General features: G+C 43.4%; 8 protein-coding genes, 1 long non-coding RNA gene and 1 pseudogene across 17 annotated transcripts; 5 read left to right on the top strand and 5 right to left on the bottom strand.

The window, feature by feature from the left end:
• Nucleotides 1-1,479: 1,479 nt before the first annotated feature.
• Nucleotides 1,480-3,160, bottom strand: LOC120643825 (myb-related protein 308-like). Its single transcript, XM_039920300.1, has 3 exons — nt 2,788-3,160; nt 2,530-2,659; nt 1,480-2,436 (listed from the first exon to the last, which is right to left on the bottom strand). The coding sequence occupies exons 1-3, from the start codon at nt 2,918-2,920 to the stop codon at nt 1,806-1,808; spliced, it is 894 nt and encodes a 297-aa protein (XP_039776234.1). The 5' UTR covers nt 2,921-3,160; the 3' UTR covers nt 1,480-1,805.
• A 15,070-nt stretch (nt 3,161-18,230) lies between these two features.
• LOC120643824 (DEAD-box ATP-dependent RNA helicase FANCM-like) lies at nt 18,231-29,800 on the bottom strand. Of its 2 annotated transcripts, XM_039920299.1 has the most exons (22): nt 29,518-29,773; nt 28,875-29,448; nt 27,183-27,326; nt 26,989-27,071; nt 26,764-26,878; nt 26,132-26,223; nt 25,907-25,961; nt 25,703-25,824; nt 25,514-25,627; nt 25,204-25,397; nt 24,420-24,544; nt 23,556-23,616; nt 23,107-23,183; nt 22,456-22,505; nt 22,217-22,382; nt 22,000-22,121; nt 21,612-21,929; nt 21,448-21,508; nt 20,014-21,084; nt 19,794-19,848; nt 19,473-19,631; nt 18,231-19,170 (listed from the first exon to the last, which is right to left on the bottom strand). In XM_039920299.1, the coding sequence occupies exons 1-22, from the start codon at nt 29,578-29,580 to the stop codon at nt 18,615-18,617; spliced, it is 4,377 nt and encodes a 1,458-aa protein (XP_039776233.1). In that variant the 5' UTR covers nt 29,581-29,773; the 3' UTR covers nt 18,231-18,614. The 2 variants fall into 2 exon arrangements, 1 of the variants encoding a protein (XP_039776233.1); XR_005663192.1 differs by lacking the exon at nt 18,231-19,170 and having other exon boundaries at nt 19,588-19,631; nt 19,794-19,871; nt 29,518-29,800.
• A 1,357-nt stretch (nt 29,801-31,157) lies between these two features.
• LOC120643823 lies at nt 31,158-44,868 on the top strand. Its single transcript, XM_039920298.1, has 3 exons — nt 31,158-32,431; nt 44,109-44,517; nt 44,627-44,868. The coding sequence occupies exons 1-2, from the start codon at nt 31,366-31,368 to the stop codon at nt 44,111-44,113; spliced, it is 1,071 nt and encodes a 356-aa protein (XP_039776232.1). The 5' UTR covers nt 31,158-31,365; the 3' UTR covers nt 44,114-44,517; nt 44,627-44,868.
• A 21,145-nt stretch (nt 44,869-66,013) lies between these two features.
• Nucleotides 66,014-68,055, top strand: LOC120645389 (protein FAR1-RELATED SEQUENCE 5-like). Its single transcript, XM_039922177.1, has 3 exons — nt 66,014-66,359; nt 66,454-66,911; nt 67,366-68,055. The coding sequence occupies exons 1-3, from the start codon at nt 66,014-66,016 to the stop codon at nt 68,053-68,055; spliced, it is 1,494 nt and encodes a 497-aa protein (XP_039778111.1).
• A 2,868-nt stretch (nt 68,056-70,923) lies between these two features.
• On the bottom strand, nt 70,924-74,250 carry LOC120643821. Its single transcript, XM_039920296.1, has 6 exons — nt 74,172-74,250; nt 73,854-74,049; nt 73,666-73,758; nt 73,250-73,503; nt 73,096-73,177; nt 70,924-71,243 (listed from the first exon to the last, which is right to left on the bottom strand). The coding sequence occupies exons 1-6, from the start codon at nt 74,195-74,197 to the stop codon at nt 71,142-71,144; spliced, it is 753 nt and encodes a 250-aa protein (XP_039776230.1). The 5' UTR covers nt 74,198-74,250; the 3' UTR covers nt 70,924-71,141.
• Nucleotides 74,251-74,368: 118 nt separating this feature from the next.
• On the bottom strand, nt 74,369-75,070 carry LOC120643822. Its single transcript, XM_039920297.1, has 3 exons — nt 74,970-75,070; nt 74,791-74,871; nt 74,369-74,697 (listed from the first exon to the last, which is right to left on the bottom strand). Exons 1-3 carry the CDS (start codon nt 75,015-75,017, stop codon nt 74,395-74,397), a joined length of 432 nt encoding a protein of 143 aa, XP_039776231.1. The 5' UTR covers nt 75,018-75,070; the 3' UTR covers nt 74,369-74,394.
• A 6,703-nt stretch (nt 75,071-81,773) lies between these two features.
• LOC120645388 lies at nt 81,774-95,989 on the top strand (annotated as a pseudogene).
• A 925-nt stretch (nt 95,990-96,914) lies between these two features.
• On the bottom strand, nt 96,915-99,085 carry LOC120643820 (dirigent protein 22-like). The gene has a single exon (XM_039920295.1). It carries the CDS (start codon nt 97,799-97,801, stop codon nt 97,229-97,231), a length of 573 nt encoding a protein of 190 aa, XP_039776229.1. The 5' UTR covers nt 97,802-99,085; the 3' UTR covers nt 96,915-97,228.
• Nucleotides 99,086-100,832: 1,747 nt separating this feature from the next.
• On the top strand, nt 100,833-103,368 carry LOC120643819. Of its 4 annotated transcripts, XR_005663189.1 has the most exons (8): nt 100,835-101,301; nt 101,418-101,545; nt 101,658-101,934; nt 102,207-102,439; nt 102,505-102,598; nt 102,738-102,795; nt 102,881-102,940; nt 103,065-103,368. It is a non-coding gene; the product is annotated as an uncharacterized LOC120643819 (long non-coding RNA). The 4 variants fall into 4 exon arrangements; XR_005663191.1 differs by having other exon boundaries at nt 100,833-101,301; nt 101,418-101,934; nt 102,283-102,439; XR_005663188.1 differs by having other exon boundaries at nt 100,833-101,301; nt 101,418-101,934.
• Nucleotides 103,369-108,190: 4,822 nt separating this feature from the next.
• On the top strand, nt 108,191-117,264 carry LOC120643818 (alpha-dioxygenase 1-like). 5 transcript variants are annotated; one of them, XM_039920289.1, is made up of 11 exons: nt 108,191-108,404; nt 111,385-111,476; nt 112,227-112,487; nt 113,375-113,524; nt 113,990-114,123; nt 114,285-114,498; nt 114,661-114,806; nt 114,978-115,205; nt 115,567-115,769; nt 116,210-116,453; nt 116,755-117,264. In XM_039920289.1, exons 2-11 carry the CDS (start codon nt 111,387-111,389, stop codon nt 116,936-116,938), a joined length of 1,854 nt encoding a protein of 617 aa, XP_039776223.1. In that variant the 5' UTR covers nt 108,191-108,404; nt 111,385-111,386; the 3' UTR covers nt 116,939-117,264. The 5 variants fall into 5 exon arrangements, with proteins under 5 accessions (XP_039776223.1, XP_039776224.1, XP_039776227.1 ...); XM_039920290.1 differs by having other exon boundaries at nt 108,214-108,388; XM_039920293.1 differs by having other exon boundaries at nt 108,217-108,388; nt 112,247-112,487.
• The last annotated feature ends 25,896 nt before the right edge of the window (nt 117,265-143,160 follow it).

Here is a 143,160-nt window from a genome sequence, read left to right as displayed (position 1 = left end):
GTTCCGGTATACCGGTCCGGTTTGGCCGGTTACCGGTCGGAACCGGTGGAATTCAAATTTGAATTCAAACTTCCCCGTTCAACCGGTTCCGATCGGTATGCCGGTCGGTTAGACCGGTATACCGGCCGGTTTGGCCGGTATACCGGCCGGTTTGGATGGTAACCGGCCGGTTTGACTGGTACAGGTCAAATTCAAATTTTTTTCTTTTTTTTTTTAAATTCAAATGCCCACAAAGTATACTAAATAAATGTTTGTACAACATATTTTAGTCTAAATGAACCCTCCAACTCTTTTTTATACTACTTTTACATTGTATTTGTATACTTTCGTATGCACGTTTTTTTTATTTAACTTATAAATTCCGCAAACCATACTAAATGAACGAATTTTTGAGAAAATTTGACACCATTAGATTCATCACACCTTGAAATATTTTTAGGAATTTTTTGAGAATTTTTCATTTTTTTGAATTCAAATTCAAAATTTGAATTTGGACCGGTTGGGAACCGGTCGGAACCGGAACCGGTCCGGACCGGTTTGACCGGTTACCGGTCAAACCGGACCGGTTCCCACCGGTAAGGTTAACCATGGTCCTCACACCCCTTCCGCCCCTCCCACCTACCTACCCAACCAACCAGACGAAGGGCATCTTGCTCACATGCTCCCAACTTCCCCTCCCTCTACAAGACAAGCTCTTTTGGAGCCAGAAATCCGGCGCCATCCTTTCCCTGCCGCTCAGTCCTCACCTCACCAAGTGCTCATGTGGTTGCCGCAGACATTCAGATTTCAGGGGCCTGACTGAGACTTCCCCGTAACCAACCACCAGCACACAGCCCCCGTTCACACAAGCACATCTAGGGTTTTGTTTAGATGCCTAAATTTTTAGGCGTAAAATACTATAACACTTTTGTTTGTATTTAGTAATTATTATCCCATTATGAATTAATTAAGCTCAAAAAATTTGTATCGCAAATTATAGACAAACTGTGTAATTAATTGTTTTATTTAGCTACATTTAATATTTCATATATGTATTGAAATATTCGATATATTGAAATATTCGATGTGATGAGAAATTTTGAAATTTTGAAGGCAACTGTTTAAACAGGGCTTTGAAGATTTCTTTCAAAAAAAAATCTAAGTGAAGATGATTGAACCACGCCTAGGCCTTATTTAGATGAGTAAATTTTTAGATGGCCTTATTTAGATGAGTAAATTTTTAGATGTAAAATATTGTAACACTTTCGTTTATATTTGATAATTATTATTCTATCATGAGTTAATTAAATTCAAAAAATTCGTCTCACAAATTATACAAATTATAGATAAATTGTGTAATTAGTTATTTTATTTAACTACATTTAATACTTCATGCATGTGTTGAAAGGCACAATGTGATGGAGAATCTTGTAAAATTTTGAAATTTTAAAGACAACTAAACAAGACCCTAGTATGGTTTAGTGCTAAAAGGACAAGCACTGAGGAGGTAGGTAGAGTTTGGAGTTAGAGCAGATCATCATGAACTGCTGGTACCAGCACTACACGCATGTCGCCAAGATGATTTGTTGGGAGGGACCGAGGGAGGGGATGATGGCAAGGCATGATCGATCACGGTGCCGAGACCGGAAGCGACAAAACGAGAGCACAGTTCCTCATTAGCCATGAACCCAATCCATGATGCATGTTACAGCAGGGAGCTGCAGCTGCTAAGCATGCATGTGTGGCTTCAAGTCCTGCTGGAAGTAGTTAATTAACTATAATCTGCCGCCATCCGATCCCTCACGCCGTCACCGATCACTCTTACACTATTGGCCTCTGTAGCAGTGTGCTGCTGCTGCCTGTAAAAAATTCCGAGCCCATTGCTCCTGGTGCCTGGCGGCGGCGCCGCCGCCGCAGGCGCACTCGACGCCCGGCCGGTAGCCCAGGCTGTTGAGGCACAGGCACACCGCCGCCGTCGCGCTGCTGCTGTGGCCTGCTGCCGTGGGCGTCGTCGCCGCCGCCGAGGCTTCCTGCTTCGGTGGGTTGCCGGTGGTGGACTCCTCCGGCGGCTGGTAGGGCGCCAGGCTGATGGAGAGGTTGAGGTCGATGTCGAGGCGCCGCCGCTGCGCCGGCGCCGGAGGAGGCGGCGGCGGCGTGGCGGACCGCGGCTCGTCGTCGCTGCTGCGGCTGCAGGCCTCGGGCGAGTCCGAGACGACCTCGAAACGGTCCTGCGGCTGCTGCTGCTGGTGACCCGGAGCGGCGTGCCGCTTCTGCGCTGCCTCCAGCTGGTAATGCTGCTGCTGCTGGTGGTGGCCCGGCGAGGCGGCGGCGGCGAGCGGGCGGTGCGTCTGCGGGTCGATGCCGCGGGCGAGGAGCTTGCGCTTGATGTGCGTGTTCCAGTAGTTCTTGATCTCGTTGTCCGTCCGGCCCGGCAGCCTCCCGGCGATGAGCGACCACCTGCCGGCAAGACAAGAAGGCGCGTGCGATCACAACTCCGGCGATCGCTCCGATCACGCGGCGATCCCTGATTAGTAGGCGGCGGCGGCTTACTTGTTGCCGAAGAGCTCGTGGAACTTGATGATGAGCTCGTCCTCCTCCTCCGTGAAGTTGCCGCGCTTGAGGTCCGGCCGCAGGTAGTTGATCCACCGCAGCCGGCAGCTCTTCCCGCACCGCAGCAGCCCTGCACCGCGCCACCGCCGCCATGAGCATCGCGATACAACATCCACATCCACACACATCGCATCTACCGGGGATATTGACTATGATCTGGCCGGCCGGCCGGTCGGATTCTCGGCGCACTCAACTCACCTGCGGCCTTGGGGAGCGACCTCCAGCAGCCCTCGCCGTGGGCCTTGATGTAGGCGACGAGGCGCTGGTCCTCCTCCTTGGTCCACGCGCCCTTGTTCGTGTGCGCCTGCTCGCAGCACGGGGACCTCCCCATGCCGGCCGGCCGTCACAAGACAAGGCTCCCCTCCCCTCCTCTCCCGTCGCCCGCCCTTGCTTGCTCCGGCGGCGCGGAATGAAGACGAGGACGACGGGCCGGGCGCGGCGCCTCTGTTGCAAGCTCGGTGGCGACGCGGTGGTGTGTGTTCCTCTGCGGCGCGAGCTTTTCGTGAACAAGGGGGAGGGAGGGGGGAGGAGGTTGGTTTTATACGGGACGCCGAGGGGTGGTGGTGGTGGCGGCTGGGGCGGAGGGAGGAGCTAGCGCGCGGGCCCCATTGACCCGGATCCCTGCGAGCCATGCTGCCATGGCGTTTGACCGAGTTGGTGTGATGGGAGGCGGAGGCCGGGAGGGGGAGGAGGGGAGGTGTGGGCCCGGGCGAGTGGTTGGTTGCGAAGCCGGAGGGAGGGGAGGGAGGGGCGCTGGATTTGGTAGGTAGGTGCGCTTCACTCGAGTGCCGCTTGTCCTATTCCCTTTCCAAGCTTTTTCTATTGCTTGGTGTGTGTTTTTTTTGGTTTTGCTTTTGAGTTTGTTTTTTGGTATGGGAAGAGGGTGGCGTGTTAGGTGCACATTGCGAACGTACCCTGCAGCTGCGGTGTGCCTTGGGTTGGTTGGGTTGAGTTTCGTGGTTTTCACTGAGCGAGGAAAAAGATATTCGTAATGCATTAAACAGTCGAGTGTAAACGCCCGATGAAGATGTGAAAATGATGTATTCTAATGTTAGGCCAAATACAATCTCATTCGCTTGCAACGCCAGCTCGTACGAGCCACTGCCGGCAGGCTTGTACCGAACCCGAATGAACTCCCAAGTAATCTTTGCGTGTGGCATCGGCTATTTTCAAATTGGATTCTCGTTGAGCATGCCCAATTATGTAGTTCATTGGAACTTAGAAACGAGAGAGAGGGTAAGTTCACACCCTCCCATGATGCATGTCTATGTGTAGTGTCTAAACTGTTGGTGACCGTGGAATCGCAATTGTTGAGTCCACAAAATAAGTCATCATCTTTCTTTCTCCATCTTGTGTCCTTTTGTCCATATATATATGTCAAATTACCAACCACCACGCGCTTTTTATTTTCTTTCTTTCCTTGTTTTGCGTTATCATACATGTAATGGCCATGACCCAAGCTTTGATGCAAGAGAGCCGTTGCTTCACGACAGGAGGAAAAAGGCTGAGCTGGGAAAAACAATCTCCCAGTCCAATGGCTTCCCCCACCCACTTCATCAAAGCCATCTGAAATTCTTTTGGAGTACACATCAGCGGCACATGGCGATGATGCTTAACGGGTGTGGAAAGTGCTCATTCCCTCCCTACTCTGAGTCAAGGCTGCGTCGTCGCTTGTTTCCATTTTTTACTATATTTATTTTTATTATATATATTATATCCACGAATATAATACTATTATTATTACTATTGCTTTATCTATTTTCCTCTGACTCACTCACCAACATTTTTTTTTGGCACCCCACTTTATTTCCGAGATTCTAGAACGCCCAGCATGTCTTTGTGTGTGGGAGTGTGCACGAAAGAGAGCAAGAAAGGAGTGGGGAGAATCCGGAGCAGTTTGTTGAGCTACCCTTTCTGCTTCACTTCTTGATGTGCAGCAAGATTGCCCTAGCCTCTTGTTTAATCCGCTGACAATGCTGCTGCTGCTGCTTTGCTCCGGGTTGGTGTTGTGTTCGCGAAAATGTTTGGATGTTGATTCTGTAGTATTTTTGTTGTTATTTGACAAATAATATTCAATCATAAATTAATTAGACTTAAAAGATTCATCTCATACTAATTAGTTAGACTGTATAATTAGTTATTTTTTTAACTATATTTAATACTCAATGCATATGTCCGAACAAATTGCTGTAGGTAGGGTATAGTACGGGGTTTAAGCTTGCATTGGAAGTCGTTCTCTTAATAGGCGTCTCATAAAAATTGAACTCTTAACTATACAGAGAGATACTTAAAAGTCTAAAACATTAAGCATCCTATATGGTTTAATTAAGAGAAGGGAGTTAACCAGACCTCAATGCAAAGACATAGAACTCACAACATGACCTACAACTGAGCTATTCGTTGGGGTTCTATTGCACTTGCCAGATTAATGGTACCGTACCTATACCCATGTTCAGGACCAGGAACTAATGTTAATGAACATGTTCAGCTTTTTCTTGAGAGGTTAGGCAAAAAGAGGCAAGCAACCACAGTACTACTACAGGCTACTACAGCAACACGCAATTGCACATGGTTTTATCACTAGTGGAGGTGGTTGGACTAGCTAGCTCTCTAGTCTTCTGGGTTGCTGGCCTCGGAGTCCGTGCCGCACGTAGCAACCTGGCAGCACAAAAGTTGATCCCCAGCCGAGATGTTGGTCCGACAGAAGCAGCTAGATAATTAGATTCGTTTTGCAGTTTAATCTCAGAGTTTTGCGGTTAGTTTTATAATTAATATTTATTTAATATTTCTAAATACTAAAAAGTCTCTGGATTTTTTTTAACTCTATTCCAAAACAGCCCCTGAATCGTAGTAGATCCAGTTGCTCCGGCTACCCCGTCCATGCAGGCGTTCCCTAAATTCCTGCTGTTTTGGAAATTAAGCCTCTTAATGATGCAGCTTTTAGGCTGCGTGACAACTGACAAGTTAAACACCCTGGACAGTCGTCAGTCAACCAAAAAAAAGTGCCCCGAATTAAGGGTCGATTGGGTGCCATCAATTTTTGTAAGGATCACCGGGGTGTCCGACTCTACAAGGGTAGGAGGTGAATAGAGTCGCTAATCACTTTCTAACCTAGGGCTCAAACTATTTACATAAGATAAACCTAACACGTCCTATACATGCTAGTTATGACTAAGGTTTATCTATGCTACTCTCTACTTACCCCTAAAAGACTTGCAACGTACAGCCAATCTAATCAAAGTAACTAGGAAAGTAAAGGCACAGAAGATAGAGTAAAAGCGGAAACGTAATACGGTAAGTAAAGAGGTGAGGGAGAGAATATGCAAACTCCCGTGAAGACACCAAGACACACGATTTAACGTGAAGTCCCTCCCTACGTCTACGTCCACTTGTCCAACAAGAACAAGTGTGATGTCAAATCTCTTCGCTTGATCACCGTCTTGCGTTCGCCACCAAGATTTCCGGCAAGCAAAGGCTAAGTGGCACCAAGTCACCAAGACAAGGTCATCGCCACCGTCTCTCTCAAAGCATCACCAACGGCACCGTCTTCACCATATGAGCTTCTCACCAAGAAGGGTCTCCTTCCCCGCACAAAGTGTCGTTGCCTCTCCACATCAAGTCGGAGGGGTCACACGACAAGTACACGATTGCTTGCCGCAGCAAGACTTTGCTCAAGGGAGCTCTCACAAGAACTAATCTCTATACAAGCGCACAAAGCACTCTCTCAAAGCTTCTCATAAGTTAGATATGACACTAAGCTTTGTTATGATGGTTGGAGATGTTAGTTTGCTTGGGCAACACTTCCTTCAACTTTTCTAGCATCCAACCATATACAGCAACCGGCCTTGGGGGGTATATATAGCCCACAAACCCCAAAAGAGCCATTAGAAAAGTGGCTGACAAAAAGCGCTATTACCGGTTAAACCGATGATCCACTTTGTGTCATCTCACCGGTTTAACCGGTGAGCACCTTTTTCCAACTAGCTGTTATACTTCAACGGCTACCTTAATCAACCGACGTAATCAACCGGTGAATGTATATTCATCGCCGGTTTTACCGGTGCATGTAACTGTCCCAGAGTTCTCGAAAACCAACTCTCTGGACAACTACATCGACGTTCACTTTGCCTTGATCGCCGGTTTAACGGGTGCTTGTAAAACTCCTGCTGCTTCTTCGGTCTCTTCAACTCTTGTCCTTTGGACCGAAGAGGTTTCAGGGCGCTACCCTGAGACCCCCTCGACCCCCGTCCTCTAACCGGTGATAGCGGAACCACCGTAGGGGCGGCACTTCGGGCCTAGCTACGTCTGTCTTCTCTTTGTCATCACTTGAACCTAAAAGACTGAGAATGATCATCTTAACAATTATATTAGTCCAAGTTTTGTGTGTCATTAATCACCAAAATATTATATGTCGCTACACCTTTTTATTTGTTTAGTCATGTACTTTTTTTTATAATGATAGCATTGGTTCTTTGATAGTGAACTGGTAACTACAACTGTTGCGTGGGTATAGTATCTGTTTTTTTCCTGGTCATTCATTGCCTTCAACAATTTGAATCAGATTGTTCAAAAAAACAATTTTTGAAGCTGAAATTTTCCCCCCTCCTAGAATACGTCAGATTGCTCTAGGAAATCGGTGTTCCTTGCAACTCCGTTGAGGACCGAGCCGTAGGCCCGTAGCTTGGTAGTGCCCGTGAAACATGGGCACCTGGCGTTCAATTTGTTTCATTTTCATCGAGTTTGTTTTGTGCCTAGTTTGTGGTTGGTGGCTCTCGACCTCTCATTGGTCGGGCTCTTGTCATGTTTCCAGGAAGAAGATCTCCGTGATAGCCACAGGCAGCGCGAGGCCGGGAGAGGCAGACAAGAAAGGCGACGCCGACCTGGCCTTGGCCTCTTCCTCCTCTCCGGCTGGCGGAGCAGCAACCGAACAAGCAGTCGCAGTGGGGAACGGGGGAGAAGGAGGTAGCTCGGAATTGATTGGCTCGGAGTAACTCCTGGCTGGTGCCTGGTGCTTAGGTTCGGTTCTTTTTTGAAAAGTTAGGTTCGGTTCTTCCCCTCCCCTAAGCTCAGACGAGTGGCCGGCCGGCCGGCAGGCCGCCGGCGAGATCCGCTGGTATCTTTGTCCACGCCACGCCAGGCCTGGAATGAATGCGCGCCGAGCGCCGTGCCATCCGCCCGCCCACCCATCACCTACCTACCAACCACCTCTCGGTCTCGGCTCGCACGCATGCACGGCGGCATGGGCACGGCCACGGTGGCCGCCGCCGCCGCCGCCGCGGCCGGCCGGCCGGGGCCGGATCGGCGACGCACATTGATGAGGGTGGGGTGGCCAGGCCAGCCCCCTACAAAGACCAGACCGCACAGTGGAGGAGTTGGAGAACTGGAGAGTGGCAGGGGGCTCCGGACGGAGTAATGGCGCGCATCCGGCCCGGATGCGTGGACCTGGTCCCCCGTGGACCATGAGTCAAGCCAAAATGGGAGTGCCAGCAGTGAGGCAGTGACGGTTGGGGCACGCAGTGGTGGCGACTGGCAGGAGGGCTGGGGACCCGGTCCAGGCAGGGGCATTGTTGGTTTCCCTTCCCAGGAGGAAGTGGGGAAGGGATGAGAAGGAGCAGGGCGAGGACAGTGAGCAGCTGCAGCAGCTGGAGGTGGTGTGGGCGTTAATGGAGGCTTGGCCGCACCCACCAACAAGAGGTAGGTATAGCCTACGCTACGCTTCAATGAATACGAACCGGCTGGTCAGTGACTCGATCCACCTGCATCTGCAATTCTGCACCCTCCTCCACTCCACTGCTCCTGCAACATGCCTGTCCTGACTGCTTTGTAGGTGAGTGTTTACACTTGCACCCCAAAATCCTCCCGTTCGAATCCGGTCAATGAGGGACATGATCTGCTTTTATTATACTCTCGAAAAAACTAGGAAACCAATCTCTGTGTGCTCTGCTCCTTCTGTTCTGAAAACAAGTGCACTTCTAGACGAATTTGGATAAAGAGATCAATTAGTGAGAAATTATAATGCTCATGTTCTGCTGGCTGCGGCTGGGGTTAGTGTTGGTTTGTTATGAGAGAAAATTACTGCTGGCTGGTGTTAGTTTAGTGTGAAAAAAATATTGGCTGATTGGAGAAACAGCCAGCAGAACAGGAATTATAACAATGGTTCCGCTACAACACGACAAGCAAGCAAGCAGGGAGGAGCTGCAGGATGGGGGATCGATCGGGGGCACGCAGCTCCTGCATGCTCTGCTCACCTTGAATGCTGAAAGGCCATGGCCGTTGGCTGAACAAAGAGGACCGATCGACCGGCCGGCCAGGGCCGCCGTCAATGCGGACTTATACTTACGCCGGGCTCTGGCGGACCGGACTACAGTTTGTTTCTCGAGGGCAGTTGGTACGCTAGCTCTAGCTCCATCTACCATGCTTCTGTCATGTGCCTACTAGCTACCACGTCCTACTGGAAAGTTGCCCTAGGCTGTGTTTAGCTCCGCAAAAAACTGGTAAAAAGGGTCAGATCGGATACTGTAGTATACTGTAACATTTTTCGTTTGTTTGTGGTAATATTGTCCTATTATAGGCTAACTAGGCTCAAAAGATTCATCTCGCAACGTACATCAAAACTATGAAATTAGTTTTTTATTTATCTACATTTAATTCTCTATACATGAGATAAAAATTTTGATGTGATAGATAAATAATAAAGTTTGATTGAGATTTTACAAATAAACACAGCCCTAGCAGTTAGCGCTACCCACCACCACGACTACTGCTACCTGCTGCTGCTCCAGACAGTAACTTCATGCCGGCTGGCCGGCAGCTGACGTGGACCAAAGCCGTGTTAAGATTAAAAAAGAATTTAGCAAAAAATATCACATCAAATATTTAACACATGCATGAAGTACTAAATGAAGTCTATTTATAAAATTTTGTGCATGGATGTGTTGTAAATCGCGAGACGAATCTAATGAGTCTACCTAATTCATGATTTTGCAACAGTGATGCTACAGTAATCATCCACAAATTATGAATTAATCATGAATTAATTAGTCTCGTTAGATTCGTCTCGCGATTTACAACCCATCTGTGTAATTTTTTTATAAATAGATTTCATTTAGTACTTTAAAATAGTAAGATTTCCTTTCAAAAAATTTACATGTAAAGATCTAAACACACCCTAAAAAAACTTAATTTACAGAGGAAACAACGCCGCATTGTATTAGGAAACAACGCCGCATTGTATTAGTAGTGCCTAAAAATTTTGAGCTTCAGAAACAAATCCGTGATGAGGCTCATCTTTCCCGATATTCTATTCACCCGGGCAGCAACAAAATGTATCAAGATCTGAAACAGCGATTTTGGTGGACGAGGATGAAGCGGAAATTGCCAGATATGTACCTGAGTGTGATATTTGCAGAAGGGTGAAGGCGAGTCATTTGAGACCAGCTGGTCCCTTGCAGCCCCTGAGTATACCATCGTGGAAGTGGGAAGATATTAGTATGGATTTCATTGTTGGGCTTCCCAAGACCTCAAAGGGGTATGACTCTATTTGGGTGATTGTGGACCGTCTCATGAAGTCAGCCCATTTTCTACCTGTGAAGACCATTTATAGGGCACAGCACTATGCGGAGTTGTATATCAGTCGGATTCTTAGCTTGCACGGGGCACCCCGGACTATTTATTTTTGACCGTGGTGCCCAGTTTGTTGCACGCTTCTGGGAGCAGTTACGCTCAGCCCTCGGTACTCAGCTCATTCGTAGTTCAGCTTATCATCCTCAGACGGACGGCCAGACAGAGAGGATCAATCAAATTCTGGAGGATATGCTGCGAGCCTGTGTACTCTATTACAGTAAAAAATGGGATGAATGTCTGCCACTTGCAGAATTTTCTTACAACAACAGCTACCAGGAGGGTATCAAAATGGCTCCCTTTGAGGCATTATATGGACGGAGGTGTAGGACACCATTAAATTGGTCGGAAGCTGGGAGAGAAATTTCTTTGGGCCTGATATAGTTCAGGAAGCTGAGGAGCAAGTTCAGCTCATACAGAAAAATTTGAAAGCAGCCCAAACCCACCAAAAGAGTTATGCGGACAAAAAGCGGCAAGCTATCTCCTTCCAAGTGGGGGATCAGGTTTACTTGCAGGTATCTCCAATGAAGGGGGTCCAGCGATTCGGAGTAAAAGGAAAGCTTGCACCTCGTTATGTTGGGTCTTTCCTTATTGTTGAGCAATGTGGGCCGGTGGCCTACCGTCTGGAACTCCCTGCTCACTTATCCGCGGTCCATAATATATTCCATGTCTCTCAGCTCAGAAAATGCCTCCGTGTTCCCACCAAGATTGTGGATTTAGAGGAGCTACAGTTGGAGCCCGATCTTGTGTATCCCGAGCAACCGGTGAAAATCGTTGATTTCAAAACCCGAGTTACTCGAAATCAAACCAGCAAATTCTATAAGGTGCAGTGGAGTAATCACTCCGAGCGGGAAGCTACTTGGGAGACGGAGGAATTTGTTCGGACTAAATGTCCGGAATTGCTACAGGTTTATCAAGGTACACATCAATTCCTAAATTTCCGTTTAGCACCTTTATTAAATCTCGGGACGAGATTTCTTTTAGGGGGAAGGATTGTAACACCCGGATACTCCGGCCATTGGCCCGGATACTCCGGCCATTGGCCCGGATACTCCAGGCGTGGAGTTTCTATTTCTCTAATTTAGTCATCTGGGTCCCACAAATATAATAAATACTCTATTTTTTTCTCTCACCCTCACCAGCACTCTCTCCCTCTCTCACGCCACTCCCTCTCCCTCTCACTCCCTCACGAGCTCTCCCTCTCCCCTAAGCCCTAGATTCCGAAATCTTTCATTTCAACTTGATTCCAAGGCCAAGGGAGCTTCACTCGGCGTGGGGGATCATCTTCTACAAGTATTCCACCTTGGGGCGACATCGTTTTCGAGTTTTCTTGCAAGAGGAACTAGCTCAAGGTACTAGAAGCTAGGGCTCGCCGATTTGGTTGTTTTAGGATGTTCTAGGTGATTTCCTTTGGTCAATCATCTCTATGTGCATCCTTCAACTAGGATTCAAGAGGGTTTCAAATTTGGTGGGGTGGTTTTGCCAAGAATCAAGATTTCAGTTTTTGGGGCGAAAATGCTGTCAATCCCGGAGACTCCGGGTATAAGCCCGGATACTCCGGGTTTTGAACACTCCGGGCGAAACTCCGGGTATAAGCCCGGATACTCCGGGTTTGGGATACTCCGGGGGAAACTCCGGGTATAGGCTCGGAAACTCCGGACGTCGGAGTCCGGATACTCCGGATATGAATCCGGATATTCCGGGTTTTATTAGAACTGTTGGATGTAGAATTGGGTAAATTTGGGGTAAATTTGTAGTGTTTCTACTTGGGCATTTCAAAGATTGTTGTTGCAAATCGTATTTGCAGACATTCTCATGTCATATGCATATGCATACGTATAGCAGCCGCGGCAGAGGAGATCGTATACGAGGTGGTTGCGGAGCCACAGGAGCCCCAGGGGCAAGCCCCGCAGCAGGAGGATCGTGGGGAGTCGGCCCAAGGCCCCACTCACCCCAGTGTTGAGCAGCAGGCGCAAGGCAAGCCCCAGTGCACATCCTTTTATTTCAAACTATGACACCTATATTTATGTTGCTATTACTTGTGCATTAGGTTTAGGAATTTGTTGGAACCCTAGTTGCATGATCCCTAGGTTTCCCAAGTCATACTAGTATGTAGAGGACGATAGAAATGCTATGCTTAATAGAACTCGGTAGAAGACGAGTGATTTCGGGTCGCTCGCGAGATATAGGGTATTTAGTTACTTTGAAAATATGGAATATTGAATTAGGTAAGAAAGGAAAAGAATTTGGAGACCGGGCGGGGAAAAGATAGCCCCGTCTGTGTCGGTTAAGGACCGTTCGTTGTCTGGCCCTGTGATTGAGTTTGAACAGTACTAACCGCATACCGGGAGTAGGAGGTAGTCGAAACCGGTAAGCCGAGTACTGCTTTGCTTCGAAAGTACAGGAACCCGCACCCAACTCCTGGGGCGAGTCGAGTAGTCGCGGAGAATTGGGATGCATATGTTTACTTTTGGTGGTCTCACGTTGAGCTCGGCTGACCATATGTCGTTTGGCTGGTTCCTGTAGTTCGAGATGGGGAGGGAAAAGGTTGGTGTGTGGGGTCCGACGGGGCTTTTGCGTGCCGTGTTGGTTAGGTCCACCTTGCAAGGTTAAATCGGATCGATTCGCCGTCAGTCGCTCTCGGATATGAGCACCTTGATCGCAGCACCGCATCGTAGTAATGCTATATGGAATTTTAAGTGATGTTTAGAAATGACTATCATAAATTATTATCCCATGTTTGTCATGATTTGCTTAGCAGGTGCAAATACTAGTTAATGATTGATGTATATTAAATTTGGAGCTAAAAGTGGAAAAATAAGGACGTATTTTAGAAGCTTTTTCTACAAAATAACCACTAGCCAAAAGCATTGCATGTCTAGTTAGGTGGGCTAAGTTATACCCACTGGTCGGGTAAGTCTTGCTGAGTATTAGAATACTCAGGGTTTGTTGCCACATCTATTATTACAGGACACCCGGACGTCGACTTCTGCCCCTGTTGTGTCAAGTTCATCCGCCGGGATGCAGAGGGGTGGCAGGTCGAGGAGCGGGACCCTTAGGTTAGGGCGCTGTCGAGTTGTACACTTGTGGGCTGAGTGTGCAACCTTTCTGTTTTGCGTAGACCGGTCTGACCGATCCGTGGGACCGGTCAGACCGATGGAGTTGGTAGCGGGGTGCCGACCGGTTCAACCGGTTGGGTGAACCGGTCCGACCGGTCGGGGTGGATCAGAACTCTTGTATTTTCAAGTAATGAGTGGTGATTGTACCATCTGCGCCCACCTTTGCGTGGGACTACCGGTGTTGTTTCGATCGGGCCGTGGGTTGAGAAAGGATCGCCAAATTAAGCCGTTAAGCTAATGGGCCCGATGTGTTCAAATGACGGCCATTATATTTAATTAGAGTTTTAATTTGGCGGTTCCGTCAAAGGAGAGCTATTTTTTTCAAGGAGAAAAGGAAGAAAAGAAAGTGTGGGGGTGAGCGAGGTGTGCGTCGAGGTGCAGCGGACTTGCTGTGGAAAACGGCAGCGAAAGGGGGATAGCAGGATAGGATGTGGAGATAGAGACTAGGGGTGATGCATGCAAGTGCTGACTGGCTGACTGACTGCAACCTCCCGGTGCTTCAGCTCTTTCCAATTCGCGCTAGGGCACGTGCATTCAGATTTGTGAGCATTGGATGCAGACTTAGTCATAGTAAGTATTTCACATATCGAGATTTTTGCACAACATGATTATTATAGTTTAAACCGACAGCTAACGTGACAGGTGGAGCTAGTGATGCTCCAACAAGTGGTAGAAGTCCATCCAGGCTACATGCTTTATTTCTTCCAAGTTCTACACCATGTCTAGCTCTCCGGAGGAAAACCCACGGCGTTGAGCCCGGTTGATACTGAGAGAGACGCTTCGGGGAGACCACGCTGCGTCGTCGTCTCCATCTCTCTCCTCTCTTTCCATGGCCATTCTCCTCGTCAAGCGGAAGCTCTGGAAAATCGGAGCAGAAGAACAAGCCGTACGACCCCGGCCCGTGCCGTACAGTCACCGTTTCAATTCAAGTCGAACCGGTCGCGGTGGAGCACCATTTTCTGCGCGTATGTTTGGTGCAGGTCTTGTTAGGAGCTTCAATTATATTTGGTGGTCTACTCATGCATGCTGTAATCAGCTGTTAGGGATACTGTCATTGTCTTAATTCTTTTTTCTAGATAATAATCACTGTCATCGTCATTGTGTTTATTTTTGCTTGTCTTTTGGGTTGTTGGGTCGCATTTATTTCTACGGGCTAGTCAAATATATGGCGAGGTCTTAGTGTTTAATTAATTTACTAGGGATGTTAATGGTGAAAGATTTCGAATTTCAACCCGTCATTGTTAGTGGTACAAAGTACTAATATAGTATTATTTTTTTCTAGACCACAATTGAGTACCCATTGGCCTTTGGGTCCTCAATAAGATCCTTTTCCAATCCACCAGAGACTCTTACTTGTTCAAAATTTACTTGGTCTACCGCACACACAAGAAAAAATCAGTTTCCAGTAGTAAGCTTCATGTAAAAAGCTCACTGCTCCACTTGGTTGACTAATCTGTGTGTAATAATGTGCTTCCATTAGCACAACTAATTCCATAAACTCTCATATTGATGATTTGGGTTCAAACCTTTTAGGTGAATTTCACCGTATTGAAATGCATATTAAAAAGTTTGAGGGCCCGCAACTTTGCTTTGAGATTTGTGGATCTAGTTGATAGTCTGCGAAAAGTTTAAAGACCATACAATGCACTTTACTCTTAATATTAAAAAAAGTATTTTCATGATTGTGAAGTGTATTTTTGTGAATGAATGGAACGGTTATTGTTCTACTTTGTAATTTTCTTAAATAGCCAAGGTTTTTAGCCTAGTTAAGGTAATTAACTTGGTTAGGGAGTCTTGTTGCTAATTTGTTTTCCCTAACGAGAAATGCCCAAATTAGACTAGAAACCCACCATTTGAAAGGATCACTTGAGAAATCTTTAAAATCATGTAGCATATGCACTTCCTTCATGGGTTATATACGTTATCACGCCGTGCATATATCCTATATCTACTCATATTTCAACAAGAAAACTGGCCATAATCACACTTAGCTTTAATAAAATTAGCATGATTAATTTAGAAAGTGAAACTCGTTTCAAACCTTCCACCGTACTGATTTGAAATTTATGGTTTGGTGGAGAGGGACTATCTTTATTAAGGTTTTGCACATCATTTGCACTGTTGGTGTTGAAAAGAGTGATCATTTGACACGAGTGTTAGGTTTTTGCCCCAAAAAGAAACGACCAAACTCTGCAGCAAACACGGACCAACCTCATAGTCATAGTAGGACGTGACGGACTGTCCTTGTGAATGAAATGTGAACGACACTAGATATGCCTGATTACCTCATTGAATACACTACATCGTTATATATTGAAAAAAAAACAATACGCTACTTTTTTTTTTGCGAAAGCACGGTCATGTACTTACACTACTTCATGTACTTACCAAATACTATTACTACACTACTCTCGAAAGCGAAGTGTCTTATTGCAAAAAAAGAAGAAGAAGAAGAAGAAAGCGAAGTGTCAGAAAAAATAATTAATTTTCTTGTAGTCAATGACCGTATCTTTCCAACACTAAACAAATACTTGGAGTCAATGACCATATCTATACAGGACATCAGTGTAGGCAACAAAGTGAGATACGTGTACCTGACAGCCATCCCTGCAGAAATGGACTTACAAATCATGAGCAGCTTTAATGTGACTCGAGGACAAATGGCCCGGATTCCAGGCTGAAACTGATGGGCCACCTAACAGTGCACACCACAAACCCACCAAATTGAACTTGAGATGCCTTTTGGTGCTTCTGTTTTTGTTCTGTCCATTTGGGAGCACTCCTCCAGGGGCCAGGGTGTGGTCCTATTTGTTTGTTGGGTTCTAGAAGGCTTGCGGCTGGCCTACCCACCTATCAAACCAACCTCACCTTACTTGGCACATAGAGCAACTAACTTGCTAATGTTAGATAGTATAGCCCTATTAGTATACTGACCGCCACTGTTAAGGTTGTTGGATAGATTCACTCTGTTCGGCAGCTCCAGCAGCCTCTAGCCCAACAATATTTTCCTCTCATACCGCTCCAGCACCAGCTTCCAGCCACCAGCCAGCCAACCGTATTTTTTTCTCACACCGCTCCAGCCACCAGTACCAGCTCTAGCCCAGCGAACAGAGTGATTAGGGCAAAGCTTGTGGCCCTCATACATTTGGCAACCTATAGACCTAGGCTATTATTAGCTATTGAAAGTCATGCATGCTCTAGATTATACCAGTGATGTCGTCATCTAAGTTGGATTTGCCATGACTATTTTTGCGTCAACACATAAGAGGCCTTAATTATTTTTTTTGCGAGAAAGAGGCCTTAATATATGAGGATGCAAATGAAATTAGAAAAGGGCGGGCTTGGTGCAGCGGTAGAGCGTACCGTCTGTAACCGGAAGGTCCCGGGTTCGAGCCACAGTCTCTGTACATTTGTGTGGGTAAGGCTTGAGGCTTAAAGACAACCATTCCCCAGACCCCGCACAGTGCGGAAAGGCTACGGCACTGGATACGCCCTTTTCTATCAAAAGATGACACAAGGATGAACACCGTATTCACACACACCATCAATTTTGCCGCCGGCATGTTATTTCCATCAGTTCTCATCACCATGAAAATAATTTCATTGTACTTACCCACAACTAGCATTTTGAGCTTTGATTGTGTCTTTGTACTAATAATAATATTATCCTCTCAAAAAAGGTGTCTTTTTTATTAAGATGTAGCAAAGAAAAAATTCATCGAAGTTTATGTTGAAGAGACACTAGCTTAAGGCTTAAGGGAAATCCAAACCAGTTGGGTACGAGCACGAAAAAGCTGGTACAACTTTTTTTTTATCGCTGACACTGAAACACATCAATCAGGTAGATCACACACATGCGCATTGATCTGTTCAAAGAGGAATTAAAAACAACGCCGGCGATGTCTGTTCCTTTGCAGCCATTGCAATGCTTTAAGCACTGTGGGAGGAACGTTCTTCGTGGCACGCTATGTAAAATTTAATGTCTTTTTCCTAGTATGTGTGTTCTTATCATTTTGCATTCAGAATCTCTCTGTTCACATTCCATCGCAGAAATGCAGCTCCGGCCAAAATACACCAGCTCTGCTGCTTGCTTGTCATGTCACGTCATGCCTCGGCATCGGCACGTGAATGTGACCAATCCATTTGTATTCTTGATAACTCTGGTTTTGTTTAGTTCGCGAAAATTTTTGAGTTTTTGTTACTGTAGTATTTTTGTTATTATTTAGCAATTAATGTTTAATTATAAACTAATTAGATTTAAAAGATTCGACTCGGCATTTACAGTTAAACTATATAATGAGTTATTTTTTAAACTGTGTTTAATGCTCTATGTATATGTTCAAATATTCGATATGATGGGTACGGTACTATAGAAATTTTTTTGAGAACTAAACATGTCCTCTTTTTCTAAAAAGAAGAAAGTGTATTGGTGACATCATACACCTTCACAAAACTTGTACTAGAACGAACTGTGCTTGTATGAAAGTGATAAGCACTGGAACCGCGTGAGCAGATAAAGAGCAGCTAGCAACCTCTAAACAGACATAAAGACCACGGAGAAATTTACCCTGCTGTATCTATCTGCTGAGAGCACAGACAGTGAGTTTTTTCTCTCTCGACGATACTACGCCATTAGAACGCGCTTAGAGTTAATGCAGTGTCGTCAGAATCTCCGTGTTTTCACATTATCGCGCAAGAGTACGACAGCACGGACGTTAATTGAGGCCGACAGAAACCGACAGGACCTGCACAGATATTGCCTGTTTTCAGACAGCAACCAGGTACCATGTAGCAACCACTCGTCCTATCAACAAACCGCACGTTGCCATCGTGCTGCAGCAGTGACCCGTCCATGCAATGCAAAATCAGTCTCGGTTAAGCACGGAAAGCGTGGCAGTGCCGTCAATCGTCGACACATTGTTTGCATACATGTAAACCCTTGTATATCGAACAATATTTACAGGAGAGACTATACATGGTGTATATATAATTCTGTACTGGGATAATGCACTTCTAGCACCAGTGTATATATATATATATATATATATATATATATATATATATATATATACACCCACTGATCTTCCAGCGCGCCCATAAATAACACAGCCAGATCTTAACAGCAGCATGCCAGATCCTGTGATGTTATCATGTAATGCAGCTTCAAACCGTTGCGGAAATGCTCCCGAGTCATAAGCTCATCGCTTCAAGCAGTTCTTGACATGCTCCCGGCTGATCAGGTAGGCAGATTGGTATCCTAAAAGGATGTTCACTTTACACAAGGTATCAGAAACCGAGGTCGAATGATGGAGGTGCAAAGCTAAGCTCTGACGCTTTCTTAGTTTCCACCGGTTTCTGTGTCGACTGTGTAGTCTTTTGCCTCCACAGTGCGGTTGCTTCTGCTTCAATTGCGTCAAGATCAAGGTTCTCAAAGAAAGCATCATCGTAATAATTGTCATCAGTGACTCCGGTGGCAATGTGGGTGGATGCTTCGGTTGCTGGTTCCGGTTCTGGTTCCGGTTCGAGGTTTATTACAGGGATCGCGGCAGGTTGCTGGAAGCTTAGCTTTCTTTTTCTGCAATCCAATTTAGTTGATGATTCACAATTGGTGATAGTTGTCTCACATTGATCCTGTACAAAACTGGCTCTTCCCAGTAAACTTTGTTGGTACGATGGACTTGGGGTCATAGTATGATGTGTTTGAAGCTCTTTTGGAGTCTCAGTAGAATTATGCCCAACCTCTGAAGAACAGCTTGCATTTCCAGTCCTAGAAGCAGACTTGTCAGAAACATCGAGGTATCTTAAAGGTAGAACTACAGGGGACTGAGTAAGCAGTGATTGCCTGCACAAACATCAAATGGAAATTGAGTTTAGTAAAAGCTAATGTATCAACCAGACTCACCATTTCAGAACTATATAACGCCAGAATGTATATGTTACAATCTGATTAGCTTAAGACCATTTGTGTTCAGTTGCAACAAGTAAACAATGCCGTAGTTTTCAACTGCACACTGATTCGAAACTTCTGCGCTTGTTGATGCAAGATTGAATGGCATGAACAGAACAGCAATGAACATACAATTTAAATAGGATATGTCATTTCAAACACTAGCAAAAAGGACTTGTCTTATGATCTCATATTACCTGTAGAAACCCATCATGTCACCACCATTTCGTCTGCCTTGTTCAGTTTGTGTAAATTCGCCGGTTGGAGTTGCCTGATCATCAATGAAGCTATCTTCATATTTATCTTGACTCTGATTATCATCCTCATCCTCCGAAACATCAGCATCTTCAGACACTCTAATGCAATAATGCAAGAGTAAAGCTGATAAGATAGCAGTTTATTCTAAGCGTGAACATGTTACACTGGTAAGTTATGACAATAGCAAAAGGAATCAGTAAAAATTTGCTTGCTGTTATGTAATGAAGAAGTTTTCAATCTGAAGGAGCTAGTAATCTTACTCGACTTCCTCATCAATATAGGTATCCAGATGCCTCTTGGCCTTCCCTTTTTTCCCTAGTCAGGAGGTTCAGAAAAGTCTATCAAGATAACAAAACATGTAAATATTTAATGGGTTCAAATGTCTGGAAGAAATCTAACAAGCAATATAATAAAGACGTCAATTTTTGCCTATGTTAACAAGTGAGCTAAAGGTTTGTGAAGAAACAAACTTCAGCTCACCTGCTGCGTGCTCTATTTTGTTTGACATAGCTCTAGCAGGAATATTGCATTTTTCAAATCCATCATGACAGGCATCAAAAGAGATGGAGGAGACTCTTTTGATCTTGTCACCGTATTTGCATAGTCTTCTGTACTTAGGAGCTTGCTGAACTGACCCTGATGCATCCCCTCCAGACCTAAGGAGACAATCACCTGAGAAACTATCATGCAGCAGATTCACAGTAGGAGTATGTTTGGTAGGAGTACATATTTTCACATTTGAAGGTCGCATTGGCTCTTCTGTTTTTGCTCGACTACAATCTAGCACATTCTGAGTTGTTGAGACACAAGGAACAGTCACAACAGAAAGCCATTCACCAATTTTCTCAAAATCCAGTGGTCCTTTTTTACATCCAGCTAAATTGGTGTGACCTCCCACACTGAATGACTCTCGAGAAGCATGCTTTGGCACTAATCCAACGTTCGCAGATCCTTCTATCTCGAGATGCAAGTGGCTATCTTCAACAACTGGAGACTCAGGAACAATTCCTTCTTCCATATATAGTGTTAACCTGGGACTAAGCTCCATATCTTCCTGATATGAACTGGTGGACTGTGGCAGTTCAGTATTGCGGGTAGTGTCCAAATTTTCCCTCAGGTTTGTCAATGTTTTAGGGGGACGAGGTGTAGGCACATGATTGTCATCAACATTGTCGCAGGACCCAGTATACTCAGGGGAACACATGGCGGAACTTGATAAATTATTCACAAACATATGTTTGCCTGAGTTAGCAACAGGGCGAACAAACTCAACCGTTGTCCAACTGATGTGTGCTGCCGATCTGCGAGGTGTGGCCTTGTTCTGGTCCTTGTGCAATGCAGATGCCCGAGGCAGGACAGGTACAAAGGTAATTGAAACATTGCCTCCACTATCCATAGTTACATAATCACCACTGAAGAAAGAGTGAATAGGGTACTTCTGAACTGGAGAACCTGGCACAGAAACACCTTGATTCCACACTACTCTGGATGAGGTTTCGAAGCCGTCACATTCCTGAGACATTGCCTCATTTCCATTAACAGTATGGAAGCCTAAACATGGTTAAGAATGCCATTCATCAGTTAAACAGAAGTAAATTTCAAACTCCAGGCTTGTAGTGTAGTAATGAAATTGCTGAACAGAATTGTATCCACCAAACAAATGAACAGCCATAAGCCCAGGTAGGGGTGCAAATTGGTGACCCTTAGGTGGACCTCCAACCCTCTTTAGTTCAAATATTTGTGCTAAAGAGGGTTGGAGGTCCACCTAAGGGTCACCAATTTGCACCCCTAAGCCCAGGAATGATTCTATATAAAAGTCAGGGGACAAAAACAATTGGACGCTTAGAGCACCCAGATATCAGCATCATGAACTGAACAACTATACAAGGGAAGAGTATCGACTGGTATTTGTACCTTCATGTTCCTGACCCTTCACAGCTCCAACATCAGCCGGTTCTTGCAAAGGGCTTTCACACTGAATAAATATGTAGGAACAAATAATAAGTATGACCTTTTTTCATTTCTAAATTATATAAAAACAACTGAAAAAAATTCACAAGGACAGTCAATGAATCTACCTTTGGCCTAAAAAAGGATGGATCTTGAAGTTGTTGCATAGCATCAGTAAACATATCTGTTGTCCGGAAAGAATGTGGAACTTTGTGAACAACACTTGAATAAAGCTGGAATTTAGGAAATGCAATAAGGGACGGCCTCCAAACATCTTCTGTGCAACCACCAAAATACCGAGCAATCAATTGACTATCTTCTTGTGACATCTTCCACGGAGTTGGTGATGCTTCTTTTACAGCAATCCTCGTTTTATTTGAGCAACGAATATACTTTTCTATTGTCAATTTAACATACTTAGCTTCTGGTTTATAGACATGTGGAACCTAAATTTGTATAGTGAAATTAGCATCTCAGAAGAAACAATTTATGAACAAGTAGATCATATGATATTACCATCCTAGGACTAGCATGGTATTCAAATCTCTCACTGTTACGCAATAACTTCCTCATGGTTTGACTATCTTTTTGTTTCTTTGAGTACCCAGTCAATTCCTGTCCTTCACAAGCCAAAACCAGTACGAGCAGTTAAGGTAGCAAATGCCTAAAGAAAAACATGGTTAGAACTTTTGGACTTAGAACTTTCTATATCTCATCATCAAAAAAAGGATATCAACTTGTCCATCATGCTTTCTCCCAGTTCTTCCCATCCGTTGAATCATCCTTAGTGGTGAGACATTGGCATCAAAGCAGATAACGAGATCAACCTCAATAATATCTAGCCCTTCCTCACCAATGGATGTTGCCACCAAAACATTATATACCCCGGATCGAAATTTCTGTAAAAAAACAATATAGAAGATGAGATGGCAAAAGTAATGCAAATAAAGAACAGGGGTTTCTATTCGATACCTGCAGAATTGCATGTTGAGTTTTTTGGGTTTGCCCCTTCGATTGTTTACCTGTCAAAGAAAAAGGCTCTGAATTAAGTAATTGTCATGTAGGACACAACAGTAATGTAAAACAACTATATGGATTCATGATTCATCTATTACATTTTTAAATATCCCACATTTTGTAGAAATTTCTGCTGTAGAAGTAACTAGACAAAGGAAGGGGACAAGGGGTATAACTAGATTATACTGCATGCAGTTCCTCCTACCACTTGTTGCAACGAAAATACATACATAGCAGAAATAATCTTTGTAATATAGTACTACCTTCAATCTATATAAAATCGTTTTGGACATACATGCAATTGAGATCTTGAAATTTTGACTATTAATAGCTTTTAAATATTTTTATTGGAAACATGAGTCATATATGTAATTGTGTCCTGAACTTATTTCGTAATAGAAAATACTATAACTATATTGTGTTTTACACATGGTACAATAGAAAATACTGGTCGGAGTTACATTTTGGAGATCTCGTCAACATCTAGAATGGTTTTATGACCAGGAGTGAAACAACAGCTAATCAGAACCAACAAAAATATATTTGCAAGTCCTACTTCTGCAAGATCATAATGATTTTATTATGAAACGAGTAAATATCCCATACCTGCTGAGCTTTGACCAATGAATTCAACAGGTCTGATACGTCTATCATCAATATTTTGTAGTGAGCAATATATTTCTCTGCAAAGCAATCACCAAGACATTCAATCTTTTATGATAAACTGAGGAACAGACAACAAAAGCACTACATTGTTTTCCAGCCATAATACAATGAATATTTTCTGTGCTATGTAAGGATTGCAAAAGAAATTCAACGAAACTTTGTATACTTATTGAATATTACAGGACATTGCCAAAGACAAAAGAGTGAGATTCATGTGCAGTTATGACCCAACTTGTAAATGAACGAAAACGAAATTATATAGATCCAAATCATTGCTTAAATCATCTAATAGTTCAGAGTTCACCAGTAAATGTCAGAACAAGAAAAAAAAAAGTTTGAAGAAACTACTTAGTAGGAACCAAGACTACAATGCAAGGTTTGATTCTTACTTGACACTTCCCCGGAAATGGGAAAATATAATAATCCTTGAGTCCTTCGAGTCAGTCTTATCTGTATCAAGACTATCAGTACCTACCCAATCACTGTAACATGAAAACTTAATAAACTATGTATCAGTTCAGTTGAGGTTATGCAGCAGTTGGATTTCTTGGTGACATGAACTGGAACAGAAATCCTTCATAGGAGACATACATAAATCAACAGCGGTATAGTGCAGTGGTGTGTCCATTCAAAACAGATGACATAATTCCCCATTTGCCAGAATACTACCATCAAGTGTTTTGATAAATTGCAAACTGAACAGTCAAATCTAATAAACTTAACACTACTTTGCTACAGAACAGTATACAATCCTTACAACATCTATTTCAAAAGGCGGTCCTAGGCACTGCTTTGTCTAGGCACTTTCCTACCTAGAGTGATTTAGGCCATGATATATGCAGGAAAGTTGGGACAATTTGGAGATGAAGGAAGATGAATTATGGCCATGGAACTCATGGATACATGATAATGTCAAATTCATGGTTTTATTATGTCAATTTTTCTCTATTCAACATGGCATTATTCTAGCTGACTGGAAAAGTTACAAACATCTAGGAACGCCTAGGTGCAGCCTGATAGCCTACCTAAGCATCTTTGAAACATTGCCTACAATCAACAAATGAACAGAGCAACTGTTGCCACACGCATAATATTCAATAGAAAGCCAGCACCAATCATTAGGTTACACATTTTGCAATGTCAGACAGCTATTAGTAGTGGCTCACAAATGTTTCTATTCATTGTACATCTACTGGCACATCATTGAATTCAGAGGATACACCATCAGGAACTTAGGTCAGTAGGTCACTTACCGAAGTAATCAACCGTCTGCTTTATCAACTCCTGTATTTTTGGAGTCGAACCTTGAGACGAGACAAGCTTTATCTTTTCTTTTACTTGCCAGAAGAGTTCATTCTTGCGCATCAAATTTAATGACCTTCAATAAATAAGAACATTGCTAAGCTTGCTTGTAAAACTAAATGCAGAAACAAAAACAAGTATCAATTCCCTAAGCATGACAATCATAATTTTGTTGATTTGAGGAAACATGTTTATATTACACAAAGCTCCAATAATCTTGGGGTATTAAATTCTGGAATAATCAGGTTTCCTGAATGGTCATTACAACTGCACAATATCGCGCAAACATTCAGAAATTCAACTGAACTATCGGTCTAGTTATTTCAGAAGGAACGCTGTGCAATTGAACATGATAGGAAGAGTTTATTTCACTACTAAGATGCTTATTATAAATTTATACCAATAATTATGCATACAGTTTTAGAAGTGCATGGAACAAGCGAGGAAAAGTACAACTCTCTATTTTTCTTCACAGATTCCCAGTGTTAATTGTGTAATTTTCTTTAAAACTGATCTATTTTCTTAAATTTTATTTCAATGTCCGGCAACTACAACTTCCAACACTATAGGCTTTCAAAAATATTCCATACATCAAGAAAAGAGATCTGTCAAGAATTTCCATAGTCTTACTCTTACCACTGAGAATATTCCTCACATGCTACATATTTATGAGCCTACTTATGCATCATTTCATATAAAAGTAAAGTACGTAGCAAAAATGTGCGCAGCCAATACCCATTCTTCAACTTCTTTTCAAGAAATTGATGCACTTGTTGGATTCCATGGCTCGAAAGCAACTTCCTGATGTGTAGAAGTGAGCCAAGAGCTACGAAAGACCTCGAGATTTCCCCTCTCTCCACTTCACGTATATTTGGTGGGGGTGCTTCCATGAATTTTTCCTTATATTTCAGAAGTTCAAACGGGCCCCACTGGCGAAATCATGTGAACAATAAATAATCATCAGCTAGAAGTGGGTGAATTAATGATCTATAATGAAAATCCATGTAACATAATGACTGACATTTTAAAGCAATGAGAAGCATACTTTTGCATAATCACGATGATCAATCACGCCAGAATCACGCAACCGATTAAAATGTGGGCGCATAATATCCAAAAGCATATCATTGACTTGAGTTGCATCGCTTCCCAAAGGGACCTATACAGGAACAAGTGACTTTTACACGCAGAAGAACAGTGCATTACCTATTTCCTGACCAAAGCTCATGCATACCTTGACAACTTTAACTTTGCGTGTGTTAACGTATTGCTTCACTAAAGAATCCTCTTCATCGCAATAAATCAACTCCGAAATGCATAAATTGTCTATAACACTTTGAATATCTGCATGCTTGGCTGAACCACAGGCAGGATAAGATCGCAAATTTAGATGATGGCGTCATGTTTGGGCAAGTAAGTCTAATTTACAGAGACTTACATCCTGGTGTCGCAGTTAGAGCTAAAATCCTTAAAGGGACATGAGCTGCCAGCAACTGTGGACGTGAAAATAAAGATTGATCAAGCCAAGTTGCACAGCATTCAAACAACTATTTTACTGATATTATCATGAATCAACTGAGCTCACAATGGAAGAAAATGCTGATAAAAATAGGATTCCAAAATACAGATAAACAAAGAAATGAGTGCAGTAGTTAAAACATGCCTCTCGGATAGCAGTGCAGTAAGCAAAATTTCCTGAGGCACGATGGGCTTCATCGATCACCAAGCAAACTATTTGCTTTGCCATGCATATACCTGTTAACACAGTATTCAATGTTAGGTTTCATGCACCAACCAGATGAACCCAAAAGCTTAAGCTTTATGGGAAGAGGTGGGCAATCCACTAATACTTCACAACACTCCCACTCACATGCAGCCGGAACAAGGCGCAAATGTGGAAATAAAGAAGGGAGCGGAGAACTTAAAAGATGCCAATACCAAAACTCGAACTCGAGACCTCTGGCCAGATGAACCCAAAAGCTTAAGCTTATGGGAAGAGGTGGGCAATCCACTAATACTTCACAAAATTCAAAATGCCAAATTTGAGAAGAATTTATAACAATAGTGTTAATTGCATGATAAAAGTTTGAATCACGAATATAAAACAAAAAAAATCAACTCCAGGTATAGTAGTTCTTAAGTGGCCAGTCCAAATATAATTGATGTTGATTTCAAAAGTAAGTTCATGCTAAGTTACAAAACAGCAAATGGATCTTCAATTGATGGCAACATCTATTAGTAAGAACAATCAAAAGAGATTAATAAAGATTGTCATGAATAATCAGAGATAATCACCAGATTTCATATCATTCTGAAGAATTTGTGGAGTGAGAAAGAACACTCTCTTTGACTTCCACAAAATTGATCGACTGGAAGGGCTTTTCTTCCCTATCAAATCTATTGTACACTCCTGAATATAAGTAACAATATCAATTACCAGCATGGGGTACAGAAAAATTGAAGAAGAACAAGAATATTTATAGCTAAAGAAAATCACCAACTGCAAAATTATTAAAGTACCTGTGGTATTCCCACTGTATTGTGGCATGCCTCAATTTGCTGAGCAACAAGAGGACGCGAAGGGGCAGCAAATATTATTTTCCCTAAATTCCCATTTAGGAGATAAAAACAACTTCTCAGCGTGTACTTTCTGAGAGAGTTCATAAAATACACCATCAGGGAGGTAACGATTACAATTGCAAACAAAACATTACCTTCAGGGAACCATCGAAAGTAGTTATACATCACTACCGCAGCAATAAAAGTTTTGCCAAGTCCAGTTGGCAAAGCTATTAACGAATTAGTAAAAAGAGCCTTTTCAACCATATATTTCTGGTAGTCTCGGACTTGTACATTAGCTGCAAGACATAAAAGAATTAGCAAAAGAGTTTACAATTTCTTTTATTTGCAACTTGGGATACATAACAACATAATTATCTGGTTAGGTGTAAACCCTTGGATTTACAGTGCAAACATGGTTCTTGAAGAATTGAAATATAAACACAACAAAATGGAACCTTTGACGGGAATTTTTCAGAGGCTACTTTCCAAGTTGACTGATGTATTCATTTAGTTATTTGAATCTAAAGGATGAAAATAGAGAAAATTCCCTATCTAGCATAAAAAAAAGTTACTCTAGCTTATTTAGCATCCAAACATTAAAACTTCCGTAGCTAGCACCAACTGAAAATTCCCTATCTAGCACCAACTGAAAATTTTGTTCCCTAGCTAGCACGTCCGTTAGTTTGAGGACTTAACGTTATGTGCATCCATGATGAAATTTGGGGTTCCCATGGGGTTTAGGCAGCCAACTGCTACAAAATCAAAGATTTCCCCATATAGATAAGCATCCTGAAAAAAATTAAGATTGTTGAGCACAAAAACATCACAATCCAGGCATAATTTAGCAGAATCCATATATCCATTATAGGCTATACAAAAATAGTACTATTATCAAAGAGCAAATTAACTGTTTCTAGGAAGCAAAATTAGCTGTTCTAACTGCATTGTGTAAAGCAATAGAATCAACAACATAAGCAACAGACAAATTTGAAATTTACTAATACTTGTGAGTGTTTTCAGTGCATATGTAAGGAATGCTAGGTTGATCATACCTAGCAAGCATATAAGCCACCACAGTCAAGTACAATCCTTTCTATTTATGTAACCAAACAAGTAATCCAATTACACAAATAAAATAATTACGCTCACTTGAATAGTTGAACTAGTCCACATGTTGCCTGCCTCAGTATAGGACACTAAAAAATGCAACAATCATAATGCACTCAATGCTTAAGCTACACTAAAAGCTGAAATCATGGCATTCCTACAGTTTGGGAAACTATTTGTGATTGCCCAGACCCAGTAAAACCTGTTCATTCTGAATATATGGATAAGTAACAGAAGAAACTCCAAACAGGCAAACACCCAACCTAAGCCACCAATTACAGTCCCAAAATTTATGCTTGCTTGGTGCAACAAAAAAGACACTGCCAAGGGTGGATAAACTCCTTGCCCATCTGCTCCAGCTGAAAGAGGTGGATGCTACTGTGAATGCAGTGGTGCTCCAGGAAACTAAATTATTTATGCTAGATGTTTTAGTGTTGGTTTGATTTCATATTGTAACTGTCTTTCTGATATGACTGTTCAAGAGCTCAGCAAATTCTGAGTCCAGTTTAGAGTCAGGTTCACCAATCATTTGGTGTTCATTTCCAACAAGCACTGCTGGGATTGTAATAATATGCCTGCTATTGTCGAGTAATAAAGCCTTAGTATCTTCACCAAATGAACGTGTTTTTTTTCAATATATGGCTGCACCCTTAAGCCAAATCCCAGCATCAGCATGCAACCACAAAAAAAAAAAAACAAGCTATTGGCCAAATGCAGCAGAAGCCCAGAGCTCTCACTTGGATAGATCCACGTCTGCACCGCCTCGTGGTCCAGGGCCACGGCGCAGGGGTCGAGCTCGACCTCCACATTGCTCCGCCGCGAGCACCCCTTCTTAGTGCGGGCCGCAGGGCGCTTCTGGCCACCAGCCGGCGCAGCCCTCTCCTTCTCCCGCTGCCTCCTGGTGAAGGCCTCCACGAAGCGGTCCTCCACGGCCTTCTCGGCCGCCTGCCGCGAGCACCCCTCGCCAGCAAGGACACCTGGCCGCCCCACGTCGTCGCCACCAGGCTCCACGCCCGACGGCGGAGGCGCGGGAGCTGAAGTGGGCGCGGGCGCGGGCCTCTCTTTTTCCTGCCGCCTCTTGGTGAAGGAGTCGACGAAGCGGTCGAGGGTCAACTGCCGCGCGGCGCCGCCGCCCGCCGCCGCCGATGGTGGCTGGTGAAGTGGCGCTGTCGCCGAGGGCTCCGGGGGCCGCGGCGGCAGTGGATGATGCACCGGCGCGGGGGCGGGGGCTGAGAAGGAGGCGGAGGCGGAGGCCGACGCCCGGGCGCAGGCCTCGTCGATCTCCCGCACGGCGGCCTCCCAGTCGAAGCCCTGCGGTTAGGGTTGCGTGAGCGGGGACGCGCGAAGGAGGGGAGGTGTGAGAGGCGGCGGGGAGCTTACGTCGTCATCGTAGAAATCGTCGACGGCGAGCGGGGGAGGCTGGGGCGGCGGCGGCGCCGCCATCGGAAGCCTTCGGGAAGCTTCGCGGAGAAGGATTGGGGAATGGAGATTGGCCGATTGGGGAGCGGCGCGCGGGGGATTTGGGCGGGGAGATGGCGAGGTTTTGGAATTCGCGAGAGGGAGGAGAGGGGAAGCGGAGAAGGCGATGGGCCCATATAGGCCGGGCGTTGGGCCAGCCGGGTACGGTGACTAGCCCAGCCCAGCCCGAGCCAACAACTTCCTAGCGGGCCAAGCTTCATGTCTCCAACCTTAACAAAAAATGGGCACGCCGGCGGCATGTCAAATGTAGCCCAGCCCACTATTCTTCCGCCACCGCCATGCGCCATCTCCCTCCCATTCGAGGGGATCGCCGGATCAGGGCCGGTGATCCCGGCGACGCACGCAACCACCACGCCCGCCGGTCCCCCCCTCCGCTCCAACCGAAGCCGCCCACCGACGCCGCGACCGCGGCGCCGTCCTCCCGCCGCCGTCGGCGTGGAGGGTCCCGCACTACTACAGAAGAGGCCTTTTTTCCAGGTCATTTGTCCCAGTTACCTTTGGGTCCGAGACAAAAGTTGGCTTTTATCCCGGGTCCAACGGCTAGCCGGGCCAACGTGGGGGACAGTGCCTTTTTGTCCCGGGTGGAGCCACCAACCCGGACAAAAGGCCCCCCTTTTGTCCCGGTTGGTGGCTCCACCTGGGATAAAAGGCCCAACCCTTTTATCCCGGGTGGTAACACCAATCGGGACAAAAAGGTGACCCATTTGTCCCGATTGGTGTTACCAACCGGACAAAAGACCCCTTTTATCCCGGTTGGTGTTACCAACCCGGACAAAAGGCCCCTCCACGTGATAATTCAAAAGGAAGTTATTCTATACTGAGTCACGTGTACTACTTAGGTGAGTTGGTAAGGAAACCATGCGCTAGACAAGAAGTCTTAGGATCGAATCCCGTGGTGTGCAAAATTTTCTTTAACATCAGGCACCTTTTGTCCCGGTTCTGCCACCCGGGACAAAAGCCCCCGGAAGCCTTGTCCCGGTCCAAAACCGCGGGACAAAAAGCAGTTTGGAACCGGAACAAAAGGCCGAATCTATAGCAGTGCTGGCGCCCGGCGCATGTCCTCCTTAGGGTTAACCGAACCGACCGGTCCGGTCAAACCGCCGCCCTCCGGTAGCGATTTACCGGACCGGTTTGACCGGTAACCGGTGGAAACCGGTTGAATTCAAATCCAAATTCAAATAAATTCAAAAAATCCCATGCAACCGGTTCCGACCGGTTTACCGGCCGGTTTTACCGGTTTACCGGTCGGTTTGACCGGTTTGAATTCAAATTCAAATTCAAAAGCTCCCGTGCAACCGGTTTACCGGCCGGTTTTACCGGTTTACCGACCGGTGTGACCGGTTTACCGGCCGGTTTGACCGGTGGGCTTTAATGGGCCGGCCCATTTTTTCTTTTTTCTTTTTTGATTTAACTTTAAATTCCCGCAAACTATACTAAATGAACGAATTTTTGAGAAAATTTGACACTATTAGATTCATTACACCTTGAAGTATTTTTAGGAATTTTTTGAAAATTTTTCATTTTTGGTGAACCTTCGTCCTCCTCGACACCCATGCCGTCGCCGGCATCCCCAGCAGCAGTACCACCGCCGAAGGCCGCACCCGGAACGGGAAGCCCATCCAGGTCTCGTTCTGCCTCAGGCGCCCGCCGCAGCCTTCCAGATTCTTCGTCCACAGCTCCGATCTGAACCTCTCCGTGCCCACGGACATCATCTGCTCGGCGGACGACCTCCTCCTCCTCCGCGTCAACATGGGGTCCGGCCCCTCGGCCCTGTACGACAAGGACTACGACTACTACGTCTACCGCGCCGACCCCGCCCGCCCGTCGCTCGAGCTGCTGCGCCGCCCGCACCCCTACTTCTACCGCACCGACGTGGGGCTCCTTCCTCGTCCGGGCGGCCACTACACCCTCGCCGCGCTGAATTTCACCGGCACCGTCCACCGGTTCGAGCTCCACGTGTTCCACTCCGACGCCTCGACCTGGACCAGCAGGGTGCTGTCGGCGGCGGCGGCGCCGCAGGAGGACTTCCCGGTGAGAATTCCCCCGAGGTGCGGCCGGCTTCTTCTTCACCACACGACCGCCGTGATCACCATCGGAGGCGAAGGCGGGACCATGGGGTGGGTCGACCTCTGGCGCGGCATCCTGCTCTGCGACGTGCTCGACGCCGAGCCCTCCCTCCGCGGCGTGCCGCTCCCCTTGCCGTTGGTGGAGATGGGCTACAACAACGGGTTGGGAATCGACTTGGGCAACCCGGCGCAACGCCGCGGCATCGCCTTCGTCAGGGGCAAGGGCTGCCTCAACTTCGTCCACTTGGAAATCACGGAGGAATGCTTCCCGGAAGTGGATGAGGAAACGGAATCGATTACCGTCCGAGTGGATGATTGGGCGCTCACCACATGGAGCAACAAGAGGATGAGCAGCTCCCTGGAGGACTGGCACAAGGAATCCGTGGTGCAAGCTTCCAGCATCGCAATCGACCCGGCGATTTCACGGGTGCTGATGAAGGACACTGGATTGCTGCGTGGACCATCGGATAATGACGCTGCAGCGGAGCGGCGAGACCTGCAGAACCTCTCCATCTATCAGCCCACTCCCAGCATCACTGGTGAAAATGTTGTTTACTTGGTAGCCAGGGAAAAGTTTAGTCACCCAAAGGCATGGATTCTTGCTGTTGACATGAAGAATGAAGGCAGAGTGCAATCTGCAGCTTACTTTGGTATTCGACAATACTTTGGTCTTGATGTCATCTATTGCCCTAGCAGAATCTCCAAGTATATGAATCCAGTGAAGTATGAAAAACCAGCCACTGCCCCAGGTAATTAGCATGTAATATAATATTCGCATCACCTCCCCACGGTCATCCATTCTCTATCATATCAGTATGTAATATAATATAAAAATTATTTGCATCTAAACAACGTCTATACTTTATAATAGGTCAAGATAGGTTCTAATCTCACCTGATGATACGTAGCTGGAGTAAGTTTACATGTTCTACTCCGATCCGGGACAAAATTTCAACAGCATCTCCCCGCTGTTCTCCAAACACACGTCCCGCCAGGGAGGTTGTGCATCCGGAGAACAACGGGGAGATGATGCCGATACTCTGTCTCGGATCGGCGTAGACTATGAAAACTAACCCCATCTACGCATCCTCGGGCTGTCCAAATTAACGTGGACAATTCGAATGAGATACAGTTTTTCCATTATAACTAAAGGACTTTATTTGTCTTTGAAAAATATTGTCGAAACATATACAAGCGGAGTCTTGTTTTGAATATCTCTTCGAAAGAGATGTAATTGTCAATAGAACTTTGAATTTGATGGATAGTTTAAGAAATACAATATTTTTAAGTTTTAAAATTAGTTGCATGTGCCACTGCACAGGAGGGGGTTAAATTTAGGCTGCCGTGCAATAGCGCACACGACCGGTCATAATAAAGTCATTATCTTATAGTCTACTGGAGGTGAAGTATAAGCAAAGGTACAATTTGGACAAAAATATCACGCGACCCGTCACGATTACGAGGGATCGCGCGACCCTTCTCTTTTTAGATGATATTAAGCCATCTAGCTATGTTATTGCTTGTTCACCCACTTTCTATTTCTCCTTAATCACAAGAGGACAAAAGATGTCGCTTTCAATGTCAAACAGTCGGGAGAAAATGACACCCATCCTGATTCTTTTTTTACATGCAATTTGTTCCAAAAAAATGCTTTGTCTCCTTTATACGATCTCCATTTTGAATACCAATTGCACCGTTGTATTCTACGCGATGAGACGAACAAAACTAGATCTCACTTGCATATATTTTAAAGACGTTTTGGAGTAGTATCAATTTATGTGTAAATATAAGTTTCATATTATTTGAGGAGTTGCTACAGTATGCATATATAAATTGCTAATATGTATACAATATCAACTTACATGCATAGTTATATCAATTGTTATAATACTTTATAAAAATTATTAATAGATAAAAGTCGTACAATGTAAGATGCCACATAGTTCGTATATAAGTTGACATATTATATGTTTACAAGTTATTATTTATTATATACATAAGTTGTCACAAAAACAGAAGGAATCATTCACATAAGTTGCTGCATATATAAGATATAAATTGCCACAAAAAATAACACCTATTGTCGTGTTTGGGGGGGGTGGCGGCGCTAGCCCGTGGCCATATATATAAGTTGATACTATACACATAATAGCAACTTATATGTGAATATCATAATAACTGATACATGTATATCATAGCAACTTCTTCGATAAACGGGAAGCTCAATTTACACATAATTTTCTACTATTGTAAAATATCTTCAAAATATATGTAATTGAGATCTAGTTTAATTTGTCTCATCAGGTAGAATACAACAGTGCAATCGGTACTCAAAACGGAGATCACACGAGAAAGATAAAGTATTATTAATAGGCAAACTATATCTAAAAAAATGGGAACAATGACACGGTCGGGAGAAAATGACACCCATCCTGATTCTTTTTTTACATGCAATTTGTTCCAAAAAAAATGCTTTGTCTCCTTTATACGATCTCCATTTTGAATACCAATTGCACCGTTGTATTCTACGCGATGAGACGAACAAAACTAGATCTCACTTGCATATATTTTAAAGACGTTTTGGAGTAGTATCAATTTATGTGTAAATATAAGTTTCATATTATTGGAGGAGTTGCTACAGTATGCATATATAAATTGCTAATATGTATACAATATCAACTTACATGCATAGTTATATCAATTGTTATAATACTTTATAAAAATTATTAATAGATAAAAGTCGTACAATGTAAGATGCCACATAGTTCGTATATAAGTTGACATATTATCTGTTTACAAGTTATTATTTATTATATACATAAGTTGTCACAAAAACAGAAGGAATCATTCACATAAGTTGCTGCATATATAAGATATAAATTGCCACAAAAAATAACACCTATTGTCGTGTTTGGGGGGTGGAGGCGCTAGCCCGTGGCCATATATATAAGTTGATACTATACACATAATAGCAACTTATATGTGAATATCATAATAACTGATACATGTATATCATAGCAACTTCTTCGATAAACGGGAAGCTCAATTTACACATAATTTTCTACTATTGTAAAATATCTTCAAAATATATGTAATTGAGATCTAGTTTAATTTGTCTCATCAGGTAGAATACAACAGTGCAATCGGTACTCAAAACGGAGATCACACGAGAAAGATAAAGTATTATTAATAGGCAAACTATATCTAAAAAAGTGGGAACAATGACACGGTCGGGAGAAAATGACACCCATCCTGATTCTTTTTTTACATGCAATTTGTTCCAAAAAAATGCTTTGTCTCCTTTATACGATCTCCATTTTGAATACCAATTGCACCGTTGTATTCTACGCGATGAGACGAACAAAACTAGATCTCACTTGCATATATTTTAAAGACGTTTTGGAGTAGTATCAATTTATGTGTAAATATAAGTTTCATATTATTGGAGGAGTTGCTACAGTATGCATATATAAATTGCTAATATGTATACAATATCAACTTACATGCATAGTTATATCAATTGTTATAATACTTTATAAAAATTATTAATAGATAAAAGTCGTACAATGTAAGATGCCACATAGTTCGTATATAAGTTGACATATTATCTGTTTACAAGTTATTATTTATTATATACATAAGTTGTCACAAAAACAGAAGGAATCATTCACATAAGTTGCTGCATATATAAGATATAAATTGCCACAAAAAATAACACCTATTGTCGTGTTTGGGGGGGGGGGGGGGGTGGAGGCGCTAGCCCGTGGCCATATATATAAGTTGATACTATACACATAATAGCAACTTATATGTGAATATCATAATAACTGATACATGTATATCATAGCAACTTCTTCGATAAACGGGAAGCTCAATTTACACATAATTTTCTACTATTATAAAATATCTTCAAAATATATGTAATTGAGATCTAGTTTAATTTGTCTCATCAGGTAGAATACAACAGTGCAATCGGTACTCAAAACGGAGCTCACACGAGAAAGATAAAATATTATTAATAGGCAAACTATATCTAAAAAAGTGGGAACAATGACACGGTCGGGAGAAAATGACACCCATCATTCTTTTTTTACATGCAATTTGTTCCAAAAAAATGCTTTGTCTCCTTTATACGATCTCCATTTTGAATACCAATTGCACCGTTGTATTCTACGCGATGAGACGAACAAAACTAGATCTCACTTGCATATATTTTAAAGACGTTTTGGAGTAGTATCAATTTATGTGTAAATATAAGTTTCATATTATTGGAGGAGTTGCTACAGTATGCATATATAAATTGCTAATATATATACAATATCAACTTACATGCATAGTTATATCAATTGTTATAATACTTTATAAAAATTATTAATAGATAAAAGTCGTACAATGTAAGATGCCACATAGTTCGTATATAAGTTGACATATTATCTGTTTACAAGTTATTATTTATTATATACATAAGTTGTCACAAAAACAGAAGGAATCATTCACATAAGTTGCTGCATATATAAGATATAAATTGCCACAAAAAATAACACCTATTGTCGTGTTTGGGGGGTGGAGGCGCTAGCCCGTGGCCATATATATAAGTTGATACTATACACATAATAGCAACTTATATGTGAATATCATAATAACTGATACATGTATATCATAGCAACTTCTTCGATAAACGGGAAGCTCAATTTACACATAATTTTCTACTATTGTAAAATATCTTCAAAATATATGTAATTGAGATCTAGTTTAATTTGTCTCATCAGGTAGAATACAACAGTGCAATCGGTACTCAAAACGGAGATCACACGAGAAAGATAAAGTATTATTAATAGGCAAACTATATCTAAAAAAGTGGGAACAATGACACGGTCGGGAGAAAATGACACCCATCCTGATTCTTTTTTTACATGCAATTTGTTCCAAAAAAATGCTTTGTCTCCTTTATACGATCTCCATTTTGAATACCAATTGCACCGTTGTATTCTACGCGATGAGACGAACAAAACTAGATCTCACTTGCATATATTTTAAAGACGTTTTGGAGTAGTATCAATTTATGTGTAAATATAAGTTTCATATTATTGGAGGAGTTGCTACAGTATGAATATATAAATTGCTAATATGTATACAATATCAACTTACATGCATAGTTATATCAATTGTTATAATACTTTATAAAAATTATTAATAGATAAAAGTCGTACAATGTAAGATGCCACATAGTTCGTATATAAGTTGACATATTATCTGTTTACAAGTTATTATTTATTATATACATAAGTTGTCACAAAAACAGAAGGAATCATTCCCATAAGTTGCTGCATATATAAGATATAAATTGCCACAAAAAATAACACCTATTGTCGTGTTTGGGGGGTGGAGGCGCTAGCCCGCGGCCATATATATATAAGTTGATACTATACACATAATAGCAACTTATATGTGAATATCATAATAACTGATACATGTATATCATAGCAACTTCTTCGATAAACGGGAAGCTCAATTTACACATAATTTTCTACTATTGTAAAATATCTTCAAAATATATGTAATTGAGATCTAGTTTAATTTGTCTCATCAGGTAGAATACAACAGTGCAATCGGTACTCAAAACGGAGATCACACGAGAAAGATAAAGTATTATTAATAGGCAAACTATATCTAAAAAAGTGGGAACAATGACACGGTCGGGAGAAAATGACACCCATCCTGATTCTTTTTTTACATGCAATTTGTTCCAAAAAAATGCTTTGTCTCCTTTATACGATCTCCATTTTGAATACCAATTGCACCGTTGTATTCTACGCGATGAGACGAACAAAACTAGATCTCACTTGCATATATTTTAAAGACGTTTTGGAGTAGTATCAATTTATGTGTAAATATAAGTTTCATATTATTGGAGGAGTTGCTACAGTATGCATATATAAATTGCTAATATGTATACAATATCAACTTACATGCATAGTTATATCAATTGTTATAATACTTTATAAAAATTATTAATAGATAAAAGTCGTACAATGTAAGATGCCACATAGTTCGTATATAAGTTGACATATTATCTGTTTACAAGTTATTATTTATTATATACATAAGTTGTCACAAAAACAGAAGGAATCATTCACATAAGTTGCTGCATATATAAGATATAAATTGCCACAAAAAATAACACCTATTGTCGTGTTTGGGGGGGGGCGCTAGCCCGTGGCCATATATATAAGTTGATACTATACACATAATAGCAACTTATATGTGAATATCATAATAACTGATACATGTATATCATAGCAACTTCTTCGATAAACGGGAAGCTCAATTTACACATAATTTTCTACTATTGTAAAATATCTTCAAAATATATGTAATTGAGATCTAGTTTAATTTGTCTCATCAGGTAGAATACAACAGTGCAATCGGTACTCAAAACGGAGCTCACACGAGAAAGATAAAATATTATTAATAGGCAAACTATATCTAAAAAAGTGGGAACAATGACACGGTCGGGAGAAAATGACACCCATCATTCTTTTTTTACATGCAATTTGTTCCAAAAAAATGCTTTGTCTCCTTTATACGATCTCCATTTTGAATACCAATTGCACCGTTGTATTCTACGCGATGAGACGAACAAAACTAGATCTCACTTGCATATATTTTAAAGACGTTTTGGAGTAGTATCAATTTATGTGTAAATATAAGTTTCATATTATTGGAGGAGTTGCTACAGTATGCATATATAAATTGCTAATATATATACAATATCAACTTACATGCATAGTTATATCAATTGTTATAATACTTTATAAAAATTATTAATAGATAAAAGTCGTACAATGTAAGATGCCACATAGTTCGTATATAAGTTGACATATTATCTGTTTACAAGTTATTATTTATTATATACATAAGTTGTCACAAAAACAGAAGGAATCATTCACATAAGTTGCTGCATATATAAGATATAAATTGCCACAAAAAATAACACCTATTGTCGTGTTTGGGGGGTGGAGGCGCTAGCCCGTGGCCATATATATAAGTTGATACTATACACATAATAGCAACTTATATGTGAATATCATAATAACTGATACATGTATATCATAGCAACTTCTTCGATAAACGGGAAGCTCAATTTACACATAATTTTCTACTATTGTAAAATATCTTCAAAATATATGTAATTGAGATCTAGTTTAATTTGTCTCATCAGGTAGAATACAACAGTGCAATCGGTACTCAAAACGGAGATCACACGAGAAAGATAAAGTATTATTAATAGGCAAACTATATCTAAAAAAGTGGGAACAATGACACGGTCGGGAGAAAATGACACCCATCCTGATTCTTTTTTACATGCAATTTGTTCCAAAAAAATGCTTTGTCTCCTTTATACGATCTCCATTTTGAATACCAATTGCACCGTTGTATTCTACGCGATGAGACGAACAAAACTAGATCTCACTTGCATATATTTTAAAGATGTTTTGGAGTAGTATCAATTTATGTGTAAATATAAGTTTCATATTATTGGAGGAGTTGCTACAGTATGCATATATAAATTGCTAATATGTATACAATATCAACTTACATGCATAGTTATATCAATTGTTATAATACTTTATAAAAATTATTAATAGATAAAAGTCGTACAATGTAAGATGCCACATAGTTCGTATATAAGTTGACATATTATCTGTTTACAAGTTATTATTTATTATATACATAAGTTGTCACAAAAACAGAAGGAATCATTCCCATAAGTTGCTGCATATATAAGATATAAATTGCCACAAAAAATAACACCTATTGTCGTGTTTGGGGGGTGGAGGCGCTAGCCCGCGGCCATATATATATAAGTTGATACTATACACATAATAGCAACTTATATGTGAATATCATAATAACTGATACATGTATATCATAGCAACTTCTTCGATAAACGGGAAGCTCAATTTACACATAATTTTCTACTATTGTAAAATATCTTCAAAATATATGTAATTGAGATCTAGTTTAATTTGTCTCATCAGGTAGAATACAACAGTGCAATCGGTACTCAAAACGGAGATCACACGAGAAAGATAAAGTATTATTAATAGGCAAACTATATCTAAAAAAGTGGGAACAATGACACGGTCGGGAGAAAATGACACCCATCCTGATTCTTTTTTTACATGCAATTTGTTCCAAAAAAATGCTTTGTCTCCTTTATACGATCTCCATTTTGAATACCAATTGCATCGTTGTATTCTACGCGATGAGACGAACAAAACTAGATCTCACTTGCATATATTTTAAAGACGTTTTGGAGTAGTATCAATTTATGTGTAAATATAAGTTTCATATTATTGGAGGAGTTGCTACAGTATGCATATATAAATTGCTAATATGTATACAATATCAACTTACATGCATAGTTATATCAATTGTTATAATACTTTATAAAAATTATTAATAGATAAAAGTCGTACAATGTAAGATGCCACATAGTTCGTATATAAGTTGACATATTATCTGTTTACAAGTTATTATTTATTATATACATAAGTTGTCACAAAAACAGAAGGAATCATTCACATAAGTTGCTGCATATATAAGATATAAATTGCCACAAAAAATAACACCTATTGTCGTGTTTGGGGGGTGGAGGCGCTAGCCCGTGGCCATATATATAAGTTGATACTATACACATAATAGCAACTTATATGTGAATATCATAATAACTGATACATGTATATCATAGCAACTTCTTCGATAAACGGGAAGCTCAATTTACACATAATTTTCTACTATTGTAAAATATCTTCAAAATATATGTAATTGAGATCTAGTTTAATTTGTCTCATCAGGTAGAATACAACAGTGCAATCGGTACTCAAAACGGAGCTCACACGAGAAAGATAAAATATTATTAATAGGCAAACTATATCTAAAAAAGTGGGAACAATGACACGGTCGGGAGAAAATGACACCCATCATTCTTTTTTTACATGCAATTTGTTCCAAAAAAATGCTTTGTCTCCTTTATACGATCTCCATTTTGAATACCAATTGCACCGTTGTATTCTACGCGATGAGACGAACAAAACTAGATCTCACTTGCATATATTTTAAAGACGTTTTGGAGTAGTATCAATTTATGTGTAAATATAAGTTTCATATTATTGGAGGAGTTGCTACAGTATGCATATATAAATTGCTAATATATATACAATATCAACTTACATGCATAGTTATATCAATTGTTATAATACTTTATAAAAATTATTAATAGATAAAAGTCGTACAATGTAAGATGCCACATAGTTCGTATATAAGTTGACATATTATCTGTTTACAAGTTATTATTTATTATATACATAAGTTGTCACAAAAACAGAAGGAATCATTCACATAAGTTGCTGCATATATAAGATATAAATTGCCACAAAAAATAACACCTATTGTCGTGTTTGGGGGGTGGAGGCGCTAGCCCGTGGCCATATATATAAGTTGATACTATACACATAATAGCAACTTATATGTGAATATCATAATAACTGATACATGTATATCATAGCAACTTCTTCGATAAACGGGAAGCTCAATTTACACATAATTTTCTACTATTGTAAAATATCTTCAAAATATATGTAATTGAGATCTAGTTTAATTTGTCTCATCAGGTAGAATACAACAGTGCAATCGGTACTCAAAACGGAGATCACACGAGAAAGATAAAGTATTATTAATAGGCAAACTATATCTAAAAAAGTGGGAACAATGACACGGTCGGGAGAAAATGACACCCATCCTGATTCTTTTTTTACATGCAATTTGTTCCAAAAAAATGCTTTGTCTCCTTTATACGATCTCCATTTTGAATACCAATTGCACCGTTGTATTCTACGCGATGAGACGAACAAAACTAGATCTCACTTGCATATATTTTAAAGACGTTTTGGAGTAGTATCAATTTATGTGTAAATATAAGTTTCATATTATTGGAGGAGTTGCTACAGTATGCATATATAAATTGCTAATATGTATACAATATCAACTTACATGCATAGTTATATCAATTGTTATAATACTTTATAAAAATTATTAATAGATAAAAGTCGTACAATGTAAGATGCCACATAGTTCGTATATAAGTTGACATATTATCTGTTTACAAGTTATTATTTATTATATACATAAGTTGTCACAAAAATAGAAGGAATTATTCACATAAGTTGCTGCATATATAAGATATAAATTGCCACAAAAAATAACACCTATTGTCGTGTTTGGGGGGGGGTGGCGGCGCTAGCCCGTGGCCATATATATAAGTTGATACTATACACATAATAGCAACTTATATGTGAATATCATAATAACTGATACATGTATATCATAGCAACTTCTTCGATAAACGGGAAGCTCAATTTACACATAATTTTCTACTATTGTAAAATATCTTCAAAATATATGTAATTGAGATCTAGTTTAATTTGTCTCATCAGGTAGAATACAACAGTGCAATCGGTACTCAAAACGGAGCTCACACGAGAAAGATAAAATATTATTAATAGGCAAACTATATCTAAAAAAGTGGGAACAATGATACGGTCTGGAGAAAATGACACCCATCATTCTTTTTTTACATGCAATTTGTTCCAAAAAAATGCTTTGTCTCCTTTATACGATCTCCATTTTGAATACCAATTGCACCGTTGTATTTTACGCGATGAGACGAACAAAACTAGATCTCACTTGCATATATTTTAAAGACGTTTTGGAGTAGTATTAATTTATGTGTAAATATAAGTTTCATATTATTGGAGGAGTTGCTACAGTATGCATATATAAATTGCTAATATGTATACAATATCAACTTACATGCATAGTTATATCAATTGTTATAATACTTTATAAAAATTATTAATAGATAAAAGTCGTACAATGTAAGATGCCACATAGTTCGTATATAAGTTGACATATTATCTGTTTACAAGTTATTATTTATTATATACATAAGTTGTCACAAAAACAGAAGGAATCATTCACATAAGTTGCTGCATATATAAGATATAAATTGCCACAAAAAATAACACCTATTGTCGTGTTTGGGGGGGTGGGGGTGGAGGCGCTAGCCCGTGGCCATATATATAAGTTGATACTATACACATAATAGCAACTTATATGTGAATATCATAATAACTGATACATGTATATCATAGCAACTTCTTCGATAAACGGGAAGCTCAATTTACACATAATTTTCTACTATTGTAAAATATCTTCAAAATATATGTAATTGAGATCTAGTTTAATTTGTCTCATCGGTAGAATACAACAGTGCAATCGGTACTCAAAACGGAGCTCACACGAGAAAGATAAAGTATTATTAATAGGCAAACTATATCTAAAAAAGTGGGAACAATGACACGGTTGGGAGAAAATGACACCCATCCTGATTCTTTTTTTACATGCAATTTGTTCCAAAAAAATGCTTTGTCTCCTTTATACGATCTCCATTTTGAATACCAATTGCACCGTTGTATTCTACGCGATGAGACGAACAAAACTAGATCTCACTTGCATATATTTTAAAGACGTTTTGTAGTAGTATCAATTTATGTGTAAATATAAGTTTCATATTATTGGAGGAGTTGCTACAGTATGCATATATAAATTGCTAATATGTATACAATATCAACTTACATGCATAGTTATAATACTTTATAAAAATTATTAATAGATAAAAGTCGTACAATGTAAGATGCCACATAGTTCGTATATAAGTTGACATATTATCTGTTTACAAGTTATTATTTATTATATACATAAGTTGTCACAAAAATAGAAGGAATTATTCACATAAGTTGCTGCATATATAAGATATAAATTGCCACAAAAAATAACACCTATTGTCGTGTTTGGGGGGGGTGGAGGCGCTAGCCCGTGGCCATATATATAAGTTGATACTATAACTATACACATAATAGCAACTTATATGTGAATATCATAATAACTGATACATGTATATCATAGCAACTTCTTCGATAAACGGGAAGCTCAATTTACACATAATTTTCTACTATTGTAAAATATCTTCAAAATATATGTAATTGAGATATAGTTTAATTTGTCTCATCAGGTAGAATACAACAGTGCAATCGGTACTCAAAACAGAGCTCATACGAGAAAGATAAAATATTATTAATAGGCAAATTATATCTAAAAAAGTGGGAACAAGAGAGACATATGGTGGGTGAAAAAGAAGAGCCATCGAGGAAAATAGTGTGGGGCTACGTGCAGAATGGACGCAAGCCACGCAGAAGTCCAGGGCAGGCCGGGAGATGGGCCGCCACGGTCGCGCGTGAGCGCGACTGGTCGACAGGTAATATTTTCCAATTTATAATACAGTTTTCTATTATATATTTACAGGATAGAGGACGAGAGGACGCCGTAGTAGAGAGAGTACAACACCCCGACAGCCTAGACATGCTCCGGCAAGTAAAATCGCAATACGATAATTACTACCCACCAGCATTAATATAAGCTAATAAAGCTCCATAGTCTCTCTTAATTTCTCTGTCCTCTCTTTCCTCCTAAAACCAGAGCTCCCAGGGAGCGCCGTTCTCTTCCGTGCTTATCCCATTCAAACGCACAGCTTCCTCGGCGCCTGCTTCCGTGTCCATGAGTAGCAGCGTGGACCTTGTGAAAATGGATGGCCGTGGATGGCTGTGCAGGCGAGCACCGCAGATCCAGCAGGCCCTTGAGGTTGGGCACTACGAGGGCTCCTGGGAAGATGAGGCTCGGAAGGCAGCGCATGGCCAAGCTCCTAGGTCTGATGGTTAGCAATCTTCACAGCTCCACTGCATGCTCTTGGTTATTAGCAATCTCACATTCTGACATGTCTACTTCAATTCAATCAACTAATACTACTAGTAGTTTTCTTGCAGGATCTGGAGGGCAGAAGCGAAGCATCCCTTCAAGAAAAAAAAATCATTTTTCCGATCCCATGGTTACTGGCTTTGTTTCCTCCTCGCGACCATGGGATTCATAGTGAATGGTAGCAAGCGGTGGGGTAATCCACACGATTTTTGTCCTCACTCCATGAAAAAGTGGGAATTTGATGTGTTAGTGCGTTCAGCTTCAGATTGTACATCACTTAATCTTTGTTGAAGCAAATTTTGTGTGATCAGCTGGTGATTTTTTGAGATATATGATTGCATATACCGGATATTACTTCTTGTTTGGTCGCACAATTGTGAAGTTCAAAAGATTATTATTGTCAAGACGTTGATAAAATACTGCCCTAAATTTTAAAAATTACTTAAAGTCATTGAAGATATTTACTTCTTTATGTTTCAAAATTACTTCTTCGAAAAGTACTCCAAGAAATTACTTGTCTACATCTTTTTGTCTATTTTGTGGACCTCTACCATTAATGCGAACTTAATTTCTCGTGTCAACTGGAAAATAATTCCCTTGTCAATTGAAAAATACTCCTGACAGCAGTTGTGTCAATTGAAAAATATTGTAGTCAGTTGCAAAACACTCATAGCCTTCGAAAAATACTTCTGTACTCAACTAAAAATACACTTATCATTTGACAAAAAAAACAACTCCCGACATTTGGTAATAAAAGAATACTCTAGTCAGTTGAAATATAGTCCTGACATTTGAAGGATAAAAAAATACTCCTGACATTTGGAATATACTTTTGATATCTGAAATAAAATACTCATATTTTCAATTGAAAAATAGTTGGACAGGTATTCACTACTAGTTATCTCAAGAAGTAATATTCGCATGCAAGTGTTAACTCCCTCTTAATTCTCTCTCTCTCTCCAATGCATGCAAGTGTTAACTCCCTCTGAATTCTCTCATACTATAAATAGCATTGGTCAATATTGTGAATTAGGGATTAAATGCATATCGTGCAATAAGATTTCAGTTTTGCATCATAGATGTAATCTCTCTCTTTCTCCCAATAACTCGTCCTAGAAGTAATTCCTTGCATGCGCTAATTCACTTAGACATGCATGCCATCAATCCACAGATATCGCTTTCCTAAAAACTAATGGCGTATATTGCTCTTCCAAGCATTCATTGTAGGCATGCAAGTTTAAATAGACTCCTGAAATCACTGCAATTTTACATTAATTGATATACAATGAAATTTCCATGCATGTCGCATGCGCTGCATGCTCGAGAGATTTCGCATGCTTTGTGATCTTAAACTGCAAGAGACGATCATACTACTAATCTTAAAATTGCTTCTAGGATCATACTACCAATATTTATGTTTTTTGCAGCCCGTGTTTTTATGGCTAACTGGACTCGTCAGATCTCTGGCCATAACATATAACATGCAACTCGTCGAGGCTACGTCCATAACGCCTTGCCGGGAGAGCCGAGTATTATTTTTTCTTTCACTACGCTTAGCCATTGAAACACTACTTTTTACTTCCACACACTCTAATTTATACTTCAGCAGTATACAGGCAAGGCAGCCCATAATACACACATGACTGGAACAACCTATTTTTTTGATGCCATGACCTACGTAACTGTACCCTAGCTTTTTACTTTCATATATTCCAGTTTTTACTCCATCAGCATATTTACATCAAAAACAGAAAGCAATGACACGCTCATGATGCCCTTTTCACTGGTCAACCAATGCTCAAAAAACATGCAAAACATTAAAACTGTATTAATAATCCAGGCCCACATCAAACCAGGAGATTTTGACCAGACCCATAGCAAACTACACTAAAACCAAATTAAACACTAGATTTTACTACCAACTGGAACAACAAATTTTTTTATGCCACGACCCACATGTAGTTTTTTACTTGTGCAGATTCCAATTTATACTCCATCTAAATATTTACATCAAACACGGGAAGATATGACACGCTCATGTCGCCATATTCACTGGTCAATCTATGCTCCAAAAAATTGCAAATCATTGAAAATGTATTGAAAATGTATTGAAAATGAAAACTCAATACTACAATTTACTCCTGTCTTAACAAAGCACTGTAAATACCTCTCGCCGGAGGAAGGGCGGCGCTCCGCTGTGGGTTTTGAATAAAAAAACGAACGAACCACTTATTTTTACTTCCACACATGCCACTTAACTGAACGCTCCCTGCATGGCGCACTTTTTACTGGTAATTCAAAGCTTTCTTGATGTGCGAGAAAGTCAGACGTGCATTAATACAATCAATAACCGCGACAAATCAGGGTCTTCATGGCCAATTATGCATTGAAAGCACACAGTCTAAGGAATTTACTACCCCACATTGTTGCACCGTATTTTTCCCTCGCCGGAGTGCTGGTGGTGCTCCGCCGTGGGTGTTGAATATTCAATACCCGAGATGCTAAATAGACCAGTTATATATATATATATATATATATATATATATATATATATATATATATATATCGTGCAGAGATAGGTTGCGGTTTGCCGAGCAATCCCAGGTGTTCTTGAAAATGGAAAAGTGACACAGTAGCTACGAGGTCAAGCATTTTCTCCAATTGTTGTGGCTGAAGCCGATTCCTGAACAACGTCACCTAGCTCCAGATCTTTGAGTAGCGGTTGGTCCCTGTCCCCAGGCAAAGCAAGATAATTTTTTTTGTTAATACACGCACCATCCAGAATTAGTAGGTTAAAAAAATGAGGCACTTGACAGAATGGTTTGAGAAATGAATATTAATCCATTACTAGCCGGTTAATCTTTCGAGGTTACCTTGCCAAGCAGATATCCTTGCAGCGTGCGTCGACGGCATGAATGTACCCGAAGAATGCCGCCATGGACATCATGTCCAACACGAAGTAGTACACGAAGAACCAGGGGACCAGTTTGGCACACAACGAACCGAGAACCATGGACCCCATGTAGTAGCAGACGATGCGCATCATGAAATCATTGGAGACGAGAGCTTCATGCAGAAAGGATGGGTTAACGACGATGGCCCAGAAGTAGACACTACTAGAAAAACAGCCGTAGGCACCGGTTGAAAGGAGTCATAGGTACCGGTTTTTGAACCAGTACCCCGAAACCGCGACCAATGGCCTCCCTCTTCGTCACCGGGTAAATCAACCGGTGCCTAAAGTATTCTTTGTCACCGATTGAAAATAACAACTGGTACCAAAGGCGGTCACCCCGTTCCATCGCATTCTCTCCCGTTCCCTCGTATCCTCTTCCGTTCTCTTCCCACCTTCCACCAATCATTTAAGAATCAACCACAAAATATTGGATCGACATATACAAAATCCATATATAGATTTATCATTCAAAGAATCGATCACAAGATAGATACAATCAACACCCATCTCTATTTCAGAAAAATAAGAAAAAAATCACCAACAGCTGGGTGGAGCCGCTCGCCGCCGTAGAGACCCTCGCTGGCTGGGAGTTGCTCGCCTAAAAATTTCTGGTGCGGATGCCGCTGCGCAGACGGAGGAGGCCGGCAACGGAGGGAGCAGGGGAAGGGGCGGCGCGGCCACCGGGATCCGACCCCGCCGGCGGCCCCTGCTCGCCTCGCCGCCCAACGTCGCCGTGCCGAGGGAGCTGAAGGCCGCCGCCGGGCAGGACCACCGCCGAGCAGGGCCACCGCCGAGCTTGAGGTCTTCCATGGAGGAGGAGGGCGAGCACCCGGCCGGAGGGAGGAGGGAGGGGCTGCCGCCGTGGAGGGAGGAGGGATGGGCCGTCGCCACCACGAAGCACGAGGCCACCGCGTGCCATGGACTCCGCCGCGGAGCTCGAGGCTGCCCGTTGTGGCCCCACGCGGAGGAGGCCGGCCGGAGATCCGCCGCCGCGGCGGAGCTCGAGCCGGGCCGCCGCGCCCCGCGAGGGAGAAGCCGGGCCGCCCGTTGCTCGAGCAGGGGAGGACCTCGGGCCGGAGAGCCGAGGCGGCGGCACGGCGCACGGGGAGAGCCGAGGTGGCGGCGCTGCGCTCGCCCGCCCGCACGCGGCGGCGCGGCGCACGCGCGGCGCTCGCCCGGGGTGAGGGAGAGACGGAGGTAGGGAGGGAGGAGGAGGGATGAAGAAGGAAGAAGGAGGTGCGTCCGTGAGGAAAAAGAGGGCGGAGAGAGAGAAAGAGGAGGGGGCAGAGGAGCCGAGGCGGGCGCGGATCTCCGCCCGGCCGCCGCGGCGGAGGAGGGCGAGGAGGAGCAGCGTGCAGGAGCCGAGGCGGCCGGCGAGAGAGAGAGAGAGGGGTAGAGTAGATGAGAGCTAGAGAAATGAGAGGGGTAGAGAGACGAGAGCTCTAAAGGCTATTAGCTCATGATAAATGAAAGCTGTGTTTTTCACCACCTCTGAACACGTATGACGCATCTTTTGTGATAGGGATGTAGTAATAGAACCATAGAAGCATGTGCCATCACTCCTGAAATGCCTAATAGCAGTGGCATGCCGCTAGGCATTATAAGTGTAAGTGAAGTTGGATAACAATTGATTCACAAGCCATGTTCAAGAATCCATGAGACCATGATCACTCTCTTGCGAGCATAGAAGGAAGACTCCGATTGTAGCTTGAACTGGTGAGCCTATTGTTGACACATAATCTGGTCACACACTCGAACGCGCTAGAACGTGCAGCAAGATCGTCAAAACGATCAACACCAGCAGCCTCCCTGCGCCGACCGGTTAGACCGGTATAGCGGACCGGTCAGACCGGTACTCTAGGAAGACGGCGAAGACCTAGAACCAAGAGCTCGGGAGGGACCCGTCGGAGCTCGTGAATCTAGGGTTGCTCTGAGATCAGCAGGCTACTCAGAACATCCTCGAACGCCGTAGAGACGAGCGAAGAACAGCAGATGGGGTTGGAAAAGTTAGGGTTTCGAAGTAAAAAGTAAAGGATAAATGTGTGAATCGATTGGGATTACCCTCAATCAGCCGTGGCCCTTCATATATATAGGGTGGGGAGGTCTGTACCCGTTAGGAGTCGGAACCCTATCAAATCCCGTGTCAAAATACAACTTCTAACTCGGATTGGACGTTTCGGACCGGTCTGACCGCTCTGGACCGGTCTGACTGGTCAGACTGGGGTGCAGGTCTTCCAGGAGGCATAACTCCCTCATCCGGACTCCGAATTGGACGTTCTATATATGTATTTCTATCGTCTCGACGAAATCTACGCAATGGTGCAATCCAATTTGCAATTTGACAAACTTGTCTAGACCGGTCTGACCAGTTTAGAGAAAAAGTCTGACCGGTCTGCCCAGATTGTCCAGAAAACCTTCATCATGCCAATTTTGAGTGTCAACATATGCCCCCCTGTTTCTTGGTAAAGTTTGCGTACCAAGAAACATCTCTGAATGCCCAAAACTGCACTGAAGCAATGCAAAGCACCTACGCACCAATCATCTCTTGCTTCCAATGACGATAGTGTATATGGCCATGTCATCTGGTGCAAGTAGAATAAGCCTGAGTATAAATTATCTCGGCTGAATCATGTTCTTCAAATGAACCACTTCGGTCTATTTAGTAGAATAATCCGTAGCAACTAACACGAAGCAATGTCTTTTTGAAGATGGAGGATTAATTTAAACAATGAAATCCAATCCTCAACCTCGGAACGGCCATGATTTGATAATAGGATGTATCATCACAGCGGGCACCAAACCGCTAACATTCTTCACACCCCTTATACTGCTTGAAAGAATCAGACATCATGACAAGCTAACACAAACCGGCTCTTTTAAACAACCACTTCACCTTGGGAGCCTATTGATGTGTACCACAAATGTCTTCATGAACTTTGCTCACGGCAACCCTGGCCTGATCCGAGCTCAAAAATTTAAGAAATAAATCTTCGGCTGTTCAACGATAGAGCTTATCGTCGACTAAAATATTTTTAAGTGTTATCCGCCGAATATCTCTTTCTGCACCACGACCAAGATCTTTAGATATGAACCCTCCAGTCCTGATCTTCAGCTTTAGTGATAATTCACCTTTCATAGCCGAATTGGTGTTTCTAGTAGTATGGGCAGTCAGACCGGTTGCATCGACCGGTCGAACCGGTTCGTCCAGAACCTTCAACTCGACTTTTGCTTGCATCGGCTTTCAAATATGAAAATATTTCTTCACAATTGCTTAGCCAGATGCTTGCTTAGCCAGAGCAATAGCCTGTCTATTCTCTTCCCTTGGTATATATCTTATAATAAATTCATCAAAGGAAGAAATAATATCGAGGCACTTGTCAAGATACGCATTTAAATATCCATTGCATCATCAGCATACCTTGAATACTTGCTGCACCGTCAGAAGTGAATCACCAAAGGCTTCAACATGTTTCACGCCCATAGATTGTAGAAATTCCAAGCCAAATAAAAGCGCTTCATATTCAACTTGATTATTTATGCAATCCTCCTTTGATCGGTTTGAGAACTCAGAATACCACCACTTGGAGAAATCAAGACAGCACCAATTCTTTGACCATCATCACAAAACCGATCTAGCGAAATATAATTCCGTGGTGTGCAAGTAACATAGCCGACTTACAAATCATGCCTATCATTAATCCGATGCTCAACAATGAAATCCGGTACAATTTGGCCTCTCATAGATTTGAAGGATTCACAAGCCAAATCATATTCAACTAAAGCATAAGCCCACTCGCCGATTCTATCATTTAAAATTGGCTTTTGTAACATGCGCTTGAGCACATTGGTTTGACATACTACTATGCAAGTACTAGATAGTAGATAATGCTTCAATTTGGTACAAGCATAATAGAGAGATAAACATAACTTCTCAGTAAGAGTATACCTTGTCTCCGCATCAATAAGTCGTCGGCTTATATAAGTGATGACATACTCCTTGTCTTCGGTTTCTTGAGTCAAAACAGCCACAATGATCTTGTCTTCAGCAGCCACATAAAGCCTGAAAGGAACCCCTCTCCTAGGCGCCTTGAGCACAGGTGGTGAAGATAAATAAACCTTGATCTTTTCAAAGACCTCTTGCTATTATGCCCCCAAGTAAATTCGGTTTCATTCTTTAACCGAAGAATAGAAGTAAGAGCATCAATATGCCTTATTACAAATAGTTTGCCAATTTTCTAGCTCGAATTGAAAAACTTCTAATTCGGCTTTTATCCGCTGATGTTGCAATTTTCAACCAGCTCAAGACCTCAAATACATGATCAAAGTCTTGAGAGCCCCTTGCAAACTGATCTGTTGCATAGAAACTTCATGAGGTAAATTATCATTTGCCAATATTTTGCCCCACGAGCACTTAAATGTCGTCGAGCTCCATATTGCTGCTCTTTTGGTGTAGCCTCATGATCCACTAGCTCCTCATTGTCTTGTACCGAGATTGTTAGCGGTGTTTCTCCATCGCAAGGAACCGAAACAGGCATTGACGATCCGGTTTTCTGTTCTGCTGCAACCTCAACCGGCTGACTGGCTGCTCTGGGCGGTCAGACCGGTCGCTTGTACCGGTCAGACCGGTCGCCTGAGGCGGTTCGACCGATCATGCTGGCTGGTCAACTGCTTTGACTCTCCATACCTTTCCCTGAGGGATCATAGGTCTGTAGTTGTTGAATTGTTTATCCCTCAGCCTCTTGAACTCTTGGTCCTTCTTCTCCTGAGCACGTATGCGTTGCAGCTTCCTTCTTTGAGTACGAGTCAACCCTGGAGGACACCATCTTGGTTGAAAGTACTTTGATTTTGAGCTACTGCTGCTGGCCTCATGATCATTAGCCATGATCGGCCTTTGGATAAAAGGATTGACCGATTTACCAAAAACCATCGGTCTTGTACCCGCATCATTGACAACCACTTTGATATTGCCGATTTGCACAACATCATCGGCTTTAGCTTTCTTTGGATCAATAGTGGGTTGTACCTCTTCTTTCTTCTCCTTGACACGGTAAACCTGTCTTGGAGAATGAGTTTTATCCGGTCTCTGATGAGACCGGTCTGACCGGTCAGTGGCGACCGGTCTGACCGGTGCAGGCTGCCGCCTCTGACTTGATTGGTGGGGTCCCAATCGGTCGTGCACTGGTCGTGAAACCTTGCCGAACACAGGCCTTCTGTGATCCTCCTCCCTGTGGTGAGATGGTGAGTATAGCATCGGATAACAATACATCCAAATTCCTTCATGCCCCCATGTAGGACAAGAAAAACCCAATGCCGGTGACGCCCATGGTGTGGTAGTACACATCTTTTGAGGAGGGAACACTGTAGTGCTGTCACCCCTACGCTTGCAGGATTCTCCCCTAGGAGAAGAACACTTTCCTTGACGCGGAGGTGAACTTGGTTCTTTTTTTAGTGGCCGATCTTTTGGAACGGTCTTTGTGTACTTGTTCAGTAGCTGAGCAAAGGTGAGCTTCTGTTTTGTAAAACTCCCATGCACCTTTGACTCATTAACTTTCCTAGTACCTTCTTCCGGGTGCTTAGACTTGAAAGTTCTGGGTCGGCTTTTTGCCTGACCGGTCTGACCGGTTGTGGCGACCGGTCCGACCGGTCGTGCCTGGGCAGCAGGCCGACTCGTGTCTTGTGAGGAACTTTCTTGCCTTCCGGGCCTTGAAGCTTTGACAGTGATCTTCAGTTACTCCTCTCCATCAAGAGTCTTCTCCATCGTTACTTCACTAGCCCGAACCTTGTCATTGACATTTTTCGACCTTAGCTCACCAATGATAACATTTTTTCCTTTTGCTCCTTCGGCTTGTTCCGGCTGAATGAGTACCTTGGCTTTATCCAAATCAATCGTATGGACAGGGAATGACGCCTTGTCATCTTTTACCTCATGCATTGCCAATCGTCCTTCATTAACGGCCGATTGGATTTTTCAACGAAAGATATTGCAATCATTAGTTGCATGAGAAAAAATATTATGCCACTTGCAATATGCATGCCGCTTCAGCTCCTCAAGCGGCGGTATGACATGAGACAACTTGATGTTTCCGCTTCTAAACAATTCATCAAATATACGATCATACTTAGAAACATCAAAAGTGAAACGAGCTTGTTCTTGCCGATTCTTTGGAATCGGCTTAAGCGATGAACAAGAACATGGCTTAGCATCTGATGGCCATATGAATTCAGCAACATAAGCTTCTTTTTTCTCATCGTCCGAATCAGATTTACAATCGACATGTATGGACCGATGAGTATTATGGGCATCTTTTGCGCTCTGGAGTCTAAATTCTAAACCCAAAACTTTCATATGCAAATAATTAATAGTGTAGTACTCAAAGCCTTCGAGTTCTTTTTTCAAATAAGAACGCAAACCATCAAAAGCCAAATCAGCCAATTTCTTTTCAGAAACTGTTAAATTGAAACATCGGTTCTTTATATCTTTAAACCTTCGGAAGTAATCTGAAGCAGGCTCATCTTGGCCTTGCTTAATCGATGCCAAATCCGACAGTTTAGCTTCATTGTGCCCATTATAAAAACGATCATGAAACTTACGTTCCAACTGATTCCAAGATTGAATAGAATTCGGGGCCAATGAAGAAAACCAAGAAAACGTGGTTCCAGTCAAAGATAATGAAAACAAGCAAATGCGCAAAGCCTCATGGAAACCAGCTTTTCCCAGTTGTAAGATATATTGGTCAATGTGCTCCCAAGGTGCTCTATTATCATCACCACTAAATTTCACAAAATAGGAACACACCAACCAGCAGGAAAAGAAACTAAATCAAATTCAGCAGGATATGGCTTTTGGTATAATATAGAATTACCTATATCCATACCGAATTTAGTTTTCATCGCACTAGCCGGATCCTCTTTTAACCTAGCGGGATCGGCTTTGCCTCTACCACTCGTTGATGCTTGTGCTACAGAAGTAAGACGATGTTCTATAGGATTATCTTGTACCATCGTCTGAACCGAACTTATCGGTGCATGCCCCGCAGAATTTTCATGTACATTAACAAAAATCGGTTCATGTGGAGAACCAGATTCTTGTGAAGGAGAAGGCTGCACACAATTTGTCACCTCATTGGTTCGGCTAAGGATTGCCGAGCAAAGAGTAGACGTGTTTGGTGTAGATGTTACTGGGTTGATGTGGCAGAACCACCTGAATTATCCCGGCTCAAATGCGCAGGCCATCACCAGAAAGGCAACACCGGCTCAAACGCACTTCAAACGGAACAATTCTTGGTATGTCGGGTAATGTCCCGATACAACCACCGGTTCTCGGATCGAACAAGCATACCCCGCACGAAGGCGAGTCCAGAGATATTACAACCACAAGTTTACAACATAGGCAAAGTAGTGATTACAAACCAGTTCAAACCATTATTACAAAACCAACTTTGGTAAAACAGTTATACAAACCATAAGTGTAAAACTTCAGAGTTAAAACAGCGGAAGATAAAACACGACGGCTACAACACATCGCAAAAGTATACCAAGCTAGCCCAAGCATGGTATTACTCGTCAAAGTCATTGCCGGCCGAAGACGTATCCCACTCTACAGACCAGCCAGGAGGCAAAGAGCAGGGATAGGTCAAGCTAGCGATTTGCTCCTCAAAACTCATACCTGAAAAGATTTCCAACAGCAAGGCTGAGTATTCTAATACTCAGCAAGACTTAACCGTCAACGGGTATACTAAACCCACTTTAACTAGACTATGCAGGGTTTGTGAGGTTCTGGTTTCCTTTGCTGAAAAGCAATAAAGAGTAGGTCCTTATTTTCAAATTTTAGCTTTCAAGATTCTAGTAGATTAACCATTCTATTTAAGCAACTACTATTCAACCATGGTAGAACTTTAAGCAAACATCAAGATTAATCATAATAATGTTGCTCTTGTTACTCTGTGTGGCAAAGAGATCAAGCAGTCCCAAACTGTGAGAAGCAGACGATTCGAATCGAATTTCTTAACCTGGCCAGGCAGACCTAACACACACGTTTAGAACACCGTCGGGTCGTTTCCAAACAACCGTTTGCCTTTCTTTCCGGCTTGTGGATAGGAACACTCTCCCCGACTACAGGGCACCAACTTCCTCCCTGCACCCGTGGTGTTGATCAACATAAACATAATTAAAAACCTATTTCTAAGAGAGAGTGTCAGTATATCCACTCCCCGGTCCAATCGGTTACTAGGCTTACCGCGTACCATATTTACGGCATGTGGCTAGTACGTTCAAAAACTTAATCAGCACTACCACACACCGCGACCTTAGCAAGTTCATCAACACAGATGGGGTCTCACATAAGGTCATGATATCGAACACAACCCCGTCTGTCGTCCTTATATTGATAACGGAAAGGTAAACAAGCAATTCCTATAGAACTCGCGAGTGACAGGCAATCACTCGACTTTTACCGGTCCTATAAGCTTAGCAAGTAGTCGAACTCAAGTCTAGTGTTCAGTACATAGGTTCCTAGGATCATGCATCTAGGGTTTCAATTCAAATCCTAAGAACTCTAAATGCACAAGTAAGTAATAATAGTAAATGGTATTAAATTGAAATATAGGTTATGTCCGGGGCTTGCCTTCTCGGTAGTCGCTAACTATTTCAGCTCTAGGCTCTTCCGAACTTTGGTCCGGGGCTTCAGTTAGTACCGCAGTGTTCACTTGAGCTTCTAGATCACCTCCGTCAGACTCCGGGATCAGCTTGTACGTCCCGTCCGACAAAGCAGTCGTATCTATATGTAGTGCAAGAACAGTATTATCAACACACATGGGCAATCGTTTATAGAGTAGTTAAATAACAATTCTAACTACACAAGGCATCATGATCAACAGCACAAGAAAGCTATATTAACATCATAAATAAGTGGGAGTGGTTTCCTATAGCAAGCAAACTATGGTTTGCTAACAAATTAGTCACTCAGTGCACATTCAGTAATAAACTCAGAAAAAATTATTTTGAACAGAAGGTAAACAGAACAAGCTATCCTGCAAATTTCATGCTAAAACATGTAGCCATTTATTCATAACAAAACAATCATTCAGACCACACCTAGAACAAGTTTGAATTACACAGGTTAAACTATAGCAAAACAGAAGCTCAAAATTTAACAGAAGACCTACACAGGTATTAATTAGCTACTGTGAATTTTTCATGATTTTATCTACACAGAATACAATTATGAGAAAATAAACAAAATAGACATCATATTAGCAAGATTCAATTTTAGCTCCTGTTCTAGTCAGGAACTGGGGCTAAAACTTCATGTACAAGTCAACCCTGGAGGACACCATCTTGGTTGAAAGTACTTTGATTTTGAGCTACTGCTGCTGGCCTCATGATCATTAGCCATGATCGGCCTTTGGATAAAAGGATTGACCGATTTACCAAAAACCATCGGTCTTGTACCCGCATCATTGACAACCACTTTGATATTGCCGATTTGCACAACATCATCGGCTTTAGCTTTCTTTGGATCAATAGTGGGTTGTACCTCTTCTTTCTTCTCCTTGACACGGTAAACTTGTCTTGGAGAATGAGTTTTATTCGGTCTCTGATGAGACCGGTCTGACCGGTCAGTGGCGACCGGTCTGATCGGTGCAGGCTGCCGCCTCTGACTTGATTGGTGGGGTCCCAATCGGTCGTGCACTGGTCGTGAAACCTTGCCGAACACAGGCCTTCTGTGATCCTCCTCCCTGTGGTGAGATGGTGAGTATAGCATCGGATAACAATACATCCAAATTCCTTCATGCCCCCATGTAGGACAAGAAAAACCCAATGCCGGTGACGCCCATGGCGTGGTAGTACACATCTTCTGAGGAGGGAACACTGTAGTGCTGTCACCCCTACGCTTGCAGGATTCTCCCCTAGGAGAAGAACACTTTCCTTGACGCGGAGGTGAACTTGGTTCTTTTTTTAGTGGCCGATCTTTCGGAACGGTCTGACCGGTGTAGAGGAGAAGTCTAACCGTTCTGCCCAGATTGTCCAGAAAACCTTCATCCTGCCAATTTTGAGTGTCAACACCTATCAGTTCACTGGTTTGAAAAGTTTAACCAGAGGTGGACCGTCGAACTATGGTTCACTTACTATGTATTGTGTGCATATCCTCTTCAATCAAATTGTAAAAGACGGCTTATAGTGGTGGGTTTCAACAGTTTCAATGAGGTTCAAACACCCCCTTTGTTCACGTTTTCTTCTAGTTTTTCGGTGAAACCACTGGTTCAGACTTTTTTTTTCCCAATCGAACTGGTGATTCTGTCCGACTTTTTATTCTTTCCTCGCGAGAGCACTGGGCATTCCTCGTGAAATAAAATAAAAAAACCCGTAACACTTGACATTGATGATTTCTTTTTTTTTTTGGAAGAGATGAAGAGACTCCGCATTGATGATGCACGACCAAAGATCTGACCCGCTCAAACCTCAAAAAAAAAAAAAAAAAAGCCTCGCGCAGCTCAGCTCAAGAGTCCCAGCCTTCAGTCTGGGCCCAGCACTGGTGGTTCGAAATTTGGGCTGTACTTGGGCCATCAAAGCCTAGCCCAACCACTTCGACAGCAAATTCGTTGTCGAGGTTTCTTGCCATTTGGGTGGTTTTAATTTCGTCGGGTGTCTTTTTGACTTCCTGGCGAGGTTTCATTTATACGCTTTTGACTTTTCACTATAGCACTAGAGTCTTCACTACTTGTTCTGTTTCACTATTTGCAAGACACTATTGTAGTTTAACACCCTGTATGCTTAGTTCAGAAAGTGATAGATGGCTTGGCTTGCGCGAGGCCATATGGATGGAGTTTATCTATGCTATGGTTAGGTTGACATTGCTTGATATAGTCTAATGGTTAAGGTCACCTTATTTAAAATTAGGAAAGAACGGGCCCTGCTGGTGTTCACCCGTGTGACCCAGCAAACTTGCCGCACTAGCTCCATCCACTCCAAATTTTATATTTTAGGACTAAACTAGCCCAATAAATTGGCCCACATGTGTAATTCAGTCAAATTTATTCCAGAACATTTTTTTGTTCCAGAATAATTTTGTAATTGTTTCAGCAATACAAAAAATTTGATCAGGAACAAAAAAAATTATTCCAAAATAAAAAAATAGTTATTGAGCCTTGTGTAATGGTTTGACTGCCAGTCACCCGAGCGACTCCTAATATTATTTGCGGAAAAAACATAGGTTACACGGTTTCGTGACGCACCTTGTTGCACTCTAACGACAACTTTTAGTATTTTTAAGTTATTATTTATCTGTGTCAAAAATAAATATGGTCTCAACCAAACCTTTTCATACATGCAACATGGCTTTTGTATGCACGACAATAACGATCTAAAGCCTATTAGCTTGTGGTAAACAAAAGCCGGGTTTTGCCGTTTTTCTCGCAGTTTTTCAACACATATGACATGCCCCCCCCACCCGCTAGGCATTATCATTGTTTTACATGTAAGTGAAGTTGCATAACAAACAATTCACGAGCCATGTCCAAAGGCATGTTTAGCAGAGCTTCAGCTCTTTCAAAAATGGCTCTGACTTTTTTAGTGGAGCAGCTTTTTCGGTGAGGAAGAAGCCGTTTCACATGTTGGATTGAGATATCAAAATGTTTAAATTATCTTTCCCTATATTTTTTTTACCCTTTTCATATTTTCTCTGTTTATTTTCCCTCTCTTTTTCTTTTCTTTTTTGCCTTTTCTCTCTCCCTTTTTCTTTTTCCTCCTCTTCTATTCCATTCAACGCCCCTCCTCCCCTCTTCCTGCCCCATCTCCGCTACACTGCAGCTCGCCCCTCTCCACGTCATTGCCTTGCCCCGTGCACGCCACCTCGCTCGCGCCGCCGGCGCCCGACTCCTGCGAGCCCGCACTGACGCCGCCTCCGCCCCTATTTCCTACCATGCTCCACCACCAGCCTCCATCCTGTAACACCTCATGTGTTTAAAAATAATTAGAAGGGTCATTAACCATGTCATCGTGCAAAATCATCAAGAGGAAATAATGCATTTCTTGTATGTCTACAAATGTATGGGTACATGTGTATGTGTGCAAGTATAGTGTGACTTTGTAACTTTTCATAAACAACTCAATTTTGGCTAGTGAAATGCATCTACACATCCCTATTAACAGGGTCTACAAAAGTCTAGTTGACATCATGATCAAAATAATAATGACTCCACATGAAATGACAAATAATTTGAATCATAGTTTTTGAAAATTTAAAATAACTTTCAAATCATTGCTCAAATGAATTTTGGCCTGAAAGGCAAGTTGTAGGATTTTGAATTTTGAACAACTTTCGTGTTCAAACTTTTTCGAGTTTCCACAAAAATTTTGAGAAAATCGTGAGTCAAAAATGTTAACCTCTCTTCTCTCTCTACCTCTCCCTTTCTCTCTCCCTCCCTTTCCCCTGCTCCTGGCCCCGGCCTGCAGAGCAAAGCAGCTATGCTGCCGCTGCCGCTGCTGCACCGTCGCTGCGCCACCGCCTCCTGCCACCACGCTGAGACCCCAGCCCGGCCATGAGTGCCTCTCTTGCACGCCCGTTGACCTTTGCCCCGTCCCATCGCCGCTGCAACGCACCTCCTCCACGCTGCGCCCCTGCTCGGCTTCGATGGCGCGCCGCGACGCCGCCGTAGCGCCAAACGAGCCCGGCCACGCACCTGCCCGAGCCGCTGCCCACGGCCGGCCTTGAATGCCGCTCACCACCGACACCCCAACCCTCCTCCCTTGGCTCATTTTAAAGGGCCCAGAACCCCTGCGCGCGCACCAGAGCTCGCCGCCGTCCGCTGACCGGCCGCTACCCCGCGTTCCTCCCCTGCCCGAGCTCTCCCCTCCTTCATTTGCTCCCAGCCGCACCCTCGCCCCTCCACTCTTCCCTCTCGCGCCCAAGAAGCCCACCCGATCTCCTTCCTCGTGCCTAAGTGAAGCTTCTCAGCCAGCTCGCCGCCGTCCAGACCCGCCGGAGCACCGCCGCCGTGGCCTGCCGTCGCCGCCGCCCACTGCTCGCCGTGGGGAGCACACCTCTGGCCATCCCCAACCTCATTTGAGCCCACAAACGGGTAGAGCTCAGTCTCCTCTAGCTCCTCCCCCACTTCCCCCTCGCCGTCGGCGAGCTCACTCGCCGGGAAACGGACCGCCGCCGCCTCCTCTGTTCCTGGCTCCAGCCAGGGGCATATTTGCAAACCCCCAAATCATTCCAAGGGCCTAGATGCAAGATTTCGTTTCCTTTTTCTTTTGTTTTCAAAAACAGCAAACTTGTAAAATCGATATAAATTCGTAGAAAAATAGAAAAAATGCAAGCTCAATTGATCTGAGTTCCTTGTTTCTATATCTACAACTTTCATTACATGCACTTTTTCATTTGCTCACTGGTTTTTGTTCTTGATTAAATACAAATTTATTAGTCCTTTATTTAGATCTCAAGTTCTAGCAATGATCTGTAGGTGATTTTTGGACAGATTGTTGTAGACTGCAAGTGTAGGACTCTGTAAAAATTTGAGGTCCATTTGACACACCTAGATATCAGTTTTATTTAGGATTGATGTATGCCTAGGATAAATATTTTTATTTATCCAAGTTGTTATGTTATGATTCATGGGTTCAAACTTTTACAGTACCTTTAGTTTCGTTCCTAGATTCTACAAAAAAGTTTGAGAAATTTTAGTTAAACCCAACTGGACCAAATGATTTTTGGTAAGGAGAAATACATTAAATCATGAAAAATAGTTTCTTTACCTAGAAAAATCTTATATTTTTACCAGATCTGGTATTTCTGTACTGCATATTGATAGAAAAATATGAACCTCTGAAACTTAGTATACCTACCTGTAGAAATTATTTTTCTTTACTGCAGTTGTACATTGTTCTATTTTTCAGGACCTATGTGATGCTTAATTAAATGTTAAATTTTACAGAATGCTCATATTTAGGTAAAAAACATTTAATAGAAGTTTCATTACCAGCACTTGCATATTTTGCCATGTACAAATTCATCTTGTTTTCAGCAGAGGCTAGGTAAAAAAAATTTCATGGTGTTTCTGCTACAGGAAATGGATTGAAATTTTTATGGTAGATTTCTTATCATGAATTTCCTGCTGTGTAAAAATTTCATGACCAGTGAGTGTAGGAAACTATATATTTTGATTTATACATGGATAACTAGTGTAAATAAAGTATTTTTGAGTTGCTTGGTTGAGTAGTGTTTTGGGAAAACCACCCCGGTTCCCTGTGAAATAAATCATGTTAGATAATACCCGATAAATAATTGCCCTATGAGATGATTTTGAAAATGGTTGTTTCCAAAGTTGGGTTTTGTTGGATTACAACTCTATAGTGAAGAAATGAATAAATCATTACCACTAAAGTTACTCACGCATATGCATTCATGTAGATTTGACTACTCTCGCTGACGGTACGTACGAGCTGGTGCCGGAGTCCGAGAGTGAGCAGCGTGAAGCTCAAGTTAATCTAACTGAAATTACTGAAGACATGAACCAAAGTTCAGAAGAGCCCAAGGCTAGCTTCGCTCAGGAAGGCAAGCCCCGGAGCATGTCCTATCTATTTTAAATTTATGCAACTGCTTATGTTCCTATCTACTTGTGCATTTAGGTTGTAGGAATTGTTTGGAACCCTAGTTGCATAATCTTAAGTACCTATGTTTGAATACTAGCATGTATAGGTCGCTAGTCGGCTATGCTAATGGTTCGGTAGAAGTCGAGTGATTTCCTGTCACTCGCGAGCTCATAGGAGTTGAATGTCTACAACATGCTGCAATCATAAGGTTTACGGGCGGGGTTGTTGTACTTGTGATACCCCGTCTATTTAGTGAAAATGGATAAGGCCGCGGTGTGTGGTAGTGGTGGTTAATCGTTTGAACGTACTAACCACATGCCGAGAAATATGGTAATCGGTAAGCTTAAGTACCTGATCGGCCCGGGGAGTGGACTTTTCCCTTACCCTCTTTGAACGTTGTTTCTCATGCGGCCACATGCGGGTGCAAGCGTGGTCACGACCCGGCGTCGATCGTGGCGTGGGGCTCTTGTAGTTGAAGGGGGGGGTGACCCTGATCCACGAGCCGGAAAGAAAGGGGAAATGTTGCGTGGGGACTCGGTTCCCATGCGTGTGTTTAGGTCTGCCTGGCCAGGTTAACAAATTCGATTCGAATCGTTCGCCTCTCACGGATATTGGGATTGCTTAACCCTTTTGCCACATAGAGTAAGAAGTGGAATAATGAGGATGATGAATATGGTTGAATGATGAAAAATAATTGTTTTCCACCATGTATGCTATTGGATAGATGCTCACTTAGAATGGTCAATTGAACTAGAATTTTGAAGCTAAAATTTGAAATTAAGGATTCACTCTTAGTTGATTTTCAGCAAAACAAACCCCTCCAGCCAAAAGCCTTGCATGTCTAGGTAGTGGGCTAAGTATACCCATAGTCGGGTAAGCCTTGCTGAGTATTAGTATGCTCAGCCTTACTTGTGGCTCAACTTTGTTTTCAGGTGATATGTTTGAAGATCAGATAGCTAGCTTGACTTGGCCGTGTACTTTACCTCCTGGTTGGTCGGTGGAGTGGGATACGACTCCGGCCAACGATGACAATGCCGAGTGATGTCATGTACAGGCTTCATCATGACATCTTGTATCGTCGTTTAGAACTCGCTTTATTTCCGCTGCAGTTGAACTCTGAACTACTTTCAATTTGAATTTCAAGTACATTTCTGAGATTTCGAACTTGGTTTGTAATAATTAAGTTAAGACTCGGTAATGTAATATAATTATGAAATGTTGTACTCTCTGGACTCACCTTCGTGTGAGTTGCATGTAAGCTTTGGGTTCGATCGACGCTCAGGTGGATTCTTCGGGACTTTACCCAACAGCACTGCCGGATTACTCCGTTTGAAGTGCGTGTTAGCTGGGATTACCTTTAGGGTGATGGTTAGCGCACTTGAGCCGGATTAATTTGGGCAGTTTTGCCACATCTGGTATCAGAGCCGAACAAAGCACACACCTGAGAGTGCGACAAGATTTCAAAAGTTTTCCTTAAAACTTAGCCACACAATCGCATTTGGAAAATACGTTGGTTCGCTAAGGATCGTGCATAGTACGTAAAGCCCTAGGGAAAATTATGGGAGTTACTAGGTGGCTATCTAACTTATGGTTTATTTATAACTAACTTCCAGCACATTTCTTTCTATACTTTAAATTCAGTACTTTGAATTATGTAACGACGCACCTACGCGAAGGTAAGATGGTAAGGATCCTCAGTCAACTGAGAGAGCTTGACCTTCCCGTCGGTGATGCGAGCCGAACGCTGCCCTCAAGCAGTGGCTTACTTGAGGTGCTGCCAATATACCAACTATTAGTTGATTATATTGGGAGTAAAGTGTACTCAGTCAGGTGAGGGAGTCTGACCTTCCCGTCGGTGATGCGAACCGAACGCTGCACTCAAGCAGTGGCCTACTTGAGCTGCTGCCAATATACCGACCATCGGTCGATTATATTGGGAGTAAAAGAAACCGTGAATACGTTACCTCGGTAGCGTATGAGCGCTGTCCATGCAGTGTTGGACGCATGGATGCCGCTTCTATAGTGAGCGGTAATGTATGGGAACGCTTTCATGGGTGCTGGCATGAAAGGTTCAATGAATATATATCTGTCAATTTTCTGCAGGTACACTAATCACGATTACGTAAGTTAAGAATGGTTAGAACTCGGCTTGATATATATATATAGAGTGGATTTGCTGCAATGGGTGGCCGCTGCCCACCCGCGTAAGCTCAGCGTCAGGAACGGTTTAGCTTTCTGACATTGTACTTCCGCGGATTCAGTCAGTGCGCCGCTAGCCTGCAAATCCGGCCTACCAGATGTAGGGCCTTAGGTTTATTCGGTGCAGGACTTGCTGGATTGCATGGTACGGAAGTACGCGCGGTGCATTGACTTTTCATTCATACCTGATGGGATACGTCGTCTGGGTACATTAACTAATAGTAAATTCACGCCAACCAATACCTCCGGCTTGTTTCGTTCTTTCCCAACTTCATGTTAGCCTTTGGCTCCTGCTAGTCTGTTGCTGATGTATGGATCCATTCTTCCCCTCCTTAGTTCTCTTCTTCGTCCTGAGTTTCGTTCTTGTTAACGGTGGTGGTTTGCCGGCTATTTTATTTGGGTTTGCTGTGGTTGCTGGGCTGTCCTTACTGGTGCACCACTTTTCTCTCTGCAATCGTGGTGTTTTGCCCCTCAGTTGCAGGAGAACGCACGCATTGCTTGCGGCTATTTGTGGCATAATTTGCTCATCACTTCTCTGTTGGAAGATTTACTATGCTTTTTCAAAGCCTGTCGCCGCTGCTTGCTTCTTCGTAGTCATCTGTTTGGATTTGTCTGTTGTGGTGGTGTATTCGTTATCTCTTTACAGCCAAACTGATCAAGAGCTGGCAGTTAGCACCACTCTTCATGTGGTTTGATAACTAGCGCGAAGGCGGCGAGTGTACTTGCTGTACTTGACGCCCGTATACAGAAAATTTGGCGGCAAAATTCTCCGTTTCCCGCCCTATGTCTGCCGGTAACAGCTAAGGAAAAATTCAGCTCCCATAGTTCCCCCTCGACTACAAATATGCCGCACCCGCACGGCCGCCGGCATCAGTTCTATCCTTCCTTTTTCTGCTCTTTGGCCCTGGCAATGTGTTCCGAGCCTGATGGTGTTCGGTGAGTTTTTTTGTACCTTTACAGCTTTCCTTCACAGCTTTTTCTCCTCTTGGTTGTTATGTAATCTATTGTTTTGTTCTTGCGTGCCCTGCAGGCTTCCTGCCTCTTGGAACTACGGCGCTATTGAGCGCGCTCTGCGGGGCGCTCATGCGAGGGGGGATAGGTCAATCTTTGAGCTTGAAGAAGGAAAAATCTTTGACTCTCCGCAAGAGGGGTTTGAGTTCTTTAATATGTATTCGTGGGAGCTTGGTTTTGGGATTCGGTTTGGTCGCAGCCGCAGCAATATTTCTGGCAGACGCACCAGGCAAGATATCGTGTGTGCATGTGAGGTTAGCCAGCCTGATTCTTGTAGTTCAGTGTCCTTGCAATTTTTCCCATTTTTTATTCTGGGTAGTCTTTTTAGTTTCGATTTTTCCAATATTTTCTGTAGGGTCGCGATGGGAGTCCGGATGCCAAGTCTGTTTGTTGCGGATGTGCTGTTATGATTCGGCTCTTGCGCAAGGATGATGATTCATGGTATATTAGTCATTTTGTTTCCAACCACAACCATCCTTTAGCATCCACTTGCGGCGAACGGCGTCAGTGGAAGTCCCATAGCAGGATAGACCAAATGACGCGTGACTTAGTCAAGAATCTTAGGGCCAACAACGTCCAAATCTCTAGAGTTTGTTCGATTCTTGGGAGTATGCATGGTTCTAGCAGTTACGTTCCTTTCAGCCGACAGTCAATTAGGACTCTATGTGGCCGGCTTGCCCAGGAATCAATTGAGGGGGATATGAGTAAGACACTGGGTCTTTTCACTTCCATGAGGGAACGTGACCCTGCAATGGTTATTAGGATGCAATTGGACGATGAAAAGCGGATCAAATCTCTGTTCTGGTGCCACGGGTCTAGCCGTTTCAACTACTCTTGCTTTGGTGACGCTATCACTTTTGATACAACCTACCGCACCAATTTGTACAACCTTCCTTTTGGTTTGTTCGTGGGTGCTAATCATCCTTTCCAGACCATTATATTTGGAGCAGTTCTGCTCACGGAGGAGGCGACGGATGCATTTCAGTGGACTTTCCGGACTTTTGTTGAGGCTATGGACGGACAACATCCTAGGACGATTCTGACAGGTTTGGAAGAAAGTTAATTGTGACTGTTGTGTTGTTGTTACTTTTGATTCTTTTGAGCGTGGGTGCAAAAAGGTTAATTTTGTTTTTTATGCAGACCAGTGCCTGGCTATGAAAACTGCGATTGCTACGGAGCTACCAACCAGTAGGCACCATTGGTGCAAGTGGCACGTGTTGAAAAAAGCTAAAGAGTCGCTAGGAGGCATTTACAGTAAGAGCTCTGCCTTTAAGAAGCAATTGCATGAGCTGGTTGCTGAGATAGTTTCTATCCCAGAGTTTGAGACACGATGGGCTCAGTTAGTAGAGGATCATGGTCTTAGGGAGAACGAGTTTCTTGACCGCGCTTACTCTAATCGGGAAATGTGGGCTAAGCCCTATTTCACCGAGACTTTCTGTGCGGGGATGACTAGTACTCAACGTAGCGAGAGCGCTAATCATCTGCTGAAGACCTATATACCTCGGTCGGCTCCCATGCATCTTTTTGTTTCACAGTACAACAGGATGATCGCTGATCGTGAGGCCGACGAAGGAAAGGAGGAGCACGCCACAAAGCAGGTTACTATTTAAATATTTCGCGTGATTAGTTTGTTAATTTTCTTTTTCTCGACTTAAGCTCATGCCTGCGAGTTGGTGTTCCTCTCGAGTTACATGCTGCTCAAGTATATACCCGTGCTTTGTATGAGAGGTTTTCGAAGGAGTTATTTAAGTCAGGGAAGTTTGGTTGCGTTGATGAACCAGAAGGTGGTTCGTACAGGGTGATTTTGCTAGACTACGGTCCATATATGGACCACGGCATTGTTGAGTACCGTGTGGGATCGAACCCAACGTCCACAGATTTCTTTTGCCAGTGCAAACGTTTCGAGCATTGTGGAATTCCCTGCCGTCACATACTTAAGGTATACACATTTTGAAAAGCTGTTGTTTTGTTGATGGTTTGGTTTTGTTTTCATGTTTGGGTGTGAAAAATCTTCAGCTACTGATGTAGCTTATATTTTCTGTGATTGTACAGGTTCTGGTCCATCATGGCTTTACTAAGATTCCTCCTGGTATTTTGCTGAAGCGATGGACTAGGGAAACCAAGGCTTTTGGTGATCCAAAGCTGGCAGCAGTTATCTCAGCGCAGCAAGCTACTGATCTTGATTTTTCTGGTATGCACACTTTACTGTATGCTGCCGTGATGGAGCTCGTTGGTCTTGCATCCACGTCAAGGCCAGCTTTTGAAATTGGGATGCAGACTTTGTCCCGTGGGAAACAAGCCATTACTTCTTTGACGTTGGTTGCAAATGCGGGACCTGTTGCTCCAGCTGCTGCAGCTGACGCCCTGGACGCCGATACGGGTGCAGATGCCGAGCTTGGCGGTGCAGCTGCACCGCCACGTGCTCGTTCTCGCGGGAGGCCTGCAAAGTCTCGCATGAAGTCTGCTGTGGAAAGCCCTGGTGCCATGAAGGGCAAGGATACCAGGGCCGGTGTGGCTGTTCGCCAGTCAAAGAGACTGAAGCAGATCCTTGAAGTTGATGTTGCTGCCGGTAAATGCAGGTTATGTGGTTCTAGTGATCACTTTGCTAGTGCTTGCCCGGAAAACATTGTTGCAGATCCCAAATCTGCGGCTGCCTGGAAGTGCAAGGTGTGCGGTGAAGAAGGCCATTACAGAAGTACCTGTGGGCGCGTCTCAACGTACCATGGAGGCAAGGGGAAATGATTTGTGCTACATCACTAGATTTCTGTTTGGGTTTGGTTTGGTTATCGTTAGCTTGGTTCAGTAAATGTTGTTGCTGTAGTTTATGTCGTAGACTTTTCCATTGTCAATTCGGTTGGTCGCGGCAACTGATGTAGTCGGAGACTGGAAGGCTAGTTTTTAGGTGGGAAGGATTGAATGCCAGCTTGATCTGCTGTACCAATGTATGTACTATGTGTTGCACGGAACGGTAACATCTTTCGAATACTGGCCAGCTGGAATTTGAAAATGGTCCTGTCCTTTGATGTACTTGAGTGTACCCGGCCTTTCTACAAGTTCCTTAGCGTGTGTATTTAAATAGCTCGTCACCACAGCCGCGCAACTGCGTCCAAGAACCGCTCGTAGGGTTCCTACCTCTATTGTTTCTATAACTCCTTTTTTTTCTCTTTAGGTGCTGCTATGTCTTTTGCTTCGACAAGCAGGAGTTCCTCGTACCTAGGTGTTTCGGATCACAGGTGCCACTGCGGTGAGCTCTGCGGCATGTGGGTTTCCAGGACTCCTCGCAATCCTGGGAGAGTGTTCATCAAATGCATATGCCGTAGGGTAGGTGTACTCACCTTGTACGTGGGTCCGTATAATATTTTGTTTCAATTCTTTATTGATGACTTAAATCAGTAAACTTTTTGTTTTCCCAGTGTGATTGTGGGTTCTGGCAGTGGAAGGATATTGCGGACTGTGCTGGTGCCGCTACTTCTTCGCAAGGTGCACCTGAGACATCTCCTGCACTCGGCAATCATGGTCCCGTGGACGGCTATCCTTCCCAGTCTGCGACTCGTGCCAATGGGTTGGACGCACCAGCTGACTTTCGGGCCGAGGTTGATCGGCTACGGAGAGAATACTTGGAATTAGAGGGAAAGATTTACCGTGCTTTTGTGTGTTGGTTTACGTTGGCGCTTGTTATTGTGTGGTTTGCAAGTCGTGTCTGATGATCTGTACATGATTGCCGTACTGCCTGGTCTTAGATCGTGGCATGCCTATGAGATGTTCAGTTTATTTCCTAAGGTTTTATATCATTCGCGTGTCTCACTTTGGTTGGCATTTATTTCGTTTTAATAAAATAAGACGTGAAAAGTGTACCCCAATGCCGTAATGAATGCTTTGATGTCGTGCACGATTTCAACGGCGCTCTTGTGCCGTGCGCGCTGGGCCTTCTGCAACGGAGCATGACTGCACGGGACTGCGCCTAACGGTCACTTTGCTTGCTGTGTTTTTTTATTTGTCGATTTTGATTTTATGGTTTTTTGTAAAGAAATTTTGGAGAGAGAAAATATTTATGATGAAAAATTTGAGATAGACAATTTTTTGGTAACAATTTGAGAAGAAATCTGGAGACTACAATGTTGCATCTAGAACAAAAAAGAGGTTTGGTAAAGATTTTTGGTTTTCGAACAAAAAATGATTCGGTGCAGAAAAGGACCAAAATGAAAAAAACATGGAGGACGCCGTGAATATATTGCAAAAAAAAATTAAAAAATCGGAAAGCCCAAAATCTTGCCGTACAGGTCGTCGCGTCTCGGTTCCTGGTACGATGGAGATGGGGCTTAGCTTGGATGAGACCACGGCGGACGTCGTGAAAGGAGCTGGTGCTCAGCCTCTGGATGGTGTCCGGAGCTAGGAGGGAAGCGGATCGCGGAGTTGGGGAGGCGGGACCTGGAGTAGGGGGATAGTAGGTGTGGCTGGCTGTCCACGGAGCCGGCGGTGCGGCTCACGCTCCTAACCGGACTGCTACCCGCCCTCAGCCTCCCATGGCCGCTGGCGGCCGAGGCTATCAGGAAAGACAAGGGGGGAACCAAGTCTCTGGATCTAAGAGACCGAGCGGAACGGTCAACAGTAGATGTGTAGTGGGCCCAGCCATGTGTAGAGGGTAGGTGAAATTTGAAATCGATCGTGGGGAAGCAGGTTGCATGCAATCGAAATTTGTGCATCGGGTTCTGGGGCCCGGACGCTGCCACGTGCTGGAATAGTGCTGACCGGTTTCCGCGCCCGGCCTCAGCGCCGTGCGACCGATTTAGTTGGTCAAGCATGTATCTATCTCTTTGGCCCTGTTCGCTGTGCTGGTGCTGGAGGCTGCTGCTGGAGTGGTGTGAGAGGAAAACACTGTTGGCTGGCTGGTGGCTAGAGGCTGCTGCTGGAGTGGTGTGAGAGAAAAACGCCGTTGGGTGACTGGAGGCTGCTAAAGCAGAACAGGGTCTTTGTGGGCAGACAACTTAGGTTGGACAGCCGTCGCAATTATTGAAGCATTGCTACATAATGTTTGTTGGGGTCGATCATTGACCTTTTTAGTAGGCTACTGCCAGCGCATAGGATACAACCTCGAATATAGGTGGTGATTGGGTGGTTTGTTTAGTCAACCATCGACACATGTACTCGGTCAATGGCAAGCGTGTGTAGGTAGTTGGTCCATTCTTATAGGGTTGCGTATGTCGTCCGAGCAATCAAGAAAGGTTACTTGAAAATTTTTGTAGGCCGATTTGGTCGGGTAAGTTTTGATGTAGTAGTTAACGATGTTAATCCATTTCGTCTGGCACCCTAGGTGGTGGTCAAGCACTTAGCTATGTAGCCGGGGCAGTAACTGTTGCAATCAGTTTCTCGTTAACTGATCAAATTTTTGACGCACTGAACCATTTGACAGGTGGTTGTCAAAACAGCGACCCATTAGGAAGAGCATCGAGGACTACATTTGACAATAAATTTCCAATTAAGTTTGCCAGGGAGAACCCACCTTGCTTGTCTGCTCAAGTGTCAGGTGATAAAAAAAAAGAGATGGACCATTCTGTCGCTCGTTTTTTTTGTGAGGTAGGACAAATAATTTTGGATTTGGGATTCCCAATGTAAGATCAACGTGAATCCAAAAGCGGTTGAATAAGGAAATATCTGCTGGTCCATACAAAGGCGTCTTGCGCCTGCTTACAAAAGCCGGTAGAGCCAAATGTTCTTGAGACGCATTACAAACAAGCATGGCAAAAGCAATTAATTAAAACGACTACATCAGAAATGGTAGTTTCTTCCGGAAGTTGATGATCTGAATCATAAATCTCTTGCACTGGGCCTCATTGTGGTGGGGTTGGAAGTCTGTGCGGCAGGTGGGCACGGTTGCACTCCATGTGGATCAGGTCGTGCGCCAGTTGCTTCCTAGTTTCGTATGCCGTGCGCTGCGTGCATTCAGTTAGTGAGTGAAGCGCATCTAGTCCGATAGATGCTAATGGTAAGTTTCGGTGATAAATGACAACCGTATGCGACTAACGTGTGTTTTGAAGGAAAAGTTAATGATTAAATTAGTCTCATATGAAATGTGAAAAGAGACCCCTCAATTCGGAACAACCATGCGTGCCAAGGACTCAATTTCAAAGATTAAGGACCTTTCTAGTCTCAAGTGTCACAAGGAGATGAAGGACACTTGATTTAGTTAGGGTTTATAGTTTTTAGCTCTTGACCATACTATTAAGAGGGGTTCATGAGTTAGTAGCTTAACCAAAATTGAGTTGGCCTTAGAAATCTTGCACACTTGCTCAAAAACAGTCTAATATGGTCAATAGAAGTTAACACAACGCTTGGAAGAAGAAACAATCGAAGTTACATTCGAATCCAAGTCAATTCATCTGAAAACAAAGAAAAACAGCAGCACCGGTTGAACCGGTGCCCTAGCGTCGGAGCATCCGATGCTTGGCGGAAGGACCGATGCCCTGTCGGTCTATCTTCTCTGGATGCAGGCAGAAATCAAGTCAAAAACTCTATAGTACCGGTGGAACCGACGGTCAAAAGATAAGCACCGGTGCATTGGATGTACCTTGTTCCAGAGAGAATGTTTTGGTGGACTTCAACTTCTCTTCAGCACCGGTTGAACCGACGCTTCAGAATCAAAGCACCGGTGCATTAGACGTCCTATGTTCCAGAGAGCTTGTTTGAGTTGATCAGTGAACCTCTTCAGCACCGGTTGAACCGATGCCCCTACGGAGCATGCACCGGTGCAATGACGCAAGCCTGGATACTGTGTCAGAACCCCAACGGCTACAATTTGGACACAGAGAGACCGGTTGAACCGACGCCTCAAATCTGACACCCATCGGTTCTTCCGGTGCTCACGGTTTTTCTACAGTGGACTTCCAACGGCTATGTAACTCTTTCCACTCTATATAAGGGCACCCCATGGCTCATTTCAGTTGCCTTTGACACCCTGAATACTTGAGGCCACCCTTGAGAAGAAGAGAAAGTGCTTTGAGCAAACAAGAGAAGATCTAGTACTTTGTTTGTGCTTCAACCTTGAAGAATCCATCCTTTGCAAGTGTAGCAAGTGTGCTTGAGCTAGGGCCTACTGAGTGTAGGTCAAGTGAAGGCTTAGGAGCTTGTTACTCTTGGTGTTTGACGGCACCTAGCCGGTCTTGGTGATCGGGAGGTTCTTGGTGAGCTCTTGGAGTTTGTGGGAGCCCCAAGACAAGAAGATTGTACACGGTGTGAAGCTCGCCGTTCCGGAGATGGAGAAAGAGCATTCTTAGTGATCACTTGCTCCTTGGTGAAGCAAGGGAGCTATACCCTTGTGTGGGTGCTCCAACGTGGATTAGGGGGGGGAGCGTCAACTCCTCGATACCACGGGAAAAAATCCGGTTGTCTCGTGTCTATTACTTTTATTTCAAGCAATTAAATCATTTTGTTGTTACTCTTGCCTTTGATTGCTTGTAGTTTGACTAGGACAACTTTCATGGTAGTGTGATCTTTTGCTTAGGTTTTGATCTTGCTAGTGTGATATTTTTTAGGCAACATGATCATGATAGTGTGTTTACCTACCTAAGGACCTTGTGCTAGCATGCTCTAGTGACTAGGTTTCAAATCTATAGATTGGGCAATACTAGTTTAGGTTAAGGACAAGATAGAATTTTGAAAAAGTCATAATTCAACCCCTCTTCTTGGGCCACGATCCTTACAGTGAGATACATAAAGATTTAAAACGCAGGCGTCAATGGACTAGAAATAGAGATGGAAGCATTGAGTTGCAGCTAGGATTCTGACCTCGTCCAGCGTCACGATACTGACATTAACTTCCGGTGCGTACCACCGCATGCATGTGATCGTATAGATCCCGGTGTCCCATCTGCAAAATGGCAATCGTAAGAGCCCCAGTAATGCAGGGTAACTGTTTCAGATGTTTACTTTATTCACTTACACCGAGCACTTTTCTTCTGGCATCATTTGTATGGTTACTTTCCACCTGGTGTTTTCTTCGGTTGCGACCCTCCTGACGCAGTCGAAGCATCTCATTGCTTCTTGGAGCACCTTCCTAGCTGTCATCTCATGCCACTTGGTGCGGATGGTCCCCCCTTCTTCCTTAAGCAAAGGGTCCATCACGGTGAGGGTCCTGCTTTCGATGTTGAGGGCGTAGCATGACCAGCCTTGGCCGACGCGAACGGGTGCCAGTAGCTGAGTTACATAATTCGGAAATTACGGGAAAAAAGTTGTGGTTGTTACAAGACGTAATAAAAAATGGAACATGGATTAACGCAGACTGCAAAAGGATTGTATGCGGAAAAGGCAACATTGGATTTGGGACTGAAAACAGAGCATGTAGGAAACAACATTTACCAGTGTGCATGTGCTTAGATCATATCCTATAGGGCTGCTTTTGAAGTACTGCAGGGAGATGTGGCCTTCGTAGTTTGGCTGTGTTACATATGACTTTTCGAGGGCACAAAGCATGGTCTGATCGGTTAGAAAAATAGCATTATATGATTAGGGGAAAACAAAAAGAAAGAAAATGCAGGTACACTCACAGTCCATTCGGGCGGGATGTAGTGCCTTGCAGCGATATTGGCTCTGTGGGCCATCATGTTCCTCTCGAATTCCCTGAGCAAGCGGATAGTACCTCCCAAAATGAAGCTGTCAATCTCGACCGGTTTAAGGATCCCCTGCTTAATCTGGTTTCCAGTGATTTTAACTGGCAGCCTCCCCTTGACGTCGACCCAAATGCTGTAACGAATTATAGAGGAAATGATTTCAAGGTAAAAAAGGTGGATATTCAGGAAATGAAAACAAGAGAAGTTTGAGGTGGCAACATTGATCAGTGGGAAGTGTGTAGCGGCGAGCCATACCTGCTAAGTTCTTGTTTTGTTGCCATGTGGTTGATCCATTTCAGCGTATTGTCGCAGGACCTTTGTTCAAACTCTGCCAAAGAAGCTTAAGCCTTGGTTGAAGCCACGCATCTTTCCTGATGGGCGTGGCATTGACCACAACCTCCCTGTTTGAATAAACAACTGATCCTATACAAATTGATGGGATATAGCTGCAGTTAAGGAATGTTTTGTTTTTTCGGTGTTACCTCTCCCTTTGGTGTGCCTTGTCCTCCCCCTTTGCTGATTTTAGCGTGGCCAGCACATCTTCTCCACTTGTCTCAGTGAGATTAACAACTTGGTCAGTATTTGGCGAATCTTCCTGCAGCCAAATGGATTTCCGTTTCTTGTTTTGGGCCAGCTTCCCTTCAACCTCATCCAGTTTCCCACTCATCCTGTCACACCATGACCGGATGGTTGCAATGCCGTCACGCATGCTGTTGATTGCTTCTTCCAGCTCTTGCAGGGCTGCGGTCGAGGTCTCAGTCCAAAGCTGGTTGATAGGTGCCTAATATTAGAAACAAATCAGCATGAAAATGTTGACCTGTCTTTCGGTAATGAACGATTGTGTAGTAAAAGAACTGCATGATTTTTTGCTGACCTTGTCCCCTGCTATGCGGCCTTCCACTTCTATGGAGGTTTGTCGCATGGGCATCTGTGATTGGATGCAGTCCTCGTATAGCTGCGGTTAGGGATAGTTGTGTGCCATAAGAAAAAATGAAAGCCAAGACATCGTGTCGCTGTAACAAAACACTAGATTTCTGAGGCCGCATAAGGTACCTGTTCCCTTGGGTTCGTGCGCGAGCAAAAAGATTCAGCTTGTTCCATTGTTTTTGGTGGGATAGATGCTTCAGATTTCAAACTTGTGTTAGGTCTGTGGTGGTGCGTGCTAGCTGTGCATTTATTACCTAGGTTTTGCCGCATGGTGCTTTGCTACGTGCAGGCAGAGGGTGTGAGGACTGAGGACAGTTGGGTAGTACGCGTTTGTGTAAAAGCAAAATGTACGATAAAAAAATAGTACGACAGTTATTAATGTGCGCTGGACACCTTGGAGTGCATAGTTTTCTATACAGTTGTGGCTTAAAACTTCCAGGCCATATGCGAGTACAGCTAAGTCCACATCGAAGGGGGTTGACTAGGGTTACCTCCTTGGTTATTGCCCTTACTTCATCTTCTCCGTGTTGGGCTTCATCATTTGACTCTCCAACTGATGCTAATACTGACGGCAGAGGCTGGGTCAGTAGGAGGTAGTCTTCTTCTAGTTGGGCGTCATTTAGGTTGCCATCGGCTGGGAGCATGCCATCGTAGTTGCTGGTTGATGACGGGATAACAAATTTCTCGGCAGTTACATCGGGCTGTGGTAAAAAAAACAGATAGTATACGTCATAATGGGTTAGCTTGCGAAAGTAGTTGGGGAAGGTACCGTTTACCGTATTTCCGATGATGTTCTCGGGTTGGTATAATACAATAGCCATTCCTTCCTGACTTGCCGTCGGTTGCTGGTATGATCCTGCCTTCATGACTTCCTGCCCCTGCATTTGTGTTTTGCTTGCCAAGGGGTTAGAACCATAAGAAAAGGTGAGGGTTTAGCTTGCTATGGGGAGCCAAAGTTTTAGCGTTGGGTGGGTGTGGAAGTAACCTGTATGAGCTGCTCTATCTGTTGTAGAGTGTAGCCGAAGTTGGTTTGTGCATTCTCATAGTCCATGCTGACGCAGTAGGCAGCAGGTTCGTGGAGGGGCGCGGTTTGGTTGGCATCATTTGTAAGATTAGCCAAATGAGAAAAGGTGGTCAAATACAAGTTGTCGACCTTAAACCAAAAGATTACACCGGAGCTAGGAAGAAGAATGATTAGCAAATACGATCTGAAGTATGCGTGCTCTACCTGATTCTCCCAGTGGTCCATGCTTGTGCTGTTGTGTGTTTCCCGGAAGGAGGCAGGGCCCCCCTACTCTTATATACGTGCCGTTGCCTTTGCTGGCTTTGACTTTGCCTCTGGTAGGTGTGTCATAGTTATTACTGTTAACCTTCCATCATACAAAACATTTGTTTGGCTCGTCCTGGCGACCCGGCCTCAAGAATGAGAGGAGTATTGTACCAGTGTACTTTGCATTAGAGCAATGCATTGAAGTGCATTCCTTAGGCCGGGGCCGGCAAAGAGATTTTCTGCAAGATTCTGATGCAGTGCTGGGCGGCCAGTTCTGGTCAGGTAGCGTGCATTTGCTCTGTGATATGACCCAATATTGCTGGTCCGTGGTACTGTTTTTTTGGTTTCTGACATTGGAAACGTTGTGGTGCATTGTTTCTTTGTATAGTACAGTGCTGCGATTTGCGAAGGCGGTGACTGATTTGAGTTCTCAGAAGAATGCATTGAACAAGTTTCTTTCCCGTATTTTTTTACGTGCAACAAAAGTATGTGTACCAATGTCCGAAAACCAAAGCAACAGTAAGCTTGGAAGAATTAGCAAAACATTTAAATGGTAGTACATTCATAACTTCAAATCTGAAGCAAGCAGTGATCCGACTACTCACGAAACAGTTTCAAATAGGCACTAGTTAAATAGTACAGAACGATAAAGGCGTACAAAAGCTTAGCTAGTCTACTGGTGGTGGGGGGGGGGCAGTTCACTGCATGTCGCTAGCAGTGACCCCACATTTATTGCGTGCTAGGGTGTGGATGTGGGGGTAGTCCCATGGTAGGGGCGCGAGTGGCACTCTTGATTAGGTTGACTTGAAGTGGTCCTCATCAATGGTGGTGTACACTTCACCCACCGTTGCCAGGTCCAGCAGCAGGGTCCTGCGGGGCATGTTAATTAAGATGAATTAAAATGACGAAACCATCATCTTCGATTCTGAGGTCAAAGGAAGGACCCGTGAAGTCCCAAGTCTTAGGCAGCAGACGATTGCTGGGTTAATTGAGATCGGCCGGCAGGAGGGGTTGCTGCATAAATGTGATCCGGCCCTGCGTTAGCTGGTAAGCACGACCCGGGGGGGGGGGGGGAGGAGGGGGTGTTGTAATTCTCCTTAATCCACGTGAGGAAAGGCAGAAAAACATACCTTGCTGTGCTGGTGGTGGGGGTGCAGGCGTGCACTCCAACATGCCCGTTGCTACTTCCATGTTTTCCACGTGTAGTGAATCGGTCGACGAAGCCTTGCTTTGGTTGTTCATGGAGAGGTTCAGTAGGCTTCGGACCAGCTCATCTGTTTCTCTGTCTAGGTTGAGGCGACACTGTGTAAGCTGTTTGAGGCATTTTGCCTTGTACCCCTTTACAAGAACTGAGATTCTGACGTCATCGTACGTGTGCCCAAGTGTGACCTAACATAAACAATGGGGAGGGACTGGTTTACATATCAGGTAGATGCATGGTGCTTTAAAAACAAAAAGAAACTGTAATGTGTTGATGGGTCTCACATTATTTGCTTGCATATTAGGGTCCCAACCAACAGTCAACGCGTCCCTAGGCCTCTTGCAGCTGGTTTGTTCTTTGATATTTCCTGATAACTTGTTTGGGCTCCAAGCATATCCAATTTGCCTTTTATATGCGACGTCTTGCACCGGGCGCAGCTGGTAAGCAATGATAATGCATGAGACCTTTTAAGATACAGTAATGCGCTGCTGTTAAAAAAAAAGAATTCAATACAACTGTGCGTACCTTCCCTGCGCCAAAAAACCTGGCCGGTGCAGGTCCTTTCAATCCAATTGTGTCCGCGAGGATTAGACGGCTAATCAATTTCTGATTAAAAATATTAATCCTTGGCAATCCCCGGTACGGAGTAGAATCCTTGTCGTAATCCATGTTATCCAGGTAAAAAATCTATAATGAACACATGTAGTTACGCCGTTTACTACACGAAAAAAAGAACGAAACTTTCAAAAAATTAAAAGTGCTGCGTACCTGAAGGAACAGCATGGCCCCAGCAAGTGGGCAGGGTGTCATGCGCTTCTTTTCGTCCAGCTTTGCTGCTCGACATGCAGTTAGTACTGCCTCAATTACACAAGCCGCCCAATTGTGTTTGTGAACCTGACCCATCCTCACTAGGGCTGGGAAGTAGTTCTCTGCCTCCAACTCTCCTGCTCTCTTAGAATCTACAAACGTGCTCATAACGTAGATTATAAACGCTCTTAAGAACCTATACTCCTCCTCTTTTGTTTTCACAGATGGGGGGCTCATTAGTACCCTTTCTGCTGCTACACTTGCAGGTTCGCTATCTGACAACGCGCCTATTGACTCACGAATTAACTGGATCGTATCAGCCCCTTTTGGCAATGAAGCATCCCAAACTTTCTTGCCCCTGTATGGCACCCCGAAAATGGCTGACACATCCTCGTCGAAGAAGAAAAGTGTAGTTTGTTTGTTCGTCGAAATACTTTTCGAGAGCGTATTGACCCTACTAATTAACCAGCAAGAAAAATTCCTGTCTAGTGCTATGTCGGGTAAACTATCCGCAAACGCCCCAAACCCCGCTGACTGGCAGATTTCCCTGTGTCTGCTGGAAAACTTACTAGTCAAGTCGTTTAGAGTTCTAAAAACAGCAGAACTACCGAATGGGTGAGGCTGCTCAGAAGGCATTTGGGCCGCGGGCTTCAAATGACATGGTAAAACCTCTCTCTGGGATCGCTTTGCCTTACTGAACCATAATAATTCATGATTTCCGTCGGACGCCATTCTTAGCAAAGAACTAGAGGATGAATGGAACACAAAGACAACAAATGGACGGGGATTAAAAGCAACCACTGACCTACCGCAGTACATGAACCATAGAAAAAATAATGCTGAAGAGGTTACCTGCAAGGGGTGTGTGGGGTGCAATGCCTTCCATGTGTGTTGACCCCCGGGGATTTCTGTACTTATAGATGGCTGCCCAGGACACACATCGTGCAAGGCAAAAGGAAGATTCAGAAAATAGACTGGAACAAAAAAGAACGCGCAACAGTTGAAGTTCGGGAAAATTCAATCAATGTTTGTATGTGTGAGGGAGTACTTTTCGTACATTACTGTGGTACACCATCGAACAGTCTTGTCTGTATTAAGTGGTTACAAAAGGACAACGTACAAAAAGGAACATTTACAATGACTGTGCATGCGGCAACAGAAAGCTACTATTCTAACCTGCTTCGCATTGGATAATGAGAGGGTTCATAGGTCTATATCGCATGTCAGGGAGCTTCGTAGGTCTGCGCACCTTACTGTGGTCACGTCTAATTGCTTGGTTAATCGCGTTTGTACCGTGCCGTTGGATCCGAATCCAACGACGAGATGTGCAGTGGCCAGCTACCCACCGTTGTAGCTGGCAATTTCCGATATATATATATATATATATATATATATATATATATATATGAGACGTAAATTGTGTCATGCCACCGGTGCTAACTCCGTAAGTCCAAAACTATTGGGTAATTGTTTTCCTTGTGAGGACGAATAGGTCGTGCATGCATCATGATCATAAATTGAAAGCCAATGAAAATAGATGTGGGTTAGTCGGGAATGTTAAGGTTTGCACATGAGCACGGTTCATTTTCTCTCGATTAAGGTCTATCTAGAAATCTGTCACTTTCTGCTATACCCTAAGAGATGAAATTATTGGACCTATAAAATGACCTTATCTGTAGTTCTTCCTGTGGAGGATTTTGATCCAAATCTTGTTTTCTAACAGCTGTTTAAATTTGAGAATTTTTCAACTAGTATACAGTGGGGTACACCAGAAACTTTGACACCCTGTTTTCTGTCAGTTTTGAGCACTTCGGTTGCACGAATTTTTAGGCCTTCCTAGGGATGTTTTCTGCAGATATGTTCAACACAAAACTTGTGCAAAATTTACTCTCCGAGCTGATGTCAAAATTTGGTAATTTTAGGCTTTGTAGTTTGTCCTCAGCACTCATTTTACTAGCTCTCTGGTCACTGAAAATTTTGGGCAGACAGCAAAGGAAAACTCTAAGGATAAAACCTTCTTAGGCTCTAACCTAGCTCTTGGGTTGACTAGAAAAGTTGTGCATAAGAACCTTAGGAATGTTCCTGTAAATTTTGAGAATTCTTAGAGTTATGTGCTTTTAGTTATACTTGTTTTCGTGCACTACCCAAAATCTGTTTTAACCATCACTCATTTGTGCACATCTTTTGTACAGATGGCTGCCCCTGCTCTCCTAGTGTTTGATGAGGATGGGCGTGCACACTCTGAGTGCACACACTGGCAGGGTTTTCCCTCCATTCTTTGGAAAGTGATGCGCGATGCCGGATATCCCAGTCCCCCGCGCTATGTGGGCGAGGAGTTCCATGAGATGGGAGTAGCGCGCTGTCGCGTGCGCATGACTCATGCTCCCCACCCTTTTCCAGCTCACTGGGCTTCCTTGGAGCTGGAGGTAGTTGGACACCGTCTGGTTGACACTTGGGAACTTGCAGCCATGAGAGCGCTCAACAAGTTTTGCGAAAAAAATTATGCAGCTGTCACACTAGCCCCTATTGGCCTCTTCCCAGCAGATCAGCCCAATGACCCTAACTGGCTTAGTCGGGATAGACACACTGGGTACCTTTAGCAAAACTGAGCTGCAGAGACTATCTCCATGTCGGTGAAGTGCATGAATGCACTCTACCGCTTGCAGACCTTACAGGACAAAGCCATGGCCCAGACCATTGGTTCTGCACAGACTAGCCATGAGATGGTGAATGCTAAGAACGAGCAGATCGCGGATCTTGATGCCCATATTGGCCAACTTGAGGGTCAAGTTGAGGAGCGTGACGCTCTCTTGGACAAGAGGAATGCTAACTTTGCACTTCTGGAGCAGCAGTTCGCCGCCCAACAGATTCAGCTAGATAATGCTTTGGATCACATTGAGGTGTTAAAGGATCAGCAGGCCCAGCCCGAGGCCATGGAGGAGGAGCCCCAGGAGGTTCAGGGTATCTCAGGACTTGACACTACGTCTGGAGTGCCCATGCCACCACTTCCGAGAGCTCACTCACCAGTGAGGAGCGAGTCGTCAGTCAACAACCTCGACGACTTTTAGTTGTTGTCTTAAGTAGTCTTTTGCGCATACTCCTCGATAGGGTAGCCTAACTTTTGGACAGTGATGTAATAGGCTAACTAAGAGTAGAGTACCTTGCTTTTGTAATGAGTGCCACTCAGATGTAAAAATACTTTAATCGCTTAGGCCTTGGCTAAGAACTTGATGGATGGTTGTAATGGTTTGCCTGCAGAAGGCTCGCTTAGAGCAAAACAAGGCTCGCTTTGCCGCGCAACAGCTCCGCGGTTCGGCGCGTCTTTGGTGGGATAACTATCTTGGCATGCTCCCAGCTGATCACATTGTCACTTGGGATGAATTCAAGACTACATTCAAGGGTCACCATATTCCAGAAGGACTCATGGAAAGGAAGCTAAATGAGTTCCTGGCTCTTACTCAAGGGATTCGTATAGTTCTCCAATATGCCCAAGCTTTCAACAATCTCTGTCAGTATGCAGGCTATCATGCTGACACGGATGCTAAGAGGCGCGATCGTTTTCGTAGAGGCTTAAGTACCAAGCTCAAGGAACGTTTGAACCCCGTTAAGGTTGATACTTACAATGAGCTGGTTAATCTAGCAATCACTCAAGATGACTGTATCACGGCTCACCGTGCTGACAAAAAGAGGAAAGCACCAGCTGGACCCTCTAGTGCTCCGCCACAGAGGTATCGCATAGTGCAGAATGTTGCACCCCAGGCTCCTCCGAAGGCCTCTCAGCAAGGGCGTTGGGTTATCAGGCCTCCACCACAGCAGGGCGTTGCACGTCTCCCTATTCCTCAGTTAACTGGCCCAAGGACAAATGCGCCACAGCCAACCCGTCCAAGTGATGGAAATCGTTGCTTCAATTGTGGGAGCTCAACTCATTTCACCCGTGAGTGCCCGCAACCCAAGCGACAAAACCAGGGCCAAGGCTCTAATCAGAACAACAAGAACAAGGGCAGAAAGCAGACTATTCAGGTCAGGCAAGGGCGCATCAATTTCACCACTCTTGCAGAACTTTCTGAGGGCGCACCAGTGATGACGGGTACATTTTCTATCCACAACAAGCTTGCAGTCATACTATTTGATTCTGGTGCATCCCATAGTTTCATTAATGCAAAATTTGGTGCAAAAGTAGGTTTGGATTTCTGTCACAACAAAGGGTCCTATATGATATCAACACCGGGTGGAAAAGTTGCTTCAAATAAAATCATGAGAAACGTTCCGATCAAACTGGGTAGCAAAACTATCAAAACTGAACTGATCCTTTTGGCACTTGGAGGCATAGATGTGATTTTGGGAATGGATTGGATGACTCGACATGGAGTGGTCTTAGACATTCCTTCCCGAGCTGTTGAAATCAATTCCCCAACCCATGGAACTACTACTCTCTATTTGCCATTTCAAGAGTGCATGAATTCTTGTGCATTTGCCATGAGTGAATCCAAATTAGAAGAAATCCCGGTGGTATGCGAGTATGCCGATGTTTTTCCGGATGACTTGCCAGGAATGCCACCAGATAGAGACATTGAATTCATTATTGAGTTGCAGCCAGGCACTGCCCCTATCTCAAAGAGACCATATAGAATGCCACCTAAGGAGTTGGCCGAGTTAAAGATTCAACTTCAAGAACTTCTAGACAAAGGTTTCATTCGCCCTAGTGCATCACCTTGGGGTTGTCCATCCCTCTTTGTAAAGAAAAAGGATGATAGTTTGAGGTTGTGTGTGGACTACCGACCTCTCAATGCGGTGATAATTAAAAACAAATATCCACTTCCCCGCATTGATGTTCTCTTTGATCAACTAGCTGGAGCTCGAGTTTTCTCAAAGATTGATCTTCGCTCTGGCTATCATCAGATCAAGATTCGTCCATGTGATATTCCTAAAACTGTCTTCTCCATGCGATATGGACTCTATGAATATTTAGTCATGTCTTTTGGTCTCACAAATGCACCTGCCTATTTCATGTACCTCATGAACTCGGTATTCATGCCTGAGCTTGACAAGTTTGTCGTGGTTTTCATTGATGACATCCTTATTTATTCCAAGAATGAGGAAGACCATGCTACGCACCTGCGCATTGTTCTCCAACGTCTTCGGGAGTATCAGCTCTATGCTAAATTTTCCAAGTGTGAATTCTGGCTAGGTAGTGTGAAATTCTTGGGCCACACTATTTCTAGCGAAGGCATAGCTGTGGATCCTATTAAAGTGCAAGAGGTGATGGACTGGAAACCTCCTACCTCCGTTCATCAAATTCGCAGTTTTTTTGGTTTAGCCGGATATTATCGCCGATTCATTCCGGATTTCTCCAGAATTGCTAAGCCGATGACTGAACTGTTGAAGAAAGGAGTAAAATTTGTGTGGGATGAAAAATGTGAAAAGGCTTTTCCACACCCTAAGGGAGCAGTTGACTACAGCACCTGTCTTAGCTCAACCTGATAATACCAAGTCCTTTGATGTGTATTGTGACGCGTCGGGTACTGGTCTTGGTTGTGTGCTCATGCAAGACAATAGAGTTATTGCTTATGCGTCACGAGCTCTTCGACCCCATGAGCAGAATTATCCTACTCATGACCTCAAGTTAGCAGCTGTCATTCATGCCTTAAAGATATGGAGGCATTATCTTATGGGTACTCATTGCAATATCTACACCGATCACAAAAGTCTCAAATATATCTTCACTCAAGCTGACCTAAATATGAGACAAAGACGGTGGCTAGAATTAATCAAAGATTATGATCTTGAGGTGCACTATCTCCCAGGCAAGGCTAATGTTGTAGCAGATGCACTAAGTCGCAAAGCTCATTGCCATTGCCTATCCGTGGAATCCTATACTGAAACCCTCTGTCATGAGATGAGGAAGCTCCAGTTGGAAATGATTCCCCAAGGCACTTTAAATCACATCTCAGTTGAACCAACTCTTCATGACCAAATCATTATGGCCCAATTACATGATAAAGGTGTTGGGATCATTAAACAAAAACTCTCTCAAGGAGAAAGGAAATATAAGTGTTTTCGTCAAGACCATAACGTAGTCCTATGGTTTGAAAGTCGTCTAGTTGTTCCGAAAAATCATGACCTTCGAAAGCAAATTCTCGATGAAGCACATCTTTTCAAATTTTCTATTCACCCGGGCAGTACCAAGATGCACCAAGATCTTAGGCAAAATTTCTGGTGGACTCGGATGAAAAGGGAAATTGCTAAATATGTCTCCGAATGTGACACCTGTCAGAGAGTAAAAGCCAGCCACTTGAAAGTAGCCGGTTTACTTCAACCTTTGCCTATCCCATCATGGAAATGGGAAGACATAAGTATGGACTTTATTGTTGGATTGCCAAACACATCCCAGAAGCACGATTTCATTTGGGTTATCGTGGATAGACTCACCAAGACGGCACATTTCATTCCGGTACATACTACTTACACTGCCAAGAAGTATGCTGAGATCTATCTCGATCGCATTGTTTGCTTGCATGGGGTACCCAAGACAATCATTTCTGATCGTGGTACACAGTTCGTTGCACGCTTTTGGGAACAGTTGCAAGCATCTCTTGGGACCAAATTGATTCGAAGCTCAGCTTATCACCCACAAACTAATGGACAAACTGAGCGGGTGAACCAAATCCTGGAAGACATGTTGAGAGCTTGTGTCATTCATTATGACAAGAGTTGGGACAAATGCCTAGCTCTAGCAGAGTTCTCATACAATAATAGTTACCAAGAGAGTTTGAAAATGGCACCATTTGAGGCCTTATATGGTCGACGGTGTCGTACCCCTTTGAGCTGGTCGCAAATCGGAGAACGAGTGGTATTCAGACCCGATCTCGTAGCAGAGGCCGAAGAAAAAGTAAGGGTAATACAAGAGAATCTAAAAGCCGCCCAATCTAGACAAAAGAGTTATTTTGATAAAAGGAGAGAGCCTTTGCAATTTGAAGTGGGTGATCATGTCTACCTTCGAGTCTCACCAACCAAGGGTGTCCAGAGACTCGGAGTAAAGGGCAAATTAGCTCCCCGATATGTTGGCCCTTATGAAATCACTGAAATTTGTGGACCCGTGGCCTATAGAGTGCGACTTCCTCCTCGACTTGCAGCAGTACATGATGTTTTCCATGTCTCTCAACTCAATAAATGTGTCCGAGTTCCCACCGAGATCATTGAACAAACTGAAATATTGGTAGAACCAGATCTCTCTTATGTCGAGTATCCTGTCAAGATTCTCAATAAAAAAGAAAGAGGTACTAGAAGAAAAGTGGTTAAAATGTACAAAATCCAATGGAGTCATCATACCGAAGAGGAGGCTACTTGGGAAACGGAAAGCTATCTAAATCAAAATTTCTCCGGTTTTCTAAATTCAACTGCAGGTACACCCCCTTTTCTGCACTTAGCTTGCTTATCTGAATCTCGGGACGAGATTCTTTTTAAGGGGGGTAGGCTGTAACACCTTAGGTGTTTAAAAATAATTAGAAGGGTCATTAACCATGTCATCGTGCAAAATCATCAAGAGGAAATAATGCATTTCTTGTATGTCTACAAATGTATGGGTACATGTGTATGTGTGCAAGTATAGTGTGACTTTGTAACTTTTCATAAACAACTCAATTTTGGCTAGTGAAATGCATCTACACATCCCTATTAACAGGGTCTACAAAAGTCTAGTTGACATCATGATCAAAAAAATAATGACTACACATGAAATGACAAATAATTTGAATCATAGTTTTTGAAAATTTAAAATAACTTTCAAATCATTGCTCAAATGAATTTTGGCCTGAAGTAAAGTTGTAGGATTTTGAATTTTGAACAACTTTCGTGTTCAAACTTTTTCGAGTTTCCACACAAAATTTTGAGAAAATCGTGAGTCAAAAACGTTGACCTCTCTTCTCTCTCTACCTCTCCCTTTCTCTCTCCCTCCCTTTCCCCTGCTCCTGGCCACGGCCTGCAGAGCAGAGCAGCTATGCTGCCGCTGCCGCTGCTGCACCGTCGCTGCGCCACCGCCTCCTACCACCACGCTGAGACCCCAGCCCGGCCATGAGTGCCTCTCTTGCACGCTTGTTGACCTTTGCCCCGTCCCATCGCCGATGCAACGCTCCTCCTCCACGCTGCGCCCCTGCTCGGCTTCGATGGCGCGCCGCGCCGCCATCGTAGCGCCAAACGAGCCCGGCCACGCACCTGCCCGAGCCGTTGCCCACGGCCGGCCTTCAATGCCGTGCGCCACCGACACCCCTACCCTCCTCCCTCTCCTCCCTTGGCTCATTTTAAAGGGCCCAGAACCCCTGCGCGCGCGCGAGAGCTCGCCGCCGTCCACTGACCGGCCGCTACCCCGCGTTCCTCCCCTGCCCGAGCTCCCCCCTCCTTCATTTGCTCCCAGCCGCACCCTTGCCCCTCCACTCTTCCCTCTCGCGCCTAAGAAGCCCACCCGAGCTCCTTCCCGCCGTCCAGAGCACCCCCGCCGGCGCCATGGCCGCCGGTCCTCCATAGGCCGCCGCGGAACCCCCTCCTCCGCCTCACCTCGCCCCCCAACGGACCCCCCCAGCCACCTTCCTCGTGCCTCAGTGAAGCTTCTCAGCCAGCTCGCCGCCGTCCAGACCCGCCAGAGTGCTGCCGCCGCAGCCTGCCATCGCCGCCGCCCACTGCTCGCCGCGGGGAGCACACCTCTGGCCATCCCCAACCTCGTTTGAGCCCACAAACGGGTAGAGCTCAGTCTCCTCTAGCTCCTCCCCCCACTTCCCCCTCGCCGCCGGTGAGCTCACTCGCCGGGAAACAGACAGCAGCCGCCTCCTCTATTCTTGGCTCCGGCCAAGGGCATATTTGCAAGCCCCCAAATCATTCCAGGGGCCTAGATGCAAGATTTCATTTTCATTTTCTTTTGTTTTAAAAAACAGCAAACTTGTAAAATCGATATAAATTCGTATAAAAATCGGACAAATGCAAACTCAATTGATCTGAGTTCCTTGTTGCTATATATACAACTTTCTTTACATGCACTTTTTCATTTTCTCACTGGTTGTTGTTCTTGATTAAATACAAATTTATTAGTCCTTTATTTAGATCTCAAGTTCTAGCCATGATATGTAGATGATTTTAGTAGAGATTGTTGTAGACTGAAAGTGTAGGACTCTGTAAAAATTTGAGGTCCATTTGACACTCCTAGATATAGGTTTTATTTAGGACTTGATGTATGCCTAGGATAAATAGTTTTATTTATCCAAGTTGTTATGATATGATTCATGGGTTCAAACTTTTACAATACCTTTAGTTTCGTTCCCAGATTCTACATAAAAAGTTTGAGAATTTTTAGTTAAACCTAACTGGACCAAATGATTTTTGGTAAGGAGAAATACATTAAATCATGAAAAATAGTTTGTGTACCTAGAAAAATCTTATATTTTTACCAAATCTGGTATTTGTGTACTTCATATTGATGGAAAAATATGAGACTCTGAAACTTAGTATAACTACCTGTAGAAATTATTTTTCTTTACTGGAGTTGTACATTGTTCTATTTTTCAGGACCTGTGTGATGCTTAATTAAATGTGAAAATTTTACATCATGGTCATATTTAGGTAAACAACATTTACTAAAATTTTCATTACCAGAACTGGCATATTTTGCCCTGTACAAATTCATCATGTTTTCAGCAGAGGCTAGGTAAAATATTTTTCATGGTGTTTCTGCTGCAGGAAATAGACTGAAATTTTTATGGTAGATTGCTTATCATTAATTGCCTTCTGTGTAAAAATTTGATGACCAGGGAGTGTAGAAAACTATATATTTTGATTTATACATGGATAACTAGTGTCAATAAAGTATTTTTGAGTTGCTTGGTTGAGTAGTGCTTTGGGAAAACCACCCCGGTTCCCTGTGAACTAAATCATGTTAGATAATACCCGATAAATGATTGCCCTATGAGATGATTTTGAAAATGGTTGTTCCCAAAGTTGGGTTTTGTTGGATTACAACTCTATAGTGAAGAAATGAATAAATCGTTACCACTAAAGTAACTCACGCATATGCATTCATGTAGATTTGACTACTCTCGCTAACGGTACATACGAGTTGGTGCCGGAGTCCGAGAGTGAGCAGCGTGAAACTTAAGTTAATCTAACTGAAATTACTTAAGACCTGAACCAAAGTTCAGAAGAGCCCAAGGCTACCTCCGCTCAGGAAGGCAAACCCAAGAGCATGTCCTATCTATTTTAAATTTATGCAACTGCTTATGTTCCTATCTACTTGTGCATTTAAGTTGTAGGAATTGTTTGGAACCCTAGTTGCATAATCTTAAGTACCTATGTTTGAATACTAGCATGTATAGGTCGCTAGTCGGCTATGCTAATGGTTCGGTAGAAGTCGAGTGATTTCCTGTCACTCGCGAGCTCATAGGAGTTGAATGTCTACTACATGCTGCAATCATAAGGTTTACGGGCGGGGTTGTTGTACTTGTGATACCTCGTCTGTTTAGTGAAAATGGATAAGGCCGCGGTGTGTGGTAGTGGTGGTTAAGCGTTTGAACGTACTAACCACATGCCGAGAAATATGGTAATCGGTAAGCTTAAGTAACTGATCGGCTCGGGGAGTGGACTTTTCCCCCACCCTCTTTGAACATTGTTTCTCATGCGGCCACATGCGGGTGCAAGCGTGGTCACGACCTGGCGTCGACCGTGGCGTGGGGCTCTTGTAGTCGAAGGGGGTGACCCTGATCCACGAGCCGGAAAGAAAGGGGAAATGTTGCGTGGGGACTCGGTTCCCATGCGTGTGTTTAGGCCTGCCTGGCCAGGTTAACAAATTCGATTCAAATCGTCCGCCTCTCACGGATATTGGGATTGCTTAACCCTTTTGCCACATAGAGTAAGAAGTGGAACAATGAGGATGATGAATATGGTTGAATGATGAAAAATAATTGTTTTCCACCATGTATGCTATTGGATAGATGCTCACTTAGAATGGTCAATTGAACTAGAATTTTGAAGCTAAAATTTGAAATTAAGGATTCACTCTTAGTTGCTTTTCGGTGAAACAAACCCCTCCAGCCAAAAGCCTTGCATGTCTAGGTAGTGGGCTAAGTATATCCATAGTCGGGTAAGTCTTGCTGAATATTAGTATGCTCAGCCTTGCTTGTGGCTCAACTTTGTTTTCAGGTGATATGTTTGAAGATCAGATAGCTAGCTTGACTTGGCCGTGTACTTTACCTCCTGGTTGGTCGGTGGAGTGGGATACGACTCCGGCCAACGATGACAATGCCGAGTGATGTCATGTACGGGCTTCATCATGACATCTTGTATCGTCATTTAGAACTCGCTTTATTTCCGCTGCAGTTGAACTACTTTCAATTTGAATTTCAAGTACCTTTCTGAGATTTCGAACTTGGTTTGTAATAATCGAGTTAAGACTCGGTAATGTAATATAATTGTGAAATGTTGTACTCTCTGGACTCACCTTCGTGTGAGTTGCATGTAAGCTTTGGGTTCGATCGACGCTCGGGTGGATTCTTCAGGACTTTACCAGACAGGACTACCGGATTACTCCGTTTGAAGTGCGTGTCAGCCGGGATTACTTTTAGGGTGATGGTTAGCGCACTTGAGCCGGATTAATTTAGACAGTTCTGCCACACATCCTGCCCAGCTACACGCTCCTCACTCTCACTCTCACTCCCGCCTAGGCACCTCACCCTCCTCCTTTCGCTGCTGCCATGGGCGCGGTCGTCCTCCATCGCGCGCCCCTAGCGGCCCTACCCGGTGGCAAGGTTGGAAAGGGTGAGGTGGAGCTGGATGGAGCCATGTTTTGTGGCTCCGCCTCGCTCAAATAAGGTTTTTCGGGGCTTTAGAGCTAGAGCCGATTGTGGAGCACTCTCTTTGACCGGGCTTCACGTGGAGGCAGTTTTGGAGCCCCGCTAAATGGCTCCAAGAATCCATGATCCCTTCTCAAGCATAGAATGAAAATCCGGATAAAAATTTAAACCGATGAAACTACCGATTCACTTGTCAAAGGTTTGACCAGAGGTGGACCGGTCGAACCGCAATTCAGTTACTACATATTGTATATATCCTCTTAAATCAGACAAAAAGATCATGTTAGATGACTTAAAAGCCGTGAGTTTCAACTAGTCAACACAGGGTTGGACTTGGACATCCTCTCACCTTTTTCTTGTAAACTGGTGGTTCGGCCCTATTTGGTTTTCCAGAATTCTAGAAAACGGTATCAAACAAAGGTATTTACAAAAACTAACTCCAGAACTCCTGCGCTAGAAAACCTAACAAACTTAATGAGATCTTTAACTGCGTGATTAGAGGATAGTTACTGTAGTATCACTGTTGCAAAACATTGATTAATTATCTTCATTAGATTCGTCGCGAAAAATTACACCCATTCCTAAAGAGATTTGGCAAATAGATTTCATTTAGTACTCCATGCATATGAGATTTTTTTCTAGGAGAAAGTACATTCTAGATGCTAGAACGATCCAAACAAGACCGAGGAGCACTCGGCATTCCTCGCAAAACAAAATAAAAAACCCGTAGCACTTGCATTGATGATAATTTCCCTATTTTTTGAGAGATGATGAAGATACTTTTTTTTTGGGAAGAAATAAAGAGACTTTGGCATCGATGATCCACGGCCAAAGATCTGCCCCGCTCAAACCTCGAAAAGAAGAAAGAAATTGCCCCGCGCAGCTCAGCTCAGGCCCACCAACAGAGTCCCAGCCATCGGTCCGGGCCCACCACTGCCAGTTCGAACCCACAGCCAGCGGTTTCCCTTTCGGCCTTTCCCCCTTTTCCCCCTCGCCGTCGCGTCTCGTCCCGTCCCCGGCCACCGCGTCCGCCATTACCCCCTCCCCGCAGACCAATTTCAAACCGAGGACGAGCCCTCCCGCACCCGCCGTCCCTTCCACCCACGCCAACCACCCGCTCCGCGTCGGATCTGCAGCGCCATCCCACCGCCCCCCTCGTCGCCGTCACCCGCCGCGGTCGTCACCTTCGCCCCCAAGTCAAGTCTCCGCTGCTCCCCCACCGAAAATTCCGATCCAACCACTCCTCCCCCCTCCCGTCCCTTCTATTTAAACCCGCCGCCGCTCCGCCACGGCGACCCCGACGATCCCCCCGGCCGCGCCCCCCGCCAGCTCCCCCTCACCCCCGACGATCCGCGCCTCCAAGCGCCGCCGCCGCGGGGCCGCCGCCACGGGGAACTCGCCGCTGCGGGGCGGCGGGGGCTCCGGCCCCCGCCGCCCGCCGTCCCCGACTTCCCTGGCGCTGCCGCCGCCGGCTGGGGCGGCGGCGGCGGCGGCGGCGGGGTTCGACCCGCTCGACCCCGGCGCGGACCCGCCCGCCAGGGCGCTCACTGGGGACCAGGTCAAGCACTGCAAGAAGGCGCTCAAGGCGCTCGAGAAGAAGCTCGGGAAACCCGCCGCGCTCTCCAAGGAGTTCTACAGCCTCCCGGTACCCAAGCTCCTCCTCTCCTCGGCCCCACTTTCTCCACCTCTCGTCGCTGTGGTGATAATTACGCGCGAGTTTAGGATACGCTGACTTCGCCTTCTTTTCCACACCGCAAAATTGAGCACGACTGACGTCTAATCAGCCACTTAACCATAGTTTTTAGGCCTCGTTTAGTTCCCAAAAATTTTCAACTCTCCCCTTTGAACACATATACGAAGCACTAAATATAATTAAATAATAAAACTAATTACACAGTTTGGATGTACACGACGAGACGAATCTTTTGAGCCTAATTAGGACATAATTAGCCATAAGTGCTACAGTAACCCACATGTGCTAATGATGCGGTCAAAGTTCTCAAAAGATTCGTCTTGCGGTTTCCAAATGAGTTCTGAAATTAGTTTTTTAATTAGTGTTCGAAAAATCTTCGCGACATCTGGTCAAACAATGATGTGACACTCAAAATTTTTTGTTTTTGGAACTAAACGCACCCTTACATTCTGGAGGCTGAGATCGTTCGCTCATGAATTGTCTTGTCGAAGAATGCAGCGGGCGAACTACTCTGTACAGTGGTTGGTGCTGTACGGCTAGCGTAGCGTGGCTTCTACGTGAAGCGTCTAGACAGGCAACTGGTGTACAGACACAATGATACGTCCTGGTCATGATTGCACCACGCTATTTCGGTGCTTTGCTGTGGCCCCATTTAGTTCCCAAAAAATTGTCTACAGTAACATCAAATTTTTGGACATATGCATGGAACATTAAATATAGTTGAAAAAACAATTAATTACACAATCTAACTGATTAGCACGAGACGAATCTTTTAAGTCTAATTAGTCAATAATTGAACATTAATTGTCAAATAACAATGAAAAGTGCTACGGTATCAAAACCCAAACATTTTCGTGAACTAAACAAGGCTTGTGTAACATTATCTTGAATTCTTGACTTGCACGCCAGAATTGAATTGGATGAGTCAATAACTCAATACTGCAGGCATCAGAATATGTTCATTGAAAGTAGCACTTAGGTTAAGGATTCTAAAACTTGGTGCAATTATACTCCACTCTCCTCTTCCACAAACCATTCATTCCTGTGGCCTGTGACTTACTCTTTTGCATAATCTCCATGCTTCTTGTTAACTTAGCACAAAGTGATTTTGGAACAGGGTTTGTCCATCACAATTAGGTGATGTTTTCAACATAGCACTGTTGCTAGCCATACTGAATTCTGCATAAATAGATGAATTAGCCGCTGTTAGCAACAAACTGTTATGTTTAATTTCTTGCTGTTCCAGTTTATTTCAATGAATGGGAAACAATTGCTTTGTGCATTTTTATGTTAAGTCCAATATACCAAGAACTTGTGCACTTAGCTCTGCCACTTCTTCTAAATTATGCAAGCAAGAATTATTGTTGGAAAGGTCTATAAGTTAATTTTCATAGGAAATGTTTCTTTGAACTGAGCCAAGCAGCCATTGATAAATACCCTTTTTCAGGATATAAGAAGTGTGCTTCAGTCGACACAAAAGTTTACTGTTGCTCGGAGACCTGAAAATAGGGCAAGAAATCGCTATACTGATGTTTTGCCATGTAAGCATCATAAACTTGTATAGGGGTGCAGGTGTAGATAGGAAGATCCCATATATTATTATTTACTTTATTTAACTTGATTTATTTTCTTTAGTTGATGAAACCAGGGTGCGATTAAAGTCTTCAACAGGCAATGATTACATCAATGCCAGCCTTATAGAGGTAGAGTTGGCATATTTCCTTCTGTTTGCTTTTTATGCATGTTTCTTTTTCTGACAGAGACAGTAACTCCAGTAGCCATCTGACTCATGTCCTATACAATTTGCAGATTGATGGAAGAGATCAAACAAAGTTCATTTCTACCCAAGGACCACTGACCAATGCGTTTGAAGATTTTTGGCAGATGGTATATGATAATCGCTGTCCAGTGGTTGTTATGGTCACCAAATTTGACAGTCTTAAGGTGCGAAAATAGAACATAATCGTGTGGATACAATTTGAAATTTACTATCTATTTCCTTGCAATTAATAACAGGCTATTAAAGAATACCCACATTCAAAATAATTGCAGTGCGATGAGTATCTCCCATTGAACGCGAACCATTATAAATTTGGAAAATTTACCATTGATATCACGAAGATCAGAAAAGATGGTCAATTAGTGTTGCGTGGTGTGAAGGTGCAACGTGATGAGGTAACTATATATAAAAGCTGTTGTTTACACACTTCTGTTCTAGGTGATGTGATAGGAAGGTTCACCATGTACTATACTATTCTGTTGCATCATATCATATACATTTCAAGAAGAAGAGTTGTTCTTGTGTAAAGAAACATGTAAACACACTTGAGTTCAGCTCTTGTAGGGGTACTTGCCATTCACAAGCATTTCCTTTCTACAGGATAGATCCTCGATTATAATCTTGTTGCATAGGATCTGTCGTATATACTAGTCCTGCATATAATTTCTGGTTTAGCTTTGGTCCTCATGCATACTTTTGTGGTAGTAAAGGTTTTAGTTGGGTATTTTTGGGCATTGACCTATCGTAGGCAATTGGCCAGATAGTGGCACTGCAAAGTTTCTTGACATCCTTGTGTTGGTGAATGAGATCAGATGGCAAATCTTTCTGAGATAGTATTTCCTTGCCATCATATAATGTATTATTTGCTGAGTGAGATGCCAAATCTTCTTGAGATGATGCAGAATGTTTAGCTGGCAAATTTTACCTCATTTTTTTTCCTCGAATTCTTTTATGTTTCTCACATTGTTCCCCTCTTGTATTTACCTTTCCCTGTATGTTTACTTTCTTCTCTTTGTCCTTACATAATAGTATTGGAATTGCTGCAACTTTTTGCTGAAGGATTGTATTACTGAAATTTTTTCCTGGCTGTGATTCTTCACGTTTCAGTCAGAAGTAGTGCACTCACTCCTCCATATTGAGTATTCTGAGTGGCCTGACCATGGGGTGCCAAACAGCAGTACTGATGTACGAATAATTAGAAAAAGATTGTATCACGTTCCAAGACAGCAGCCAATAGTTGCACATTGCAGGTTTGTTTCAAATTAATGCTTTGATTTCTGGTGCGACCTTTACCGTATGGCAATACACTTAACTCGATACAATTGTTCTCTTTCTGCAGTGCAGGCATTGGAAGAACGGGTGCTTATATCACCATCCATAATACAGTAGAGAGGATTTTACTTGGAGAACTTGGTGCTGTTGATCTTGTTGAGACTGTCAAAAGATTTAGATCACAGCGGCCTGGAATGGTCCAAACAGAGGTATAATTCTTTCCTTAATTTTGTCTCTAGGTCTCAGGTACAAAATCCTCTCAAGGCTACAATAGTTTCCACATAGTGCAGTGCTCTGCTGCTCGTGGAACGGTCATTGCAACTTTTGTAAGAATTAATGGACAGTGGTTGCATAACTCGACATCAGAGTTGAAACTTAGCTGTAATTTTAGATACTGTAGTAGTACTCGATTGGTACACAAATAGGTTGCTCCTGTGGCAGATGGATATTGTTCTACAAATTTGTATGTCAATGGAAGTTTGCAGCTAGCTGTTGCTGTATGAGGGTTCTTTGGGAGTTGTGAGTTGATGCATCAGTGTTTGTCTTGATCAAGCAATCCTGAAGAGTAGCACATAATAGATTTGCTAGAAGCACTAAAATTTAGCCTAATGGCATCCTTTCCGCTTTGCAGGATCAATATAAGTTTTGCTATCAGGCAATTGCAGATGAACTGAAAGATCTCATATCGAAATCAAAACACTGAGTGGTTTTCGAGGTAGGTTTCTCACACGGCCATACGAGTGCAGAACATTGGTGTATCATTTTCATACTTTGCAATCGCCTATGTACATGATCTCTGACAAACATGTGCTTGACATCATCATAACACTGGAATCTTTCATATCTTCACATTTGAATTCTATTTCCCTGCAGGGACAAGTAACGTCAGTTTAGGCGTAGCTCTGATGTACCAGAGGGCCTGATGCCCCATTTGGCATTTACTTGCCGATTCTTTAGGCTTCCACAACTGCATTCATGTACAGCATGTAGACAGAGATGAAGATTTTAGCAGGAAGCACAAGCGTTTCTAACATTACCTTATCTGAAGATTGGGGTTTCTGTGGTCCGTATTAACTTGTATCCTTGATTGTACCCTGCAATGTATTCACCTGTATATTTTTCCTCATGAATTAGAATTTAGGTGCTGTTATTAGGATAATAGAATGCCAATTATTGAGCCTAGCCATAGTCACAAAGTCCCTGGGTCGAGGAACGTGGTCGAGGGTCGAGGGTTGTCACTTTATAAAATTGTGGTACGAAGGGGGTATACCTTTATGGAAAGATAAATTATTATATGGACCACGACCCTAATTCATCCGGGTCGACACGTCTTTATAAAGACAAAAACTATATATATGTGCTACTAATGAAGAAACTAATCTGCACAAGTATACAAGAAACATATAAAAAAGTACATTTAGATCATGCTACAGTACTTAGCTCATTGTTTAATAAAAACCACACTGATCCACTATCCTTAACCTCCTTATCCCAATTAAATGTGTTAATAATGAGGTCGCGACCCCTCTCAAACTGGGACGCAATCCAACCTTGAATGGGACACCGACCCTCTTCGACCTCGACCCTCGAATCGGAACGGTGTTCCCGGGTCATGGGACGAGGTATCGACCCCGAATCCTGTAACTATGAGCCTAGCATCAACCCTGACCTGTATTGTTTGCTGGTCGGCGCATGATGCCGAATGTCCAGGAAAGATTCAATATTTGTTGGTTCTGTTGTGTTGTCACCACAAAAATTTCTATCCATTGTTATTCAGTCCAACATTTAATCATGTTCTGGGGTGAACATAACAAAGATGGGGCTTCCTATGGGTATGCGTTAAGAGGCTATGAAACCAAGCAGCAGGTTATCCATTTTGCATTGTGATGCTGATGGTCAATCATCCGCTTGATCCCTGGTTCAACAATATGATGGGTTGGATTGGGAATGGGGATGATGTTCTTGCAAGTCTTAAGCATGTGTCTAGGTGGGAACTGGGTAGTAGAAGAAAATGGGCTGAGCAAATACGGTCCTCTGAGTGAATTAGTGTGCCCAATGGCATGCTGGAGCAAACAGCCATTTCCCACTCCCATCTCATTAGAAAGTACTCTCTCCGTTCCAAAATGTAGGTCATTTTGACTTTTTTAGATTCGTATATTTTGTTATACATCTAGATATATATTATATCTAGGTGCATAGCATACATTATGAATCCAGAAAAACCAAAACGACCTATATTTTGAAACAGATGGAGTAGATGCTAGTGCTTCATTTTTCAGAGGCCAACATAATCTCCATCAGATTTGCGTGAAGCTTCTTTTCCGAAAAAAAAAAGCTCAGAACCTTCTGATGGACACGGAACACGCAAGCTACAAGCCGTGAAAAGAGGAAGGCTGATTTGTGAAAAATAAAAAAAGCAAACACTTTCTGATGGTACAGCATCACGCTTGAAAAGCCTTCATCAGTGACACCATTAGTCCATTATCATCTTTGCAAATGGTAATCTCATGTCGGCCAAACTCCCTCCGTCCGTGCTAGTGCATGACGTAGACGTCGTACTCGACGGTGGCATCGCCGGTGCGGGCGTCGAGCCAGCGCGTGCGCAGCAGGGCGTAGCCGCGGGCGAAGCGGAAGGCGCCGGTGCCGCCGACGACGGGGAGCTCGCGCACGGCGTCGAGCGGGCAGTTGCGGCCGAGCAGCGCCAGCGTGCTGCCGTTGTGGGCGCCGGAGGTGAAGACGAGGTTCATGGCCTGCAGGAAGCCGAGCCGGGCCTGGTCGGAGCCCATGTACAGGCCCTGGGCGCGGCCGACGGGGGCGGAGCCCCGCTCGGGCCCCGCCGTCAGCGGGTCGTCCATCACGTTCACCATCCCGAACATGGACGTCGGCGACGACGACGACGCCGCGGCCGGCGGCGGCTCCACCACGCGCACTGCCGTCGGCGACTTGCCGCTCACCGTGTCGTGGAAGTAGAAGTGGAGGTGCGTCGTTGTCGGAGCGGCGGCAGCGACTTCCTCCTTGCGCTGCCCGGCGCCGTGGACGGCGTCGGCTTCGGCTGCGGCGGCGAGCAGCACGAGGAAGAGCAGCAGGGTCGCTCCTTTCTTGTCCATCTTTGAGCTGCCAGTGCGAAGTGGAGTGTGAGTGTGACGGGTGTGTCTCCGAGCTGGTTCACGAGCTAGTACGATTTATAGAGAAGTGGTCAGTGGAGCCTTGTAGGTGCGGATCAAGAGATTGGTGACACGAGAGGGTTAGCGATTGGGGGTTCAGAAAGCTGCTCCATGAACACGAAGGAAGTGACAAAGTGGTAGGGCGGCAATAATGCTTTGCTTGGGCATCCATGAAAGGCACCTCAGGTGGGGAGCACACTGCAGAGGAGCAGATCGCATTCGCGAATCGCTTGTGGTTCCGGGAGGGGAGTTTCTGGAGGGATTCTCATTCTCATTCGCAGAGCTCTTTGCTCTTGTCGGTGGAGGGCGGACAATGGGAGAAGAATTTTCGATGTTGTGCGTGGGGTGAGTTGGGAGAGGAATTGTCCACTTCACAATGGCATGTTTCCATGGAACTAGGTCCACTTATTATGGGCTGGCTGATTGGACCGACTGGACTGGGCCTTTAAGCTAAAGCATGGACATAGAATAAAAAAAAGGCCAAGTTACTCTCTACGAGTATGGCGAAATTCAGGATGGGAATGGGTCGGCCCGGATCTGGCCTTGGATCTGGACCTATGGCGTCAGGGCCAATTTGTGAGGCCACGGGTCGACCCAAAAGGTATGATGGGTCAATTGTATGTGGCTTCGTTGGTCCAACAGGTATGATGGATCGACACATACATAAAATATATAGTAAATATTGCACCACTAATGATCATTAGTACATCTAAATATTGCTGGAGCAACGTACACATTAATGTATTAAGGCAAAATTATGAAAACTAATATAGTATCATCTAGTGCTAGCTGAAAATTCTACAAACAACAATACCTTCCAAAGCCAAGATAATATCATGAACCGAGATTAGACTCACGCATGATTAGCCTTTTGTTCAGTGAATGACTCATAAGCAAGAAAAAGAATAGAGACCTTAGCCATCGTGATGTATAGCAGCCGCATATCACAAGAAACGAAAAGCTCTGATCTACTTGAGAACGTGCGATCAGTGAGAATGAATCAGGGAGGCTCATTTGTTTGGCTTGACCGAGGGAGGAAGAGGCACGCAGCAAATCCTACCAAGCGTGACGAGGAATTCTACAAACAAACCCTAGGACAACCATGGGAGAAGAACATAGATGGGAAAAGTTTACATGACGGGATAGCCACTGGAGGGAAGCGCGGCGCGCGGATTCGTCACCGCTAGGTTGCTCGCCTCCATGGGTGCTTCCGACCTCCCCCGTGCGTCAGATGGTGTGGGATGGTGGGATTGTTTTGGGTCAACCCATCTTGCCCATTGGGTCGGTAGGCTCCAGCTTCTATGGACCCTTCTCTAATTTAAGGCTGACCCATGTGATCCATTGGCCTTGCTCTCGTGGGTCGGGCCAACTACCCATTGGGTTGACCCGGCCCACTCCCATCTTGAGGCGAACTCCCATCTTGAGGCGAAATTCATGATTAACTTGCGCACAATTTTTTGTTTTAATTCACTCTCACAATTAGGCCAGGACTTTTTTTTAAAAGAACAGTCAGGGACCAATTTACCTCTTAATAAAATTTAGAGTAAGTTGCACTTCTTATCCCTAAATTTATCTCACGGTTTTACTTAGATCTCTAAACTCTCAAATCTTCCATCTAGATTCCTGAACCATGTTAATTGATCCATCATCCGAGATCTCAAACGCGCCATGCGAGTTTTCGATGCTGACATGACACGCCACGTGGTGCCACGTTGGCAAATATTTACAGAAATTCCGTGCACCGTCTTGTCTTTTCCATTTGCTCCTCCCCCTCACCTATCTCTCTGCTTTCCTCATGGCGGTGGTGGCGGACACGGCGACCGGCGGACGGCAGTAAAGGATGACAAATTGGCCGCAGTGGATCATAAATGGACGGTGATTTACGCCTCCGCTACTATCCACACTTCTCTCGCTCTCTATCCACACCAAGCAGGCCTGCATGCTGTGTGTGGCTGTGCTGCAGCACTGTAGAGGAGCATCGGCAGCACCAGCCAGGGTTTGAAATTTTGCCGAAATTCGGCGAAAAATTTCGTTTTCGCTACTTACCGGGAAAAAAAATTCGGTATTTTTCGGAAAATTTCGGTATTTTTCGGAAAATTTCGTTTGAAAATTCAAAAAATTTCGGCCAAAAGTCACCGAAATTTACCGAAATTTCGGAACGAAATTTCGTTTCCGCTAAACACTGGGATTTGCAACGAAAACGAAATGGTTAACCCTGGCACCAGCTCACAGAGGGGCCACTAATTAAGCCGGTACTTTTTTTTTGGCCGATTGGCCGTGCCGTGGGGTCGACGGTGCGCCCATCTTGGCGTACCCGGTGAGCATGGCGTACCGTGCAGCTGCGCAGCCGAGGCCGCCGCGGCCGTTGCAGGCGGGGAGGACAGGACGGCGGTCAGGTTCGGCGAAACGCCAAAGGAGCGTGACAGCAAGGTCGAGGCGGACACGGCGACGCGCGCTGGTGGCCATGGCGGAAGTCGACGGCTTTGTTGCGGTCGAGGACCACCACTGCGTGGTTCGCCGTGAGCGTGGCATGCTGGCCACGGGCTGCTGGACTTCACCCGGACCACTCGCAGGAGAGGGATTGGTTAGGGATTAGAGAGACACGAGCACATTTCTATAGATGAAAGCCCGTTCCCACAGCGCACAGGCAGGCGGTCCACGTCGGTAAAAATAATTTTCACCGTCAGATGGTAAATCAAGTGCCCGTATTCATTCCACCCGCAATGCAACTGTAGCGTATATATCTCTACTTCTGGAGCTTTCTTCTCGCCTCGCGAAGACAGCCTCGTCTCTGCTCGGATCCAGCCGTCTTCATCTCCACCCCCACGCGGCCACGCCTGTCGCGGCAGGCGATGCGCGGGGTGACGCGGCGGCGGCCGCGGACGTGCCAGGGTGCTGCGGGCTGCATGGCTCGCCGGTGCGCTCGTAGTCCCGCTCGCCCGCCGCCACCACTCCTCCTCGCCGCGTGCCGCCGCCGCCACCGCTCCTCCTCCCCCACCGCCGCCGTTCCTCCTCCCCGCCGCGGATCTGCGCCACCGTCGCCACCACCTCCTCCTCCTACTCCCCGCCGCCTCCACCTCCTCCTCCTCCACCACCTCCTCTCCTCCTGTGTCCCTTAGGATCGCGAGGCATGCAGCCCGTGATGGTGCGGCGGACTATGGCGTCACGGTTCGGCGAGAGGCCGCGTCGCCGGATAGCTAGCTCGACGTGCAGTGCCGGTGGAGCTCGGCCGGGCTGCAGCTGCCGGACGGGACCATCCTGGTGGAGCAGGTGGCCGCCGCCATCAGGATTGGATGATGCGTCAAGTTTGCCGGCAAGAACGAGGAAGAGAAGCATGAGTATTGGCGGCGGCGCGAGCTCCACCCCCCTGCGGCCAGAATTGCTCCTGAAGCCCGAGGACGCGCTGCTGCTGGGCCAGGTCCACCGCCTCGTCACGTCGCAAGGTGCGTGCCTGCCCTCCGCTCGTAGATCCCTCTTCGTCGTGGCCCAATTCCTCCGCTCCGGATGAGACGAGCTAATCCGTTCCCCATTCCCACCACTGATGCTGTCGCGTGCGCAGAGGTGACGAAGGCGATCCAGGCCTAGCGGCAGGACAAGGCGCGGCGGTGCAAGGAGGCGGCGCCCGACGACCGGCGGCCGCCGCCGCAGCCCGGGCCCGCCGTCGCCGCCGGCCAGGCGAGCGCTCGCGTGCGGCTCGCTCGCTCGCTCGTCCCCTGTCCGGCGTTCGCGTTCTGAGTGAACGAACTGCGAGTTCCGGCCTCCGATGATGAATCGCTGACTCGCCGCGGTGTTCGTGCAGGAATGTCAGCGGGCGGATAAGTCGGACCAGCAGCACCGCGGCGGCGGCGGGTCCCGTGGCGTCGGGGCGAGGGGGCGGCACTGGCGGCCGTCGCTGCAGAGTATCTCCGAGTCGGCGAGCTGACGCGGCGTGCGCCGAGGCCGGCTGCTACCCGGCCGCGGCGAGCGGCTGCGGAGCGACAGACCGAGCGCGACGGCATTTTCAACAAGAAGCGCTTGCATTTTCAACGAATGATGGTTACTCACTCGACGTCTTTGTTGTTGGTTGGCATGACGAGGTAACACTATCTTAAGTTCTTCTGATTTCCATTTGGCAATGACCTGCAACTGCAAGAGTCTTGTTTTGCTTTTTAATATATATACATAGCGTCAGTATATGTCTATCTTTCAAAGATACAGTCAGAGAGCACGAAACCTCAGAATGCTTCTTGTGAAGTTAAAATAATTAGATGGCAGGTTGATTATTTGTGCCCAACAGGAAATATTCTGTTTGCAATGTTCCTGGGTTTAATTACATTGACTTGGTGAATAAAAGATACTCAAACGACAGTTGCAGGAAGCCTAAAATTGAAACAGTGTATGAATGCAAGACACCTTGCTCATGCTGCCTGCTCTTTTATTCAAAGATCGTACCATGCCAGCTGCATCTTCATTATGAAGCCGAAGAAACAAGACACTCTCCAAGTTCATACAAGCAGTCTCCTTTCAGCTATGGCCTATGTTCCCATTTGTCCCCTCTGCAATGGAATCCGGAACTATCCTCTCCTAAAAGAAGCTACAAAGGTGTATTTCCTACTTTTTCTAAAATTTAACTTTAGCTGAGTAACTCAACCTGCTAATTTCCCCAGGATCAAGTGCAGATATTTGAACGATTGTTTTCCACTGACCTGTTTCTGACAACCAACGAAAAATGTTAAATGTTCTTCTCCAATGAATGCAAAGGTATGCATCCATAATATTCAGTTGTCACCATTTCATGTTCAAAGACACAAGAATGGAGAGCTTCTACAAAAGGAGTCGTCCATTCCTGACAATACTTCAGAGAGAGGCACTGCCTTCATACAAGTCTCACTGTTTTCAGGATGGAGAACCTGGTGCTTAAGCTCCTTTTCCTCGTCCTCCTATTACAACTCTCGCTGGTATGTGCTTTGCATAATTTTTTTCCATGCTAAACTTGCCACATTGTATGTTTTATAAACCCTTGCAATTTACGATTTGTGACAGCTGCTATCCTGACCATTCGGCGTCGCATGTCCAGCATCCGCCTTCACAATGCCCATTCAGGTATTTTTTAACTTTAAAGTGTTTGCTACCCTGCCACAGATAATTTGTATATTCCAACCATATAGGATATCCCGTATATTTTGCTAATTATGATTCCATTGTAACATCAGTCATTCTTATGCAGCCTCCGCCCCGAGATGAAAGCTTCGACTTCATCACGCGGATATAATCTGAACCTCAGGAGCCAGCATATTCCCTAATCTTTCATCGTGCGGCAACAACGATAACCAAAGTTGCCGGTATTTTGTGCCATCAGCAACGTCGGGCCTTTTCAAGTTAACGCGTACAAATTAAACTAATTACAAAGCTCCACCATCATATTGTTATGCAGACCCATTCTCATCTGATCATTGTAATATGATATTTCAAGACTTAATTCTTGTACTATAGTATAGCCATATCTGACTCTGTTTTATATCGGTACCTAAGTCCTTGATCGCTTCAGCCTGCGTAGCATTCCGTCAAATGAACGATGTCTGCTAAAACCGTTCTGCATCATCCAGCGCTTCAAATAATAAACATTATGCCTCCATCTTTACGTAAACTAATACCCAGATTGATGCCTACTTTGTTCCACAAAACAGATGGCCGTTTTGCAGGTCCCCGCGCGCAAGCGCGCGTCATGCACTAGTATGAGAAGATAAGACTGTGCACACGGGGATTTCTATTGCAAGCATGGCACCACGTGGCATGACACATTGGCGTCAGAAACTTGTGTGGCATGTTTGAGACCTTGGATGGAACACTTAACACGGTTTATGGATCAAAATTGGCAATTTGAGAGTTTAAAGAACGAGATGAATTCATGGGACAAGTTTAGGTATCTAGACTCCAATTTACTCTAAAATTTGCCATTGTGAAATGGGAAGAACAACCCATTCATACATACCTCATTCTTAGGAAATTAACCTTATTCGAAGTGATGACATAGCGTTTGCATATTCTTGAATCAAGTGATAGAAAATGTTAAATGATATCCATAATAGAAGGTTGCTGGGCTACGATGTTTAAGATAAGTGGGGCTAGTGGATCTTAAAAGTACTACCCTGAGCTTCCTCCACCCATACGAGAAGGCACCATTCATGTTAAGTTGAAAACATGATTGATAGGGACGCCCTCCACGATGTATTGCTAAAGTTGGATTTTAGGCATCACTTCTATCGATGCTCAAACACTGCGACATCCGATCCGATACCTAATAAAATTTTCCTTGCGGCAGCGCACGAATGTGCACCGGTGTCTGTTGAGAGGTTTTCAGGGAAGGAGAGAGGAGATGAGTTTGGAATTTTAAATTCTATTTGGGTCGAGAGTGATTCTGGGTCTAATTAGGTATAGGACGAGAGTGATGCTGCACACTGCGGCGTTACAAGCGAAATGTGCACATCGCCTATGACATGATGTTTCAAGCATCTAATTAAGCACATTGAGCACAATCCCCAACCTATTTGTACCATGTGTGTTTTTTTCCATACGACTCGTGCCCATGTTAACTTTATATCTGAGAAGAAATTTCTCTACAATCAAATGGTCTATTGCACTACTGTAGTATAATAAAACAATCATTGCTAAATCAACAGGTGTAGTATAAAAAAGAACATGCATCCCAAAAGCTTTCGACACCATGTTCCAAATTTCACCAAAATTTTGTATTTTTCACCGGCCAGCGAAAAATATAATTTTGGAAAAAAATTCAGGAAATTAGAACTATGTACTGAACATATAAGTTTTGTGAGTGCCAAATATTGAATTACGAATGCACGACCTCGGGATGCGACCGCGTCAAGCGACTCGCGGCTCCACGGAATTACGGGATGCCACTGCCGGTTCCCCCAGCGCCGCGTCGTCTAGCCCTGCATCCGCACCAGGCTTCCCTCCGCAGGCCGCAGCTGAGCACTCTGCCTCAATCCCCTCGACATTGACACTGCTGCTGCGGCGCATCAGCCGACGGCGCCCGCTGTTGTTTGATTGACCGCGCATTGCAGTAGCTCTCCCTTCTGCAGCCGCGAGCGCGACCTAGGTGCCTCGGCACTCCACTCCTCCTAGCTCGGTAGCTCCACACATTCTGGTATGAAATTTGTGGAACACTAAGTGTAGCTCGCTAATTTTTTTTACAGTGCTTGAACAATTCGACAATTGCAAATTAGTGTAGCACATACGAATTATAGATTCATGAATTTCTCGGTGAAATTTAGATTTTATTACCAATTTTTGTATGGATTATACCGACTTGCAGGTACAAAAAAAATGTGGTGGCATACATCTGTGAAAAATTCTAGATACGCGTGGAACCTATATTTTTGCCCTCATCAGCTGGTCTACAGTTGCATTCCTTCCTGCATTTGTGTTTTTTTTCGGAAGGCGCAGCAAGTACTCGAACCTGGGCCTCCCAGTTGGCATTCTTGGGAGCAAATGACGAACAAAAAATACGCTATTTCTCCAAAAAAAAAAGAACACACCGTTCTGATGGTCGAGTTGGTCTAACACGCCAGTTCCAGTTGGAATGATATGGCTAGCTGTAGAAATTTGACTATACTTGGTCGTCCTCGATTGTATATAGATACATTGGGCAATGGCAATATGCAACTAGGATTTGTTCTGCTGGATATTGCTCGGTTGTTAGCGGTGGGCTCCTCATGTGTTAGCCAACTGTCCTTTTGCTTTGCTTGCTTAAGATGGGGCCTTCCCTAAAACTTTTTTTAAAAAAAGCTCAAATCAACGGTGAACGATCCGATCTTTGACCTTGAATCGATCAACAACCAGTAACGTGAATTGATCAACGATCTACTTGTCTCCGCCGCCACGTCACATACACGCATCCCCTCCATTTTAGTAAGCGCATATACTCTTCTTGTCTGCGCTGTTCTGAGTGTATATCATTTGGCGTTTATTAGTCAATCTACTTGCCTCGGCGGGTACACGTATGCGTCGTGCATGCAGGGTTTTATTTATTTACAGCTCATTTGTAAGGGTTTTTAGCGGCTTCACTTCAACTGTTTTGCGCAAATCGAGACGTTGTAGTGTGAAACTATATATTTTGTAAGTCGAGGTAAATAATGTTCTAGAAGCCGTTTTGAAAGAAGTCCTTCCAAGCAGCCTCTTAGCATATGCATCATGTGTTCCTTCTGTCCGCTATTCAGATTTTTTTTTTTGCTTTTAGTTAATCTACTTGCATCGGCTGACTTGCTTGCTTGGTATCGGGGAGAAGAAACAGCACATGGAAGAGAGCAGGACTGGAAGAGAGAGCTACCGCCGGTGACCAGACCAGGCCAGCAACCCAAGAGCTGCCTGTTGCATGCGTGGCTGCAGCTCTCTCCGGCGACACAAGCTCTCGGTCTCGCTCACATGCCTGGATGCAAGTTGTATTTAAGTTTATTCCATCAATGACAGCAAAAGATGGAGACGCCGCGACGACTCCTAGTAGATGCGGATAAAATAATTGGAAGATAAGGTGCCATGAAACTTTCCTGACGAGGATCCCAAATCTTTTGGTCACACACGTTGAAAACTTTACCGAAATGTGGTTGCCGACGTGCAAGTCTATCTATTAAATTGTAAAAAGAAACTACCACATTCGCTGAGACGGTTTAGAAATTTCCACACACATGCACACACTATAAAAACTGAAAACTTTTAAAAACTTTTGTTATTTGAATCGGGTCCACTGTACTCCTCATGTTGGACCCACCTGTAAGGATGGAGGGAGGTAGGTAGGTGGGAGAGCAGATCTATAGAAATTATAGGTCGGAGGATATTTCTGCCCGAAACCAATTATTTATTTTCACCCATCGCAGCCATATACCCACCCGCAATATCCAAAATCATCGCTCGCACCATAGCACTGAGTCTTGTCTCAGGCGTAAATACCAAACTTCCAAACTTTGAACATATATCATGAATATTTTTATATGTATCGGAGAGGGGCATCCAAACTTCCAATGCCCATGTCAAAAAAAAAACTTCCAATAATGCCATGACGCACAAGGCCACGACAAGTCAACCACAACCTGCACGTGTAAATACTTGCCATGAGCCCATGACTGAGAGGAAAGACGACTAGACTCTGTTGATGTGCCAACACGACGGATGTGTCGTCTCTCGTCTACCTCCTTCCCTAATTATAATAACCATTGAATCTGTCATCTTTACTAATAATGATAGCAACAGAAGATGGAGACGCGACGAGACAAATAATTGATAGAGAAGGTGCTATGAAACTTCACTGACAATTAAAGTCCGAGAATTGGTCATGAAAAGGACTACACGTTGAAAACTTTAATTGCCTAAACGCGATTGCTGACATGCAAATCTATTACTCCCGGCAAACTATCCCTCACTCACTTCCTATTTTCTAAGCACTATGGAGGTAGAGCTTCACCTAGGAGTGGAGCTATTCTCTTATCTCCTCCTCCTTACATAGTCCTCCAAGGGTGATTTCTAAAGGGGTTATAGATGGAAACCTTGCGAACCGCCTTTGGGACAACGCGAGGGTTCTTCCCGCCTAAACTAAGCAAGACAAGAGGCTGTCCAGGTTCGGCCGAACCTAGGGTTAGGCCCCTTGATGCCGCCTCTCGCACCACCTTTCATCCGGGACACTGCCAGGTGGGTCCCCAAGTGGGTACAAGGTTATTGGTGGTAAGTTTAAACTTGTGGGCTTTTGAAGTCGAGTGACATCCTCTGATTGGTCGAAGGTGTATTTGTTAACCTTGTGGGTTGAATTGCTTTCGGATGTGGCCTCTCCAGTTTAAAGGCACATCGAATAAATGATTGGTGTTGAATGAATCAGCCTCCGCGTGTTGCACGCGCTCAGTAAGTCAATGTCCCGGAGGTAGGAGTACATGCATGTGCAGAGAGTAGAGGTTCGCAGGTGCGTGTTGCATATATGCGGGCTTCGTGCCTCCTTCTTAATCTATTCGATGGCATTATGAACCTCGCTTGGAAAACGATCGATCAATTTTTCTAGGTCAACTCAGCCTCTAAAAGGATTTCATTCACAACTCATCCAAGAGATGTATAAATACGGATGAATACGATATAATTAATTTTTTAAATTTTATAATTGGATCTTACAAAACCAGATCCTACAAATTTTATGAATATATTGTCAGGTTTTCATTATAGTTTTGGATAGGATGTTTACAGACCCTAGAAAATCACTGCGTGTCATTGAGCCTCCGTTTAGTAAAGATAAAGATTGGCCCAAGCAGTCACATGCATGTCACGTCATTTGTTCTTCTTTTTTTATCAGTAGTTAGTCAACAACTTGCATTGGGGTTGGGCTGCCACCGCATCCTTGCAAAAATATAAAATTGTAGTCGTTCAGCCAACCCTTCAATCCATTAATAGCGGCGAGCACCCACCGTCAGAGCGTGCGGGCTTCTTCTCCTAGCAAGAGTTGAGCCTTTTTTTCTCCGAAAAGGCGTGCCTTCCTCTGAAAGCTCAGCACTCCAGGTTTCTCTTCTACCTGGTAAGTAGCCTTGCTGTTCACATTTATTATCGTTTCTTGAATTCCTGTTGAGTGCTTTGCTTGTTCCGATCTGGGGCACCTGTATGGGTTGTTGCCGCACACGTACGAGAGCGTGAAGAAAATTTACCAGACCATATGGATGGATTCTCCAAATCATTGTGCCATTTGAGCTCCGATTTAGCTTGGGTTTTGTTGGCACCTGGCATGGCCGCGTTCTGAGCTCCTCCGATCCACCCACAGAGGCGGACTATGCATGTAGGGTGAACGGGGAGATGCATGGAAAACGGCAGGCGGCCGGAACACCATAGAAATGAAACTGCTGCAGCGGGACAGATGCACCAAGCAGTTCTTGTTGTGATTTTTGCAATCGATTCCATGTGCGCTATTTCATTCTCCATTGACTTTCTCAGCTCGTCTTTTAGATCGAGGAACTGTTGTGTAGTTCTCTTCCTCGTGCTCCCAAAGGCCAGTGTGGATTGCCTTTTGCATGGCAACCACATCAATGGCGCCGGACTATACTCCTGATGGAGCCCTGTGACCCAAACGAGGCAGGCCTAAATCCTAATCTTCTTGCTCTTGGTACTTTAGACCTAAAGATTACAAGTATAAATCCTAAGAACATCTCCAAGAGCTCTTGTATCTGTGAATAACTAAAATCCTAATATAGTTATTATGTAAAACGAAATAGCCAGCGAAAAAGGGATGAAATCCAACAACTTCTCCAAAATCCAAAAATGTATGGCTAGCGCTCAGCCCTAGGCAAAGATGCCTAGCGGCATCTCCTGGATAGAAAACGAGGATAGAAGACGAGGTAGATAGAGTTTCTGTTGTATGGGGTTTTTTTATCTTTCTTTAGCTAATTCACCCAAGATACAAGAGCTGTTGGAGATGCTCAAGTTGCTGGCTTGACAGCCTGCTGCTGTGCAGGAACAAATATTGGGAGAATTGGAGAAGATATTGGGCCGTGAGTAGTAGGGTAGGGCATAGTGATGGGCTTGTCTTTACTTCAGGCCAGGTATTTGGACAGCTTGTATTTTGTGCCATTTTTGTTTTTTTTGTGAAAACAATGTGCATGGTGTACGTACAATATATAAACAAAATCTTTTTGATAAAATTAATGAGATACGATATTCAACTGAATGCCCTTAAATTGAAGTGGGCCTGCCCCTGTTGCCATCCTACCGTATATAAGCGTATATGTACAATTAATTAGCGGTCATCATGCATAGTCCAACAACCAAGTTTAGTATAGTCAGCGAATGATGGGGTCAACACCGTCACCCGTTGCCGTGTAAACAACTTTTTCTTTCGGAGATTCATGTGATTTTGATCTGGGTCTCAACGTGATGTGCACTGGGAGCAATCTTCTCCTGATCTTGTGCTTGTGCTTTGTTTTGTTTGCTGCTAATTTTCCTGGCAGTGTCTTTAATTTCGATCTCAAAAGTTCGGCTGGACTCTATGCAGTCTTGCCGAAGACCAATCATAGCTTCCGAACTGGTTTGGAAATCGAGACTAAAGGATGTCCCCAACCGATGATTCAAAGCTGGTTTCCAACGACATACTAAAGCCATCCAAGATCTTTCTTCCACCACAAATAACCCGTTACTAATGCTAGCTTTGATACCGGATCTAATTCCCACTGGCGCACGCACACACAAGGCAATGCTATTCTACACCTAAACTTGGCAGAATAATTACTGAACAAATTTCTAGTAGTTCAGTAACCGGCAAGCTATTACTGAACAATGTTAAGTAACTTGGTAAAATTTAGTTCAGTATTTTGCCGATTATTTTTGCTAGTGATAGGAGGTGGATGCAGAATAGCATTGTCGTATATATACTACATGAAAATCAATTTTGATATATCGACACTGGTTGGTTACCGGCACTGATTTTTTTTCGCTTTTGCTTTTTTATACAACAAAAGATGATAATTATGCAACAAAAGCTGGTAATTATGCGGTTAAACTCAATTCACTGAATTAAATCTATCTTTTAACCGGTTCATGACCCTTTCATTCGGTTCAGTGTACCATCTCACTCGTTTTCTCTTTCTTGCACTGTCACACTTTTATTATGCATACTATGTAGCCTACTCGCAAAGTGTAAACTAATGCTTTTATTATGCAAACTAATGCTTTTATTATGCAACTCATTTAGTTTGCAATTTATTAGTTGTAAAATGCCTGTTTATACATTTTTATTATGCATGTAAACTTGTTTTTTATGCACATAATTTCATTTAGTCTGTGCAACGCATTAATTCTAGACTGCGTGTTACAAATACTATATGTAAGTAAAAATATTATGCACCCAAATTTATTTCGTATGCAATGTATTAGTTGTAAAATGCATGTTACCAAATGTCTTTTTATGCAGGCAAAAATGCTTAGTATGCAAGTTGTTTAATGTTCTTAAGCTTGACAAATTGGTTTTATATGCATAATAAACATTTTTCGCTGCATAATAAACAAATTTACATGCACCAGGAATGTAAACAAAGTTTGACCAGTCAAACCATCTGTATCAACGATGGGAGCTACAACAGTATCATTGTATCAGCTCCCATAAAATTATTGGTCCTGAGCAGCTATGGCCTACACATCATATCATAATTTTCTATTTAAATGCATATATAGTACACAAATTACCAGCAAATCAATTATGCAAGTGTCTCTCGAGGATCTGCCAGCTTAGTCTCTCAGAGGTGCTCATAGAGTAGGGTTGCGTGCGTGTATTCATAGGGATGAGTGTGCATGGATTTGAGCATATGTGTCTGTACTGTGTTTCGCAAAAAAAATCATGCAAGTCTCTTTGAGTATGAGAACATATTGAGAACCAGTTGATGTGCATGCCTTTTCTATTATAAATATAGCACTACACTTTATTGATTGTTAATAACTTTCAAAGAATACATTGTTACTTCTTTGTAAGCCCTCGTATTCAAGATCATACATTCATTTAATTTGTTTGCAAGCAGCCATGGGTTCAGGTCTCTTCAAGCCTTGTGTTCATCCGGACCTCCGTGATGTTTTCTCTAAGATGTCTTTCGGTGACAAGATTGGCTTTCTAGTATGTTTTAATTAATTTTTAAGTGTAATTTATATATCAAGTATTTATTTGATGTACATACATACATATTCCTTAAGAAAATCAGGTAGTGATTATATATTAATGTATGATCATAGAAATTATGTTATGTATGGAAATTAATATGTAATTCATGTGGTCATCTTTTTATTTTATAGCAAGGTAAGGGTGTTATAATTAGATAGGATGCATACATATATAGATGAGAACTTAATTAATTACATCTTGCATTTATGAAGTGTTATTTTTATACTAGAATAATTGATAATAATTAACATTTGTAAACGTTGCTTTATTAGATTATATATATATAAATATATTTAACAATTCTAATGCAACAAAAATATGATTATATTTTGAGCTAGCGATGCAGGATTTTAATTGCATGATCTATTTAATTAATATCTCAAAAAATACGGCAAATTAAGTTTGATGCACCATTTAATTAGGGCATTTTGTTATAGTTAAGTATATTTCCAAATGAGTATGCGTGTCAATATGTATTATTTTTTTCTGCTTATCAAGGTAATAAACAAATTATGTTTGTAAATATGGCCATTAGAAGCACGCATATATACTTAAGCTTGATCATGCTTGTGCACCACCTTATTATTAAGTATTCAAGTTATTTGAAGCTTTCCAATTGATATTCCTCATTACTTGAAGTATTTAATTTACATATGCATACCTAATTTAATTTCCAAAGTATTAATTCTTCTCAATTTTATGTAGTTCATTCATGCATTTGACAAGAGAAACCTATGGCATAAGATGCCTGTTCCGATCGGTTTACTCTACCTGAACACTCGCCGGACCCTACTTGAAAAATACAACCTTCTACCAGTTGGGAGTTCTCATGGTGCCCTGTTTGACCCCAAGGAGTTCTTGTACCGCACTGGAGATGGCAAGTACAACGACCCCCATAATGCTGAGGCTGGTAGCCAAAACACCTTTTTTGGGAGAAACATGAAGCCAGTTGATCAAAAGGATGAGGTACTTAATTATACACTATTTACAAAAATCTAGTAATTTTCTTACAAAATTCCAAATTTTTAAGTTTTAACAATACACGTTAATAACTTGACATAAATTAATTAAGCACTTATTTCCCTTTTATTTTGGTAATTCTTGTTGTATATATACACATGCCCTAGATGTGGTTATCTTCTTATCTGCTTATTTCAATTTGTATCCCTATTATTTTGTTCAATAAAAAATTAGATACAATATAGAATTTATTTAATGAAAAATAGACCTGAATTAGAGGGAAAGAAGCCAATTAAAGGAGTAAAGATCACCAAAAAAAGTGTTTGATTTTTATTTCTTATTTGAAATTTATTTTGACACTTTGACTTTAAGACTCTATAATAAAACTCTTTTTTGTTGAAACTGTTTGTTTGGTAGTTCATTTTGCAGGCTTCAAATAAATTGTGACACTCGACCCGATTTGGTTTTGGCCCAGTAGTGGCCCATGAGTGTTGTGTATATATATTTAATACGACCTTGCTAGTTGAGCAAGGGTGTGCCAATTTATAAGCCTATCCTTATGCTATAACACCTCCAGGTTGATCCTTTTACATGAAGCGAGGACAAATGTGTAATCAGGGAGCTATGTGTATGTGAACCCGCCCCTCGGCCTGGGCAGTGCGGCTTTGTAGGACAGGGTCTGACATAAGTAAATGAATGAATTAATGTTGAAAGTCAAAAAATAAAATGCGAGTTTTGTCATTATTTAAAATAAGAGCTAATGTTCTTGTTAGTTTAAACACAGAACCATTTTCTTTTTAATTTTATCATACTGTTAACACATAGAAATTTGAGGTACACTTTTAAATCATCAGATTATGCATAAAATAATTAACTGTTGTTTATTGATGCAGTTGATGAGCCCAGATCCATTTGTTGTGGTGACAAAGCTGTTATCTAGGAGAGAATACAAGGACACAGGGAAACAATTCAATATACTAGCAGCTGCATGGATACAGTTCATGGTTCATGACTGGATAGATCATATGGAGGATACCAAACAGGTGCATCCTTAATTTATTTCCTTAATTCGAGAGCCTTAGTTTGTTGAAGTCTTAAAAATAGGTCTTCATCTTCCATTCAGAATTTGAAATATATATTGTAGTTACATGTGGCAAATCAGGTGGGCGGTCGGATTCGGTTTTGGGTTCGACGGGTTGGGTCAGTTTGAACTTCTAGAATATCTCGGTTCGGGTCGGGTGATCAGGTTGGGTTGGGTGATGGACGGTTTGGGTCGGGCCAATTTCAAAATCAATTTTTTTTATCGTATGTTGATTTGAGTTGGATTGGATGCTATTTGATCTCGGATTGGGTCAGTTTTGGATCAGGTTGGGTCAGGTCAGGTTAATTTGTCTTTTTGGAAAATATCGAGTCGGATATGAGTCTACTCGAGCAGGTTTCTCGGGTCGGGTTCTGCCCACCGCTAATTGTGACTTGATATGTAATTCAATTTTCTTGTTTTCTTCCAGATTGAAATCACCGCTCCAAAAGAAGTGGCCAATGAGTGCCCACTCAAATCGTTCAAGTTCTACGCCACAAAAGAACTGCCTACGAATTCTGATGGAATAAAGACTGGTTACTACAATGTCCGCACAGCTTGGTGGTGAGCAATGCTTAAGATTTTCTCAAGTTAAGATCTTCATCGGAAATTTTTTTAAGCACAAAGAATGAACTTAAAAAAAATAGAGACGATCGATGAATCAATACATATTTTCCTATAACATGTCATAATTCTTTGCAATTTCTATGATTATATATACCAAGGGATGGGAGTGCAGTATATGGTGATAATGAGAAAAAGGCAAAAAAGATCAGGACTTATGTTGATGGAAAACTAGTGATCGGAGATGACGGTCTTCTTTTGCATGATGAGAATGGTGTGCCATTATCCGGCGATGTTCGCAACAATTGGGTTGGGGTTTCGATCTTACAAGCTCTTTTTGTTAAGGAACACAATGCAGCTTGTGATGTAATAAAGGTAAGAGAGGCATCACTGTTATCTATTTGTTTAGTTATTAGGAAGAATTTGTTGTTCTTGACCTCTTGCCACTGATAAAACTGTTATGTACCAAGACATTAATTTTTTTTATTTTTTGCTAAAAATATGAAGAAAAAATTACAAATTTTGTTTTAATCTCAGGAAGAACATCCCAACCTATCAGATGAAGAATTATATCGATATGCCAGATTGGTCACTTCTGCTGTCATTGCAAAGGTTCACACTATTGATTGGACCGTCGAGCTTCTCAAGACTAAAACCATGAGAGCTGCAATGCGCGCAAATTGGTGAGGATATATTTACCTCATTTTCTCATATTTGCCGAAAGAAAGAAAAAATAACCATTGATGCTCGAATAACTTTTCCAAGTGGAAATTTTATTTACATATGCAAATTCAAATTAATTAAATTAGTGAGAATATGTACAATTTACCTAATATTCTGATTCTTTTGTGAAGGTATGGATTATTGGGTAAGAAGATAAAAGATACATTTGGTCACATAGGAGGACCGGCATTAGGTGGGCTTGTGGGATTGAAGAAGCCGAACAACCATGGCGTACCTTATTCTTTGACTGAAGAGTTTACCAGTGTTTACAGAATGCACTCCCTCTTACCAAGCACTCTCAAGCTTCGGGATCCGAATGGGCAACCCGATGCAAATAATTCCCCACCATACCTGGAAGAGTGAGTACACAATTTATGTTTGGCATCCATTCCTCTCATTTTTTTAATGTAGAAGATGAAATGCAAACTAACAATTTCCATTAAATCAAACAGAAAAAGAGTGATATGGGTTATAAAGAAATGATGAAAAAAACAAAAAAAAAGTTAAGACATTCTTCTATTATATATCTACTCTTACATGTTGGATTACTGAACCTGACTTTAGACACTGAACTCGACACAAACAGCTAGATTTATTATGTTTTTAGCTTCTTAACTATACTATAAAAAGTAGGATGTATAATCTTTGTCACAATAAGTTTTCAACTCGGTTACATTGACATAAACACTGACACAATTTCTTTCTTGTGTCAAAATTTAGCATTGATATTGGAGAATTGGTTGGTCTCAAGGGGGAAGAAAAGCTATCAAAAATAGGGTTTGAAAAACAAACATTATCAATGGGATATCAAGCTTGTGGTGCACTTGAACTATGGAACTACCCAAGTTTCTTCCGGGACCTCATACCACAAAATTTGGATGGTACCAGTCGATCTGACAGAATCGACCTTGCTGCCCTAGAAGGTATGAAATTTAGACCCAATTTATACCACCACAAGTAGAGGATCATTATTTTGCACCATATCAAGTTGGTACAAGGGTCCACCAAGAATAATCCAATGTATAAAAATATTGAAAATAACTCATACTGGCAACAAATTAAGTAGTAGGACAAATATTGTGGCCTTAAACTACTATGTTAAAATTTATCACAACATACTTTTCAATTTTCAAGAATTCCCAAACTATTATTGTACTAACCAGATTGAACCATAGCACCACTCTCTAAGCAATCACAACTACCATTTATTTAAAAAACAAGGACATTGCTGCATACTATTATAAACAACAATGTTAAGCAAAAATTGTACTCTCCAAGTTAAATAAAGAGGATTACTGTGTCTAATGCCTTTGATAATGATTACACTGAGATTAACATAATTTTGTTTTCCTCTAAATTAAAGTATACCGAGACAGGGAGAGAAGTGTACCGAGGTACAATGAGTTCAGGAGGAGACTATTTCTGATTCCAATAAAAAGCTGGGAGGATCTGACAAGTGACAAGGATGCAATTGAAGCCATAAGAGCAATATATGGAGATGATGTAGAGAAATTGGACCTTCTTGTTGGTCTTATGGCAGAGAAAAAAATCAAGGGATTTGCCATAAGCGAAACAGCATTCAACATTTTCATTATAATGGCATCAAGGTAACATTTAGTTTTAACTGATATTGAATGCCAAACAAAGTACCAAATATGATTTAAACCCTTGCTAAAAATATATTAGGCAACAACTGAGAATGTGTCTTAAGCTAATTTTGATTGATTCAAAATTTACCCAAACTAAAGTTCAAAATGGTAAGAAAACATAACAATGTGACCATTGTGGTACTTTACCGGTAGATCCAGAATGTTACTAGAAAAAAGAAGTCAAATGTGGAGGTACTAATTTTTGATGATAACCACTCAATTAAGATACGAATATTAATTTTAACATCTCTGAAAACAGGAGGCTCGAATCAGATCGATTTTTTACAAGCGATTTCAATGAGAAAACATACACCAGGAAGGGGATGCAATGGGTCAAAACAACTGAAGGCCTACGAGATGTGATCAACCGGCACTACCCTGAAATCACTGCCAAGTGGATGAAGTCCTCTAGTGCTTTCTCTGTGTGGGATGCAGACTACTAGTGCAAAAATAAAAGGCCCCTGCCAGATTTACTGCATGCAATTTTTCAAGTTCTATGAAGTATTATTTGTTTACAGAATTGTGGTGTGTAATATATGTAATAGGATTCATTACATGGCACAAGTTGTATGCTTATTTGTTTACAATTTATTGTACATTATTATTTATTCACTGTAATTAAATATATCTGGGAAAATAATCAGGAGGAGACCATATAACATCTTCCTTAAATCTTCTCTTTGATTACATTTTCTTTTCTTTCTTTTGTGTTTTGTTTACAGTGTGTAATTATACATCTTCATATACCAATTAAATAAGTATTGGGCTTGATCATCATCTTTTTCTTTAAAATAATCAAATCGATCTCAAATGTATGCCTAAAAAATTGATGATATATTGTCTATTTGGCCCAACTATTGACAACCCCTAATTCTTCCTCTCTAACCAAAAAATAAGACACTAATAAACCATTAATCATACATTTTTTTTAATTTTGTATGCTATGTCTTCCTGTTATCTCAATGCACAAATGATTAAATACAAGTGATACTTCTAAGAGAGAACAATTCATGAAGATGATTTGACAAAATCACAAAATATTGATCTAACGCGAATTAGTGGTGAACAGTTCAAGTAATATGCTAATCCGAAAATAGAATTTCCTATGTTTTTATTTATTTCATTTTTTTTGTAGTAGGCGATTTCATTTGTTCTTATTAAAGAGTAAAAAACTTCTCTTGTTGAATTATTTTTTAGTATATTGTTGTCACTCCTTAGCCTATACGAATTACTCCACAAGCGCACAAAGACCGATGTAGCTTTCACCAGGGAGTATACCTGGAATATCGAATCCAAAGAATGATAAGCTTCGACTAGGTCTAGAACTAGTTCAACCAGACCCACCAGGGGAAGAGAGGTAAGTGGGTAGAGGGCCTAACGTCGGTTAGCCAACTTGTTACCCAGAAGACTTGCAACTAAACTATCTTGATCAGCTTCGGTGGCTGGAAGAGAAATGACTTCAGAAAGGGGTGAGAGGGGAGTCCAATGGCAACCTGCAACTATTGCTATGAAAACCTCCGAACGTGGTGGACTACAAGGGATGGACAGGGCTGTCACCACCTGCCGCCTACCACAACGGATACGTGGGGTGGAACACAACCCTATGTAACTAACTCAGTCTAGCCACCATGCCTACAACTATCGAGTTATGTACTCCTGCCTCCCTGGCAAGGCAAAGAGCACTCTCAAATAAGTAGAACTTACTACTTACACAGACTAGGGATCCCGCAGATCAATGACAGAAAGTAAACAAGTAACTGAAGTAAAGAGAAAGACTAGAGAGATACCAACAAGAGACGAGGAACTTCGCTCCAAAGATAATTCATTCCTCCGAGGTGGCTTACAAAAGTGGAGTAAGGCCGAGAGAACTCGGCACCGCTCCTTTAGCTTGGTTTTCACCAAAGCACTCACCTCACACTCTCCCTATTCTACTAAAGATGGACTACATCTTGCTTGAGCTCTTCTTCTCTCCAAATGGTGTGTGTTGGAATGGAGGTGTGGGTGTCCTTTTATAGCTCTTCCAAGGCGGTGCTGAAGCTAGTGCGTGCACTTTACGCAAGTAGGTCGGCTGCTTAGCTCCCACGCAAAAGATGGGCATGTGGCATGACAAAGTGAGGCCGACCAGCCTCCCCTAGGCCGGCTGGCCTGGGATCTCCGCCAATTCTGCACCGTCTTTTAGTGGACGCTCCTGATCACTCCTGGAGGTCGGTAGTGGTTGTGTTGGTTTGAAGTGTGGCAGTTAGTAGGCCGGCCGGCCTGGAGTTGGCTCCTCTCAGCCCTCCGTTGCACCGACATGTCTATCAACAGTTGTGTGTTCTTGCTCCAGTTGGTTTGGGTCTTGATACTTAGTTTGGTCACTTTTGGAAGCCCATTGGAGGGACATATGAGGCCTTTCGTCTTAGTTTCACTTTTGGTTTGCCTCCCATGTGTTAAGGGACCATTGGTGAGTCCCCAAGGCCATGATACTGAGTGGAGAGTGTTTTGAGGGAGGTGCAAGGCTGGCCTGGACATGGCAGGCCGGCTGGCCTATGTCAGGCCGACCGGCCTAGCAGGGCCGCGTCGGTGATTTTTTCGGAGGCATAACTTTTCCGTCCGGTCTCCGAATCTAGTGATCCAAGTGTCCATTTTGATCATCTCAGAGAGTCCTTCAACATGGTGCAGTCAAATATATGAATTGTGTAACTTTTGTACCATGTCCAACTGTCATTTGTGCCAAGATGTCTGAATGAACCATCATTTGTATGGCCTCAACTGCTACTTCACCGAAAAATGGTATTTGTGCACCATATTGCCTGTATTCCTTGCAAAACAAGTTTGGGCACAAAACTTGTGGAACTCATTAGTTTAAATCAAGTTTTATGGCCTTGTAAATATGAATTCTGGAGAAATATTGGTGGTAAAAATCATCAAAATCGACCGCCAATATATATCGATCAATCTGATTGTGTATCAGCTTTGCTATGCCTTCTCAGTATACCGAGTGATGCCTTGTTTCAGATGTGTACACATGGTTACAACAATCCCAAATGTGCACTTGTTTAAGAGCTGATCAAAGGTAGGTTTTTGCTTTGCAGATCTCCCCTGCATCTCTAACTCATTAACCTTCCAAGTACCAACTTCCGGGCGCTTGGGCTTGATCATCTGAGGCCGACCCTGACCAGGACCGGTCTGACTTGTTGGGGTGACCTATCTGACTAGTCGTACCTGAGCAGCAGGGCGACCTGAGTCTCGCGAGGAACTTGCTTGTCCCCGAGTCCAGAAGCTTTCATAGTAATTTTCAGTGACTCCTTCCCATCAGGAGTCTTATCAACCACCACTGCCCTGGCTAGAATCTTATCTTCTGAAGTTTTCAGCCTCTTCTCACCAATGATCATATTGTTCCCTTTATCTCCCCTGGCTTGTTCCAGCTGTATGATCAATGGTACGAACAGGGAATGGTATCTTGTTAATGACACAAGACATATAAAACTGAAAATTTAGGTGAAAATATTACTTGCTTTAGATTAGAAAAAATAGCTATAGCTATAGATATAGATTTAGAATTAGATAGGAAACTAATAAACAAATTGGATGCTTAGATGCATGGTCGGGCCTGTGTGAACTGAAAATCTGCAGATACAATCGTGAGGTTCAACTCTACACTTGTACTACTACTAACATGCATAGTATTCCCTTTTGGGGGCCTTCAGCAAGCGCCATGAACACGCCGACATGAATGGAAATAGTCAAGGGAATAGTTCATGGCCTGACCTGCCTCCACGATGACATGGGCATCATCCACGGCAACCTCACCGCCAGGAACATCCTCCTCGACGACCAATCCGACCCTATGGTTGCCGATTTTGGGTTCTTAGGCTTCATGAGTATTGACGAATGCTGCTAACTCATAGCAGTGCTCTCTGTGCAAAACAAGCAGTGCGCCGGAACTGTCCATACCGAAGGAGGCCAGTGACAGGACAGACATGTATAGCCTGGGCATCATCATCATCCTCCTTCAGGGATGGAACTCGTCGACGCACGCTGATGCTGGTGCTGCAATGCGCAGACCCATCACCGTTGTTGTGGCTGCAGGCTCAGGAGGTGGCCCTTGGAGCCTGAAGGAGGTATATAGCTCATGTTGCCTCGCCACCTGAGATCTGGTCGATCTGCGGACAGAGCTCGTGATGTGGGAGGGACCCGACCGACAATGGCTTACCGATGTGCGAGGGGTATGTTCACGACCAAAATTGGCAACAAGACCAGGAAAACCGAAAACTCCGGATTTAGGCCTGGATAGTCCATACATTTGTTCAAACATCCAAACATTTTATTCGGATACTCTAGGGTGCTGACCGGATACTCCGTGAATACCGGTCTGACCGGTTGTGCCTACAGGTCTGGCCGGTCTGGGCCATGTTTATATGGAGTACGAGTGTAATTAAATAAATACATAAATTTAGATATGTAAAAGGATTCCTTGAGAGACAAGTCCACCCACCCTATAAATATAAAGGGTCACGGCTGATTGAGGGACCCAATCGATCAAAAAACATATCAATACATTACTTTTCTTTATTTCGCATAACTTTTTGTATTCTCTAAATCCTAGCTCCTCCAAACCCCTATCTGCTATTCTTCCTTCGTCTCCGCGATGTCTGAAGGCGTTCTAGGTGGCCTACCGACCCTAGAACACCCCTGCGTGCGCCTGCCCTAATGGGGTCCCTCCCGGGTAAGCGTTTGTCAGATTCGCTGGTCAACCTCGGTGAACCGGTCTGACTGGTTGCTCTAACCGGTCTGACCAGTCTGTGCAGGAGGTGTTGCATCGAGCTCCTCCTCATGCTGCACGTGCTAGCGCAATCGTGTGTTGGCCCGGATTGTGCGCCAACATATTTTGGCGACTCCGTTGGGGAAGAAAGATCTTGGCTGTAAAGCCGATCTAATCTACTCCAATCTACGACCATGGTGAAGATATTAAATCCTGGTGAAGTTGATGCTGACAATATTGTTAGGCCGACTGAACATGAATTGTCGGCTGAGGATCGTAAAGCGTTCGAAGCTTTCATCAAGGATTTTGACGAGGAGAGCATACGGTGCAAAGAAAAGGAAATTGAAGAGAAGCGTCAATGGTACTTGTCCCACTTCTTCAAGAATCAGAAGGGTGATGTCTCCAAGGACAAGGAGGTGGTCATTCTTTTAGATGAAGAGGAGCAGGCAAAATCAAACACCAATGTAAGTGCTGCAACAACGCCTATTTCTTTGGAGCAAGTTAGTCAATTGATTGTTGGTGGTCAAGGAAAAATGCTTGCTAGTATTCAAAACATGATTGATAAATCATTAGAAAAGAAACCTTTGACTGATGATAGTGGTGCTCCTAGATTTAGTGTTGATAGTACTTTTCAACATAATACTATGCCTCCTGAGTCATCGGCAGCACACGCGCCTCATTATGGCATGCTAATGAATTTTTATAATAGTCAGACAAGCCCAGAACAGCACCATATGCATGGAGCGGTTGGACCGGTCTCACTGACCGGTCAGACCGGTCATGGAGGACCGGTTCCAACTGGTTAGACCGGTTCTGGGGCTTTATTTGTGTATCCAGCTTCTCCTGAACCAATTGCTATTGTATCTCATGTTTCGACTGACTTCAATGAATAATTCATACACTATGCCTCCTCAGAGTTCATGATTTTCATATGGTGCAGTGCCAAATAATAGATATTTGCAGCAAACGCCATATACAAAACCGAACCACACCACATATGCTGAATAATTCTAGTGCTAATATGTAAAAGCCAAATAATTCTTATTTTAATCAAATACTTGAGAAACATAAGCAATATTTGGCTATTATGTTTAAAGAAACTATCGGTGTACAACTTAAGGACAAAACTCTTGTTTGTCAAAAACTATCCTGAGAGTTTTGATTCTATTTCATATCCTCAAAATTATAAGGTGCTAGAATTTATCAAATTCACTGGAGAGGATAGTAGAACCACATGAGAGCATGTTAGTCAGTTTAATGCACAGATGAGAATATATGGTAGTCTTGATCATTTAAAAATTAGAATGTTCCCTTTGCCATTATCGGGTACAACTTTTTCATGTTTTTCGGAATTAGCTCCTAATTTTGTGCAAATATGATTTCAATTAGAGTGTAACTTTCATGAGCACTTTTACAATGGTGATAATAAATTGAGGCTATGTCATTTAACATCGGTTAAGTAAAAGTATGATGAGCTTGTTGCTGATTATATTAGAAGATTTAGATATACAAAAAACCGATGTTAGAGCTTGGTTATTTATGAAAAGGATCTTGCCGAATTAGCTCTTAATGGCTTGATGTCTCATATTAAAGAAAAACTAGAAGGATATGAGTTCTTAACCATTAATCAAGTGTTCCAAAGTGGCTCAAAAAAGTCGAAGTAAAGAGTCTAAGTTTAAACCTGATCGTCTTGGTATGCATGTTTTATATGGTGATTCTTCAGACGATGAGAATAGTGAGGTTTATGTTGCTGAATTTGTATGGTCATCTAGCAATAAACCAAGCACTTGTGCGTCTTTAAAGCTGATTCCTAAAAATCGGCACGATGAAGTTAAATACACTTACGATGTGTCTAAGTGTGATAGGAGTTTTGATGAGTTAGCAAGGCTTGAGAAAATTAAGTTCTCTCACACTATTCCATCGATGGATGAGTTGAAGCGGCGTGCTTATATATTGTAAGTTACACATACCTTCTCTCATTCTACCAATGATAGCAATGTGTTGACACCGTTTTTTGACACGTGTCATGGAAGATGGTGTTGTGAAGGGAAGGTTGCAAATTTGGAAGAAACCAAAATATGCACAGTATCAGAATCTGCCGATTGAGCCGTAACCGATGGGCTGAAGGAATATGCCAAGAATATACTGATCGGCGCGGTTTGGAAATCGGCCGATGGAAGTTGCTGACGAGTCAGAAGAAAGGGAAAGTCTGAATTTTATGGGAATTCTGATGATTCGGTTGTAATCTTTAGATAGTTTATTTTAGGAGTTTTTATTTTTTAGTCAAGTAATGTGTTTGCCATAATCGGCTAGAACTTGTTAGCGCAGGCTATATATATCAGTTGTACGGGATTAGAAAAAGTTGATACACATCCAATACAACAACCCTTTACAATTTCCTTACACTTTATTTTTCCTGTTGGCGACTTCGCTATTTTCGTTTTCAATGAGTTCTTTCAAGTTAATCAAGGACGTCTCACTTTCGAGCGACTTGATTTGCTGGTGAGTCTTCATTTTACCAAGTAAATCCAAGCTTTAGCTACCGGACGTATCGCTGTAGCTTCATTTGGATCTATTCAAAAGTTATCGAATTCATCTAGGCCTTGATTTTGGGCGCAACACTGTTTTCTCGTCTAGATTTATTCACAATTTACCGATATCGGCTAGATTTGTAGGTTTTTTCTAAGTTTTTTGCCATTATCATATTTATCTGCTTATAAACATATCAAATTGGCTATAGAAAATTGTAATATCATTGTATTATCGTAAAAGCCGGTTTAAATCCGTTTCAAGCATTATCAAGTAACATCATTCGAGTTACACATTCGTAGCTTTGATTTTGTTACACACGTACAATCGGCTCCTGATTTCATTGTTTTTCCGCATTGACTGAAACTGTCGACGTGCTTACTTATCTTGTAACCGTATTTAATATCCTTTGTCGTTTTCTCTATCAGCAGAGCTTGCCGATACGCTTGTGTGAGAGATATTCGGAATCCCAGCCGATACGCTCTCAAATTTAACTCTTGTTTATCTCTTGTCAATTGCAGGTCAAATTGACTGGCATGCTCAGTTGACTTTCCAGAGCTTGGCGAACACTTGCTCTCGGATTCCAGTGTGTTGATTTTTGCGTCAACACAATGTTCTTCATAGACAAATACAATCAGTCATAAATAAAGGACGATTGGTTATCTCTACAATGCAAATTGATCAGAATCCTTTCCCAAAGCATACACATGTACTTGAATTAAAGAATCCCAAGGTTCTAATTCGGCCAAATCAAGCCCAGGGCCAGCCCTGAGGGGGTGCGGATGGTGCAACTGCACCGGGCCTCCAAAAATTGCTATGTTAAGAGGCATGTCAAGTCATAAGTAATATTTGTGCTCATAAGCTAGCTCATTTAGGTGTTGAAAGAGACTGGGATCATCTAAACAATTGGCATGGGTCCTGTTTGGAACATTAGCCCAGGGCTAATTTTGAGAGCTAATATTTAGTCTTAAATTGGTAGGCTAAGAATAAGTTTAAGGTAGGTTGTTTGGATCCATGGGCTAATGCCCACCCTCTCTCTCCCACTCCCATGTCTAGGTGTGTGTGTGTGCATAGTCACATTTTTATGGGGTCCATACAAAATTAGCCCCATTATCACCTCTTAGAGGGGCTAAAAATTTTGGAAGGAATAATCCACTTTAGCTCAAAATTATCCCACCTATTTGGCTGCATGAGGGATAATTTGGGGCTAAGGTGAGGGATAACTATTATCCCTATGTATTCAAACAGGCCCATAATCCCCTCATAAATTTTGTATCCTGTATTGTTGGGCATGACATTTCTGTCCAATTGGAGGAATAAAGCCGTGTGCTGCATTGGGATAAAAAAAAGTACCAACAAAGCCAAGTTGCAGGTTTACATAGAGAGTAGAATCTCAATCCACAACTTCTCCAACATCTGCCCAACTACACGCTTTAGTGCCTCCTTGACTTCCTTACGAGAAGACGCCACTGTCTACATTATTTTTTCCGCACCGGACCACCAAAAAGTCAGGACCGGCCCTGATCAAGCCGAATCAACAAAGGGAAAGAATGTGATAATTGGGGAAGAGAGGCTGCATAAAAAGACTTCCCGAGCTAGAATAAAGACTTCAACACTCAGGAGGCAAGACAAAATGAAGAAGGCCGACAGCAAGTCGACCGGTTTGACCGGTACCAAGACCGGTGCTTCCAGTGAACCTGAGAGTTCCTCCAAGAACAAGATATGGCCGAGTTTGAAGGAACTCTTGGCCAAATATGAGAAGCAGAGAGCTACTCAGAAGAAGAAGAAGCAGCCAGCTGAAGCCAAGGATATGGGATCATCATCGAAACTTCAAGAGCAATCGGTTTGTTGACCACATCAAAGTAATTATGTTGTCGCGCATTATGGGCCGGTTACTCCTTGGTTTCATCTTTATTTTTATACACCCTTAGATTATAGTATGATGCATATGCAATTATATTACATTCAATATCCTCCTATGTTTCCAAATTATTCTTCACCACAAAGACCGATTGCTGCTAGCAATAATTTGGTCAAAAATGATTTTGGTTGTAGCAAGGAGGATAGAAAGGACATGAAGCAAGATTCTAGGTACTTACAGCCGAGGTGGTGTCCCTCTGGCTTGTCTCATACTCAAAAACGGAGATTGCAATGTTTGTGCAAGCAAGAATCGATGGAACAACAAGTGGAATTCGAGCCAACGAAGCCAGTAGCCATGAAAAAATTTTAAAGGCCGAAGCAAACTATTTCATCATCAACTTGAAGGAAAGCAAGATATGGCCCATAACTTTTTATTGCCCTTAGCAAAAAAAAAATGGCCGATGTATTAGTAATCATTGCCCATAGACAATTTTGGTCCAAAGAAGTGTTCTTTGGCACGCAAGCTTTGCCAAAGAAAAGGGAGGCATATGTTGATGACCAAAATTGGCAACAAGACCAGAGAAACTGAAAACTCCAGATTTAAGCCCGGATAGTCCGTACATTTGTTTAAACGTCCGAACATTTTATCCGGATACTCCGAGGTGCTGACAGGATACTCTGCGAATACCGGTCTGACCGGTTGTGCCTACAGATCTGACCGGTCTGGTCCAGGTTTATATGGAGTCTGAGTGTAATTAAATAAACTCATAGATTTAGATATGTAAAAGAATTTCTTGCGGGACAAGTTTATCCACCCTATAAATATTAAGGGTTACAGCCGATTGAGGGGTCTAATCGACCAAAAAGCATATCAATACATTACTTTTCTTTTCTTTATTTCGCATTACTTTTTTTATTCTCCAAACCCTAGCTCCTCCAAACCCCTATATGTTGTTCTTCCTTCGTCTATGCGATATCTAAAGACGTTCTAGGTGGCCTGCTGACCCTAGAACACCCCTGCGTGCGCCTGTCCTGTCGGGGTCTCTCCCGGGTGAGCGTTCTTCGGATTCGCTGGTCAACCTCGGCGAACCGGTCTGACCGGTTGCTCTGACCGGTCTGACCGATCTATGCATCGAGCTCCTCCTCGTGCTGCATGTGCTAGTGCAATCGTATGTTGGCCCGAATTGTACGCCAATAGGGTAAGAAGCCAGCCCCGGTCCTGCTGCGCCAATTTCACCCTGTTGTGCCGCCAACTGAGATAGAATAGGGAAGAGAGAGCATGGGAGGATTAGAATGATCCGTCAATGGTGAACAGAGAGAGTGGAGACCTGGAGTGACCCTTTGCATTGGGTTGTTTTTTATTGACTAGAATTGACGCACGTGAGACATGCACGTGATTTAAAAAACTTAAATATATTAATCTCAAAGAAAAAACTTAAATAGATTTTAATTCAAAAGTATATTTAATTAAAATTTTAAAATATGTAGGTTAGGGAAACACAAATCTAATGTAAGTATGTAACAGGACCGGACAACAACAAATAATTGGGAACAAATTATATGCATATTTCTCTTCATGAAATCTATTTTTTCAAATATAGAAAAGAAATGATATCACATCCATTCTCCTTCGTAGAAAAAGAAAAAAAGGAGGTTAAGATCAAGATCAAAATTAAGCCTACGCGTGAGAAGTGCTAAATAAAACTTAGTAACTTATCTTAAAACAGTTTGAAGCTCTAGCGGCAATAAATTAAACATTAAACATACTTAGGGGTGGGCATAATTAACCGAAATCGAAAATCCAACCGAACGACCGGATCGAAAATCAAACTGAAATGATTGGGACCGAAACTATTTGATTACATCTTCAGTTCCAAGAAGTAACTAACCAAATTAAACATGGTTAATTAAGTCTTGACTCTCTGTTAACCGAAATATCCGAATTAACCGAAATATACATTAGAGCCCAGCAAAATTCCAGCCCAAACTGGCCCAATAGCCCACCATTTAACTCCCAACCCCATCCCGTTCCTATAGCTGGCCAACTGGGCCGAGCCCGTTGGGCCGGCACGGGCCCGGCCCAAGAAAGCACGGCACTAATCCAGTCCGGCCCGGGAGCATGCGGGCTAGTGCCGGGACGTGCCAGGCGCCGGGCCGTGCCTGGGCCGCGATCACGGCCCGCGGCACTAGCACGGGCCAGGCCCGACAGAGGCGGCGGCACGGGGAGGCACGGCCTCGGCCCGTGAGGCACAGAGGCGGCCCGATGGGGCACGGCCGCAGCCTCCCCCCCGCGCCCCCGGTGACCGTTGGATCGGCCCAGGGGAGGCGATCTGCCCGTTGGGGGTTGGGCTATATAAGCCCCGGCGCTGGCCGCCCTCCCTCCCAACCCTAACCCTGATTCATTTGCTCCCCCCGGCAGCCGCTCGCCTCGCCTCTCTTCTCCAGACTCTCCTCTCGTCTCTGATCTCTCACCCTCTCGCCTCACGGCCTCTCCCCCTCGTCTTCCCGAGCTCCGGTGAGAGGCCGGGGCCTGGTGCCGGCACTAGCAGACGGCACGGCCTTGGAGACCCATCATCTCGATCTCGCACAGACCATGTAGCGTCCTCATCTCCTTGTCGTCCTCCTTGTCATCTCCGTCGCCATCGCCGCCGCCGGACTCTGGTGCTCCGGATCTGGATCTAGCGTAAGTGAAACGAATCCTCTCCCTCTCGTTCGCTCTCTCTCAGTCTCAGACTCTCACTGTCTCACTTCTTCTGTAGATGTAGAAGGGATCCGTTGAGGAACCAGGGCCGGAGGCGGAGGGCTGGATCCGTGCTTCATCCACGTCGCGCGGTGCACCTGGTGCTCCAGCTACAAAGGTAGGTCCCAAACCCAAACCCTAATCCTAGATCCAGTCATCCAGTACCGTTTCTTCTCCAAGATTTAACCCTAACCCCTGTTCTTTTCTGTGTTGCATTGTAGCTGTTGAGGAACCAGGTCACTGGCGCTTGAGCATGGCCGGATCTGACGAAGAGACGGTGGAGGTGGGCATGAACGAGGAGCGGTGGTTGTGCGGCTTGGCCGGAGATGACGACGAGGACAACATGGACGAGGACCGCGCGGCCCTATTCGGTGCAACCGCTGATGATGCTATTCCCGTCGACGGCGACGGTGAACACGTTGAGGAACCACCTGCACCTGACGGTAACACCGCCAAGCGCCCACGCCCCTCTACCTCTCCTGTCTGGGCTGACTATGAGAAACTATTCAAAGAAATCAATGGTAAGACGGTCAGGTATGGAGCTTGATGCCTTCACTGCTCTAAGTTCTACTCTGCTTTCTCTAGTGGTGGCACTGGTCACTTATCCCGGCATATTTTAGTTTGCGTTAAGAAGCGTGAAAAGGATCGCATGTCTCAGTCTCAAATCTCTGTTACTGCTGATGGTAGTATGCGTACTTGGGACTACTGTCCTATGCGCGCTCGTACTGAACTTGTTCGATTGATTGCTAGACTTGATGTTCCTATCTCTCTTGGTGAATCTGAGGCTTTTATCGAGTACATTAAAAATGCTCACAATCCTAAATATACTAAAGTGTCTAGGCAAACCACCTCTAGAGACATACTGAAGTACTTCACTGATTGCAAGGCTAAACTTGTTGAGACTTTTAGTACTTCTGTTAACTGTGTGTGTCTAACCTCCGACATTTGGTCTGGTAATGCCAAAGAGGATTACATTAGTGTTGTTGCTCACTACATAAACTCTGACTGGCAACTAGAGAAGAGGGTGCTTGGTCTGGTTCTTATTGATGTGTCCCACAATGGACAAAATATTGTTGACTGTATAGCATCTGTTTTTGCTGATTATGGTTTGTCTGAAAAGGTGTTTGCTGTTACTTTGGACAATGCATCGTTTAATGCATTAGCCATGCATAAACTGAAACCTATTCTGTCTAAATACCTTGGTCTTGAAGTAATTGATGAATCAGAGTATGCATCATCTAGTTTAAACAATGCAGTCAATTCTATATTCTTGCATCAGCGTTGTGCATGTCATATTCTGAATCTGATTGTCAAGGAGGCACTAACTACTCTTAAGCCTTTGATAGAAACATTTAGAACTGCAATATCATTTTTAAATTCATCTAATCAGAGGATTGCTGCATATAAAAGCTACTGCATTGCAACTGGTGTTAGGCCTAGAAAGTTTCAACTGGACATGGAGGTTAGGTGGAATTCTACCTACCTAATGCTTAAACATCTGTTTCCTCATAAGTCCCCTTTCACTACTTTCATCCAAGCTCAGTATCCTAGGGATGAAGGTGAGCCTTTGCTGTTAACTGAGGATCATTGGATGATGGCACAAAAAGTGCTATCCTTTCTTGAGTTATTTTATGATGCTACTGTCACATTGTCTGGTGTGTACTATTCTACATCTCTACTTATGATTCATTATCTTGTTAAGATTTCTCTGCACCTAAAAAACTATGCTAATGATGTGCACGTCAGATCTGTGGTGCAACCTATGATAGACAAATATAATAAGTATTGGAGGGATATACCTTTGCTTTACTCTTTTGCATTCATCTTGGACCCAGAGCTAAAATGAAAGGTTTTACTAGGGTGCTAAGAAGGCTAGGTAATCTCACCAGTACTGATTATTCTGCTTATTTGGTTGGCACTAGAGCTAGACTTGCTGATGTTTACAATAAATATGATGAGAAATATGGTGCTGTTAGGTTGAGGAGGACTAACCCTCCTGTCCTGTCTGGTAAGTCAAGATCGGCTTGGGATGAAATATATGGTGATGATGGTCCTGTTTTGAGTGGTGGTATATTGCCTGGTAATCCTAACATGTCTAGAGATACATCTGCAACTTATCTACTGAATGCAGTAAGGTCATCAGCTTCTAATGCTTCTGAACTTGTGTCCTACTTGGACTGTGACACTGTAAACCACCTAACTGATGACTTTAACATCTTGGACTGGTGGCATCAACACAAACTTACATACCCAGTACTGTCAATCATGGCTAAAGATATCTTAACTGTTCCTGTGTCTACCATATCTTCAGAATCCACTTTTAGTATGACTGGCAGGATTATCGAGGAGCGGCGAAGGAGTTTGAAGCCTGAAATGGTGGAGATGCTGACCTGCATCAAAGACTGGGAGGCTGCAGAAGCAAGACTGCAACAGAATGTGGAGGACAAAGAGCTTGAGGAAGCTTTTGAAGAACTTTATCTTGATTCATGATCATTTATGTAATGGCCTGTAATATTTAGGACTTGGACTCTATAACTTTAAGTTTGAACTGTGATGTAATGAACTACTTAATTGGAGCTTGGATGTACTCTTTTTCCCTCTCTAGGGTTTCTCACAAGGGTGAGTTTTACCTAGAGAGGTTTTTAATGAGGCAGCTATTGCACAAGCACCTAATAAAATTGATCTTTTGTTAACTATCTTGAGTTTGGTTTGTGTCTGAATTTGATTCAGTTCAATTTCTTATATGTTATTTGCTTCTATATGTTTGAACTTGAAAGTGCTTGAAATTTAGAGTTGAATGAGGTGTTTTGGCAGTTTAGCACTATAGTGCTAGTGCCGGCACTGGCACTAATGTGCCCCTTGGCACGGCACGACACGGCAAAGTGTTAGCCATGTCGTGCTAGTGCCTGGACTCCGGTACGGCGGCACTACTGGGCACGGCACGACTAGTTTGCCGTGCCTGGTCGTGCCGTGCCGTGCCTGGTCGTGCCGTGCCGTGTAGTGCCGTGCCGGCACGTTTGGATAGCTATACCCGTTCCCGGTCCCACCCCAAAGCACCAATGGCCACCAGGCCATCACAAGCTGCAGCCGTGGCCGGTGGCGCCCGCGCGCCCTCGTCTTGCAGCCGCGGCGACCGGGGCCCGCGCGCCTGCATGCTGCGCGCGCTGCTGGCGTGCTGCAGCCTGGAGCAGCGCTCCCGAAGCTCGCGTGCTGCAACCTGGAGCAGCGCTGGCACGGCCGACGTGCTAGCGGGCCAACGCCGCCTTCTCTCGATCCGGTCGCTTGGGCTCGCGGCGCCTTCGCTCCCCTCCCATGCGGCTGCAGGGGCTTGTAATTTTATCTCTTAATTTGAGACCGATTTTCTATGTGCATTTGAGGGTGGCTTGTTTGTGGACTTGAGGATCGATCTTGTGTATTGATTTTAAGCGCAATCCCAACCTCTATCTCAACCGCGAGGGCGGCGCACAAAGTAGTAGTTTTTTCAATCTATGCTGAAACTGTGACGGATCGGAGAGCGAGTGAAGGAGGGAGTTGGTAGCCTTTGCCTGCCGGCGGTGGAGGGCTCGTTCGGTGACCGTGTGGGCCCAGGCGGGTATGACTGTGATGGGTGAAAAAAAATAATTGGTTTCGGGCAGAAACTCTCTCTAACTCTCAAATTTTATGGGTCTCCATACCCTCCCACCTCCTTCGACCCTGACACGCGGGTCCGGCGTGAGGTGTATGGTGGGTTCAATTTGGGTGAGTTAGGTTTTCAATTATTTTCAATCTTTATAGTATAGATTAGGAGTTTTTACTGTCTTATTTCAAGCATTTACACCTACGGGGCTTATGGTTCGCCGACTTATGGTTCACCGGATGCGAGCCGAGTTTTATTGCCTCGGATTTAATGCAGGAGTAAATAGATACCTTGGTTTGACGGAAGCGGGATTCTAGAAGTAAATTTATGCCTTTGTTTTATGGAAGTGGGATTTTAATCACCTGATCGGACTTGGGCACCGCTCCGCTGTCGCGTTGAATACTATTCAACGGCCGCGAGTAGAATATATATATATTTGAATTTGGTTTGTAGACTTATTGTAATTATATGCTACGCTTATATATTTTGAAGTATTTATCGTGATTGTACCATCTGCGCTCACCTTCAAGTGAGACTATTGGTGTTATTTCTATCGGGCCATGAGTTGAGAAAGAATTGTCAAATTAAATTATTAAGCAAATGTGCCTGATGTGTTCAAATAATGACCGTTACATTTAATTAGGTCGGTTTAACCTGATGGTTCTGTCACAAGGCAGCAGTCTGCAGGCATCTTCCATATTAGTGATCTTAGTAATGCTCTCTCCAGATTGAGTCCTGAAGGCCCTATTGGTTTGAGCGTGTCGGATAGCTTTATAGAGTGTGTCTGCAATCTTAGGTTAATCCCAGTGCAAGTTTAATAGAGGTTTCATGCACATTAAATAAGGTGCCACATAGTCAAAAATGATAACATGGCAAAAAAATTTATGGAGAAAGATAAGAAATGGATTTCATCTAGATGAAACTTGGGTTACACTATTCTTTCTAGCACTATGAAACTTATCGAGCTTTGCTCCTCATCAAGGTCTCGGCACCTCCGCCATCAGCTCGTCGATCTCCGGATACGTGGCATGATCGTCGATGGAGTGGCAGTTGCTGACAAGAACCCTGAAGGCCTCTCCGGTGCCCATGTGGATGTGCATGTCAATCCTGCCAGGCCGTAGAAGCACCGGGTCGAGGCACTCCTTGGTGGTGAAGACGATGATACTCTCCTCCCCCTCGTCGACCAAAGCCCATCGACGAAATTGAGGAGCCCGGATAGTGTCACCTTCTCGTCTTTCTTAGAATTGGATTTGGGAGGCTTCTTCTTGTTGCCTTTCTTCCGCTGTTTGAGTTCGATCGTGCAATCAATGTCCTCGATCGGTTGGTCACCCCAAGGAGGAGCTTCCTCGAAGTAGAGCTTGCCACCGCGGCGGCCGTACGTTGCCGCCGCGGACGTTCTTGCCGGGGTGGCCGGCGGGGAGGTCGTGGGAGTGGACGCACCAGGTGAAGTCCGCCCCCTGGAACGCGTCGACCAGCTCCTCGCCATCCCGACGACGAGCTTCTCATCGTCGCCGTCGTCGTCCACGCCGGCGGTGTCCACGCGCGCGGCGAGGTAGGTCCTGACGGCGTAGACGACGCGGTTGGTGTACCAGCCGTCGCTCTGCTCGATGGTGATGGTGTGGCGGCGCCACGGCACGCGCGAGCGCAGGCCGTCGAGGCAGGAGGACAGCAGGCGGCGCGCCTCGTAGGGGAGCAGCTCGCTGGCCAGGCCAGGCTGCGCGCCAGCATCACGGACGTGGCCACGGACATGGCCTCCTTGGCCTTCTCGTAGGACGAAGACGAAGGCATATCATGGCGGCTTTGTTTTCTGATCGATACTTCTGATTTTGATTTGATTCTGATGGCGCTGCTGATCGAGCTGCGCCTGTTGTTCTTACATGCCCTTTCCACTATATGATAGTATCTCTGCATCACTGCATCTAAAATGGATACTGGCCTGACTTGGGCAGGTCTTCGAAGAGGACTCGATGTCTGGATCGATCTTAACCCTCGCCGGAACTAGATCGGAGAGGGACTTTCCTAATAAACTGCTCCGGTGGCTGCAGCAGTGCACAAAAATTGTGCTGGAACGTGGGGTATACTCCCTACGTCCTAAAAAACCGAGCACATCCAAATCAAAATCCAGTTGCGCCATTGCAACGGCTTCAAAATAAGATCTCATGTCAATATATTTTAGTGATATTTTTCAGTGTATTATAATTTGCTCACCGGCCACTTTCAGAAGAGTTGCTTATGACTTTACAAAAGATTACTTTAGTCACCTTTGTTAAATTAAATGGAAATTTATGATGATATTGTGAAGATAAATTGGATGGTATATGATCAGAAAAGAGGGGGTAAACAATTGTGTTCTAGTAGGGGGATGTTTCATGCATGTTTAATAATAGGTTATTTTGGCAAACCAATTAAGCATTTTCATGATAGAAATGATATTGTCTTTGATCGGATTCCATCTCTTTTGCAAGATGGTCGCCCTACGGCAGGACCATCGTTAGGGGACAAACTTAATATTTTTTTTATGAAACAGGAGGAGGATTCCCCTACTGGTTATATATTAGGAAAAAAAAGAAGTTACAGTTAAGTAGCAACAATTAAGAGACAAAAAAAGAAACAAAGAAAATAAAAAGGATTACACAAGGGCTTCTAGACATAAGTTCATAGGGGTTTGGTGTCTTGGTTTTGCTCTTAGAATAACTAAGGCAAATTCCTTCTTGAAGTGCTGCAGACAGGAGACCTGCGAGGGCTGAATTCCTTTGAAGATGAAATCATTCCTTTGCATCCAAATACACCAGTTCATGAGAATAATAATCTCCATAAAGAAAGGGACTCCCAGTTGCAATTTGAGCTGCTCCAGTGTAGTGAATGGGTCGTCAAAACCAATTTGTATTCCTATGGCATCCCAACAGGAAATTGCAAAGGGGCAGTGTATGAAAAGATGTTCTAGAGATTCTTCTATTGCTGCCAGACATGTCACACATGAATAATCAGGGAGGTTCATATTCCTTCTACGGAGTAAAGCTCTAGTATTTAGTTTGTCTTTTAGAAGGAGCCAGAATAATACTTTATGTTTATTTTGACATGCAGATTTCCACAACCACTTGAAAGCCAAATGGATCACTCTGTGGCCTGTAATATGGGTATAAGCCTTGGATGAAGAGTAGTAGGGAGATCCCCAGATGTATGACCAGTAATCAAAATCCGTTGAGCTTTGAATTGTATCAGGACCTTCTGCCAAACTAACGAGTTGGTGTGCTTCCTCAGATAATGGCAGATGAAATTATTCAGCAGGGTTCTGGGCTTCCATAACAGCTTTAAAGGAGATGTCTTTGTTCTTTACAAAGGAGTAAAGTTCAGGATATTGAAATTTAGGGACTCTGTTGTTCCAGAGATCATCCCAAAATAGACAACTGGCACCATCTAGAACATTCACCATTGCTAATCCCTTAAAAGAAACTAGTAGTTTCAGAATATCTCTACACCAAAATGATCCTCTTTTCCTCTGTCCTGGCAAAGATCCATCATTGTAATAATTCTCCCAAATGAGCTGAACCCAAGGAATGTCTTTTCTGTTAAAGAATTTATGTAAGTGCTTCATCAAGAGAGCTTCATTCTGGGTTCTGAGATTCAGAACTCCAAGACCACCTTCTTTTTTTTTTGGTAAAATGACCATCTCCCAAGCTGCTTTGGGTGGCTTTTTTGCATTTAAATCAGCACCTCTCCAAAGACAATGTTTTCTATATTTGTCAATCTGTTTGATGACAGTTTTATGAAGCTGAAATGTACTCATAAAGTACATGGGCAGAGTAGCGAAAATGGAGTTTGTGAATTCAAGCCTGCCAGCTTGTGAAAGATAAACTGAGGTGCAGGTCAGTCTTCTCTCACATTGTGTTACTAATGGCAGAAAATCCACTATTTTGGGTTTTGTAAGACCGAGTGGTAATCCCAGGTAGGTAAATGGGAGGGAACCTAAACTGCATCCAAATGCCTGCGCAAGCTGCAGAGCCCCATTATCCTCCAAGTTAATGGGCACAAGCATAGACTTAGAATAATTAACTTTCAGACCAGTTGAAATGGAGAAGGATTGTAGAAGGTCCTTTAAATGTAACAACTGTGTAAGGTGAAAGTGATCGGGTGCTCTAGCCTAAGAGGGGGAGGGGGTGAATTAGGCACTCTAAAACCTTAATCTATGGCTCCAACTAGTTTGCACAAAAACTTAAACTAAAACAATCTATCTAGATATGCAACTATGGTTCATCTAGTGTGAAACCCTCATCCTAAAAGAGTTTAGCAACATATAGTCAATCCTATCAAGATACTACTCTATGAAAGTAAAGGCATAAAGATTACAATATGAAATGCGGAAGCTTAAAGAAGGGATGAGAGAAAGCAAACTCTCGACACGAGGATTTATACCGTGGTTCGGATTACCACAAAGGCGCCCCTACATCCACATTGTTGAAGCACTCATGAAGAGTATCGCTTCCCGGTAATCAAGTCTCTTCCGTGAACACAATCACGGTCACCTTGATCCCGCTTTCCACTAAGTGAGCTTGCCCACGAAGGAGGGGTCTCCGTCCCCCGCACAATATTGTCGACGCCGCTCCACACCAAGCCGGAGGGTCGTTGACGTGCCGGCGAGCCACCAATGCTCCAAGGGGCCGGCGCACCGAGAAACAATGGTTGGTTCACTCAAGAACCGCAGCACAAGGATCTCAACCTTGCTTACTCACTCAAAAGCTAATTTAGCACTCACACTCACAAAGCTAGTGCTAAACTTAAGGATTTGATCAATATGCACTTGGGTTGGCTTGGAGGTGTTCTTCAATGTGTATGTGGTCTCTCTAGTCTCCAACAATAACAAAATGGCCGAGGTGAGGTGTGTATATAGGCCACAAAGTCTTGGAGCCGTTGCTCCAACGGATAGCTGAAATCAGCAAACCATCGGTTGAACCGATGCCTCAGCATGGGGTAGTATCGGTTCAACCGGTCACTCATAGCATCTGGACTAGCCATTGGACTTTCTGACACGCCTGCGGAACCATCGGTTTAACCAATGATTGGGTGTCGGTTAAATCGGTCACACACAGCATCTGGACTAGCCATTGGACCTCCCTCTTCTGTTGTCGTCATTGTACCGATGCGATGCTCTGATGCACCATCGGTTCAACCAGTGCTGAAGGCGTGGCTCCTGCGCTCTTGACATCGTCTCTGGGCAATAGTACATTGATTGCACCGATGCCCCTTTTTACACCGTCGGTTCAACCGGTGACTAAAGCCTGACTTGGCTTGATTCCATTCTGTACTGAGAAATGAGCCGACGTGAAGGCGTCGGTTTATCCGGTTACTTTCGGATGCACCGATGGTCATGCATCGGTTAAACCGGTGCCACTGTTTTCTGCTAAACTTGTCCAATGCATCGCAGTGATCAATTGGATCCTTCAAATTTATTCTATCTCTGGATTTTTACTATGTTTCGACACCTCTACGACTGATTGGACTTGTCATCTTGATGGTGGATTGGACTTAGCGTCTCGACGATAGATTGAACATTGTGTCTTGACGATGAATTAGACGTGTTGAATTATATCCATGAGACCTAATAATTTCTACAAGTGTGATCTCACAAAGTCATTAGTCCCATTGATTATGTTGTCACTCAATCACCAAAATCACAAACAATGGCCTAATTGGGGCCATGTTCCTTATATAAGGTCAGCTTCCATAATAATCAATGTATCATCTGCATATTGGATAATAGGGAAGTCCTGTGTATGCTGCAAGGGGATGGGCAGGTTGAGATGCCCAAATTCTTTTCTCTGTTAATCAAACTTTGCAAAAGATCAGCTGCAAGAACAAAAAGCAAGGGTGATAGAGGATCACCCTGTCGGACTCCCCTTCTGCAGTGAATTGTTTTTCTTGGAATACTATTTAGAAGTACCAAGGATGTCCCAGATGAAAAAATGAGCCTCTTCCATTTCATCCAATTGACAAACTTAATATTTAGCTGAGTAATCTCTCTTAATCTTTTCCTTTTTTCCTTTTGAGCGTGCGCTTTATAAAAAACTCACTTGTGCATATCCATCTTTTATCTATAAAAAAATAGTTTTGTTTAGCATTTGTATATTCTACATAAGTGCTGGCGTGCGTGAGTTATAGGCTGTCTAATTTGCAGGCGCCCATAAGTTTTGTTGCGTACGGTCAATTCCGACAAGAGGGAATCCTCTCCCTGCACGTGGATCTCCCGACGTTTTTTTTCCTATCCTAGTAACTTTTTTGTCATTTTTTGATAATTTTTTTTGAAAAAAAAATCAGGAAAAAATCTGGAGAGGAACTTGAAAAGTTTTGATGAGAAAAAAATGAAAGAGAATTTTTTTGAAGAACTTTTGCATCCAAAATCAAGAAAAAATTCAGGTAAAAAAGTTTTGTAAAACTTTTCCATCAAAAATAAAAAAAATTGGGAAAATTTTTTTTGCATCCAAAAAAAGAGAAATAAATTTGCGCCGCCACCGCCAAGCTACCAGCAGCACCGCTCCGCCGCCGCTGCCTCGCCGCGTCGCCGCCGCCCCAGCATCGCGAGCAGAGCTTGCCACCCCCCGCAACCGCCGCTCACGGAGCTCGGCCCCAGGGAACCATCGCCGCCACCACTCATGGAGCTCGGCCTCGGGAGCCCGCCACTGCGCTGCTCGCCCCTCGGATCGGAGCTCCCATGAGTCTGGTCCTGAGAAAAGAAAAACGAGAGGAGATAGTGAAATGGGAACGGGGAGAGAGAGATCTGGTGGGGAGAGGAAGAGATAAAATCACATGCGCGTAGGGCCCACCATGTTGTTTGGTCGACTGTGACTTCCTCTGGAAGCAGACGACGGTAAAAGCAGCATTGGGAGAAGGCAGGGAAGAACAAAGCGGCCGGCTGCGTTCGGAGTTGGTGACATCTACTACTATAAAATTGATTTGTAGGAACGTCCCGATTTGTTTAGGAACGAATTAAAATTTCACTCGTTACCATAAATATAGCGAGGTTACTGCAGCATCCGATCCGTCCCTAGAAAAATATTTTTAGGGGCGGGTCACCCGCTCTTAAAAATGAGCGTCATTTTCACGGGCGGGTGATGGCCATGGTCCGCCCCTATAAATGGTACGGTTCCACGAAAAAAATCATAACTTTTTATATGATTTTGGATGAAGTCAAACTTTATAATTTGAGGTTTCCACAATCCTAATCTTTATATACACTGAAATATACTTGACATATTTTTTGTCTCTATAGCTCGCAACAATCATTGTGTAGAAGTTTCACTTTTTTATTTGTTCTGCTATATGTAAACAATTAAATGAATTTTCGAATAAAATAGAAAAATACTCCCGCCCCTAGAAACAAATTTTTAGGGGCGGGTGACGCCATCACCCGCCCCTTCTGAGTTAATTTAAAAGAATAGGATACCCTATAGAGTAACAAGTGATTGTGTGGTATGGTGGTAAGTAAGGTACGCACAAAGCTGGAAGTAGGCGGTTTAAACCCTAAGTAATACTAGTGCGCATATTTCTTTGTCAAAAAATTGTGGCTCAACAGTGCAGGGCTAGTTGACTATTTTTTATTTTGCTGTTTTCATTTTTTTAGATTTTTTTATTTTTTGGATATAGATTTGTAGGGACGGGTCATGGCATGGCTAGCCCTTAGATATTGATTTTCAGAAACTAGCACGTTACCCGCTTTTAAAAATAATATTTTTAATTGTGAGAACTAACGAGCTACCGCACCCGTCCTTAAAATAGATTTTTATCCGTCTCTAAAAATCTTTTCAACAGTAGTGATCCTCGGTCTCCGATTATATTGGCCAGTTTATTCGTTTTTTTTAGCTGAATTCTCGTAACTCTGAGTGAAATCGTACACCCACATATCCTGATCGTGAGTTCGTGACACTGACCCAGCTGGATTGATTTCCATGTCGCCTACAAGATCGGTTGCCGGACTAGCAGTGCATTGATGAAATACCACCACAAGGGTGCTACTGGCAACACCGACATGCACTGGCTAGTGTTCCAGATGAGCGTTTGTGTTTTACGGTAATGCTTGCGCTCGGGCGTACGACGCGTCGGACGCTTCGGAGATCAGGTGACGGTCCCGGGTCCGCATGTCTCATTTTCCTTCATCACCGCTCATCTCGAGGCTCGAGCTCTCTGCTTCTTGGCAGAGCCATCGTTTTTCTAAGAATCGAAAAGAGGTTGCTTACAAGAAATAGAAGTATCCCGACCTCTATTGCTCTCGCGTAAAGTCTTTTTTTACGCGACGGCACGGAGGTGGCGCCCGACGGCCTGGCACGCCGCCGCCCGCAGCAGTCGGAGCGCTCGCGCAGCCTGACCTCCTTGGCTCCTTCCGACGTCTCTCCTCGCTGGCCAGCACTCCCAGCACCCCGACAGACGTGGACACCGTGGTGGCAGCAGGGGGAGGATAGTTGGGTGGCGACCGTGGCGACGAGCCCGGAGCTGACTCTGACTGCGAGCGTGATGACCTCGTCGCCGGTGAGGCGACGACGCTGCATCTCGGCGGAGGAGCACAAAGCAGATCCGCCCAGGGCTAGAGCTTGAGTGACCGCCGTGACGGCGACCCCTACCTGCCGGCCTCCTCCAGAGCCATCGCCATTGTGGCTAGCGGCGCGTACTCCCAAAGCTCGACGTGGGGGAGCACCACTGCTGCTTTCCTATATGGTGTTGCAGTAGAAATTTTGAATGGTGCAATAGCTGATTCGGGATGTTGAGGTCTGAGATTTTTGTTGCTGTGGGGGTGTTCTTCTCACTGGTTGATTTCATGGAGAAGCTTTTTTCATGTTGCATTTTATGATGCATGATTTTGACTGGATGTTGCATGAAACAAAGCTATGATGTTGCATTGGGAATTATACTCTTTCGCATCTAGATATTTTGATACGTCTCAGTACATGTTTTCTACATTGCAAATATTAAAATTTTGTGTTGCAAGCATGTATTCTTGACATAAAAGAGCATCCGATAAAAAAAAATCGAATTCCGAGCTAGGATTGCATTGCCTGAGGATGTAGGCCGAGAGGTTAGGCACGGCTTGACTAGCCTAGCGACTAGATCCACTTATTATTGGGCTAGCTGGGCCAACTGAACTGAATCTCTGAGCTAAACCATGGGCTAAGGGATAGAAGCGTCTGTTCCCCAACAATTGAGAGAGGCGATGTGCCGGTGATTTCTCGACTCTCCGCTGGATTCACCGCTTTTCCTCGCTGTCAGTGTCCTTATTGGTGCCAATGTGCTTTGAGAACTGTAGATCCGGTGGAGATCTTGTCGATTTCCAGAATTTCTCTATAATCATATATGTGTATTGAAGAAAAAATAAAAAGAATAACATCCGGCCCACCTCTCTTCCTCAAATGGGCCAAACAGCCCAAAAATGGCCCACTGACTGATCCAGACCTTGTCCCACTTTTATATTTCCACTTTGATATGTTGATCATTTAGTACCCTATTACTACCCCTAAAAAAAATTAGTACCCTATTACTTATAAGAAAAAAATCTAAATTACTCCTCTCAACTATAGTCAAAGTTTGGATAACCCCATTAACTATTGTTTGATTCATTTTACTCTCCCCGCTCATTACACACACCAAACTATACCACTTGGTTCAAATTACCCCCTAATATACATTTATCTTTGTCATTTCTGCAATTCTGCATGCATAGGTAGAGTTTTCAATTGAAATTTTATAGCATAATAGTACATAACATAACTCATGTTACAAAAAGATATCATAATTTATTATTATTATTCCCATAGGTTAGAATATTCAATAATAAATTAATCATTGGAGTTCAAAATTATATAAAAACTAATGGCGAAAATTATGAATTTTTTTCACAATATGCATTATGATGTGCACTACTACCCTACAAAATTTAAAATAAATTAAAATTCAACTTATGTATGGAGAAACAAAAAATATAAATTGTATTATGGGGTAAAATAAATTAAATGGCATAGTTTAGAGGATAAATTGAACCAAGTTATAATTAGGGTGTTATTAGACTTCGGCTATAGTTGAGGGGTGTAGATTGAACTTTTCCTTATTTATATGTTGAATAATTTTAAACTATAAAAGTTTGTATTATCGGCACTCAATTATGTGCTACTAATCTGTATTTTGGACAATCAATTTTTTTTGCACTACTTAAAATTTTGAATACCCACCTCCTATTTCCTAGGTCCGTCCCCTGCTAAATATGTATTTAAATTACCTACCTCTGCTATTATAAAAAAATCAAAAGTAACCCCCTAATCTTTGTATAAATTACTCACCTATGCCATTATAAAAATAATGCAAATAATTCTCTAAATTTGTGTATAATTAAATTATATAATTATATCAAAATATTAAGTGCACCAATAAAAAATCTAAATTACTATTACTATCATTATTCATATATTGTCTATTTTTATTTATATAAAATACTATTCATGTTATGTGTCACTATGTATTCATGTACGGCGGAAGAGATAAGAATACCAATTTATAAATAAATAATTTAATTAAATATATATAAAAACATTTGGAGGTGTGATGCAAAATAAAATCTATTGCAACTAGATAGTGATAATATATATTTTAGAGTACGTGTTAGAATATTTAACAGATAAAAAATGGTGTGAGATAAATAATTATAATTAGCTATAAGCTTTAGTTTTTTATTAATTTTAATTAGCCCGTGCAGGAGGCCGGGTTGTTAGGCTAGTATGCTTTAATTTGAGTTATGTTTATTATACACTTTCTAGATTTCAATATATCGACTTGTACAAAATCTTGGAACAGGTCTATATGCATGAGAAGTACTGAATAGGATTGTTGGTAGATTTCTGAACGAAGTGAGAAGTTGGTGCTCCGAGAAGTGAGTAACACGTACCACGTACTACGCGTTTCTAACGTCACCTACTACTTCATGCCGGCCAGGTTCGTTTCAGTCCATGCGCCAGTCATACCTTCACCTACTGCCGCTGCTTGTCTCGGCACGCCGCCGTGTACATGTTGGTCAAAGTCCAGTCACCGACCAAGTCCATTCAAAAGAGGAAGTTGGCCAGACCAGAAGTCCAGAATAGTAATTCTAAAAAAAAACTCATGCACATGTACACACCAAAACAAATTAAAGAGAAAAACAACAACT

Source organism: Panicum virgatum, chromosome 8K (genome assembly GCF_016808335.1).
Source record: "Panicum virgatum strain AP13 chromosome 8K, P.virgatum_v5, whole genome shotgun sequence".
Taxonomy (NCBI): Eukaryota; Viridiplantae; Streptophyta; class Magnoliopsida; order Poales; family Poaceae; genus Panicum; species Panicum virgatum.
The sequence above is the reverse complement of the archived record's forward strand: the minus strand, read 5'-3'. Positions and strand labels throughout refer to the sequence as shown.

Coding starts and splice junctions, on each gene's coding strand:
- LOC120643818 (XM_039920289.1), top strand. CDS start 111,387: ATGGGTTCAGGTCTCTTCAAGCCTTGTGTTCATCCGGACCTCCGTGAT. Junction 113,525..113,989: donor ATATGGAGGATACCAAACAG/GTGCATCCTTAA, acceptor GTTTTCTTCCAG/ATTGAAATCACCGCTCCAAA. Junction 114,124..114,284: donor AATGTCCGCACAGCTTGGTG/GTGAGCAATGCT, acceptor ATATATACCAAG/GGATGGGAGTGCAGTATATG.
- LOC120643821 (XM_039920296.1), bottom strand. CDS start 74,197: ATGGCAACAAAACAAGAACTTAGCAG. Junction 74,050..74,171: donor ACAAAACAAGAACTTAGCAG/GTATGGCTCGCC, acceptor AATTCGTTACAG/CATTTGGGTCGACGTCAAGG. Junction 73,759..73,853: donor ACATCCCGCCCGAATGGACT/GTGAGTGTACCT, acceptor GCCCTCGAAAAG/TCATATGTAACACAGCCAAA.
- LOC120645389 (XM_039922177.1), top strand. CDS start 66,014: ATGAGTAAGACACTGGGTCTTTTCACTTCCATGAGGGAACGTGACCCT. Junction 66,360..66,453: donor TCCTAGGACGATTCTGACAG/GTTTGGAAGAAA, acceptor TTTTTTATGCAG/ACCAGTGCCTGGCTATGAAA. Junction 66,912..67,365: donor AGGAGCACGCCACAAAGCAG/GTTACTATTTAA, acceptor GTGATTGTACAG/GTTCTGGTCCATCATGGCTT.
- LOC120643824 (XM_039920299.1), bottom strand. CDS start 29,580: ATGGCGGCGCCGCCGCCGCCCCAGCCTCCCCCGCTCGCCGTCGACGAT. Junction 29,449..29,517: donor ACGATTTCTACGATGACGAC/GTAAGCTCCCCG, acceptor CCCTAACCGCAG/GGCTTCGACTGGGAGGCCGC. Junction 25,825..25,906: donor TCTAACTGCGACACCAGGAT/GTAAGTCTCTGT, acceptor CCTGTGGTTCAG/CCAAGCATGCAGATATTCAA.
- LOC120643820 (XM_039920295.1), bottom strand. CDS start 97,801: ATGGACAAGAAAGGAGCGACCCTGCTGCTCTTCCTCGTGCTGCTCGCC.
- LOC120643822 (XM_039920297.1), bottom strand. CDS start 75,017: ATGGAACAAGCTGAATCTTTTTGCTCGCGCACGAACCCAAGGGAACAG. Junction 74,872..74,969: donor GCACGAACCCAAGGGAACAG/GTACCTTATGCG, acceptor CCCTAACCGCAG/CTATACGAGGACTGCATCCA. Junction 74,698..74,790: donor GCCGCATAGCAGGGGACAAG/GTCAGCAAAAAA, acceptor TTCTAATATTAG/GCACCTATCAACCAGCTTTG.
- LOC120643825 (XM_039920300.1), bottom strand. CDS start 2,920: ATGGGGAGGTCCCCGTGCTGCGAGCAGGCGCACACGAACAAGGGCGCG. Junction 2,660..2,787: donor GTCGCTCCCCAAGGCCGCAG/GTGAGTTGAGTG, acceptor GGCGCGGTGCAG/GGCTGCTGCGGTGCGGGAAG. Junction 2,437..2,529: donor CACGAGCTCTTCGGCAACAA/GTAAGCCGCCGC, acceptor TCTTGCCGGCAG/GTGGTCGCTCATCGCCGGGA.
- LOC120643823 (XM_039920298.1), top strand. CDS start 31,366: ATGGGGTCCGGCCCCTCGGCCCTGTACGACAAGGACTACGACTACTAC.